The following is a 144,179-nucleotide window of genomic DNA, read 5'->3' as shown; positions in this document are numbered from 1 at the left end:
ACGACACCCTACTTGGGCGTCGAAACGTTAATAAAATCATTTTTTTTTGGTAAAACTGTGGCTTATTTTTCATTGAAAATAGTTGATTATAAAAATACCACAAGGAAATAGCTTCAGAACAACGCCTTTAGGCGTCTACAAACTCATAACATTTCAAGTTGAAGCGTGTTGCTGCTGCCGAAAAAACAAACAGTGAGCAAAAAAGTGTTAAAAGAGAACATTTATTTTGGGCATTTGTGTTCGAGAATTTAATCTGTAGACTATGTCTGCTTGAGTTTAATGATGAGGTGCATTCTTCCAAAAAATACGTAATATAAAATCAGAACAAGCAGCCCAAATTGGAGATGGAAGATTGTAGATATTGCTCATGTTATGGGAATCCATTAATCCAGGATTCCAAGAGCTTTAAATAGGTGTAGAGAAAGTGGAAAATACACAAGGAGACCAGTACCAAGACATCCCAGTTGCACGAACTCGGCAGATGAATGTTATTTACGTCTACAGACTTTGCGAACTTAGACAACTGCGAAATGATCTTTCCGCAGCCTGTAATTTTCGAATAAGTGCTAATTCGGCTAGAAACAGATTAAGGAAATTTGGAATCAGAGCCAGAATGCCTGCTACCGCTCCACTGTTAACGAGGGTACATCGTATGGCACGTTAAAGTTTTGCACCAGGATATGTCGATTGGGATATTAACGACTCGGCTAATATTATTTTAATAGTTATTTATGTATGAAAGGCGTAAAATAGGCGTTTATGGACTGCGACGTGTAAGTAAGAGCCCGAGCCGATAGGCGAGGGCTATTAACACGTAAGGTCCATAAACGCTGTTTACTCCCGAAATACATACAAATTTTTATGCACGACTGTTTTAATGATCATTTATTAATAAAGATACAAAATTCCTTGCACGATCGTCTTAAAAATTGTCAATGCTGATATGTCATCTACAAGTTGCTCAGATTGCAGTCCAAATTTATATGGTGATTCTTTTGGGATTGCACCTTCCACAAATCATACGGAGTTATTGGAAGTCCATAGCAACTTACAACAAAGCAAAGTAGCAAACCCTAATATTTCTATAAAGAATTGTTAAAATTGTGTTATAAATATAAAATTATAGATGTAGGAAACTTAGGTTTGATTGCTAAAGTTATAATTTCTTTATTAAAATAAAATACATACAATAAATGAAAACTTTGTGTTTCACTAACCACACCCGCCATCTAACATTACCGCCCGGCGGGCGATAAAGAAGCCCAAATGTATACATAATTATGGACTTTAAAAATTGTAGCCAACTTTGAACTTCATATTACAAAATACGTTAGAATGTGACAGGGTGTTCGATAACATAGTGACAGATCAAAGTTATGTTTTATTTTAAATGGAACACCCTGTATTTTATTTTATTTTCAAAATTTTCTTAACTCTCCATTACAAAGATATAAAGGTTTGGTATGTTATACAGGGTATTTACAAAGTTATAACTAATTAACTCCCTGTATAAATAAAAATAAGCACAACGGCAATGGTTTATTAATGCCATATTTTTTTGTTATTGTTAAAATTTTCATAAATAATCGATATTGCTAATTTTCTTTGTATTGAATACAGGGTGAGTCAAAAGGCAAGTACATTATTTTCTCAGTAATTTTAAAGGAAACACCCTGTATTTTTATCAGTGTCGAAAAGTACCATTACCGTAGTTTAATTTTTATATAACATTCCCTATGTCTAAATTTATTAGTTTTCGAGATATTTTCATTTTTCAGAGCAAATTATTAATTACGGGTCTAAATTTGTCCAAATTTTAGGCAAGCCATGACTGAATTGTCTAAAACTGACAATTTACGATTACTGATCATCAATCTGTAATCAAAGTTGGTTACAATTTTTGTTATTAACATTTACTGCTATCTACTACTGTAACGGATCTACGGAGCTTTACCCCACTAATCAATCACCCTAAATGGATAAATCGATCTTTCTTATTTCAAACTATTTTAAAAATTTGACTAATGCAATGATAGTACGTTGATAAATCGATATCTACAAATTGATAGTAGGTCAGTGGCATTAGACTGCAGATAGAGAGTTCCCCAGTTCGAACACAGCTGTTGCGTATCTTTTTTTTATTTTTTTTAATAAATAATGAAAAGTTGATATACTTAAAATTCATATTTTATAAGTTAATTATTATATATACCATTTTAAACGAACGTGGCATTATAAAATATACTTTTTTGTACTAGTGTAATTTTTGGAATTATAATTTTAACAGTTAATACACCTACTAAAAATTCACATTTTATTCTTTCGAAACATGTTGTGTCCTGTATACAGGGTGTCCAGAAACTCTAGCGACAAACGAAGACAGGAGATTCTTCAGATAATTTTAAGATAATTTAACTCAATTCACTTAGCCCGAAAATGCTTCCTAAGGGAGCTAGAGCTCTTTGAAGATGGCGTCTAATAGATCTACCCTATGGTTGGAATAGCTCCACCACCTATCAAGAGACAGGTCAGGTCAGAGAGGGAACGAAAGACCATTAGACGGATCGAAGACACTCCTTGTATGACCACCGGACTCAGGCAAGTAAACTAAGATCTCGGAAAAGCTTTCTGAAAATTAAGATCCACCCATGAAGCGCCAGAGATGCATCGAATACACCTATGGCAAGCGTCAGCTACTGCAACACCTTTTGCCCCTTAAACGGGGCAAGCCAATTGACAAAAATATACAATTAAGCAACATTTATAAACATAACAAAATAAAATACAATCATAAAATAAATATGCATATAGAATTACAATTAAATTTAAAGCTTCAGAGATTGTTTAAAAGCACTTAAGGACAAGTTAAAAAAATCTGTCTCATGAGGCAACCGATTAGCATGAACATGAACTCTGACCAGACCTATATTCACAGAATAATAATTAGTTCAACGAAAAGGAATATGAAATAGCGTATTCTCACGAAGGACACGGGAAGGAATGTGGAAACAAACCAATTGAAACAGTTCAGGTGAATGTATCATTCCGTTAACCAATTTAAAAATGAAGATGAGATCGAAATTAACTTGTGTAGTAGACAGAGAATCAAGTTCCAAGTATCTCATCATATCGGACTATGAATAAGGTCTGTGTAATTTAAAGGCACAGTGCACAAAGAACCGTCTTTGCACTCTCTCCAACTTTTGAACAGAGTATTGGATAAAGGGAGACCAGACTATAGTGTAATTTTCAAGATGAGATCGGAAGAGAAAACAGTATAAAATTCTCAGCAAAGAAATGTTATGAAAATTCCTTGTATGCCTCTTAATAAACCCTAGCTGCCTAAGAGCCTTATTACAAATAAAATCAATATGAAAATTAAAGATAAGTCTCTCTGAAAAATGACACCAAGATCCTTGACGCTAGTGACCCTCTCAATCAAAAAACCATCCAAATTGTAATCAAAATCTACCATTTCCACTGATCAATGAAACTGGATAACCTGACACTTGTCACGATTAATGACTAATCTGTTATTATCACACCAATTCGCAAATATGTCGAGAGATTTCTGTAGCATAGCACAATCAGAGTAATCCCGAACAGAAAAAAAAACAACTTTATATCATCGGCATATGCCAACAATTCGCAGTCAGTCAATGATTTAATAGTATCGTCAATAAAAACTGCAAAAAATAAAGGTCACACGTGGGACCCCTGAGGTACTCCTGAGAGTGGAAAATACTCATTAGAAGTGAAACCATTCAGTTTGATACATAAAGACCTGTCCCGCAAGTAAGTTTTCAACCAACAAAGAGGTTTACCACTCACACCAAAACATTCCAATTTATGCAATAAAACGCAATGATCTACCTTATCGAACGCTTTGTACAGATCAGTATAAATGGAATCCACCTGTAAACCGTCCACGAAGGCATTTACAATATTTCATTTACATACGGATCATTTAGAATATGATCCGTGTAAAGAAGAAGGTTGATTGAAATAGAACGGAAAGCAGAATACCATGTTGAGCAGTATGTAGTTGATTTTCAAATTATGCCTTCAGCAGATTGACAGTAGAGAACCGCACGCGTCCCAATACCTGTGCAACCCGATACCCCGGTAAGCAAGTAAGAAATAAAATTTTTGCTGTAAACGATCACACAATTATTCTAAACTACTATAAAATTCAAAAGTCTAACGCAATTTTTATTTTAAACGGTTATTATATTCAAAAGTTATATTGCAGGCACTTGAAACCTTTTGCTGGCGAATTATATTTGACGGAAGCGAAATTCGTCTAATATCAATAAAAAAGCATAATATTTTTATCCGAAATAGGCTATTTTGCTTTCGGTGGCGTATAACTACAAACCTTATTTCGGAAATACGGCCATATTGCAGCCCGCAGCAAGATATTATTAGTATAAAATATTCAATGGCTGCTTCGAAATTTGTTCTGAAAATTTAATTCCATCGTGAAATCGATGGAGAGATTGAATTTTTATTTGCGCTTGAGTCAGTAGGGTTCCGATTTCTTGCCGCCAACCACTCACAACCGTTTGTCTATAAACAAAGGCGTATCATTAATAATTTAAGAGAAGTATCATAGAGAAATACTATAAATAATAATTAAAGAAAAAAGCACTAAATATCTTCTAAAAAATAGAAGAAAATTGAAAGACAAATGCACAGATAATTTGGGCAGTTAAACAAAGATATCATAAATATAAATTAAATGAAAAAGATGTTAGAAATTATTAAACTGAACACATAGCTCAAGCCATTGATAAAAATAAAAGGTAAAAGTTTAAAGATTAAATGCTATCTACACTGGTTTACGAAGTTAAGGGATATACGTTAAAGACAAGAACCATGTCACATCTGGATTCTTTTGTGATATGGTGTACGGGGTCCGGACAAATAATTCCCTCACAAATAATCCCGGACAAAAAATCCCCACAAAAAATCCTTACAAATAGTCCCCACAAATAATCGCCGGACAAATAATCCACGGACTAAAATTCCCACAAAAAATCCCGGACAAAAAATCCCCACAATTTTTTTTGGACAAAATATCCCCACAAAAAATCCCGTACAAAGAATCCCTAAGAAATATTAGCTGCCGAATAGTTCTCTAAAAGTTTTCCAGTGAATGCAATCGACGCAAATGTTTTTCAGCCTCAGTGCATGAGAGTTATCGCACTCGCCATGAAACCAGTTTTCGGCACGAAAATAATGATTAACAATTAAGATTAAGCACGAATTGTGTAATTTTGATTACCTAATTTAGAATTCTAATTTTGTGAGTTTTTTCAAACATGGTGAAAGATGGGGAATACCTAAGCTAAGGCTGTGGGAATCATGTTGAAATTATTCGCTTAAATCTTTTGCTTACTTTGCTTTGATTTGAATAACTATGTCCAAAACATTGTCTATTCGTGATGATAACTGCTGGTCCTGAAAACTAGGGATGGCGGTTTTTGACAAAACACCGGTTTTCGGTTATACCGGTTTTTTGCTTACGGTTTAACCTAGCGGTTATAACCGGCCAAAAAAACTGGTTTTTGGAAAAACCGGTTTTCGGTTTTTTTAATCCAATAGGTTAGACAGTTACATTTACAATACACTTTAGTTTGCGATACTTCATTCGACTCGATATCAATATGATCAAATTTAGTACATACTATCGAAAGAACATGTACATATTACTTTTAACACGTTTGTATATTTGTAGAATAGGTACATTTTAACTCATTTAATACTTCCTGTATGAGTGTATCGTTTTGAAAACGTAGCTAAATTCTTGGAGATTCGTATTCGTAATCAGTAATTCGATTCATAGTCAGAGCATAACTTTTGGTAATCAGAAAAAGTCATTCACCCACTTTCAATGTCAAGAGTTAAGTGTGAAAAATAGATAATGTTTGCGTCTAATTCAACCAGATCACTTCTTATGTAAATATTATGATTACAAATACCTTTTCAAGGAAATATTATAATAAAACTTAATAATTGTTTCTGGCTGCTGATGTGACATTGCACTTTCAGTTTGCTTCTGTATTTTATAAAATAAAATAAAATTTGAATTATGGTTTTGTTTGGAATAATTACTTGAGAATAATAATTATGATGGGGATCCAAAATAATACCTAACCTAATCCTAATCACCGAAAAAACCCAATAACCGGTTTTTAGTTTAAAAAGAAAAACCGGTTATAACCGGGACAAAAAACAACCGGTAAAACCGGTTATTGCGAAGTAAAAAAACCGGTTTTAGGTTTAAACCGGTAGGTTTTTCGTATCCCTACTGAAAACCATAATCTCGATTGTAATGCAAAAAACCTTTCCACGCATAGCGAGGAAAGTTATACAAATCTTTTCGATTATTTTGACTTTCTTGGTGCTTTGGGGAACATTTTTATGGGCATTGCTATTCGACATCCGGTTTTAAAAAAAACGTAATTGAGGATCTGTGCGCATCCACAAAAAAAACTTTATCCATAAATCAAATCAGACATAGCTGCTCGGGGAGAGGCCAAATTGGAGAAGGTCTGTAGGACGGCCCAGAAAAAGGTAGAAAGATGCAGTCAGAAAATGGGAGTAACACAATGGAAAATAGTGGCACAGGATCGACAAACATAGAAGGCAATAGTAAACGCGGCGAAGACACTCGAAGAGCTATAACGACCTTGATGATAATGGTGATTAAATTTTTTTGACATTAAATTTACAAAAAAGAACAGGAATTTTTGCATGACAGATTATCATTTTCAGGTTTTTAAGTCCAGCAGTTATCATCACGAATAGACAATGTTTCGAACAGAGTTATTCAGAGCAAAAGATTTAAGCAAATAATTGCATGATTCCCACAGACTTAGCTCATACCCCTTATCTTCCACGATTTTTGAAAAAACTCACAATTGGAATTCGAAATTTGGTAATCAAAAATACAATTCATGTTTAATTTTAATTGCTAATCATTAATTATTTTCGTGCCGAAAACTGGTTTCATGGCGATTGGTATAACTCTCATGCACGGGAAAACTTTTAGAGAACTAATCGGCAGCAAATATTTCTTGGGGATTTTTTGTCCGGGAATTATTTGCCCGGGGATTATTTGTGGGGATTATTTGTGGGGACTTTTAGTGGGGATTTTTTGTCTGGGGACTTTTTTTCTAGCTTTTTGTTTTAGCAATATCTTAAAAAAGTACGTATAGTTTTATACGTTAGTCGTTGAAGGAAAGATCGAAGGAATGTAAGACATTGGACGAAAGAAATTCTCCTAGTTGCGATAATTACGTCAATGGCTCGACATCTTCTTCTTCTTCTTAAGGTGCCGAGACCGCTTGTTGATCGTTGGCTCTCATGTTGCTCAGCATATTAATAATCATTGTCTTATTTACAGTCGCACGAAATAGTTCAATGCTAGTTTTCTTAAACCATTGGCGTAGGTTTTTAAGCTAAGAAGTTGTACGGCACTCACACTTCTTTTTTCCATTATTTTATCTTGCATGGCAAGGTAAAGTATGTTATATTTTTCTGGTGACGCATTATATGACCAAAGTATTCCAATTTACGCTTTTTAGCTGTGTTCAGTACTTCACAACTTTTATTCAAACGTTACAAACCCCCGTAAAATAGTACTGTAATCGAACCAAAAGTTATGGATGATTGGATCGACATCAGACAACACAATTATATGATTATCACAAGATAGAGAACAATTACAGTTGCTAGTAGCAAACCTCCTTTAAGAAGAGAAAAGAAGAAGGAAAATAGTACCGTAACATTTTTTTGCTTCTTATGATTAAATTTTATATGCAGTCTTCATAAGTCTCTGTCTTAGATAGTACCAATTATTATAGTCTCGTCCTTCCTAATTACTTTCCAATGTCTTCTTTTTTGTCTTCCTCTCCTACCCATTCCAAGAACCCGTAGAATATGCAATCATTTATATTGTGTGATTAAGATAATCGACATTGAACATACCCAAACCACCTCAACGTATGACCCAGTCAGTATCAACCCTAGGCTTCCCCTAATATATTCATTTTTAATTTGTTTCACTATAGCTGGTTTTATGGCAGTTTTATAATTTTTTTTGGTTGATTAGAATTTTTGTATTACACAACACGCCACTCGCTTCCTTCCACTTCATCTATTCAACCTTATTTCTGGCGAGATGGCGAGAGTGACTTGCCCAATAGGGAAGACGATCAGCCATCTCGTTGGTGGCACGTTGAAAAGCGAAGTCATGTCTACAATAAAAGAAGAAGAACCAGAAGAACGATCTGTATCTCAGAGTAATGCAGAAGTTCATGGAGATGCATGCATTAGAATTAGGGGGAGATTTGGTCCCATGGGAGAATTTTTACAGAATAGATCGATTTGCTTGAAAATTTGAGAATAAGTAGTGAATAGTCCAGGGATAAAAATCTATATGATGCTGAAAGGCGTCTTTACCATGGGGGTGGTTGCCACCCCATCACGGGGGTGGAAACTTTTTATAATATTTTGACCGCAAAAGTTGATAAAAACGTTCACTCTAAGCAAAAAATGTTATATATATTTTTTTGCTAAAATTAATAATTTTTGATTTATTCGCTATCGAAAGTGTTAGTTTTATATCGAAAAAATCAATGTTTTTCGATATACTCATTAACGATCCACTCAATTTTTGCCGTAGAAAATTTTTTTTAAACCAAATTCTTGGGAATTAAATAACCTATAATATCATATTTAAATATTTTTTTGTATCTCTAATGCTAATCTTTCTATTCTGAAGAAAATGGCATTTTTTACCAAACTACAAAAATTCCTTATTCGCTTTTAACTTCAGTTTTTCTAAAACTAAAAATTATAAGCCAGTTAAACTTCCAGAATCTATTACTAATACATAAATAAAGAAGATGAATAAGGCCAATGACTAAAAACACCGCTAACTTACATTATTATGGTTCCAATTAGATTTCACCTTTTTTTTTAATATTTTAATTTTTTAACCGTAACTTTTTATTGTGTATCGTGATTTTAGTGTAATGGAATGGGACTACCGATAGGAGATGCGATATTCTATATGCTGCACTATGCAGATAACCAAATTGTAATTGCACAGGACAAGGAAGATCTTGAATATATGACAAGGAAACTAATAGAGGAATATAGAAAATGGGGCCTGAAGGTGAATACCAAAAAAATACAAAATTTATGCGTAGGACGGGAAGAAACGGAGAACCTGAACCTGGAACAGGAGACAATTACAAGCTGCAAAGCTGCAATGAATACATATATCTGGAAATAAAACTAACTAGTACAGGACGAAACGAAGAAAATATTAAGGAAAGGATAGTAAAGGGAAAACAGGTGATAGGAGCCCTGAATTCGGTATTGTGGCATAAAAAATATAAGAACAGAAAATAAAAAACGAATTTTCAACACAATATTAAAGCCAGTGTTAACCTATGGAGCTGAAGTCTGGCCACCACTGTGATGGATTTTTGGAGAAGGTCAGCAAGAAGATCTAGACTAGAACACATAAGAAACGACGACATTAGAAAACAAATGGAAATAGAAAGAACAATCATAGACGACATAGAAAGACAACAGCTAGTTTGTTACGGACACGTAAAACGAATGGACGAAAGGAGAATCCCCAAAAAAATGCTAGAATGGACCCCACAGAGAAACGAAAACGAGGAAGACCAGCAACTACATGGATAAAGGGCATCTCCAAGGCGATGTCTGAAAGAAATCTAAGAGAGGAAGACTGCCACAATAGAAAGGAGTGGCGATTAGGAACGGAAAGGCGTAGAACTCTATAAAACCGATATAATATATATAACTTTTTTATTTTTTATCTTAGAAAGTTTGGTAAAAAATAATTTCCTAGGTTTTTACAAGATCTATAAGCCTATTAATATTAAATCTTTTTAAAATCCTCAGTCGCAAAAAGAGGTGACTTTGAAAGGGTTGGCAAAGGTAGTTTTTGCATGTTATTACAAGTTTCAATTGTCAATAGCTCACTCAATTTTTGGCCTAGAAAAAATGTTAGCAAACCACGTTCTTGGAAATTAAATATGCTACAAACTCATATTTAAACATTTTTTCGTATCGCTGACGCTAATCTTTCTATTCTGAAGAAAAGTTCATTTTTCCAAACTACCAAAATTCGTTACTTGGTTTTAACTCCATTTTTTTTAAACTAATCACTCTAAACCGGTCAAACTTCTAGCAACTATTAATAATACATAAATAAAGAAGACAAAATAAGGCCAATTACTAATTTTAATTAGGATGGTGACAAGGGGGTTGCTTCCGATCACTTTTTCGCTGAAAAAAATAGGGACTGACATTCTTTTCATTATAAGTCACTTAATTTTTGAGGTAGATAGTTTTTTATTTCTGGAGGTAGATATTTTTAAATACTTTAAATTAGTTTCCACAAGTTATCCTCGAAAAATGCATAATTTTCCCGTCTTTTGCAAATCGATCCATTCTGTAAAAATTGCGAGGTTTTGTACTGTAAGCTTCATTACTTGGACTAATTGATGAAGTTGTAACAGACAGCTACCAATGAAAGTAAAGGAAAAAGTCACGAAAAGAGCATACTTTACTAAACTGAATATTGGGCTGTTAAAAAGGGGAATAACAAATAATGAATGTGGCGGAAATTAAAATGCTTAGATGGAATAGTGAAACGACAAAAAAGATACTTTTTATCATTATTTATTTTATTATTTATATAGTACTTCATCTCATCACTGTTTCTGTCTCGTCTATCACAATCTTGCATTATTAGTATTCAATGTAATTGTTGTGTTCCATTTTGTCCATTTTGTAGCACTGCAGAAAATACTTTACGGTACCCGTGACCGTTTTTCTCATTTTACTCCCACATTTTTTATTGTTAGAGGTATAATTACACAACATAGCTAACATGTAACTAACAATTCCTGTAATGATTATGAATATTATCAGAATTCTATTGAGCTTAGCATCAATGCGTATTAGGTATTGACTATTATAGCTGCAAAGGGTCCAAGTTCACGCCTGGTATTAATCCTTTGTGATCTTGCGTGAATAGCGGCTAAATTATTTAGTAGATCCACTAAGAGGGATTGGGCGAATTCAATTTGGTATAGATGATTGTCGCTAAGAAGTAAAGCCCTAAAAATTGTTACATTGATATACAACGTTAAATTATTTTGTAGGTAGACACAAATTTGATAAAAATTTATAGTCCAGAGAAACAAGGTTTTTGTCGGGACACTTGAGCAGCCAGGTTGCAAATGGATTTTTTGGGTACTATATACCTAATACATTATAAATACAAAAATGCCCGTCACAGTTCGGACGAGAAACTTAGTTATTAACAAATAAGAGTCAGAAATGGCACCATTAATTTTCGTTTAAATCGCTACAGGTAAAAAAAAGGGGAATTAAATATCTTATTTATAATATTCTTCTTATTGTAGATAAGCCTAGGTTTAAAATGATACTTTTTGAATTTTGGTCCGATCCTTTTTTGTTTAGGAAAGTGCAAAATAAAACTAAAATTTCAAAAATAAAAAATGTGCTACTACTTTTGCGAAAATGGTCTTAAGACTTTCATATTGCACGAAAAGTTGAGTCAAACATTCCGTATAATGCACTAAAAATTTTTAGGCGATTCGTCAATTACTTTAAATTTTATTCAATTTGTTTATCGCAAAGAGCTTGTTTTTTCGCAATGTTCAGAAAATAATAATGACATAGCCATTCTGTGGAAACCACATGCAAGAATAACAGTTATATTTTTAAAGTATTGGAGTAAAAAATAATTAAAAAGTCGTTTTAATCACTCCGAAAAAGTTTAGTAAAATAGAGTTATTTTTGGCTTCTAAACAATTTGAATAACTTTGTTATTATTGAATATAAAGTAAATCTACTTTAGGATTTCAAAAGCTGGTATTTTTATACGAATTTTCAGAAAAGAAACTTTTTGCCTAGGTTAATTAGGTTCAAAGTTAGCCACTTTTATTATTTAATTAGCAGTTATTTCTATATACATCAAATTCTCCTGTAACAGTGTTAGTTACCATACTACTCCGAAACGACTTGGCCGATTTTTATAAAATTTTACACGTTTATCCTGTAGGACGTTGAAGAGGTTTTAATTTATTTTTATACCCATAAGTTATAAGGGGGAGGGCCCCCCTGACATTTTTTTTTTATTTTTTTGGACAAAACTATCTACCTTAATATTATATGATGTAGATTAAAAAAATACATACAACCCTTAATTTTTACTCTTCTATCACCAACCTCTATTTGTTAATAGCCACCTATATATTTACATCTATAAAATTCTCCTGTCACAGTGTTAGTTTCCTTACTCCTCCGAGACCGCTTGACCGATTTGTATGAAATTATATATGTATATTCGTTAGGTTTTAGAATAGGTCGTAATCTATTTTTCCCCCTAACATTTTGTAATGTTAGGTGGGTTGTGTGTACATAACGTACTTTATAAGACTACGAGTACATACAAATTAAAAAAATTATGATCAAAATCCGTCAACAAGTTCCAGCGATATTATCGCAGCATATGTTTGCAGGATCAGTTTCATTTTTTGAGTGCACGTATTTTAGTAATTCCCCTCCACCGACCACGAATTAATTCCGTTCGGACGCCATTTTTAAAGTTTTATTAACCACTCTGTTGAGGTTCAAAGTTTACTCAAACTTTTACACATAACCTATATATCTTCAACTTCAAAATGCCTCTAGTTAGGTTGCTTAATTGGTATAAACAAAGTAGCCGTCAATTAAATAAAAAAGTGGCTAACTTTGACTGTAATTAACCTAGACGAAAAGTTTTTCTTTTAAAATTCGGATAAAAATACCAGTTTTTCAAATTCCATGATAGTTTTAGCCTACAGTCAATATTAACAATGTTATTCAAAATTGTTTATAAGCAAAAAATGACTATTATAGTAAAATGTTTTCTGAGTGACAGAAATGACTTTTTAATAATTTTTTTAAATGCGTTGAAAATATGACTATTCTTCTTTCATGTTGTTTTCACAGAATTGCTGTATCATTATTATTTTCTGAACAATAATATTGCGAATAAAAGCTCTTTGGGAAAACAAATTGAATAAAATTTAAACTAATTGACGCATCCTCTTAAAATTTTTTGTGCATTGTATGGACTGTTTAACTCAACTTTTTATGCAATATGAAAGTCCTAAATTCATTTTCGCAAAAGTTATAGCAAATTTTTTATTTTCGAAATTTTAGTTTTATTTTGCATATCCGAAGCAACAAATAATCTGACTAAAATTTAAAAAACGCTATTCTAAACATTGGCTCATCTACTAAAAGAAAAATTTTATAAATAAGACATTTAATTACCCTATTTTTACCTGTAGTGATTTAAACGAAAAAACTCTCATTTTTGACCCTTATTTTTTGTTAATAACTAAATTTCTCGTCCAAACTGTGACGGGCATTTTTGTATTTATAATGTATTAGGTATATAGTACTCAAAAACCCATTTGCAACCTGGCTGCTCAAGTGTCCCGAACATGGTATATTTTTGCCTTATTTCCCTGGTGTATTATGTACTAATGCTAATGCATCTTATATTAAAACCTTAAAAACGTATATGACACTTATTTTAGTTTATTTTTCACTTTGAATAATTTGCGATAAAATTGTGTTTCAGTCCATAATTTTTCTTTTTCCAATTTATTGTTCGTCTTTTTTCATCGCTAACATTGTACTTCTTCGTCTACTTCTTTTTCTGCAGTTTTTCCCTTTTCGCTGTTGCTTACTCTTCCTCGCCACTTATTATTGTTCATCGTATCTTCTTCCCCTAAAGACTCCCTTAAGTCCTCACACACATAGCCCTTCTCCCCGGTTTCTTCTACATCTTCTTTCCTCAACTTGTAACAGCTCTGTTCTTCTTCTCATGTGGATTTCTGACGTGACTAAACCATTGCTATCTTTCGACGGTTAAACTGCAAAACCTCGTAAGGCGATTTTTGGTCCACTATTACTTTTATACTTTTTTGGTTTATACCATTACATATCTTTTAAACTACGAAAGCTTGTAAGTCAATATTTAAATTTAATGTTACTAGAGACATCTACAAAAACCTCATCAGTAAGATTTTAAGTTACAAAACCTCGTAAGTTGCATTTTTGTGAGACAAAACCTCGTAAGTTTAATGATAGTTTAAGATCTTATGTAACAAAACCTCGTAAGTCGCTCTTTGACAAAAAACAATATTACTGAATTTTACTTAATGGTAATGGAACCGTTACCTAAAAAGAACCCTACATACACAAAATGAATAGATTGAATCTTACATAAAGAAGCCAAATGTTTTTTGTCTCTCCTCTAAAGTTACATAAAATTGACTTACGAGGTTTTGCAGTTTAACCGTCGCTTTGTTTTTGAGTCATTTGTGAGACTGTGGTCACCCTGTCTCTTCCTTTAATCAAGAGGTTAATAATCCTGTCCCGTTCAATTTTACCCAGCATCCGCAGAAAAATTTTCGTTTCAGCTACCTGAATTTTTTTCCTACAGGAATTCTTTATAGGTCACACGTCAGCATAATACACCAACACACGTCTCACTACATCCTTGTATAGCATTCCTTTCAATTCTTCCACGATTTTTGATCGCAGAATATCTCGCTCATTCGTTTCCAGTTAAACCAACCAATTTCTCCATCTATTATCCCATTTTTCGTTATGTAATAGTCAACGAATTTAAATTCTACTACTCATCTTAGTTCTTTTTTCAAGAAATTTAATGTCCCCAACTGTTTATGTTCCTCTAAACTGCATATTATTCGCTTTCAAACTGCTAACCTTAACTTCTACCTCTTCAATAACCATTTTCCAATATTCCAACTTCTCCTGCAACACTTCTTTGCTCTCAGCTAGTAACACGACCTCATCAACAAAGAGCATTCCCAATAAGGACCAATGAGCCCTCTCCCTTACCTTCTATGTCATTAAATCCATAGCAAGAACTCTTTCGGTCAATCCGACTCAATTCCTTACTTTGGTGTATGCTTCCTAATACATTTTCTTCACGAGCCTTACCTACTTCTGAGGAACCCATTTCTCTCTCATATATATGTAGCTCTTTCTCTCTCATATATATGTAGCTGTTGTCTAGAAATTCTGTCGCACGCCTTTTTAAGATAGATCTATAAATACCAAATGTTGATTCCTCTCTTCTCGCCGTATTTCTCTATCAATTGTTTTAAAACAAACAAGGCATCCGTTGTCGTCCTTCCTGGCATAATCCCAAACTGTTCTCACATCAATGTCTCTCTCCTTTAGCTTCACTTTTCAGTTCTCTCCCAAATTTTCATTATGGCACTCTTTCTCCATGCATCTTTCTTCCTCATATATTATGTTCTATTCATCCTTTGACACAATATATCAATTTGTTCCTCTCATAGAGGCTTTCAAACCTCCACAGGTATTCAATAAGGCCACACTGTCTTATCATTCTTCATCCTATTTAACGCCTCGACAATCTCATCTCTCGCTATCCTCAGTATTACATTCCCATTTGGGATCCCGCATTCTCTATCACTCCTCTTGTGGTTTTTTATTTAGTAACTTTCTAAATACTCATACCATCTTTGCTTTATTTCAGCATCGGTCCCTAACACTGTTTCATTCGTACTATTAATCTGCCGCACGTGAGTTAAGTTCTTTGTAGTGATGTTTATTATAGTTACTTTCGAGTATTCTTTACAAATCGTTACTTTTGTATAATATACTTTCATTACTATGACTACTTTTGTATTTGAGTACCGGTAATCATATCGAGAATCGTATTTTTCAGTAGGTAGGTATTTTGTCTAAATTAATCATTTACAGTATGCGTTACTTTGATTACTATTATTACTTTTGTTACTTTTGTATTTGAGTACCGGTAATCATATCAAGAATCGTATTTCTCAGTAGGTAGGTATTTTGTATAGGTATTCCTATATAATAACGACCCTCACCGATCTGTTTAAGGGATAAAAATGATTTGATTACCATGATTACTTTTGCTACTTTTGTATTTGAGTACCGGTAATCATATCGATAATCGTATTTCTCAGTAGATAGGTTTGTATAGGTATTCCGATATAACAACGACCTTCACCAATCTGTTTAAGGGATAAAAATGATTTGATTACTTTGGTTACTTTTGTTACTTTTGCATTTGAGTACCGGTAATCACATCGAGAATCGTATTTCTCAGTAGATAGGTTTGTATAGGTATTCCGATATAACAACGACCTTCACCAATCTGTTTAAGGGATAAAAATGATTTGATTACTATGGTTACTTTTGTTACTTTTGCATTTGAGTACCGGTAATCATATCGAGAATCGTATTTCTCAGTAGGTAGGCATTTTGTATTGGGACCGTTCAAGTTCGGAAAAGCGACACCTAGTTTCATAGCTCGGCAAAAATTTTCGCACTATTAATTATATTGGCCAATCATGTTGGTCCTGGTTACTGGACAATTGTCAAGGCCATAGTCCAAAAAAGTTATAAGAAGAAAAGTAATATTGAGGTTATGTTATTAAAAGGCAAACAATTGTATGTAGCAAATAAAATTAAATAATAAAATGCACTACTACAAGAAAAATAAAATTAATTCAATTTACTTTTATATAATAATTGCATATCATATCAATATTGTGGAGCAACATATAATTTTTCTTCTTCATTGACAGTAGATATGAAATATACGTCAATTTGACAATTTCAATTGACAATGAATTATTTAAGAAACTTGCAAGATTTCTCCGCTATTCGCGCACGATCGTTTCTTGTATCCCCTTCAAGTACTTGCACATGGCGAATAGGTATTCCGATATAATAGCGACCTTCACGAAGAATGAAGTAATCAGAGTAATCAAAGTAATAAAAGTAGATACAAGAGTCGTTACTCGCTCTGTTGATTGGTACGAAGTAATCAGAGAAATCAACGTAGATATAATAGTCGTTACTCGCTCTGATACGATTGGTACGAAGTAATCAGACAAATCAAAGTAATCAAAGTAGATACAATAGTCGTTACTAGCTCTGATAAGATTGGTACGAAATAACGAAGTAATCAGAGTAATCAAAGTAACGATTTGCCTCTCTGTATAGTAATCGTTACTTTCGGTATTCGTAAGTAACGAGTACTTTGTAATTTTCAGCATCACTAGTCCCTTGCTTTAGTATAACTTTTTTATCCCCTAGAGTGTTTCGAACTCTTCATATAGCTATGCAGACGATTTTTGTCGTTAACGTAACAAATTTATTTTCTTCAAGTTTACTACCTCAGTTGTGGGTGTCTCTGTCATCATCGTTTTCCTTAACTATGCGGGTCGGCTTCACTAATTACATTTTTCTATAAGCTTCTGTTTTGGGTTAAAAAAATAACAACCGCCTTTACGGACAGGTCCTGCCCAAGTGTCTCCTTACAGATTACCTTAATATTACAATCCAAAAAAATCTTTCCACGTTTTTAGAATCCTGTATATATCGGAGAATTTGTTTTCAAGCATATAATTGTGTTTGGAACAGTCTTTTGCAGGAAATAAGAAACATTGAACTTTAATGAACTAGAATTTAATCTGGGACCTCAGTGCTTTAGAAAATGCAGTATTTCTTCGATTTTAGATTAAAGTTTCATACTTTTTACCCGTCTTTTCAACTCCACCACTTTCACTCCTAAATGCAAATAGAAATTACTTCAAAGCATTTTAATCGCATTGAGTTTTAAGAAAGTTGTCATTCTAAAGTTCTTGTAAGTGCACTTTATACTTTTTAAGCGATTAAATTTTAGCTTTTTTTTAGGTTTACCCGCTGAGTTACTACGTAGTTGCTTCAATGTATAAATTTTTGACGCCGTGTAAGTTCGTAAAAACCTATACATTTTACATTTATCTTACAAAAAACATTTTATTATTTACGTTTGTTGTGTTAATTTGAGATTTCGGTAATTTAAGACAATTTACAAGCTGTGTCAAAGTCAAATTTTCTCCTACCAGCTGGGTTGATAGGTTCACACCTAAACAACTTACGTTTCGCCGATGATATAGTTATAGTAGCTGAGGATTTAGGTATGGCAAGAGAGATGGTACAGGAACTCGTTGTGGCTACAGAAAATGTAGGTTTAAATATAAACATCTCGAAAACAAAAATAATGACAAATTTGGTACCCAACCAGAACATCAGTATTGGTGGGAAATAAGTAGAACTCGTAGACAGATATAAATACCTGGGACATGAAATTGGCAGGGATAACCAGACTCATGATGTGAAAAGAAGAATTGGTCTTGGGTGGGCAGCAATTGGAAAACTGAGAGAAACTTTTAAAAGTGAGTTGCCTACACATGCCTACAGAGAAAGGTATATGATCACTGCGTCCTCCCAGTCATGACGTACGGATCAGAAACACTTACCTTAACTAAAGCCTCGGCTACCAAACTAAGAGTCACGCAGAGAAGAATGGAGCGGTCAATGTTAGGAATAACTCTGCGAGACAAAATCAAAAACGAAGAAATCAGGAGAAGAACAAGGGTGACTGACGTCATCGAAAGGATACCCAGGAAGAGATGGGCAGGACACATGGCTAGAATGACAGATGGGCGATGGACAAAGACATTATTAGAAAGGAGGCCAAGAGAAGACAAAAGAAGCGTCGGTCGACCACCCATAAGATATACTGACGACTTAAGAAAGCTAAATAAAAACTGGATGAGAGCGGCGCAGGATAGATGGGGTTGGAAACGAGGGGAGGAGGCCTATGTTCAGCAGTGGACTTTGGAGGCTGGATGATGATGAAGTTGGGTTCATAAATGCTGTTGGTACGAGAGAGGCTTTGCTCTTAATACCAGTCTTATTTCAGAGATACGGATACGTCAATTGAGACGTATATGTACGCATGTCTGGTTGATTACGAAAAAGCATTTAATTGACTACAGTGTGCCAAGATGATGCAAATACTAAAAGATGCAGAAATTTACAATTATGATCTGAAAATAATTAAAAACGTTTACTGGAATCAAATCGTAAATCTTAGAGTTGAAGATATAATAAGCATATAGAGAATGTGAAAATCATGCGTGGAATGAGGCAAGGTTATATTTGTTCCCTCTAATCTTCAGTTCTTTTTCCGGCAGAATAATATATTTAACCAAACTTTGCACGAAAGTGAAAAGAATACATATTCTACTAAACGGCTATCGGCTAAACAATATCAGATATGTAGATGATACCATAGCATTTGCGGAAAACCTAGAAGACCTACAAGTGCTTATGAATAAAAGCTAGATTCACCTTTAACTGAATGGGGGCCTTCCTCAAAAGCCAAAACCTCTCTCTTGGTATAATAGTAAGAATACTGCGATGCTACTTCTTCTTTGTCCATCCTGCAAGGAAAATATTTGGAAAGGAAGGCCCAGAAAAAAGAAGAACATAATATAATAGGTTGCTCAAGACACAGAAAAGTGGAGGCATGTTGTCAAGTTGGCTAAAACCCACGAGATGTGTAACGCCACGGAGTAAAGAGTATGTCCATCTTTTGCTTGTATTATTCTATGTGTATAATTCTGTTGGAGTATGTGATGAAATGTACTACGACTTAATCAATGTTTTTATGTAGTATTAACACCACACCATATCCGTGTAAAGCCTCTTGACTTCCTGAATAATATATTGTTTTACTGTTGAATCTTATCTTTCTTGACTCGGGCCATAAGACGTCATTAATTTCTAATATATCTATATTCAATCTTCTCATTTCTTTCACTGCATTATGTGCCTTTCGAGGTAAGGTAAAAGGTGGTACTTACTTTTCTCAAAGTTTTTAACTAATAATGTCTGAGTGTTCGATAAAAATCACAATTATGGTAGCAGTCCCAGTTTTTTCTTTTAAAATGGTGTCTTCTTTATCTTACCTTAATCCAAAATGACCACTTACTTTTTCATCATCTCGCAAAGTTTTTCGTTCATAAAAGTTGTTGTAAAACATTCAGTAATCCTTCGCAATATACCGAGAGAAAATTCTTTCAGTATTCTGTTGTCGAAACGATTTCGCTTTGAAAAAGCCCTTTGATGTAGGGAAAAGTACAGCTGTGCAACGTATAAGAATTCTCGTTCGACAAACCTGGTAGTTTTTTTCAATGACCCGTCCGCTCTTTTCAGACCAAAACAAAAGGTATCGTTCGTCGTCGGGCCTGAACTCTGATAACAATTTTCGATCGCCTTTCAGTTTATTTCGACTGGAAACATCGACGTTGCTGGGAATAAATTAACTTTTGTTTCCAGCGAAAAGTTTCCAGATAGAATAACAGACACTGAAGGGAGAATGTACTCTATTAAATTATTTTGTCGAGATTGATTTTCATTACCCAACTATTCCTCCTTTCGAAATATAACGACTTTTGTTTTATTACCAAAAATAAAAAAAAAAACTATAAAATATTTTATACATTGAGAGGATCTTATTAAAGTTTCTAAGGGTTTTTGTGTATTAACATTAACAGGAGAAATTACAGGAAAAGAAATAAAAAGTTAAAAAATAATAAATTACGTGGAGAAGATGAGACAGCCGTTGAGCAAATCATAGAAGGGAAAGCATTGATAAATATTTTGAAAATAAATGTTCACTGTTTGTTTGACAAGAGATGTAACCCACTCCCAAAGACATAATGCAATAAGAGAGAGAGAGAGAGAGAGAGAGAGAGAGAGAGAGAGAGAGAGAGAGAGAGAAAATATGGAAAATTTTACATATTTGAGAGTTGCATTAAACACTAATGAAACAGAGAAATCAGAAATTCAAAGGAAAATAGTAAAGGGCAATAAAAGTTTATTTTTCTTTCATCCATGTGTTATGTGACGGGGATGGTAGCTTACCTCACCTTTGCCAAATATACGCATATCGATCATGTTGAGTTCTGATGCGGTTAAGTCTGCACTAGGTCCTAGGTGGTATGGGCTACTGGGTAGTAATCTGGAAGTATGAGTACATCTTGGTCTTGGTTTACTTCCACTTCTTCCTTTACGTCGTGGTGTCCTTCGAGTGCCACCAGCATTCATATTATCGGTTTTGGTGTATTATTATTGGCTTTCCCTTCGAAATCTTGCTTATTCGGTAAATGGCAACATTAATCTTCTACATACTGAGGTTCGGACCTTACAAGAAATAATGCAACTTGAGAGAACAACCCAGTCGCTTCTTCTGAGTATAGAGCCATATTTTGCCATTTTTTCTAAAACAGCCCTTTTGGTCTTGGGTATCGTACCGTTGCTCAATTCGGTCGCTAGGGATAGGAATGGACCAACTCGTGTATATCGTCCATTCTTCTTCGTGATTCATTCACATAATATTGACCAGCTATAGACTCTACAGTTCGAAATCCAAACTCTAGGTCACAAAGTAGTCGCATCTCGCGTTCAAATAGGACTTTTGCTGGTGTTCAGCCCATTGATTCATTAATAGCGCATCTGTAGGCAATGACATATCTAAACTACGGGAATCATCCCTAGAGAAATGTTGACATCAGCATTTGTGTGTTTGTGAGAAAGTGAATGCAAAAGAATGCAGTGACTACAGAACCATAAGCTTAATGTCACATACCTTGAAAATTCTGCTGAAAATTTTCCACGCCAGAATACACTCTAAACTGGAGCTGGATATTATTCTTTTTGAAGTACCGTCTCCTATAGGTTGGCTACCATCACAGCAATCTTAACTTTGTTGGCTACAGCTCTGAACAACTGTATTGAACTGCACCCATACTATTCCCTTAAATTTCGCAACCAGGAAATCCTCCTACGTCCCACGTTTCTCTTTCCCGAGATTTTTCCTTGGATTATGAGTCTTAGCAGAGAGTACTTTTCTCCTCTCATTATGTGGCCTAGTGACACTCAATATGGTTTCCGCAATGATATGGGCACCAGAGAGGCATTATTCTCCTTCAACGTGCTGACACAGAGATGTTTAGATGTTAACCGTCCTCTTTACGTGTGTTTTATAGACAACAATAAAGCGTTTGTTAAAGTAAAACATGATCGACTCATGGAAATTCTGAAAATTAAAAACCTAGATGAAAGATATTTAAGACTAATAACACACCTCTATTACAATCAGCGAGCAATAGTAAGAATAAAAAAAAAACATCTGAAGAAATGAAAATAAAGAGAGGAGTCCGGCAAGGCTGCATACTATCACCTCTATTATTTAACGCTTAGTCTGAAGAGGTAATCTCTGGAAGATAAAACAGTCGGCGTAAGAGTAAATGGAGTCTTAGTTAACAACATCAGATATGCAGATGATAGAGTTATAATAGAAGATAGTTTACAAGACCTGCAAAGACTCATCAGTAAAATAGTAAGGTGTAGTAGGGAGTACGGATTCTCTCTCTCAATATAAAAAAGGCGAAGTTTATGAAAATTAGTAAAAACAACCATAATACTAACGAAATCTTGATAGTAGAGGGCCACCAGATCGAAAGAGTAAAAAAGTATACTTACCTAGGAACACTTATAACAGAAAATAATGACTGCACTGCAGAAATCACAGTCAGAATCGAAAAAGCACATTCTAATGTTATGAAAATAAAAAAGGTCCTATGTAGCAAAGATTTAACATTAGCTCTTAAAGTACGCCTAACAAAGTGTTACGTATACAGTGTACTATATTATGGAGTGGAATCATGGACGTTAAATGTACAGAAAATGAGACGACTTAACGCCTTTGAAATGTGGACCTCAAGAAGGATGATGAGGGTTTCCTGGGTAGATAGGGGTTACGAACAACAAAGTACTAAGAAGAATAGGTAAAGAGAAGGAAGTTGAACTTACAATTAAGGAAAAAAAACTACAGTATCTCGGACATGTGATGCGGGGCGAGAAGTATGGCATCCTGCGACTCATAATGCAAGGAAATATAGATGGCAAAAGAAGCATCGGAAGAAGGCGAATTTCATGGCTGAAGAAACTGCGAGAATGGTTTGGATGCAGCTCAAAACAACTATTTAGAGCTACTGCCTCAAAAATTAAAATAGCTATGAGGATTGCAGACCTCCGTAGCGGAGATGGCACCTGAAGAAGAAGAAGGCAATGACGAAAAACAGAAGGTACAATGGGTAGTTTCGCTGGTAATTGAACACCGTTTTTAAAAAATATTTGTCGAATGTCTTATTCGTTCGCTCTACTATTCCATCCGATTTCGGGTGAGAGATAAGCTATAGTTCTTGTTTTCTTCACGACAAGTTATTCGAAATCTTCTACTTCCTCTACAGCTATGACCTGAAAATCTGAAGAACATACAAGGCATCTTCTTGAAGAGCGATAGTCAGGTCTAGAGCCTTTTCTTTTTAAGAATCGCTCCAAGACATCATCTCATAAGTGACCTTAGCGATAGCCAAAGGTATGTTAGCAGAAACTTGCTTTCCAGAGATGCGACATCAGCAGAAACTTGGTTTTCAAACGATGTAGTCAAAAAAATTACAGCGGCGTACTTGTCCTACATAAATTTCTGAATTAAAACAATGTTTCTCGTCCACTTGTCGTTGTTTTGCCGTGCCACGTGTCCTACCCAGTTCCATTTCATTTGCGCAATTATTCCAATTACATCTTCCACCTTCGTCCTGCTTCGCACTTCCCCATTTCGTATAATAATATGTTCCTTCAGAGATACTCCTAACATAGCTCGTTCGATCTCCCTCTGTGTCGTTCTCAATCTGTTGGCTGATACCTCTGTAAGTGTCATGGTCTCCATTCCATAAGTCATAATTGGCATATTGACATCAATTGGTGCCATACCAACATATCTTCTTCTTTGCTGTTTTAGTTTTTATTAGAATTGTTTTGCCATAAAATACACCACTCGCCTCCTATTTCATCGATTTTACTCTAAATATTGTTATGCTCTGTATTTGCGACCGGCAAAAAATTTGTGCTCCGATTTATTATTTGTGCTCCGATTTTCAAGATTCTTGTACAAGTTTGTAGGTACCTACATATATTGACATTGTTTGGTATTATATACGGTAATAAAAAAATTTTGCTTAGATGGAATTATACGGGGGTGGATTAAAGCGTTGTATTTTGTCCCTATTTTAAAAAAATTCTGTGGAAAAATTGAATAAGTGATTTTGTTTTATATACAGTATGTCCCTGTAAGTTGTATCCATATGGAAAACTTTTTTATTATTAATTTTACGAAAAAAAGTTATTCTTTATAAAAAGCTCTGCATGGTCCAAAACCTAAGATTCAACCATCAGATGTCAAATTTTATGAGTATTATACGGGGTATGTCAAAAAGTTTGAATTTCACTCAAGAGTAAAGTAGCTTTATTTCTCACAATATTGAAAATTGCTATTATGAATAGTTGTTTGAAATTAAAAACTATATTCTAATATGCAATTACATCCTTCTAATTGAAAAAAAAATTTTTTTTGAAAAGTTATGGATAACTAACATTATTTTCAGTAATTTTGATTCTAATAACTCTTTTATTATTAATTTTACGAAAAAAGTGATTCGTAATAAAAAGTTCTGCATGGTCTAAAATACTCTAAAACCTAAAATACAACCATCTTATGTCAATTTTATACGAGGTGTGTCAAAAAAGATAAATTTAGATCAAAAGTAAAGTACCTTTATAGTTCAAAATATTTCAATAAGAAGGATGTAATTACATACTGAAACACGGTTTTAATTCTTAATAACTTTTCATAATAATTTTCAAATTCATATTTGACATACCTTGTATAAAATTGATAAAATTTGACATAAGATGGTTGTATTTTAGGTTTCAGACCATGCAGAACTTTTTATTAAGAATCACTTTTTTTCGTAAAATTAATAATAAAAGAGTTATCAGAATTGAAATAACTGAAAATAATGTTAGTTATCCATAATTTAAAAAAAAAACATTTTTCAATTAGAAGGATGTAATTGCATATTAGAATGTTGTTTTTAATTCCAAACAACTTTTCTTAATAGCAATTTTCAATATTGTGAAAAATAAAGCTACTTTACCCTTGAGTGAAATTCAAACTTTTTGACATACCTCGTATAATATTCATAAAATTTTATATCTGATGGTTGAATCTTAGGTTTTGGACCATGCAGAGCTTTTTATGAAGAATGACTTTTTTTCGTAAAATTAATAATAAAAAAGTTTTCCATATGGATACAACTTACAGGGACATACTGTATATATATAATATAGCTCAACAGGCCTTAAAGGCCCATGGCTTGGAATTTCTCCACGGTTTTTCTCCATTTTCTCCTGTCCATGGCCGCAGTTCTCCAATTTGATATCCCGATTGTTTGCAGGTCGTCCTTACATGCTTCTAGCCACTTTTTCCTGGGTCGTCCTCTTCCCCTCTTTCCTTCCCCTCTCATCAGCGAGTCCTTTGCCTACCTTCCGTCAGCCATTCTCGCAAGATGACCTAACCAACTTAGTCTCTTTGTTCTGACCATCTGGCTTATTTCTGGTTTCCGGTACAGCTCTCTGATCTCTGCATTTGTTCGTCTCCTCCAAATGTCTTCATCGTTTTTTACTCCCCCGAATATCTTCCTTAGGACACTCCGCTCCCAGATGTTCAGCATATTTTCTTGGTTTTTGTTAATGACCCATGTTTCGCTCCCGTAAAGAACTGTGGGCTGGATCACTGTTCGATAAAGTCTTAATTTTGCCTCTCTGGAGATGTTTTTGGCTCTTAGTAGTTTGTGTAGGGCTCCGACTGTCTTTCTTCCTCTCGAGATTCTTTTTTCGATTTCCTGGCTTTCTTCCCCTTTACCTGTTAGCGTTACTCCTAGATACTCAAACTCCGTCACCTTTTTGAAGCAATAATCTTTATTCTCATTGTTTGTGGTAGTTTTCAGTTGTGTGTCTTCATTTGAGGTCTGTCCCATTTCCATATACTTTGTTTTTTGCTTATTAATTCTCAGTCCATACTGCTTAGCCTTTACTTCAAAGAGTTTGAAAATCCTCAGCAGTTCCCTTTCCGTTCTTGCCATTAGCACTATATCGTCCGCAAAGGCCAGAACCTGGTTTCTGTTGTCAAAGGTCATACCTTTCGTTCGTATTCCACTCTCTCTCAATATTGCCTCCAACAAGAAATTGAAAAGTACTGTGGACAGCGGATCTCCCTGCTTTAATCCCCTTTTAACTTCAAATTTTCCTGATAGGCTTCCTTCTATCCTTACTCTGTTGTCGGTCTTCACTAAGGTCATTTTTACGAGTCTGATCATCTTTTCCGGAATTCCAAGTACTCTTAGGGATTTTGTTTTATAGTCGTGTCATATTATCCCGGAGGTATCAGTAATATTTTGTTTTTTGAATTATTCAAATAACTCTTTTCTTGTAAGAGCTGTACCATTTTGTGTAAATAAAAACACTGATTGACTCATAAAACAGAGGTTGGATTGATCAGATTAGAATGGCCCGCATGCAGCCCAGATCTCAATCCTGTTGAGCATTTATGGGATGAATTCAAAAAAGCTATTCGGCGTCATCCTACACCTCCAGAAAATTTGGTACAGTTATGACCATGGTAGAGGAATATCGTGCTATTCCCCAGGCAAGGATTACACATATTTTTTCGATGCCAAACAGATTGCGATCAGTCGCTGCTGCAAGACGTATACCTACCCGCTCTTGAATTTTTTGTTTTGTTGTTAATTTTGTTTTGTTTTGTTAATTATGGTGCGTTAGATACTTTTAATTAAAAAAAACTTTAAAACAGTGTTTTTAATCACAGCTCTTACAAAAAACGAGATATTCGGATAATGCAAAAACCAAAGCCTTAGTGATACCTCTAAGAAAATATAAAAACAGTATGAGACAAAATCAGCCCTCCAATTTTACCACAAAATTTTTTAAAGTTAGGAGAAAATACAACGCTTCCATTCAGTCCCGTATAATTCACCAACTAAGCAAAAATTTTTTGTTATCGGAATAATAACAAACGACATCAATACATGTACCTACAAACTGATGCAAGAATCTTGAAAATCGGAGTACAAGTAAGAAAGTTATAGACTGTCAACCTTAATCAAAAATTTTGGGTAGCAGAATTTTGTGCCGGTGAGTGTATTTAGTTTGGGGCTTCTAGTATTTCTCGTTTCTTACTTTATCCAGCACAAAACATGGAAAATAGATATACTCAAAATCATATAAATTGTATAGCTATTATCTATTTATATACTATACCATAAATATAAGATTGAAAAAAATGCTAAATTTTATTCTGTTGAAAAAAATTTCTTATCTAATAAAAAAAACTTTAATTCCACTATCTCCTTTTTTAAACCAAAATTCATTCAAATGACCCGGTAGATTGTTCTTATTATTATATAAAAAAAAAACAAAATTTAATTTTTACTTTTTAAATAGATTACTTATATCTTCTATGAATTTATGAATGAATAAATTATGCTGTAAAACGTTGCTGCAAGAAGTTATATTTTCATTTGAAACTGTTCGAAGAACTGGTGGAGAAGATAGTTTTGTAACATTCCAGTCTATTATTTCTTTGTAGTTCTGTGCTTAGAGATGAAATTTCCAATACTTTTGCCCTTGGCTTTAGTCTGTCCGGCTTTTAACACTCTCCTTGGCCCTAGCTCTTTAATGTGTTTCCTTTCTCCCTACTACTTGAAGTTTTGAAGCACAGGACTAAACTAAAATAATAGACTGGAATGTTGCAAAACTATCTTCTCCACCACTTCCTCGAAGATTTTCTAATGAAGATATAACTAATAATGAATGAAAAATAATGAATGGGTACTAACTCCTTGTACTACATCGGGCGACATATCAGACTGGAATGTACAAAACTATCCCTGCCACAAGCCAGCTGATGAGCGGTGTCTAAAGTTGGCCACGGAAGCATCGTCTAATGCTAATGTATGTGGGACTCAAACAAGAGATGGATGCATCAGGACAATACTTAAATCAAGGTCCATGCTGTCAGATTTTACCAAGAAATCACAATGAAAAGTTGGTGTTTGAGAGCTGGACACAAACAGATAAAAAAGAAATGCACATAATGTAAATAATGTAAAAAGCACACACTCATTGGTTGGTTGGAGAGAAGGGTGCGTGTGGATCTAAATGTGCAACCACCCCCTCGCACCCCCTCGTTTTGAGATCATGGTTGTTTAAATATTGTCATACAATATTTAAACAAGCGAAGAGCTTTACAATGTAATAAAAAAATCAGATAACTAAATGTTTTTAAATTTTTCAAAATCATCAAAACTTTCAAATTTTTATAGATTTTGATTGACCTTGCGGGATCGTAAATATCCGTTAAATGCGTAAAACAATTTTTTTAGTACTCAATCATGCAAAGTGTAAATAAGTCTTACTATAGCAATAAATAAAACGTACTCGGAGGATAAATAAAAAATTTTGAAAAAAAGGTAAAATTTTTTTTTTCATAATTTTTAGGTCCGTTGCGGGATCGGAAGATAAAGTCCGATTTGAATAATTATTTTTTTGTTTTTCTTGTAATTAACAATCGCAACTTTTCCGCACTATAGCGATACGGAATTATCAACTTGACTTTTTTCGCACCACCCTACTATACACATTACATCCCTACATTCCTTTGTTAAAAACAAATAGTGTTGTATACAAATTTTCCATCTTGTAAAATTCCAGGAGATACCAAAATTAATTTTTGTCTTACATGCTAGAAAAACCCTATTCTAAAACTAAACAATTTTGATTATTACCGTCTTTACTTTCTAAGAAGCATTTAGAAACACTCCATTGTCCACGTCAAACCGCAAATACATCTACTTTCTAAAACCGATCGTAATGTAGTTATATTGTTCTTGAATTGTTAAGTCCGTTCGTAGAATCCTAATCACTAATGTTTTTCACTTTCCACGAATCACTGCTTACGACTAAAAATATATTATTTACAAATTTTGGCCATATACAGGACGATAAAAATGTACGATCTCGTGGTCTTGGACATAAATTGAAATCTCTAAATTTTCCTCATAAAATTATATAACAATATATTGTATTCATCTTTATGACACGTATTCCAAACTCCAAAAGTAATTTATTAAAAACAGCAAATTCTTCTCATAAAAATGCAACTTCTTGTCAAACACTTAAAAAAGCAAAACAATAAAAATAACTTAAAACATAAAGCAATATAAGTAATTTTAATTTTGTAGCTGATTCTCTTTCTATTTGAATATGAAATCTCATTTCGTTTTAAAATGAAAGATAAAACTTAAATTGAATTTTGAAACGACGACGCTGAAATGATAATACAATAAAGCTAATTGCAGCGAAATCTCAAACATATCTGCAAAGAAACGACACCAGCTTTATTCTGCGTACGTTCTGAATTCCGTAAGGCATTTTCAGAGCTTTTATTCATAATTAAATTAGAGAAAAATATACCACATTTATGCCAAAAACATAATACAATGAATAAGCGGAAAATAATATAAAAGTGAGCTTTATTATATAAGGAATAATTGTTTAATTTAATTTAGTCAACATATTGTGTTCTACTTATCGTGAGATGAGAAAGAAGGATTAATCATCATCAGTGATGTTACAAATCTTTATGAGCCAAAGACTTCTTCAGAACAACCTCGATTCAGCCATGTCTTTGGTCGCCAACTCTTCTCCATGCTCTAGTTTCAATAGATTTTAAATCATTTTTCAAGTTTTCTTGGTACCTAAGTCTCGGCCTTCCACTTACCCATTGTCATATCGGCCCTCTTCGGTCAAAAACTTTCCTCCCTCTCGCCTGATTACATAACCAATCCATCTAAAGCGTGCTACCTTAACAGTCGGATGACCAAGAGGGTAAATTTGGACCACAATGCATGTTTTTATTTAATCAATTCAGAAATATCTTCAATTTTAAACTCATTATTTTTTTATTTGACTTTAATATCATTCTAGATACCCTCATATTTTGTTATAAAAAAAATTCCCTATATTTTACGAAATAAAAAAAAATTCTGAATTTGGGGTCAAAGACGAACTCCCTTGGCCTTCCATATTCAATTTTATATTAAGTAAATACCGTCTATTATGTGGAATTGTATGTAAGAAACATTTCAATATTGAACAAAAATTGTTTGCTAAACCTGTGGCGACGTAATTAGTGTATATTTGAAAATTTCTTTAGTTCTATGTTCAGAATGATGATTCCTGTTTTTGTTCAGTTGTAATTAAAAATATGTTGTACTAATGTTTACTTATAATTTATTGATACAATAGTAACATTACAATTACGAATATATTATTAGATTTCTTAAAACAACTATATTTTTTTGTCAATTTTCATTTTTGACTTGGGGTCATTTGTTACCCCCGTTGGTCATCCGTGTAACAAAAAAAGGTTGGTCTTCGGAAAGTTAATGAATTTTACAACGTCAGGGTTTCCAAAACTTCTATACCACTCAAAGTTGTAACGCCTGCGCCACAAACCTTTTTCTTTTATGCCTCCATATATTTTTCTTAGGATTTTTCGCTAAAAACGTTTGAGCAGTTCCTGGTAATTCTGTGTAAGTGACCAAGATTCTGAACCATATGTTATCACTGGCCTGATTAGTGTTTTGTAGACAGTCAATTTAATTTTTCTAGGTATTTTTGAGACCATCTGCCTTCTTAAGCCATAGCAACACTTATTGCCGAGCACTATTCTACTTTTAATTTCTTCACTGACATTGCTATCTTTAGTTAGCAGCGAGACTAAGTCTACGATGGTGTCGACAGCTTCCAGTTCTAGATCGTCAATTACACAGCCCAACAAAAAAAAAATTTTTTGTCTTGCTGCCGAAATAAAGTCAACTGATTTTAGTTAATTCATCTGTGCTGATTCCAAAAGTATAAACCTTTTCTTTGTATCAGCTCTAGTTTTCGAGATATAACATACTTATCAAATACTTAAATATTCTTACATTTTTGTATATTCCACCACTATAATTGCAATATGTTTATAAACAAACTTAACAAATTCTAAGACAAATGGGCAAATGAACAAAAGGGCCTATTTAGGCGTTCATTTAGGAGATCAAGATAAATCCTGAGCTCCAAATGTAGTTTGCAAAACTTGTATTGAAAACTTGCGACAGTGGACGAAAGGACAACGAAAATGTTTATATTTTGTTTTCTAATGGTATGGAGGGAACCAAAAAATCATTTTGACGGTTGCTATTTCTGTCTTGTGAGTATAAAGGGCATTAATCGTAACAATCGACATACGTGAACATATCCTAACCTGGATTCAGCAATAAGACCAATTCCACACCAGCTTGAGCAGGTACCCATTCCAATATTTAGCAGTCTATCTATGTTACCAGAGGATAATGCCGAAACGTTATTTGACGAACTGCAGACTAATAGATTTGAGGAAGACGACAGTGATTTTGATGGGGATTCAACACGTCCTCAGCGCTTTACTCAGGAAGAGCTAAGTGATCTTATAAGAAACTTGTAACTTTCCAAAGGATTCTTCCGAGTTGCTTACCTCCAGAATAAAAGAAAAGAATGTTCTTCACCCAGACACCAGAATTATATACTACCGTAATAGAGATAAAAGATCTTTTACCTTTTTTTCTCAGCAAGATGATATGGTTTTTTATAACAATATTAAAGGACTGTTAGAAAAGATGGGTGTCTGGATCACTGGCGTCTTTTTATCGACAATTCCAAACGAAGTTTAAAGTGTGTCCTTCTACATAATGACAACAAATATGGAAGTATGCCAATTGGGCATTAGAGTGGAATAAATGCTCAACAATTTTAAAAAACACGGTTGTCATATGAGTATTAAAATTCATTACCTCCACAGCCACTTAGACCGTTTCCCAGAAAATCGTCACCAAGATATCAAAACGATGGAAGAGGGGTATCAAGGAGATGGGGCTATCACATGATGGCGGATTATTGCTGGAGTCTTCAAAGGGACCGTCCTTTTAAAGCGTTTGCAAGAAAATCACATAAAAGGAAGTTTTTAGGTGATGCCGAATAACACATTTTTGTTGCGACGCTACCGGTTAGGTTAGATGAAAAGTTAAGTTTTTTTGACAGATATGTGTGATGATTTTTGTAAATTCATTATTGTACAATAAATATCTTACTTTTTATTCGTATTTGGTTTATTTCATGGGTAGCAGCACTACATATATGTAGGTAGTGCTGCGTTAAATTACCCTATATGTTAGAAATGTGATCTGTTGGCGTATTTTCTGAAAACGATCTGATGGAGCAAATCTGGTGGTATTTTTGGATTCAGCAGACCAAAATTACCTAGAAACAGTAAAAAAGTTTCCGGCAGCAAACTGTGTGTTTACCAGTGTTATTATTCTTGTAGGTATTGGGTTACTTGACCTAGTTTAAAACATACAGGGTGTTTCATTAATAATTGTCCATATAGCAGCTGGAGAAACCTTAGCACAAAATATGAAGATTTAACCTAAAACACTTAAATAAAATGTGGTCCCTTACTGAGTTACAGGGTGTTTTATCTAAAAATTTAAAAATTATTTTTGCTCAGTATTTTAAAACTATTCGACATATCCTTCTCATACCTAGTAGGATGTATAGGTACTGTAAAAACTACTAAATTTTGTTAATCAAACGTTTTTGGATATTACCAGAGGCGTACGACGGGGGAAAGTGAATGGTTGACCCTTTCCAACTTCTACACCACTGGCGGAATTGCTATTTTAGTTCAATTTTTGGATTTTCCAATATTTTCTATGAAAATAATATACTCTTCATTCGTAACGATAAAGTCATTAGTTTTCGAGATATTTGAAGTTAAAAATGAATCAATACGGTTATTTTGATTAATGTATTGTGTCGCTTCATTTTTAATTTCAAATATCTCGAAAAATAATCATTTTATCGTTACGAATGAAGAGAATATTATTTACATAAAAAGTATTGGAAAATCAAAAAATTACACTAAAATAGCAATTTCGTCAGTGGTATAGAATTTGGGAAGGGTCAACCAGTCACTATCCCCTGTCGTACGCCTCTGGTAGTAGCAAGAAACGTATATTTACCTTAATTTAGTAGGGTGTACAGTACCTACACTTTTTGCCAAGTATGGTCAGGATACGCCAAATAGTTTTAAAGTACTGGCTACAAATAATTTTTAAATTTTAATCATATAAATCATATCATAAATTAATCAAAATAACTGTGCCGTTTCTTATTTAACTTCATATATCTCGAAAAGTAATGACTTTATCGTTAACAATGAAGAGTATATTATTTACGTAGAAAGTATTGGAGAATATAAAAATGGCACTAAAATAGTAATTCCTCCAGTGGCGTAGAATTTGAGAAGGGTCAACCATTCACTATCCCCTGTCGTACGCCTCTGGTAGTAGATAGAAACTTTTGTTTATAATAATTTAGTAGGGTGTACAGTAGTCGCACTTTCTGTCAAGTATAAAAAGGATACGTCAAATAGTTTTAAAATGCTGAGCAAAAATATTTCTTAAATTTCTAGATAAAACACCCTGTAACTCAGTAAGGAACCACATTTAATTTAAGTGTTTTAGGTTAAATCTTCATATCTTGTGCTAAGCTTTCTCCAGTTACTATATGGACAATTATTAATGAAACACCCTGTATATTTGGTCTTTTGAACACTTATATTTAGTCCCATTCTCTGTGCATATGCTCTTAACAACCAAATGCTTCAGTCATAGATTCTGTGGACCTGCCTATGATGTCTGTGTCATCTGCGTATCCAACAATTTATACTGATTTGTTAAAGACAGTACCTACCAATCATAATAATCTGGGACTCTTGAATTAGAAGAGACACGATAGTCCATCACACCGTCTTAGTCCATTTTTGCAATGGAGGGGTCTTGAGAAATCGTTTTGGATTTTTACCATGCTCTCTGCTCCTGTTAGTGTAAGTTCAGTGAAATTCTACCACAGAAAGTGGAAGTTTACCTCTATTAACTGAGTCGTATGCGGCTTTGAAATCTACGAATATGTGCTGGGTGTCGACGCCGAACTCTAGGGTCTTTCTAGTGTTTTTTCAAGGATCTACCTGAATGAAAATATCCGGTCCGTTGTTGATTTATTAGGATGTAATCCGCACTGATATCCTCCCACTATACTAACCAGCGTAAATTTCAAAACAACGTCGCGATGTTTCATATTTAATTCATTTGTTTGACTACAACGAACTGAGATCTCTGATTTGCAGTTAACTAGTGAACATTTCAATAAAACATCGCGGGGTTTCAAAATTAATTAATTTGTTCGACTCTTATCCCTTTACCGCTGGCCATCTAGCCTTCGTGTGCTTCGTACGCAAACGATGCAATCTGACGGGGCACCTCAGTTCACTGCAGTTGAACAAATGGATTAGATATGAAACATCGCGAGGTTGCCTTGAAATTTACACTGGTTTATTGCAAATCAAGCATCTAACTTACTGCACTAAAAGTGCCTATGTTCCGAAAAAAGATTTCCAATATTGTATTATTGTGTTTCAATTTATCAATCAAAGATAGAATAAAAATTTTAATTTTTTTAATATAATGCGCGCACATAAATTTGATACACCCTGTATATTGATTTGTAAATATTTATTAGAAGTTAGCTTTCAACGCAAAGTGGTTTCTCCTTAATGAATCTTTCCATGAAGAATATTAAAAACATTTGTAAATAAAAGTGAAGTGAAAGTTATTTAGGATTATTATTTTAAACAGATTGTTTACGGGAAATGTAAAACCACAGGTAGATGTAATTATTAGTTCTTAGAAAATTAAGGTGAAGACAGTTTGGAATTTTAATCTCTTTTTGTTTAACCCCAAGTAAATTTTGTAGAATTTCTCAAAAATAATTATTATGATGGTAGGAATATTTTTGAAAATATGAGTGGGTGTTTCGAATGAAAAAAAGAATGGGGGAAGAAGAAATGTCTATGATTGGTTTAGCAATTTGGAATGGGAAGGAGAGAGAGTTGAATTTTCAGATAGTTTTGGAAAGAGGGATTATTGTGTTACCGGAAGCCGAGAGGAGCAATCAAAAGTTTTCGTGAATAGTTCAGAAGCAAGTACTAGTGGTTGTGTTTGATAAGTGAGAGTAGCTGAAAAGTGGAACGAGAGACAAATCAAATCGAGAAGAAATACCTCTTTGATTCTGTAAAGTCCAAGAGAGTAAGTTACAAGAATTATCGTTATTAAAATTATTTGTGACACCAAGTAAAAAAGATACTTGGGTCTCAGGAGATTATCGTTGAAAGAAAGAAGGAGAGAGATTTGGAGTTTATTGAACGAGTCCTGGTCAAAGGAAGCCTGGCTTGTGTTTTAGAGAAATAGTTGCTGGTATCCTGCTGGATTGTTTGCTGAGAACGGAGAGGGCTTTGATTGGTAGCCTAACATAATCAACAAGGAGGAGCTGTTTGGATCAAGAGGAGACATCATTGTGTGTGAATCAAAAAGGTCAGTCAATAACCTATGTGATAGATTTTTTTTATAATCAGAAGTTAATTTTTTTATGTAAAAGCATATGAATTTAAGATTCCAATATTCCAAAAATTTAATAGGAAGTATAAGTAATTTTGCGAATACCAAATTTGTTTGTTTAGCTGGGTTTATTAATGGTATCAAGAACAAAGCGATAAATATTTGTTTGAATTAAATTAATTTATATGGTAAAAGTTTCTTTTGGACAGTTATGCCCACAGAATTTAATTGATAAATTTACAGAACATTGGCGTTTTGATAATAAAGGTAATTGTATATTTTTATTTATGATTTTTCTATTTATTTCCTTTTCCTATTTTATCCCGATAAGGATCAACTAAGAGATACTGAAAACACGAGAGTAGAGAAGTATAACATAAGATAATTTAGACATTTTTTTATATTATAAAAAGGCACCCTGAGATTCTTTCTTAATTTTTATGTATGATTTGCGTTAATTAAATAATTGATCAAGTAAATAATAATTAATATAAAAGTAATAGAAAACAGATCATAACAGTATATTATTGAAACAATAAAATTATCTAACAATAAAAACACTGAAAACGTTTGTTTTCTATAATTCCACAAAATTTATTACAACTATGTGACTACAGCTGTTTCGGCAGAGTGCCTTTCTCAAGTGATTTAGATTACTATGGGTTTGCCTTTTTAAAGTTTTTAACTGAAGGGGTTGAGGAGTGGGGAGCTGTTTGTCTCGAGCTGGTCATTCAGAATTATATCTGTATTTTTCAATTTATTAATTTCCATAGATTCTAATACAGATAGCTTAAGGCCTTTATTTTGAATATGCAGAATTTGAAACTGTTCATTAAAAGAATGATTATGATCTAGAAGGTGAATTGCGTATGTAGAAGTGTCTGTTTTTCTATTGTTAAAAGCCCTTTTGTGTTCTGCTATCCGTTTGTCAAAGGTTCTGCCAGTTTGACCGATGTAAGTTTTCGGACAGTCACCACAAGTTAGTTAATTGTTTGTTCGTTATAGTTATTGTTTACTGCTATTAGTTTGTAAATAACTTCGAGATAGAACTGAACATCATCAAACAAATAGCAGTAAACAATGGCTATAACGAACAAACAATTAACAAAATTTTAAACCAAAAACTCCATAAGAAAACCCTGACATTAGTCTATCCACTACCACAAAAAGAACCCAGTACCTTCTGCTCTATCACATATACTGGCAAGATAACAACAAAAATAGCCAGATACATAAAAAAGAAAGGAATAACACCAGCTTTCAGAACTAACAACAACTTCAGCAAATAGATTCAGAACAATAAGAGCCGAAAGATAAAACAACTACAGAGTGGTTTTTACAAACTAACTTGTGGCGACTGTGCGAAAACTTACATCGGTCAAACTGGCAAAACCTTTGACAAACGGATAGCAGAACACAAAAGGGCTTTCAACAATAAAAAACAGACACTTCTATATACGCACTTCACCTTCTAGATCATAATAATTCTTTTAATGACAGTTTTAATTTCTGCATGTTCAAAATAAAGGCCTTAAGCTATCTTTATTAAAATCTATGGAAATTAATAAATTGCAAAATACAGATATAATTCTGAATGACCAACTTGGGACAAACAGCTTCCCACTCCTCAACCTCTTCAGTTAATGTCTTTCAAAAGGCAAACCCATAGTAATCTAAATCACTTGAGAAAGGCGCTCTGCCGAAACAGCTGTAGTCACATAGTTGTAATAAATTTTGTGGAAGTATAGCAAATAAACGTTTTCAGTGTTTTTATTGTTAGATAAAAAAAACTTCCATCAAGTAACGGTCGAATCCATCAATTATTAAAATTATCTTTTAATTGTTGATTATTAACAAACTTTGCAATAAGTGTTTAGAAGGGCACACATTTGCACTATTAGGTATATAGCCTAATATAATATTAAATATTTATCAGGTCGGCAAATCAACAAATTAAAATTATCATCATTTTGTGTTTATTGTATCACCCCAATTAAAAACATAATTTCGTTGTAGTCCCCTCACTTATAAATTGTAAATAGATAGAGGATATGAGATCCTGTACTAATATTAGAAAGCCAGTTTCCCAGAGTACACATACTGAAATTAGGGCTCCGTTATGATAATATTCGACCTTCTCATCAAAAGTTACCATTAGCACAACCTTTTCTCCATTTTCCTTACGGCCCATTTATTAAGCTTCACATGATGCGGTGTTAAAGATCTGGATTTTCATATAGTAGGTGAGTATGAGCAAAATACGCAGGCCTCAAAAGACACAACAAAAATCCATCCAAACTTTAGAAAATATCAAATAGCATTGGAGTGAAGTTTACATGCAGTAAAACATGGAATTTTTTATTAAAAATTCAAAACAACATTTATTTTGTTATTGACTCTAGTCTTAAGAGACGATCATATCACATTTAGTCCAAGTAATGAAGCTTAAAATAGGACAAAACCTCGCAATTTTTACAGAATGGTTTAATTTGCTTGAATATTTAAGAAGAAGTAGTGCATAGTCCAAGGATCAAAATCTATATCATGCCAAAAGGCGCTTTTACCATGGGGGTGGTTGCCACCCCATCTCGGAGGTGGCAATTTTTATTATATTTTGACCACAAGAGTTGGTAAAAACATTCATTATAAGTAGAAAACGTTCTATACATTTTTTTTATAAAATTAATAGTTTTCGATTTATTCGATAATGAAAGTGTTAGTTTTATATCGAAAAAATCAATGTTTTTAATCAGTTTTCTGCTAATAACTCAAAAAGTTTTCGTTTTATCAAAACAACTTTACCTTACAAACATGTACTTTTTGAAAAAATAAACAAAACCGTTTTTTTTTATTTTCTTGAAGACCAATAGTAATCGAGCTATACGTTACTATATGTTGGCTCTTCTTCGTCAAATGCTAAATATTGTAGTTTCAAAGTCAAAGGACGGGAAAACTCTGCATTTTTCGAGGATAACTTGTTGAAACTAATTTAAAGTATTTAAAAATATTTATCTCCAGAAAAAAAATCTCTAGCTAAAAAAATTAAGTGACTTATAATGAAAAGAATGTCGGTCGGTCCCTATTTTTTCAGCAAGAAATTGATCGTAAACAACCGCCTAATCACCACCCTAATTAAAATTTGTCATTGACCTGATTCGATTTTCTTGACTTATAGTCTGGGCTGATTATCGGAGAATAGGCCATTTTTGGGAAAAGTTATTTACCAGCAATTTTATTGCTGGAATCGAAGCTTATGATTATATATATTAATAATATAGGTATGCAAAGTCCGCAGATAATGTGCTCCTTTTTTTGGTAAACAAAATGGTCCGCCGATAATGTGCTACTTTTTTTGGTAAACAAAATGGCGCCCGAAAATCGTGTTTTTTTTCAATTATTGCTATATAACTCCGAAGATTTTAACTTTACAACAAAAATACTCAAATAAAAATTCACCGCAATTAAATTTTGCATAGAGATATGTTATTCTCGATCTGCTCGGACGAAAATTTTCCTTGGAAAATGCGGGTTTTCCCAACAAAATCTTTAATTTTCAAATAAAGTTTTAGATAAGTAATCATCTACCAATAATTAAATAATTTGGTGACTTAAAAGCCTTCTTGGTTTATATTATAGTTTCAGAAGCTAGTGAAAATTGAACAAATATTTTAGCAACAATTCAATTGTTAATTAATAATTTACGGTCGCAATAATAACCAAAATAATTATGATACAGTGATCAAAATTTGAAAACTTATAAAAATGAGATGCCTATTTAATATTTTGCTGACAAAATATAAATTTTTTATTTTTTTGCATAATCTTTAAATGTTTAAAAAAATAGTTATAAACAAATTAACGTTTCTCAGAAAGTTTTTATTATATTCTAATTTTAAAAAATAGTTAAAATGCGTATTTAAAATATCTTGAAAATTAATAGTTTAAAACTTTTTTGCAACCATTTGCAAAAAAGTTATGAAACAGTAAAATAAACATACGATTACTACGTTGTTTATAATTTTTTAAATTTTTTCAAAGCGTAAAAGTGAGTTTAAAGTACAAGATAATTATTTACAAAAAATATCGATTATTAGTTTAATGGTTATATTTTAATTAAAGATTATAATTATATTTATTTGTACTTTACACGCGCGAAAGCATACTCATACAGTACTGTAGCTAAAATTTTCACTCAACGAACACCGCGCGACGTACACTTAATAAATAAAATTATACTATTATGTATGCTGCGTGTCAGTCGCTTCGAGTGAACATTTTAGCTCCGGCTCTGTATCAAGCCTACTTTCGCGTTAAAAATTACAAAAAAAAGTATTTTTAATCTTTGATTAAAATATAACCATTGAACTAATATTTCATATCCTTTGTGAGTAATTAGATTGTACCAAAGACTCACTTTTAAGCTTTGAAACAATTAAAACAAATTATAAACAACGAAGCAATCGTATATTTACTTTGCTGTTTCATAACTTTTTTGCAAATGGTTAAATAATATTGTAAGTTGGCGGTGTTTTTAGTCATTGGCCTTATTTATTCTTTTTTATTTATGTATTTAATAGATACTAGATGTTTGAATGGCTTAGAATGAGATTTAGTTTTTAAAAACTCTAAAGTTTAAAGCGAATAACGAATGTTTGCAATTTGGTAAAAAATGCCATTTTCTTCAGAATAGAAAAATTAGCATCAGAGATACGAAAAAAGGTTTAAATATGAAATTGTACGTAATTTAATTCCCAAGAACTTGGTTTGATAAAATTTTTTCTACGGCAAAAATTGAGTGAATCGTAAATGAGTATACCATCGAAAAACATAAATTTTTTAGATATAAAACTAACATTCTCGATAGGGAATAAATCAAAAACGATTAATTTTATCAAAAAAATGTATAGAACATTTTTTGCTTAGAATGAATGTTTTTATTAACTTTTGCGGTCAAAATAAAATAAAAAATTTCCACCCTCGATATGGGATGGCAACCACCCCCATGGTAAAAGCGCCTGCCGGCATCATATAGATTTTGATCCATGGACTATCTACTACTTATTCTCAAATTTTCAAGCAAATTGATCCATTATGTAAAAATTGCGAGGTGAAAAGCTTTGGTTCCTGGACTATTTATTGTTTATTAGCACTTTCTATGTAGAATGAACCGTTCTCTTGGAAACGACGCTTGATTGACCGAATTCAAGCAAATTTGTATCAACTCGACGGTAAAGAGATTAGAGACTATCGACAAAATTCAAAATTTGTCTTTCGTCCGCAATGTTTTCCATTTTGCCGCAAGTCCGTTTCTATAAAGCTGTTAAATAAATAAACGATGAGTGATTCTTGCCATTTTTTACGATTCATATGAGATTAAATGGTAATCTCAATGTCATTGTTAATTTAGATCCTGAGTTACCTATTACCCTGAAGTATGTAACGATAGGGACCTCGCCTTGCGCCGCCAACATACCACCGCTCGGTACACAAGCAATCCCACCGTATTTTCCACTACCACCGCATCACGGACAACGACATAAGAGGAGCTTCGCCACAACCAACAAGAACAGTACCTACTACCAGAGAATGGATCTGCTAATAGCTCCATTGGCTAATGGCTATTGCCTCTGTTAAAGGCTCGATTTAGAATCCTCTTAAAATGTTGATTTAAGGCCAAACCGTCTTACTGCGGCGACAAAATATTGATTGATCGCCTTCCCTTTCCTTACCGAATCGGGTATTAATTGATCCGTCCCACCTCTAATTATATACAAGCACCGATTATTTCGCTTTCTTAATGTGATTAACGCATCGTATTGTCGCTTCAATTGACTGTATTTATTACTCACAGGTATCCAACCATAAATATAAATAATACGTAGATTCGTCAAGGTACGAAAAATAGCGTAACGCGGAGTAGTTTGGGTCGGTGGTTTATCTATCTTTCTCTACCGGCGCTTAGCTTTCTCTCTCTAATAACCAGACCGAGAGTACCAGATGTTAGAGTTCTGAGAAGTAGGACATCCGGTAGCGATCACTGTTTATTACGTTCCCGTAAAAACACACTTCCCAATCCGTAGACAGTCTCCATATTGTTCCACGCTGGGCGCCAAAAACTCCTTGAAATTTTTTGAAAATAACATAATTATTGTTAATAAATGCATATAAAAAACATAATTTTAATTAATAAAATTTTTTTTCCTCGCAGAGAAATAATCGCAAAATATACAAAAAGAAATCTATGTTTTGATAATGAAAATAATAAAAGGACAGTATATGTTTATAACATTTATAAAACCAGCGGAAATATAAATATATTAATTTATATAGTTTTTACAATCCCTTTCTAAGTAAATCCAAATATTTTTGTCAGTTCTTTATAGAAATTCAAGTCGAATAAAAATTTCTAACCAGCCCCTGAACTGTTTCACAATATTAAATACGCCGTTACATTCTAAGAAGAAATGCCTGTTTTGGAAATCGAGGTAATTTGCCATGCGTTCTTCTTGTAGCGAAAATTGCGTTTTTGTCATTTAGAATATTCTAGTGTGAGAGAATCAGAAAGCAGTCATTGGCCTGTTCAAATGTCGCGTAAAAATCGTTAGTCGTGATTGGCTACGACGTACGAAAATACGAAGTTGGTACGACATGGGTAGGAATATTTAGACAGAATCGCAAAGAACGGGAGTCTAAAAATAGTTTTTGACCGATAAACATGTCAAAAAGTTAGATTCTAACCGGCAATTTTTGTTCCACAAAAGAATTTCCAAGTTAAATTTGGGATCTATTAAAGTTCTTTTGTTGAAGATATTTAATGGTTTTATCATTTGATAGTGTAGCAGTTCTGTTGATTAGTGAATTATTGGATTATACGCTTTTGTAAACTTATGGTATGGCGTATCTAGTCCTTTGTGAAGCCGGTGAGCTGTTATGAAACCTTTATAGCTGGTTATAATAATATTGGTTATGGTTACATGGTAATGGATTAAACCTAAGTTTCCTGGATTAGAAAACTAGAGGTAAATTCGCATTTTCCTGTTTGTTATGGTATAATACCTTATATCCACCATAGCAGTGGAAATTTCCAATCATCCGTCGAGTGACGTATGGTGACGTATGAGTGATCTGTCAAAACTTTCCTATGGTGAAGTAATGTTGTGACAGATGAATATTTTCAAAGTTTAAGGTATAGTGACTATTTTAATTATAAAATTTGGATTCAAGGATTAAAGTAATTTTTTTGATGAATATAAATAATTTTTTTTAATTTAAAATATAAAAATATAACAAGTTAACTTTTGATTGGATCAGAAAGATATTTGCTTCCATCATTATAAAATTGATTGTTAAATCAAAATTGTGATTTAACCATATAAAAATTAATTGAGACATATAAATATTTTTGGAATGATATTTGACAAGTGACTTAACTGACAGTTGTTATTTTCAAGTTTCAGTAAAAATAAACATTTTTCCCATTTAATAATAATATAAATGTTATATTATGTCCTAAGTGTGTCAGATATAAAGTCAATAAAACAATAAATTTGCTTATTTTTTGGTGCACCATATCTATTTTTTAGAAAGTAGATATATTTTAGTCACATGTAATTAAATATCACCAATGTAACATATTTGAAAAGTTTTCAATAAATATGTAACTATATTTGTCCTGTTTATTTATAACTACCTATTGGCAAAATTTTAACCAAATATTTAAAAGTATTTTAGAGTATATTTATAAAAATATTGGATTATATAAAAGAAACTCCTGGTAAGGCGCCCTCAAACAAAATATATCCAGGATAATTTCTATGTAAACACCCTAGGATATCTGTGTAAGTACCCTTATTTAATTTGGTAATAGAAGTTGATACTCCCTAGTTCCTTAAACGAACCTATGACCCGCCACCGCACAACCATGAGCTGCCGTAGCAAGTAGCTTTTAGAAATATCCCCTAATTTGTCTTCAGACCCCTTTCTTTTAAAAAGTAGTATTCATCCTACTCGAACGCTTCTTCCACCCCATTTCTAATTGTTACATGTTTAATAATTACAAACCGTTAAAAACTGCTACGAATTTGAGAAATTAGCTTAACTATAAGATATTAACACAGACATGACAGCTGTACATTAATCCCAAACATATTGCGTTTAATTTAGAAAGTGTGTATACAATATGGACGATTAATTATCAGCTTCATTTCCAATAACTTTCCATATAACTCTAAAAACAAATGATGCCCTTTCCTAATGGAGATTTATACCGCACTCAGATATGAAGAGAAACATTTTACCGCTGAGCTGAGAATTTTTCTTGACAATCTGAAAATTTATTTCCTTTTTTATGGTTAGCGCTACCCGTCCAGGATTCCCGTTATATATTATTCAGAGATTCTTTCACATTCCGGTTAGCTGAACTTTTATTGAATAACAGCTTAAAGCATTGTGTGAAAAACGACGGTACGGATATGATTCGGACGTGTAAAACTTTTATATCTAACTAATTGCTATGCAAAACCACTACAAACGAAAAATTTAATTATGATGATAAATAAATGTTGTCATAACAGCAGATATAATTTAAATAGTAATTTTATTCACTTTAATCTTGTCTACTGCTATTTGTTTACTTGCTATTTTCAAAAAATGACAAGGAAGTTTTAATCTATTTTGATGTCTCTATAATAGAGTTTTTGGCGCCCAACATGGGGCAATATGAAGACTGTCTACGGATTGGGGAATGTATTTTTGAAAGTAGTAAGGAGTGATCGCTACCGGATGTAATACCTCTCGAAACTCTTATAGCGTGTATTCCCAGTCTGATTTTTTGATTTGTTACAGTATGATCGGTTATTGATTTTATGTTTCTTATTTCGTGAATCCACGTAGAGCAGTGTGTATCAATTTATTTGGGAGGCATCCTTTTAAGATTTTGGTTGCTTAAATCTATGAATCTTTAACCATTGTTGTTCGTCGAGTTTTCTCCTTATGTTTCTACTATCTCCTCGTAATCTTTCTTCCTACTCTATTGTTAATATCCCCCATTAAAATATTATTTTCGCGACTGATTGAGTTTTGATATTTTTGTCTGAAGCGGTTCAAGAAATGTATCTTGTAGGTTGGCTGAGAATTTTCCTTGGCAATCTGAAAATTTATTTCCTTTTTTATGGTTAGCGCTACCCGTCCAGGAGGGTGTTAGTAAATAAGTATGAAACATTTTAAGAGCTAATTCTACATGAATAAATATTGCTGGTTTGCTCTATAAACATATGTCCACAAATGCTTCTTTTCCGAGATAAGGAGTGTTGAAATTTTTATTTCAAACTGCCAATTTATTTATTGGTCTAAGACCAGTTGAGCTATGAAAATAAAATTTGGTGAGTTTTAGCAGGTAGTTATTGCGCATTTTTTGACATACAATTAAGAATTTTGTATTCATCATTAGCGCGCATACGGGTAATAGTCTGAATTTTTTTAAAGAAAAAATAGTACGCCACTGAGATATTTCAAAATAAAAATTATTTTTAAATTCCACCTTTAATATTTAATAAAAAACCTTTCTTGCCTTTTTTTCATATGGTTCACCGTCTTTATGCAGAAAAATAAAACATCTTCGCGCGTATTTTTCATTTCTTAATACGTTATCAAGAACTATCGAATATAATAATACTAAACTAGAACAATAACAAAAAATATTACTAATAAATTTATACTAGGTGCAAAGCTGCAAGAAATGTTTAAAATGATCTCCTTTACAGGTAACAGAAGAGTTTTATATTCATCATTGGCGCGCGTACGGGTAATGGTCTGAATTTTTTTAGGAAAAAATAGTACGCCACTGAGATATGTCAACTTAAAAATCATTTTTCTTGCCTTTTTTTTCATACAAGGCGCCGTTTTTATACAAAAAATAAAACATCTTAATGCTTACCAAGTATTTGAGGTAGTTTCCATATGCATAGAAAAAGTTTTGTCGTAAATTGAACGAGGAATTCAAAAATGATTTTTAGTTTGACATATCTCAGTGGCGTACTCTTTTTCTCTTAAAAAAATTCAGACCATTACCCGTACGCGCGCCAATGATGAATATAAAATTCTTCTGTAACCTCTGTAAAATTTGTTGTAGCTCTACACTTAGTTAAAATCTGATTAGTAATATTTTCTGTTATTGTTCCAGTATAGTATTATTATATTGGATATTTCTTGATAATGTATTAAAAAATGAAAAATACGCGTCAAGATGTTTTATTCTTCTGCATAAAAACGGTGCACCATATGAAAATAAGGCAAGAAAGTTTTTTTTATCACAAATTAGACGTGGAATTTAAAAATAAATTTTAATTCGGAATATCTCAGTGGCGTACTATTTTTTTCTTTAAAAAAATTCTGACGAATACCCGTAGGCGCGCCAATGATGAATACAAAATTCTTAATTGTATGTCAAAAAATGCGCAATAATTACCTTATAAAACTCACTAAATTTCATTTTCATAGCTCAACTGGTCTTAGAGCAATAAATAAATTGGTAGTTTGAAATAAAAATTTCAACACCCCGTATCTCGGAAATGAAGCATTTGCGGACATATGTTTATAGAGCAAACGGGCATTATTTTTTAATGTAGAATTAGCCCTTAAAATGTTTCATACTTATTTATTAACACCCCGTATATTTCAGAGATTCTTTTACATTCCGGTTAGCTGAACTTTTATTGAATAACAGCTTAAAGCATTGTGTGAAAAACGACGGTACGGATATGATTCGGACGTGTAAAACTTTTATATCTAACTAATTGCTACGCAAAACCACTACAAACGAAAAATTTAATTATGATGATAAATAAATGTTGTCATAACAGCAGATATAATTTTAATAGTAATTTTATTCACTTTAATCTTGTCCAGTGCTATTTGTTTACTTGCTATTTTCAACAAATGGCAAGGAAGTTTTGATCTATTTTTATGTCTCTATAATAGAGCTTTTTGGCGCCCAACGTGGGGGAATATGGAGATTGTCTACGGATTGGGAAATGTATTTTGGAAAGTAGTAAGGAGTGATCTACTTAAAAACAAGAGTATTTGACCAGTGCATACTCCCAATTCTCACATACGCATGCCAAACATGGACCTTGACCAAGGCAAACATGGATAAAATAATGAAGACACAAAGAGCCATGGAGAGAGCAATGTTAGGAGTAAAATTGACAGAAAAAAGCAAAATAACTGGGTCAGAAATAGAACAAAAGTTAAAGACGCAGGCCAACATATAGCCAGGCTAAAATAGAGCTTCGCAGGTCATAACGCTAGACAAACGGACAATAGGTGGAATAGCACGATACAACAATGGAGACCATGGACAGGAAAGAGAGCAAGAGGACGACCCCAGATGAGATGGGGAGACGACGTTAAAAAATTAGGAGGAACGCACTGGAAACAGAAAGCACTAGACAGAAGCGAATGGAGGAAACTGGGGGAAGCCTATGTTCAAAATTGGACGAATTAAAGGGCAAAAGAAGAAGAATAAGAAGGAGTGATCGCTACCGGATTTAATGCTTCTCGAAACTCTTATAGGGTGTACTCCCAGTCTGGTTTTTTGTGTTGTTACAATATAATCGGTTATTGATTTTATGTTTCTTATTTCGTGAATCCACGTAGAGCTATGTGTATCAATTTATTTGGGAGGTATCCTTTTAAGATTTTGGTTGCATAAATTTATGAATGTTTAACCATTGTTGTTCGTGGTGTTTTCTCCTTATGTTTCTACTATTTCGTCGTCATCTTTCTTCCTACTCTACTGTTAATATCCCCCATTAAAATATTATTTGTGCGACTGATTGAGTTTTGATACTTCTTCCTGTAGCTGTTCAAGAAATGTATCTTTTACGTTGGCTGAGAATTTTTCTTCAAAATCTGAAAATTTATTTCCTTTCTTATGGAGATTACTATACTATTCAAGATTACCTACCAGGATTCCTGTTATATTTTATTCAGATATCCTTTCACATTCCGGTTAGCTGAACTTTTATTGAATAACAGCTTAAAGCATTGTGTGAAAAACGACGGTACGGATATGGTATATATATCTAACTAATTGCTATGCAAAACCACTACAACTACAAATGAAAAATTTAATTATGCTGATAAATAAATGTTGTCATAACAGCATGGAAACTCAGAATTTAATGCTCAATTATTATAATCTCGTAACAAAACAATATTTAAAATATTGCGAATTCATGTGCCTAAATTACTTTTATATATTATAATTTAACTAATTTTAATAGTCATTTTATTCACTTGAACCTTGCCCATTTATTTTTGTTTAATTCTTATTTTCAAAGAATGGCAGGAAAATTTTAATATATTTTGATGTCTCTCTAATATAGAGTTTAGTGGGGCACCAACGTGGAGCAATGTGGAGACTGTCTACGGATTGGGAAGTGTAAATTTTTCAGTTTTAAAATTCAAGCACTATAATCTTCTTCCATTCAGTTTCCAAGGCCAGAATTGCTACCACTTTTTAAATTCTTTCTCACAAAATTACTGTTACGCCATTCAAAACTGCCGGTGCTAGTTCACTTGTCAGGATTGGATGTTCTTCTTACAAAGGTCAGCAACATAACCAAAAGTTTGTCTTCCAAGGCTACGACAAATCAAAAATATCCTTTCACCAGTCTTCCCCTAACAACACAAAACATTCCAGGAATGTACTACCAAAGTTCTATCAATATTTGAATGTCCTGGCCATTCAGGGAACATTCGGTGAACACTTGATTAAATTATTCCTGGAATGTTACCATAAGACATTCTGTGAACATACTACCAATGTTCCTATATTTTAAGCTGCCAAATAATAAATACTTGTAACACATATAACATTACTTATAACAGAAACTTGTGCAAAAACGAAGAGAGGCATTTATAATTATTGTTAATTGCGTTCATTTTCAAATTCGCCGCGCGTTTATTTGTCAGAATTTGTGAACGGCGCTTAGAGAGGGCATCACGTGACTAAAAACGACCAACGACCACAACGAACGACCTCACTTCGGCGCTTCGCGTGGCTTCGCTTCGGTCATCTTGCCGTTTTGGTAATGTTTGGTAAACGAAACATGTAACGTGTATGTTTTTGTTGTTTGTTTTGTTTTGTATTTGTGCTTGTATAGTGCATAAAAAATGGCGTCCTGTTGCTCAAACGAAAAACTCAACGAAGTTGCAGTAGTAGAAGCAATGTATTCTGCAGGAATAACGTTTCATACTAGGTTAGTATGCAAATATGTAAACAAAGGAATAACCCCTATTTCAGAAAATAAATTAATACTAATACCCTAATACTATTCATAAAATATCTTTTAAGTAACGTAGATATAACAAAGTGAATAAAATGCATAAATCAGAAGAATTATTATTTTGTAAGTTAATAATTGGTCATATCCATTTATTATTTTAATTGCGAGTAAGCCACAAACTTCGCTTATTATTAACTAAAACAGTAAATAGAGATAATATAATAAGAAAATAGTAAATAGAGATAAAAAGAAAAGGATTATTTGTAAAATTAAAATAATAATTCTTATTTTTGCGTTTTTCCTAATGGTAGGGGAGCCCAAGCGGGGATTTTTGCAGTTACTCGAGCGCGTCAGATTATCATATGGGGAGAAACCTGGTACCCTGCAGAAGTACGTCTACCATATATTGGCTCTTAACACAGGGGAGTTCGTTAAGGGGGGCCCGAAAAAAAATATATATCCTTAAGAAAACTCCAAATTGTCAGATTAAGATAAGGTAAGTTAAATACGTGCAAAAGAGTGTATATTTAAAAAATCTGACGATTTGAGCCGGGCGTAAGGAAATGGGTGAGTCCCAAAGTTTCACAAGAAAAAAGCGAATATTTCGCGAAATAAATGACAGATCGAAAAACTAAAAAAAATGTGCTCAATATTTTTTAAAAATATATCGAATGATACTATACACGACTTCACACGGAGAGGGGTGGGGGGTAAATTAAATATTTTAAATACGAATCCCGCGATATTTCGCGAAATGAACATCAGATCGAAAAACTGTAATATACACTTATTCAATATTTTTAAAAAATCTATAGAATGGCACCACACACGACCTCCCATGGAGGTGGGGTGGGGGGTTACTTTAAAATCCTAAATAGGAGCCCCCATTTTTTATTGCAGATTTCGATTTCTTACGCAAAAATAAGTAACTTTTATGCGAAACATTTTTTCGAGTTATGGATAGATGGCGTTATAATCGGAAAAAACGATTGTTGGAAATGGAAAATTAAATTAAAAAATGGCAAGCGCCCACTAAAATGGAAAACTTAACTTAACTTTTTTTGGTTTTGGGACCTACTCTTCACAACCCAATAGGTCCCCAAAGCGCTCGAGTGACTGCACATTTAGCATACTTTGCTCCCCTACCATAATGTATGCGTTTATAAACACGACGGTAAACCACACACTATAATACTACCAGCTGCATATAATGAATACACATAATATAAAGATATTGTCTGTCCGCTAAACTCAGAGTCCCAGTACCACCGAGTCTCAGACACAACTGGCTAGTAATTTTAATAAATAATTTTGCAAATTTTACCAAAAAAAATAATTACTAAAAGTTAGTAATAGGGCTTTTCATTCACAGTCATCTGTTTCGAGCATCTATCATATATATTTATGTTGTATAATCCATGTATATTAATATTATACACAGATTACACAACATATGACAGGAGCTGGAAACAAATAACAATGGATGAAAAGCCCTATTTTGCCAATTTTGGCAAAATTGCCCAAAACCAAAAAATTAACTACTAAAATCACTAGCTAGTTGTGTCTGAATTTAGCGAACCGACTATATTAATACAAAATTTCTAAGCTATTTTATAATATTTTTGAGTTCATTAATCATATTTTTATTTAAAACATAAATTCGTTAATAATGCTTAGTAATGCATATATTTGTATTTGTAGCTTTCCAGAAGATCCTGCGAAGAAGGCGTGAAGTATAGATATTTGTTAATAGAGCAGTATGTTCAAAACATTTTTTAGAAAAAGATATTGACAGAACTTTACTTTCATCTGTTCATTGAGATACTGTGCTGTTCCAATAGCTTATGTCACACAGGTAATATGCTTAACCTAATTAATAATACAGTCCGTATAATATAGATACCGTTGCACTTCATTATCTACATCAGAGATCTAAGTTGACATTGTTTAATTATTTGATTAATATTCAATGTAAATAAATAAAAACATCAGAAATAGAAAACAAGAATTAAGTTATAATCTTACGTTAAAGTAAATAATAAAAACAATAAATATAATAAAATAAATACTTATTTGTTTGTGAAAAAGCTATTTATTTTTGGCATTTTTGTAATCAACTATTCTAATTGGGAAATAAGCCACAATTTACTTGAAAAAATAATTTTATTAAGGTTTCTACTTTCACATCGGACGTCATTGTAAAAATACAAAATATTATTTATTATTTATTTAAATATTATTTAATATTTATTTTATTATTAAATTATTTTATTAATTATTATTATTTTATTATTTATTTTATTAATCTGTTTATTTAATATTTATCCATATTATTACCTGTAAATAATATTTCTTCTAATTGCTAATTGTAAAGGACAGAAAAATTACCATTTATTTTAATTTTTTTTAGAATCAGCTGAGAGAAGTGGTCTACAAAAAAACGAAACGGAATATGTGGCTACGAAAGGCAAAAGAAAGGATTACAAATACAATGTGACACATTATTTTATAGGAATATCAGTAAATTACATTAAAAAATGCATGAAAAGATTTTGTGCCATAAAAATGTTTATATTTATCAAGGATGTATTATTTGGTATGGCCACATATCGTCAGTGATGTGACAATACCTCCTATCTGTTTTTTATGAGATTTGTAAGAGAGACTAAACACTTGTTTGGGCCACCTCCTGTTTCATATATTTTTTGACTTGTTTTGTGTAAATTCGACTATCTATTTACTACAAAACAAGTTAAAACTTAGGTATGAAAACAGGAGGTGGCCTTAAAAAATGTTTTTGGTCTCCTGCAAAACTCATGAAAAAACATATAGGAGGTATTGTCACATCACTGACGATATATTTCAGAGAATGTCTAAAAAATATACTGTGAATGTCCTACGAACATTCGTGGACATTCATGGAATATTCAAACAAGACAATCAGTCTAAAAAATATACTGTGAATGTCCAAAGAACATTCGTAGACATTCATGGAATGTTCCAACAAGACATTCAAGAAATATTTAAAATGCTGACACAGCACTTTCGTGGGATTTTCCAGGGACATTTGGGTGCTTTTGGGGACATTCCAGGAATGTTTTCAATGTCCTATGTGTACCTTCTAGGAACATTTCTGGAATGTTTTGTGTTATTAGCGTCTTTCATAAGGATTAGAGGTAAAACTAATAATCTACGATACTAATACATTAATAATCTACAAACAATCTAAGAGAGTCATTAATATTTAGCTGAACAGGGTGCTATGGTCCGAGTTGTGAAATTTTATAAACAAGGGATCTACCTGTTTTATTCAATGATCACTTGTTTACTTAAGTACACATTTCCATCAATAGTACCCCACCGAGCTGAATATTAATGGTTCTCTTACGGTGCGTTCATACCGGAGATCATCTCATCGTATCCTAGCCTAGAGCAAAGTATCGTACTCTTCATTTTCGTGAACGCTCGCATTATTTAAAATAATGTATTTTATTTTACCTGGCGATCGATAATATGGGTACGAGCAGTACGCAGAATACTAGGGAGCAAGGATTGGCGCCTCGTAGTGAGCGCACACTTAGTTTGCTTGCGGAACTATACTAACCAAGCGGTAGAGAAATCATGTCCTTATAATCTTATGAGAATCATCAAGAGATAAAGGAAGATTGAAGAATGTGAAAGTGATACAAAAATAAATAGCTGATAAATTTTTCATTTGTTTATGGTTTCAGTTGTATGTGCTAGAGTTGCACAAGTTTGACTTGAATGTTTGAACTTGACTTGAGTTTGACTTAATGTCAAGTCAAACTCAAGTCAATCCTTCTGACAAATAATTCAAGTCAAGTCAAACTGGTCAGTCGTACAGGTTTGAAAATTCAAACTGTTTGTAAAACTAGTTTGAAAGAGTTTGAAAAATAATTTATTTAGTAGATATACTTTTTTGTCGAGATAGATATGTTAGTTACCAATTAAGATAAGAAAATTAATAATACAATGAGTGTCATATAAAAGTAACTTGATACAAGAAGCGATTATAGTTTATCGAATTATCTAAAACTAGTTCTGCAATGTAGCCCTTTTTAGGGATTTTAACAAATATACCTTTTATAAAGGATTTTAGTCGTTTTTTGTAATATATGGTATACAGACAACTAAAGGAAAACTTTTTCCTCGGGGATATGGTAAATACTCGACTTAAAAAGTTTATTTGAGCATTTATATAGTTATATAGTAGCATTATGGTTATGGTTAAAATGTCTGGTTACTCGTGTGTGTTTCGCGGATGTTCATTTGCGACAGGAAGAGGAATAAGCTTATTTAGATTTCCTAAGAATAATAACAGATAATTGTTATTGCTTTGTAATTGTTGCATATTAGCTATTAGGTATATAATAGTCTTAATTTGACTTAATTATTGACTTGATTAATAATATTGATAATAAATTATGACGAAAGTGATTTGTTTCCTGGTATTCATTACCCCTACATAATGCATAAAATATTAAACTTCGCTCTGCCAAGCAAGGGATATTTCAAAATAAAAATATTAAATTCGGTGTCAGTGAATATATTTCATTAGATTTCATTCTAACAGACGCAAGCCTCGGAAGGGCCAGACAGGTCAAAAAATCAACAGATGTTGTCCGGGTGTCATCGCACTCAAAGATATCCTATTTTTACGAAATAAAATATGTAGGTAAAGAGTTCTATACACGAGATTTACTGATTTAAACGATACAAATAAAATAATATTCAAACTAAAAATTGTTGAAAGTTACTAGATTAACAAAGAATTCGTCGTTTTAAAGAGTTGGTTCACATTAGTTCAAATAAATCAGTATATTTAAATTTCTTAATTAATTCTGCTTCGACTACAGATTTTTTTCTCTTACAGAGTACAGATTAGCAGAGTACAGATTCAGACCTATCCAAATAAGTCAAAACTAAAGTCGGTAATTGGAAATAAACAAGTTGCGCAATACGATATTTAAACTTCAAACTGTTTGAAGAAGTTTGATTTCAAGCCAAACCTAAAGATATCGAAATCAAGTTAAGTCAAGCTTTAAAAAAAAGTTTGGTTTTCAAGTCAAGTCAAGTGTGTTGAATAAAATCAAACTAGTTTGACTTGATGCATCTCTAGTATTTGCAAGAGTCTCTAAAATTTCAACTTTTTTATTTCGTAAATCATGACGACCTTCAAAATATACATAAAACATAAATAGCGAATACCAATATGTGCGAAGGAAAACAATATTCCTACTTATTAAATTTTCAGAGACTCATTATTAGAATGAAGAAAATAAACATTTGTACGGATTCCTATTTAGTCGCCTCCAAGAACAGACGTTTCCTTTTCCAGTTTCTGTTATTTTACTCTTACAATTCTGGCAAACAACGAAATCCTTCCGAAAACTCAAACAATAAAAATTGTCTGATTTTGCATAGTACGTCCCCTAAAGATTTGGTTGTTGACAAGACGTGATCGAAACCCGAATGGGGCCTTCACAAAGAAAATGTTTTCAACGATTTCTCGAGTAATGCTGAGTCCAGTTATTTGTTCTGGCTTTGCTTTAAAAGAGGAAGTGGTTTTGCGTTTTACGCTTTATTTTCACCCTTACGTGCTTTCCATAAATCCTTAATTCAGCAGAAATTCTAAGAGTCTATGTACTAGTTTAAGTTGGTTAATTGGAGCCGTTATGAAAAGAACAATATAGTAGATTCGTCGTATAGACCTGGATCCCGCGTACCAAAAAAAGTTGATTAATAGCAAGCTGAAAGTTTGTTAATAGCTTAATGGTGTCTAGTCGGACAAACTTTGATGTAGCGGAACACTGAAACAAAGTTTTAACTGTCGAACAGGTTAAAAATTTGGATCGTCAGAATACGAAAACGCTCCATGTATTTTCTCGGACAGAACTTCCAATTGATTTGTTACCATTTCCAGGGCCCCCGTAGGGGGTACTGGCGCCTGTGTGCAAAAAAGGATTTTGGCGCCCCTTAAGGCATTTTGGATCGTTTTTATTTATTTTTTGAAGGTAGGTAGGTGCTTGAAATAAACCAGAAAACTGAATTTTAGAATGTGAGTTTCACCTCTTCTCAGAGGTGAAAAAACATACGTTCAGAAAAGTCCGGAATTGGGTAAAATGACTAATTTTAAATAACTTCTCTTCTATAAAGATTTTTTTCTGTCAATCAATAGTTTTCAAGTTATTTGCGAGTAATTTATGTTCATTTTTCAACAAAAAACAACAAGGTTTTAGACGGATTTTCGCAAATAACTTAAAAAGTAAGTATTTTATAAAAAATATATAGCTTAAAAAAGTGAAAAAAATGGTGTAAGTACCTATATATTAAGTCTGCAGACCCAGTAGAAGCTGATGAAAAGGAGGTTCTTATTCATCAAATTACAAATAAAACATTTCAACGTAAAATAACCAAAAAATCAAGCACTTATCAGGGAAAACTCATTACAACCTTTTAAAGTGTTTAAAAGAAGCTATATTTTTTTAACATCAAAAGTAAGTAAGTTAGAAATAATGTTGGTCCCTTTTTTGGTAAAAATCATGAAAACTACCCCCTAATTAGCATCCCAAATAAAATGAATCGTTACCGCTTCACCACAAGCTACTTTACTTATGTATTGTTTATATGATCTTAAGTTTTATCGGTTCAATGTGCTTGTTTTTGAAAAGGCTGCAGTTGAAAGGGCGAAAGGGCTGAACGAGTCATTAAGCATGAGTATATGCAAAATTTGAATAGCCATATCTTCCAATTTTTGTCTTCCAGGAAAACAAAACCTCCAAAATATTCAGAAAAGCAAAATCTATATTTTTTTACTGCTTGAGATTTTTGGTATTACTAATTAATTTTAAAGTTATGTATTTTAAAACAGAATTTTTTTCAAGATTGAAAAAAATTGCTTTATTTTAAAAATGAGCACTTTAAACCGATGAAACATACAGATCATATAAATAAAGCTTTTCTTAAACATTTTAAAGAAGTTGTAATGAGTTTTCCCCGAAAAGTGCTTAATTTTTGGTTATTTCACGTTGAAATATTCGATATGGAATTTGAAGAATAAGAACCTACTTTTCATTAGCTATAACTCTGCTTTCTACTGGGTTTTGCAGACTTCATATATAAATTATTTTTTTCACTTTCTTGTAAGCTATATTTTTGCTAAGAGTATTTTTTAGATAAAATAATTCGTTTTTAATTGCGAAAAACCATCTAAAAACGGGTTTTTTGTTGAAAAATGAACATACTCAAATAACTGACATTGTCGCAAATGACTCGAAAGGAATTGACTTAGTAAAAAAACTCTATATAACAAAAGTTGCTTAGAATTATTCAGTTTACCCAATTCCGGACTTATTTTAAACGAATGTTTTCTCACCCCCGAGAATACCTCCAGGTATCTCGGGCGTATTCCCCTGAGATTACTCCTTTTACCCCCAGAGTAAAAGCACACATCGGCACAGTAGGTATCACTTCTTTTCTTGTTAGCTATGGGTATGACAGTATGACAAATTTTATCTCAACATAAGTGGTTCTTTAAAATGTACAACAAAAACCGTGAGTAAATGGTTATTATTAGTAGGCTAAAATATCAAAATGAAACAAACAGAATAAAAGCATAACAAAATAAATTAAAATGCCTGACTTCTGACATGTTCTCGCAAATGGGAATCGGCAGTAACTGGATGATATACTAATAAAATTTCGTGTGTGTTTAAACTGAATCCTATTTATTTTCTCAACTTTTATTTTAAAATTAATTTTTGTTTTTTGTTTCTTTACTTGCAATTTTTAACCCCGGGTTTTGGCGCCCCTAAAGGATAGTGCCCGTGTGCATTGCACACTTTGCACATACGGTAGCGGGGGCCCTGACCATTTGATTAAACTCTCATGCAAAAATCAGACTGGTGTTTATTACCAACGGGGCATTTTAATGAGTGGAACAGGAAGAATATGTCAAATGACAAGAATCATGTTGGTTAGTAATAGCAGTCTGATTTTTGCATGACAGTTTAATGAAAGGGTAACAAATCAATTGGATGTTCTGTCCGACAAAATACATGGGACGTTTTCGCAATCTGACGTTCCAAATTTTTAAACTTATCCACACCTAGTGTAAATTATTAGGGGTGCACAAATAATATATTATCATCATCATCATCATCATCATTTGGCTCTACAACTCTATGTGAGTCTTGGCCGCGTTTACTATTTCCCTCCATTGTTGTCAGTCCTGAGCAGCTATTTCCCATTGCTGTACTCCCATTTTGCGTAGATCACTGGCTACTGCGTCCTTACATCTCTTTCTTGGGCGACCAACTGACCTTTTTCCATCGGGCCTTTCCCAGAATGTGGCGTTTAGAAGTCTTTCGTCACTTGATCTTAGTACGTGACCCGCCCACCGTATTCTGTTTGATTTAATGTAGCGTACTATGTTTTCATCTCCGTATATTGTCTGGAGTTCATCATTGTGTCTTCTTCTCCATTCTCCTGTTGTCTCTCCTCTGCAGGGCCCATAGATAGTCCGCAGTATCTTTCTTTCAAGTACCAGTAATTTTGTTGTTTCCCGCTGATTCAGAGTCCATGTTTCGTTTCCGTACGTTATTGTGGGACGAATTATTGTCTTATATACTCTTATTTTTGCTGGTCTTGAGAGTATTTTTGATTTAAGTAGGGTCCTTAATGAGTAATATGCCCTGTTTCCTGCAATAATCCTGGCTGCCACGTCCTTTTCATAGTTATTTTCAGATGTTATGATCGCTCCCAGGTACTTAAATTCTTTGACGACTTCAAAATTGTATTCATTAATTGTTACGTTTTGTCTAACCCTTGGTCTTGGGTTCTTCGTAACCACCATATACTTGGTCTTGTCCTCGTTGACCTTAAGACCAACTTCCTTGGCTCCGTTCTCGAATAGGGTGAAAACTTCTTTTGCATCTCTGGTGGATTGTGCAATTGTGTCCACGTCATCCGCAAAGGCTAATAGTATTTTTGATCCTTGGGCGGCAAATCCGTTTGTCAGTTGTGGCTGAGCTTTCCTTACTGCATGTTCCAGTGCGAAGTTAAACAGCAGGGGGGCGAGAGGATCTCTTTGTCTAAGTCCGGTGTCAATGAGGAATTCCTCCGACGTGGTGCTGCCAATTCTGATTCGTGCGGAAGCGTTCTCCGTGCTTACCTTTGCTAATCGTACCAGTTTTCCAGGTACTCCCATTTCTACCATAGTCTCCCACAATGCTTCTCTGCTAGCAGAATCGTAAGCTTGTTTGAAGTCCACGAGGATTTGGTGTACATCGCGGTTGAATTCCCAGTTTCTTTCCAACACCTGGCGTAGGACGAAGATCTGGTCTATAGTCGACCTTCCCGGTCTGAATCCGCTTTGGTAGTCGCCTATTATTTCCTCTGCGTATCGTATGGAGTTAGTCTTCTAAACAGTATTATGGATATAATCTTGTATGTTGTATTAATTAACAATATTCCTCTATAGTTCCGACATATTTGTTTGTCTCCCTTCTTGTGAGTAGGTATTATATGGCTTTCATGCCAGTGTTTCGGTATTTCTTCTCTTTCCCAGACTTCTCTTATAAGATGATATATCTCAAGATGTAGTTTGTCTCCCCTTTTTTTAGTAGTTCCGCCTGTATGCCGTCTGGGCCTGGGGCTTTATGGTTTTTTAGGGACGAAATTGCGGACTTTACTTCAGCTAGTGTGGGCCCTGGTATTTCAGGTTCGGCTAACTGGTACTGTCTTTGTTGCCCTGTCGTTGTGGGGTTTTCTGTATTTAAGAGTTGCTCAAAATACTTTCTCCATTGGCGGCTTATCTCTTCGTCGTCTGTGAGCAATTGTCCTGCATCGCCTTTTATAAATCTTGGGCTGTTGATCGTGTTGCCCGTCATTGTTTTTATGTCCCTATAAAACTGTCTAGACTGACCGGTTCTATGTTCCTCCTCTAGTTGCTGTATTCGTGCTTCTAGGTACTCTTTCTTTTTTTGTCTCAAAAGTCTTCTCGTTTGAGTCCTTACTCTGTTGTAGTCTTCCCTGTTCTCTTCTGTAGGTCGCGTTAGTAACTTCAGCCTCTTGATTGCTTTCTGCTGTAAGCTTTGTTCGCACTCCTGGTCAAACCACTGGTTTTTCTTCCGGTTATTCTTTTGTTTCCCTATAGTTTCCGCTGCGGCGCTTTCTATGGCGTTTGTTATATTTTGCAATTTCTGGTCTATGGTCAATTCTGGTGTTGATGTTTCTTCTTCTTCCAGTGTCTGCAATTTATTTTGGATCAGTGACTGATATTGGCGTTCATTATCAGGTAGATCGAGCCTTGAAATGTTCCATCTGTTTCCTTGTTGGCGTTGCTTTGGATGTCTCGTGTTTAGCCTTGTTCTCATTTTTATTCTGACCAGGAAGTGGTCAGAGTCACTTTCTGCTCCCCTTAAACTGTGTGCGCCGATGATATTGCTAGAGTGTCTTCCGTCGATGAGCACGTGGTCTATCTGGTTTCGTGTGATTCCGTTATTTGACACCCAGGTTACTTTATGTATATTTTTCCTTTGGAACTGTGTAGTTTTCACTACCATATTGTTGGCTACAGCGAACTCTGCCAATATTGATCCGTTATCATTGGTGTTATCGTGTAAGCTATGTGTACCGATCACCGTTCTAAGATGTTCCTCTTCACATAGTTTGGCATTGAAGTCTCCCAGTATGATTTTGACGTCGTGTCTGGGTGCCATTCTGTACTGTTGTTCTAGAATTTCATAAAATTCCTCCTTGTCGTCTTCATTTGCTTCTTTAATTGGTGCGTGGGTTGAGAAGAGGGTTAGGTTAAACCATTTTCCTTTACGCCTTAGAGAACACATGCGCTTGTTGATTGGTTTGAAATCAATTATGGCAGACTTGAGTTTTCCGTTAACTACAAACCCACATCCAAATTCGTGCCTTTCCTCTTCTCCTGACCAGAAAACCAGGGAATTTTCCATTTCCAGGCTTCCCGATCCTGTCCATTTCATTTCCTGGATCGCTGTTACGTCAATCTTATATTTTTGAAGCTGTTTTAAAAGAATGTCTTTATTTCGTAGCTTGGGTCTAATCCGTGTTTCATGTCTATTCCGAGGCAATAGTATTCGATTTGTAGCGTCTTTCTTTTTCCTTGTATGGGTTGCTGGTCCATAGCAAAACCCCCTTTTCGGAGGACCATTTCTCCCTTCCTCGTCAGCCCTGACCCTGCCTTCCACTGGGGTTGGTTACCCAATCTCCAGCAGGGTTGCTCAGGTTCTCCGGGGTTCACCCGTGCAGCCTAAGCCGCACTTCGTGGAGGTGAGGATAGGAATTGAGTAGGAGAGGCTAGAGATGCTAACTGGAAACAGCATCATGTATTGCGCTTCACTACCCCATTTGAACCCCAAATTTGAATTATTTGAAATAATATATTATAAGGTATAAAAATAGAAAACACCGTAGGTCTACGGTTAAGCTCCATTTCCATTTCCAAATTATAAAAAGATACGGAACTTATTAAGAAATTACAACAAATAGTATTTTGTTAACTCATAGGCTATTGATTATGACTGTATTTTAGAAAGGAACTACAACGTTAACGCGGTTTTATTGTTTCATATAGTCAATGGACCTCTAAATATAAAAAACCGCTGAGTACTACCATTTAAAGGGGTGCGTTTTGTGAGAGGGGTGAATTAGTCCCTAGGCACAGAGAGAATTAGGGTGAGATCTTTGAATTTTTGGTACAAACATGTCTACAGAAAAATTGTTCCAGGTTAAATTTACTATCAAAATATTCCATCTGAAAGTCAAAAATATTTTTTTTACAAAAATATATTCAAAAGAAAAGCAAGAAAATAACACGAAAAGTAGCAATTTTGTTTTTTGCCCCAAAACTATTTTCCACGAAGATATAGGTATAGGCATTGCTTCACAGAACAAATACTTCCATCCTTCCTCTTTAAAATTACGTTTGGTAGAAATACCTAAGAATTACAGTTTCCAAAACATGATTTTTCAAATTTCACCACTCACAGCGATTTTGGCCCATTTTCCTTGTTACTTCGCAAACATTGTTCTGTAACTTTTTTCTACGTAGCTTTAGGTATATGGAATGTTACATTAAATAGAAAGGAACGTCAATTATCTTCAAATGGTCTGTTGTAGAAGACTGTAGAACTATTTTTTAGTAAAATATGGTTTTTAAAAATTTTATACTTTTAATGATTTTTGGTATATTTTACGATTATTTTTAAATTTTTCATTATAACTTTTTTTATCGTATATTTACATAGGTATATACATTGTAGAATAAAAAAGAAAGCTTATTTTCTTTGCTTTAAAATGGTGTATTACAAAAAACTTTAGGACAATTTTTAAACAAGATAAGCTTTTTCAAAGAGTCACATATACACATGCAGTAGGTCCCACTAAGTTGGAACCATATGGAAAACTTTTTTAAAATTAACTTTATGAAAAAAGGTATTGTTTATAAAATGCTCTGCATAGTCTAAAACCTAAGATGCAATCATCAGATATCAAATTTTATCAATGCTGTACGAGGTATGTTAAAAAATATGAATTTCGCTCAAGAGTAAAGTACTTTTATATTTCACAATATCGAAAAGTGTTATTAAGAAAAGTTATTTGGAATTAAAGATTATGTTACAATATGAGATTTATTACTATATTCTTCTAATTGAAAAAAGTAAAAAAAAGAATGTGTGTGTACTTTGTACGCACGTAAGAAGATATTCTTCTATTATATAATAGGTAATTTAAATGAAGTAAATATACTTAAAAGGTTATTTTTATTTTATTTAAAAATCAAACTAACTTTCTTTTCTACCACTTTCAAAAAATTTTTATTAAAACAACCAAAAATAAAAGAAAATATGAATCGCCCAGGAATTGAACCCGCAACCTTCCAATCTCAGTGCTAACGCATTGCCCACTACTCCAGCGAGGCCCTAGAAATTGACATGTAAGTTTCCGATATAATTACACAACACGGCGTCATATAGTGTAAAAATGTTATGCTTACATAATATTTTATTATTTTACTACAGGGAAACACAAATCCAAAACCACAAGAATTATAATTAATAATAAATTTCCTAAAACCACTAATATATTCTTTTAATGACTTATTTGCCTTGAAAGATTAGCAATGAACTACATACTGTCAGAACTATATACTGTCAGTGTGCGCAGGCGCGCGGATCATGTACAATTTTACCCTCAATCGATTCGCCGCTAAAGAAGAATATCTTTAAAAATTAAATTTTTCTCAAATTAGGATACCCTACCTCACTGGGTTAACATCTTGTTTACATTTATCGAAAGCTTTTTTAATCTATAAATGCGACGAAAAGTCTTTTGTGGGTATCCATGATCAATTTATTAAAAGTTGCAGTTTCTTGAATCATTATTTTTTGTACATTTTCTCTGTCTCTCTGTACTCTTTCTCTATTTTCTCTTGTCAAAGCATTCTCACATTCTTCATCGAACCAGTATTGCCGTTTTTATAGGCTCTCTTCCTATATACTCCTTCGATGTTCCGACATGACTGTCTAGTGCCTGTATGCTCTGTAATTTTTCTTCTATTTTTTGCATAACTGGATTCTCTAGTCTTTTATTTATTTCTTCCTCTAGTTTGTCTACTACCTCTTTCTAGTGAGGGCGCTTTATTTGGTAATGTAATCTGGTAACATTATAAACTTCACATATTAGTTATTTTCACGGTGGACACCCCGGTTGGGCGCCAGTGTGTAGGCAGTAGCAGTAAAGTAAACATCAAACACGGTGGGCGCCAATGTGTAACAATATAACTCCAACTAAAGTAGTCAGTTGATAGCCAATTGTTTCGGCTTCGAGTAACTCTGTCTCTTAGGTGTAGAAACGACATAATATGTATTATTATCTTAAATGCAAATCTAAAAAATTAATTTGGCAGAGACAAATGAGGCGCTCAGAGCAACAGTGGCCTAAACCCAAAAACGAAGTTTTGACATAAATGCGATATTTGCATTCGTATTTACATTATCCTTATGGGATGGCGCTACAAATTATGTAGCGCCATTTAGCCAAATATAGAGGTAGGTTGTGTAGACCCTTTTTAATCCGAAGATTTAATGTTGCTGCTTTTATTGATATATTAATCTAAAAATTCTCAATTTGTGGGTTAGGCCACTGTTGCTCTGAGCGCCTCAAATAAAAGGGGACATTATATTTAGTTACTTATTATACGTTAAAAATGAAATGAAATTTTAATATTAATATAGAATAACAAATCTTAGCAAAAGAAGTCATCACCATCATCATTATAATTATCATGTAACCTCTTCTGTCCACTGCTGGACATAGGTCTCTTCCATTTTTCGCCACTCCCAAGGTTCTGTGCGTCTTGTTGCCATTTATTGGATATTCGTTTAATGTCGTCCATCCAGCGTGTTGGTGGTCGTCCTCTGCTGCGTTTGTTTTTTAACTCTGCTGGCGCCCTGATTGGGCGCCCATCAATTCGTTTTCTGGTCCATCTTAAGTCTTTTAATCTCGCTATGTGACTTGCTCAATTCCATTTCAGCTTGGCTATACGTTGTACGACATTAGTGGTACCTGTTCTTTTCCTGAGATCTTGGTTCCTTATTTTGTCTTTTTTTGTCACGCCGAGAATCGATCTTTCCAAGCGCCTCTGTGTCACTCGCATTTTTAGTGCTGTTGCTTTTGTGAGCGTGAGAGTTTCTGCTCCGTATGTCATAATAGGAAGAACCCATTGGTCAAATGATATCTTCCGCTTCATAGCTACCGAAATATTGCCCTTAAAGGTGTCTCTTAGTGCCAGAGGATACAATCATCATCGTTGAAAGTGAGAAAAACCATATGTCGCCCAAGTAAGTGTTATTCGTCGTTGAAATTCACAGGTCTTATTATTCTTGCTTATTCTGATTTCACGACCGAAATATATGTTCTTTTCTGTCAATTCTACCACTTGATTTTGGATGGTTAGGTGTTCGTTGGGAACTAAATTTGTCATAAATTTGGTGTTACTGATGTTCATTTTAGACCTATTGTTGTAGATAGGTTTTATAATTCTTGTAACATTTGTTGTTCTTTACCCAGATCTTCGGTAATAAGTACTATATTGTCGGCAAAACTCAGATGATTGAGCATTTTTTCATCTACTTTTATTCCTCTTTTTTCCCACTTTAGCATTTTAAAGGCGTATTCGAGAACCGTTATAAATAATTTAGGCGAGAGAGTATCGCCCTGTCTCACACCTCGCTTGATACGAATTTCTCTGGTGGTATCATGTAGTTTTACATGATACCACCATGATCCCGTGCAAAAATAGTACAACATGTGAAAATGGCAAAATGTTTCCTTGCCTTCCTGTAGTTGAATTGTAAGATGTTAGATTGTAAGCTTCTTGTTGTTAAAAAAATAACTTTTTGTACTGTGGTTGTAACTTGTAAGATAATAAGTTGATGTATGTCAGCTGAAGTAGTTTCAGGTAGATGTATAATTCTCCATAATAGCGACCATGGTGTTATTGCAGTTTATTTCCTATGTGTTCTCTTTGTGGTGCACTACATGCTTCGAGGAACCCCACCCAAAAAGGGGAAAAAGAAAAATTTAGAAGAGCAAAAATATAAAAATAGAAAGGAGAAGTTATAAGAACTGGAATGAAAGTAGAACAAAAAGTAGTGTTCCGAATGGAAAAAATGATTTTTGATGTGGTTTAAACAGTATTATTAAAAGTAATGAGCAGAGTCAGGCAAATATTGGTATTGGTAAATTTTGCATATATTGGTATATTTAAAAATAAAGTGCTTATAATAGGTTTTCAAAGCGAATTTATTTGTTTATTCATGGTTCAAATACCTTCGTACCTGATATTTCTGTGTGGATCAAGGCATCCAGAATTGTTCATTGATATGGGAAAATTATTATGCTCAGCATGCAGTAAGTAAATACAAAGTAAACCTAAATATTTTAAATTGTATGAAAATAATAAGAAAACCAAAAAATATACATTTTTAATTTAAAATGCTTTAAATAACCCCCGATCTAGAGATTATTTAGTTTACTGTAGGATTTTTTTGCAGATTCCATGCAAAAAAAATTCCAAATAGTCCAGCATTGCAAAACTGCTTTACACACCGGTAAAAAAAAATAAAATAGAATCGGGAGAGAAAAAGCAAGATTCGATATCTAGGTGCTTAAAATCAACTAATCGGAAATCAAGTGAGCAAGAGACATTTAACCATGATTTGTTCGAAGCATTGTTAAGCTAAAATATATCTTTGTCCAAATTATCAAACGAAAATTTGCGAATATTTCTTGGAAAATACTGCAAATGGAATATTCCAAGTGAAAGAAGCTTAAGAAGAAACTAGGTCGATTCTGTGGGTATATTCTGCGGTACTTAGTAACATAAAATTAGAAAAAATAGGAGACAAAAATATTTTTATGTATGTGTGGATGAATCAATTGATTCTTCTGGGCGTTACATCACACATTTATTAATCGGATCTCTTAAAAGTAGGCAAGCTTGTAAATCGCATTTAATTGCTTCCAAGAAGTTGAATAAAACCAACGCACTAGGTAACAGTTTTAAGGTTTTGCAAGACAGTTTAGCAAATTTTTTTATTCCTTTAGCTGTTCCCGACGAAAAATTTATTTTTCTTTCAGATGCTGCACCTTACTTGGTTAAAGTAGGAAGCAATTTGAAATTTTTTTATCCTCGTTTAGTACATACAACTTGCCTAGCACATGGTTTAAATAGGGTCGCAGAAGAAATTAGAAATAAATTTCCTCTTGTTAATAATTTTATTTCAGATATGAACAAAACATTTCTTAAGGCACCTATAAGGTATCAGTTGTATAAAGAACATTTGCCGAATCTTCCTCTTCCACCAAAACCTATTGTTACTGGATGAGAGCTTGATTAGAGGGTGCAATGTTTTATTCAGGAATTTTTGCTGAATTGAAGCCAGTAGATTCTCCCGAACCACTTATACTTTTCAAAAAATTGGTGAAAAATATAATAGTACCACAGCAACTTTCATACTTAAAATATTATATATACATGCATATTTGACACAAAAATACATGCATGTATATGCATATTTGACATAAATTAATGCATATCATTGCATATTTGATACAAATAATTTGCATATATATGCGCATATATCTTCGTTTTCAGCCTGTATATTTGCCTGACTTTGGTGATGAGTGATCTTGCATTAAAAACTATCAAAAAATAGACAAAAGAATATAGAACGCAGATTTTGCTACATAAGAAGATCCCTTGAATAGAGTAGTTAGCGAATAATGAAGTGATTGTGACAAGATGCTGGAAATATTTAAATGTATTCTAATTTTATAATACCACTAAGTAGAGTCTTGTCTAAAACTTTTTATTTTTTTAGTATTCACTTTTAGTTTTGTTGGAACTGGAATCGCTACAACTAGGATGCAGACTCGGTCACAGCAGAAGCAGTATAGTGTGCTATGCGGATGATGCAGCCCTGATTGCAGAGGACGAGGATGACTTACAAAGACAACTTTATCGATTGTACCAAGCATGTTGATGATTGAACATAAATATATGCAATATGTATATGCAATATGCATATACAAATATACAAAATGCATTACCATTGCTTATTCTTCTTCTTCTTCTTTTTATATAGACATTACTCTGCCTGTTTTTCAATGTGCCTCCAGTAAGTTGTCATTCCACGTTTTCGTGGTCTTCCCACTGATCGTCTTCCTATTGGTAAACCGTCTCTCGCCGTCCTTACTACTCTATTTGTTGTCATTCGGCTCATGCGGTCGTTCCATTCTGCTTTTCACCCAGTTATTAATGTTGTCCACCTTGCATCTCCTGCGTATATCTGCACTTCTAGCTCTATCCCACAGCGTCTTACCATCGATTTTTCGAAATGTTTTCATCTCTGCTGTTTCTAGCATTCTTTTTGTCCTTTCTGTATCAGGTCGTGTTTCTGCCGCATATGTCATTATTGGTCTGATGACTGTTTTGTAAATTCTGCCTTTCACTTCTTTTCCGATGTTTTTATTTCTCCATATTGTTTCATTCAGGCAACCTGCGGCTCTGTTTGATTTATTCATCTGATCTTCCACTTCTGTTTCGAGCTTTCCGTAACTGCATAGTGTGATGCCTAGATATTTAATTTAATGCAAATTTTAACAAGAAGAAATACTTCTGTTGGAGTGAATGTAACGAGACGGATAAACTCCAACAGAAGTAGAATAAGAAAAAAACTTAATGCTATTCTAATGCTATTCGACCAAAAATGTAGAGAGAGTGAGGTGGCGTCTACGTTGAAGAAGCTGAAGTAGGAAAATACTTAGAAAAAGCTGAAGTACTTGTATGGGGGGATAATGATAATAAGATGAAGTTGATGGACTGATTATAGAAGTTGAGGAAAGGGTAATTATAATGGATAGAAGTAGAAGTATGAAAGACAAAGGCAAACTGAATGGAGTGGCTAGCAAGAGATTCAAGAGAACAACTTGACACTCAAGGATGGATATGGCTCGTTTGCATGCCTGTCGAAGAACAGTAGCTCAAAGTAGATGCTGATCACTTGGAAAGGTATATACTAAGATAAGAATAACGTACTTAAAATGTATAAAGATGAATAAGTGCTAAAGAAGAACCAATTAAATAAAACTAACAAATCATGGGCGCCAAGAAAATGATCTTCGATCACTCTCCCAGGTATCTTACACTGCTGTCAAATATTAAATATATTAAATCAGTAATAATGAAAATAAAGGAATAATAAAAATAAATGATATACAAAATAAGTAAATATTTATTAAAAATAACTATTAGATTTTTGACAATCTTTGAGTTACACAAAGTGCATATAATGTGACTCTAAAATGGCATAAGTTATACAAAAGTTATATTTGAGATAACTACAATAAGGTTACCTGTTACAAAATTACATACCTCTTACTTACATATAGGGTACAACTCACATGAGATTTCTACCAAATGTTTATAGTACGCTCGCTACGTACAACTAAATTAAAACCCGAAAAATATGACTAATATAAATAAATAGGCACAAGCCTGCCGAAGAGAAAACAAAATGATGAATTAAGCAAAATTAATGACTAAAAGTTATAGAAATGAATTAACATAAATACCGAAACGATGACCTAAATTCACCGAACAAATGGAATAAAGTGAATAACAATAAAATATTTTTGAAACAAGCCAGTAATATTACAAAATAAATATTAAACCAACAGTAAAGTATAAAACCCTAATTTTCTAGGCCTGATTACCTGGTGCACACAAGTAACTTACCATAGATACAATAGTTTGGGAACCAAATATTAATATACAAATATATCATATAAGAAAACAAAAGTAAACTAAATCTGAAAAAAAATTAATAACGTAGTGCATTAAACCAAATGTCTGAAATATAAAACAAATAGTTGTTCAAAGCACACTGATTGTTCCCAAACAAACCCGAACGACTCCTAAAAAGTTGCTGCTGCATCCTCGGAAATGAACACTAGGATGGTGCCAAATCATGCTTCCTGTAGGCCCAAGTGTCCAGATGAAAATGGATCTGGAACACTTCAAAAGCTTGTTCCCAATGACATGCTCCCAGTGACTTATTACCATTGCGAAAGATTCAATTAGATGCAAGCTCGTGGTAAAGGGTAACCTCATGGAACAGCTAAACCAGTTCAAATATATCTAGGTGTAGATTTATCAAGTTATCATAAGCCAGCCAGAGACCTGAGAGGGCAAATAAACAAGGCCGTAGTCATGTCTGGATGTTTTAGAGATGTGGGCTGGAATAATCCGTATATGAGAATGGATAGCAAAGTTAGAATTTATAAAACTTTTCAAGAGCAGACATCAAGAAAACCAAAAGTATGCTACGAACAGCCGAAATGAAGACACCAATAGCAATTACAAGGAAGACACGAAGGGATACAATACGAAAAACATCATCAGGGAACAATGTGGTGTGCAAGATATAGTAAGATGATGTAGTCAAAGACGAAGTGAATGGTTCAGTTATGTAAAAAGAATGGAGGAGCACAGACTACCAGGAATTGCGCTAGAAGGAAGACCAGCTGGCAAGCATCCACCGGGGAGATCACCAAAAAGATGGAGAGATAGCTGGCAGTCCACCTCTCAAGAAATACTTCCTCTAACAAGAGGAAGTTTTAGCTGAAATCTGACATAAAATGTTACCTGGTTTCTGTTACTGGTTATGCAATATACTCATATAGGTTTTAATCCAAGATATCTCGGCAGTTTCATTTGATTACAATCTCAATCGTTTATTTTAAATTACCCCCAACAAAACTTTTCTCGGTGTAACTGTTATCACTTAACATTTAATTAATTTTATTTTAGAAATGCTTGCTTCTTGTTTAATTTTATACTCCTACCGGTGGATAAATTCAAGCGGAAACACGTTCTAAGAGCTCGAAACGTATTTAAGAATTGTTTGTATTCCCAGGCCGTTCAACAACCAACATTTTCATTAGGGTCGGTCTTTGCAAGGGTATCAGGGTCAGAGCGGACCTATTTGTACAAGGACGCGGAAAGAATTCCTTACACCAGGGTTAAATCCTTTTTCTTTTACAAAATATACACATTAATATTCATTTTTAAATTACTAGGAATTTTGGAGAGAAACAAAAATTTCCTACGGCATGTTAACTTAAAAAGGGTGTATGCGTCAATATATAGGGAGTTGTATAATGAGTTGCATACCCATTAGGTCTATCGAACAGACGACGGAAACAGCAACTACATAAACACAGAACGAAGAGTGTGTCAAGGTTGCATTGTGTTCCGTGTATTATTTAATATAAATGCCGAACATACCATCAAAGCTTCTCTTGAAGATTGCCCTGAAGGTGCCAGACTCAATGGAATCATTATTAAAAATGTAAGATATGCCAATAACACCGTAGTATTAGCGGAAACAGAAGAAGAACTAATAAACATATTGATGAACATAATATTATCAGAAGAAAGTCACAAGCTGGAATTAGACATTAACTTTTCCAATATCAAAATCATGGTATTCCACAAAAGCTCCCATGAGCAAATTACACCCAACATACAAATAAATGGTATCACCCTTCAGAGTTCCCAAAGTTTCATATACCTGGGCAAAAAGCTAAATAGTCAGCTAGACCATTCAAGAGAAATTAGAAGACGCATTGAAATAATAGCAAGATATTCATGAACATGCGTAAAATACTCGGTAATTCCAAGCTATCAGTCACAATAAGATTGAGAACACTAAAGTGTCTCTATTACTACATGGAGAGACCTGGACATTAAAACAGTATGACGTCAACAAACTGAATTAACTCGAAATGTGGATGTTCCGCCGAATGCTAAGAATAAGCTGGACCAGCGGAACTACCAATGAAGAAATATTGTAAATAATGAACACACGTCCTCATCTGGTCAATATAATCAAAGTTAGAAAGACGTCATATCTAGGACACATAATGCGCCATAGGGAATTTGAGTAGTTCCAGGTAATATTAGAAGGCAAAATCGAAGGTAAAGGGGGTATAGGAAGAAAGAAAAAAATCCTGGCTCCGAAACATCAGATATTGGACCCACACAATACGGAACGACTTAATTCATCAAGCCCAGAACAGAGAGAAATTTGTCATATTTATAGCAAACATCAACAGAGAAGGCGAGAAGGGAGGGAGGTCTGTGTATACCTAATAAAGTACGTGCATTGGTGTTGTATTTTGTTGCGTTGTTGTTGTATCTATTTAGTTAAATTGTGCAGGATATGACGCTGATAGAATAAAGTCATTCGGGCATCAAATGTCCAAAACTCTTTTCAGACCATAATAATGAAAAATCTTCCCCAATGCAATAAAACTAATACTGAAATGATGGTATTTCCCGAGATAAAATATTTCGAAAGCAAAATGAGCCTCCGCTCGGATTTCTGGGTAAGGACTATTTGAGAGGGAACACCATTACAGATTAGGGATGTGGAATCTTGATAGTCTTACAGGTTAGAGTGTGTGAAGTTAATAGATGCGCTTAAACGAAGAAGAGTTTAAATTGCTAGCATTAAAGAAACTCGGTGGAAAGACAAAGGACGAAAGAACTAGATAAAAGATATAATATAGTATGTAGGGAAAAGTTATACTAGGAATTGAGTTGGTATAATTGCTGATAGTGAAATGAAAGATAGCATAATACAAGTTGTAAGAACGAGTGATAAAATAATGTTAGTGAAATTTGTAATTGATAAAGACGTACCTATTAAATGTTGTGTGTGTACGCTTCTCAATGAGGGTTAGGTGAGAATGAACGAAAAGTTTTCTATGATCCATTAGAGGACATACTGGATGATCTTTCAACAACGGAAAAAGCTATAATAGGAGGTAATTGTAATGCATGTGGGCCAATAAAGTACGTGCCTCCTAGTAGCGGGATACGGGCAAAAATACATTGTCTTACAATAGGGACCCTGCTCTAAACAGACAAATGCAAGCGAGTGTGGGGTAATAATGCAAGTTTGTTGCATTGGTGGTATATCTATTTAGCTAAATCGTGCAGGATATGACGCTGATAGAACAAAGTCATTCGGGCATCAAATATCCAAAAATCTTTTCGACCATAATAATGAAAAGATCTTCTGCAATGCAATAAAACTAATACTAAAGTGATGGCATTTCCCGAGGTAAAATATTTCGAAAGCAAAATGAGCCTCCGCTCGGATTTCTGGGTAAGGACTATTTGAGAGGGAACACCATTACAAATTAGGGATTTGGAATCTTGATAGTCTTACAGGTTAGAGTGTGTGAAGTTAATAGATGCCTTAAACGAAGGAGAGTTCAAATTGCTAGCATTAAAGAAACTAGGTGGAAAGACAAAGGGCGAAAGAACTAGATAAAAGATATAATATATTATGTAGGGAAAAGTAATACTAGGAATTGGTATAGTTGCTGATAGTAAAATGAAAGATAGCATAATACAAGTTGTAAGAACGAGTGATAGAATAATGTTAGTGAAATTTGTAATTGATAAAGACGTACCTATTAAAAGTTGTATGTGTACGCTTCTCAAAGAGGGTTAGGTAAAAATGAACGAATAGTATTATATGATCCATTAGAGGACATACTGGATGATCTTTTAACAACGGAAAAAGTTATAATAGGAGGTAATTGTAATGCATGTGGGCCAATAAAGTACGTACCTCCTAGTAGCGGGATACGGGCAAAAATACATTGGCTTACAATAGGGACCCTGCCCTAAACAGAAAAATGCAAGCGAGTGTGGGGTAATAATGTAAGTTTGTTGCATTGGTGGTCTATCTATTTAGCTAAATCGTGCAGGATATGACGCTGATAGAAAAGTTATTCGACCATCAAATGTCCAAAAATCTTTTCGACCATAATAATGAAAAGATCTTCTGCAATGCAATAAAACTAATACTAAAGTGATGGCATTTCCCGAGGTAAAATATTTCGAAAGCAAAATAAGCCTCCGTCCGGATTTCTGGGTAAGGACTATTTGAGAGAGAACACCATTACAGATTAGGGTTTTGGAATCTTGGTAGTCTTACAGGTTAGAGTGTGGAGTAAGTAGATGCGTTTAAACGAAGGAGAGTTCAAATTGCCAGCATTAAAAATCTAGGTGGAAAGACAAAGGGCGAAACAACTAGGTAATAGATATAAAATGTAGTATGTAGAGAAAAGTAATACTAGGAATGGAGTTGGTATAATTGCTGATAGTAAAATGAAATATACTATAGTACAAGTTGTAAGAACGAGTGATAGAATAATGTCAGTGAAATTTGTATTTGATAAAGAAGTACCTATTGAATGTTTTGTGTGTACGCTTCTCAAAGAGGGTTAGGCGAGAATGAACGAAAAGCTTTCTGTGATCCATTAGGGTACATACTGGATGGTATTTCATCAACGAAAAAGTTACAATAGGAGGTAATTGTAAAGCACATGTGGGCCAATCTAAGACAAAATCTGAAGCAATACATGTATGATTGAGCTTCGGAAATAAAAATGAAACTAGGAGTGTTTACAATTTTACAGTTGTCTTTGTAGACAGGTAAAGGTCACTGTTTCATTTCTCAAAGTGATCCATTTTTGGTTTTGTCTTTTGTCGTCGTCTGAAAATATCAGTTGGAAAATATTTTGGTCAATCAGCCAGATCTAGTTGAGAATTATGTTTTTAATTCTTTATTATCCAAATTCTATAAAAGTTCTGTTAAATTAATTAAAAAGAGAAATGGATCTAGAAGCAAAGAAGCTAAAGCCATAAGTTAAACATACACAGGACGGATAACAAAACACAGTCATTGTAAGGCCGTGGAAAATTTTGGTCTAAATATTGTCGAACAAGTACGTACTGTAACGGTTCACGTTACGAAATTAGCTCTTTAAATATTTTTATAATTATTTTCTCTTGATCTATTAATTAATTCCTCTAATTTTCGCGTAATTAACTATTTCTAATTAATATCTTTTTTAATATTTAAAATTCCTTGCAACGATGCCACACCTATTATGTTGCGGTATCACTGGTTGATTTGCTATATACGCCACCTAGCGAGAAATATTCTTTCTGTTCTGAAAATTTGACAAGACCGTCGTGCTTTACTTGGCTGTGACGTTTGCTGGAAGTAGGTCGACAAACTTTTGGTACCATAATGGCGGAAAATTTCATGTATTAAATCAGTTTATTTTTTAAAATAGTTTCACTGAAGTGAAAATGGTATCCCGTGGTTTTCCCAGAATCCATCCAGTGTTTCCAGAGGGACAACAGTAATAAAAACCTGAAAAATCCGGTAAATATTTTTTTGACATATAAATGTTAGGTTAGATCTTACATCATTTTTTTTATTATTTAAAATATTCTTTCCAGTTCCATTTTCCCAGCAAATTTGTTAATTATCGAATTAAATTTCTTAATCATTACACCGTGTTCAATATTTGTTCGAAGAAAGTTCTAATAGTCTTAATTTTTGGTTAATAAAATTTGAAGTCTGTCCACACCCAATATCTGATAAATTGTGAAAAAAATATCTTATGCTATGCTCATATCACATTGGCAATTTAATTATCCTATAATATTTTATTCTAAATATCATATTCTGTATCCAAATTCTGCCTCAAGGTCAAACTCATTCTTTCTTACATTTGATAAGTCTTGCTAATGGATGTTTTTTTCATTGCTGTTCATTATAAAAACCTTTTCCTCCATCCTCTTCTTCTTTTGTTTTTTTTCTCACACATGTTTGATTGGAAATTGAAACTATGACTGGGAAATATTTGTTTTTAGCCATTTGGAAAAAATATTAAACCCTACCATGTAGACCCTTCGACCACCTGGAAGGAGCCGATTCCAGCCACGGCCACAGCCAAGTCAATCTGGGAGTAAGTCATTTGGGAGCAAGCGTATGGGAGGTTCCAGCTCCTGATTTCGTGTACACCTGGACCTACAGGAGGTACAGTTTTGCATCACCATGGTGCTCATTTTCCGGTATGCGGCAGCAACCTTTTTAGAAGTCAGTTGGGTTTGTTTGGGAAGAATTAGTGTGATTTGAGTAACTCTTGTAATTTATATTGCAGATATTTGGTTGATGTATTATATTAATAATTTTTTTTCATATTTAGCTTGCATTTATTTGTTTTTTTTATACACATAAAAGTTAAGTATGTTTCTAAACTCTTGTATAAACCTGAGGTATCGTATGTTGAGCTCGGCATATTTGCCAAAAAGGTATATTAGGTTTTTATATTTTATTGGTAATTTTGTGGATTTCATGTCATTATGTAAATTTAGGTTGTATTATTTGCTTGTTTCCCAAGTATTTCGTCGTTACTTTATTGCATCGCATTTGCTCGGTTAATTTACGTCGTCGTATATTTATCTAACTTCATTTCTTTAGCATTCATTCATTAACTTTAATTAATTCATTATAGTATTTTCTCGTAGTCAGGCTTATGCCTATTTATTTATATTATTTTCATCTTTGTCGGTTTCAATTTAGTGGTACGTAGCAAGCGTACTATAACCATTTGGTAGAAGTCTCATGTGAGTTGTACCCTATATGTAAGTAAGAAGTACTTATACAATTTTGTAACCGGTAACATTATTGTTATTATCTTAGATATAACTTTTGTATAACTTTGTCATGTTAGAGTTACATTATATTCAATTTGGTTTAACTCAAAGATTGTGAAAAATATAGAGAGTTATTTTTAATAAATATTTACTTATTTTGTATATCATTTATTTTTATTATTCCTTTATGTTCATGTTTACTGATTTAGTATATTTAATATTTGACAGCAGTGTAAGATACTTGGGAAAGTGATCGAAGATCATTTCCTGGCGCCCATGATTTGTTAGTTTTATTTAATTGGTTCTTCTTTAGCACTTATTCGTATTTATACATTTTCAGTACGTTATTCTTATCTTAATATTTACCTTTTCTAGTTATCATTATCTACTTTGAGCTACTGTTCTTCGACAGGCATGCAAACGAGCCGTATCCATTCTTTAGTGTCAAGTTGTTCTCTTGTATCTCTTGCTAGCCAACTCTATTCAGTTTCCTCTGTCTCTTCATACTTCTACTTCTATCCCTTTTAATCCCCCTTTCTTCAACTACACTATCTTCTCATTATTGTTCCATTAGCTTACAGTTAGTTACTTTCTTTTTCCTTACTTCTGTTGGAGTTTATCGTCCACTTTACTCTCACTCCAACAGAAGTTCTTTTTTTGTTTCAGTACTACATAATAGGGAGTAGCACCATCCTGTGTAAAAGTCAAATTATATCAATCAATTTCAATAATAATCGAACAAGTATGTATTACATAATGTGGAGTAGCATCATCCTATTGAAAAATCAGATTATCTCAATCAAATTCAATAATAATCAGTTTCAATAATATCGGCCAAGGTAGGATTAATCAAGTTTTCCAGTAATTGTAAGTAATATAGGTAATTTTTAATTATGGTAATTACAAACATTATTGTAACAATTAAAAGTGGTCAATGATTTCAACCCAAAAATAGGGAAAAAAGAAGACAACCAAACGAAATTGGAGAAAGTAAACAGTTAGGTACATTATTTGAAAAATTTGGACAGATAAAAAAAAGCGTCAAAAGATAAATACTAATACTCCTAAATATTTATAATTGCTAATAGATCTAACAATATCTACATATTTAAAAAAAGAAGACATTCGAAGCATTTTTTAACTTCTCTACGTGTTGTAGAAAAATTACTTTGCACCTTTCTTCGATGAAAAGCTTTAATAATTAAAAATATTAATGGATATATTACATACATTTCATTTAGGTCATGGATATACTATATCCACATATAGTACTTATATCCATTTCATTTTGGTCATACATAGGTCATATTAGTTTTATCACTTTGGAAAAGAAATGTCTTCAGATTGAAATTCTACAGATACATAATTAAAATGAAATAAACACAGCCATATTTTTCTGCGAGTCTCTGTGTTCATATTTAAGTGACTTTATGTTATAAAAACAAGAATTTCAAAGCAGGACCGAAAATAAAATAAATTTTATAGGTCGTTAATGCAGGGGAAACCACTAAGGAATTTTTGAGTACGAAATTTATGGACTGTTTAAACACTAAGAAGGAATTCGTGGTTTGTTAAATATTTTACTACAAAGGATGAGCCCATATTTTTCTTAGAGTAGTTTGATAATTACTTAATGTAGATACATTCTTCTTCATTTTTAACCGGTGCGGTGTTGAGGAACACTGCGATTAAAAGTTTTTAAAATCCTTCTCTGCCAAATTTAAAAATAGCGAATTGACAAAGATTAAATGAGTAGAATTTTTGTTAAAAGAATTAGTTAAATTAACAAAATATTACAGTCCGTATAATATACTTACCGTTGCACGTCATTATCTTTGTCAGAGATCTAAGTTGACATAGTTGCCAATGTATAAAAAAATCCTGAATCCATTTTAATTCAAATAGATCACATAATTATTGCAAACGTGGATTATACAACAAAACAATATATTGAATGTAAATAAATAAAAACATTAGAAATAGACAACAAGAATTAAGTTATAAGTTATAATCTTACGTTAAAGTAAATAATAAAAACAATAAATATGATAAAACAAATACTTACAGTAAAGAATAAAAACAAATCTGAAGTGTCAATACCTACCACAACTGTCAAATAAATGTTACCAATTTATGCCAAAATGTCACCTTTGTTCGATTACAGTTAAAGTGTGTTCCGAACAAATGTGCTTCATAAAAACGCTTCATAATCCATTTATACAAATTAAACGAAACATATTATTGTGTATTTTTTTAAGGTAACATCAATAGAAATCTTCAAATATTATTTCTACGCGGATATAATAAAATATGTCTAGTGGCTGTAATTCCAGTCTACTCGGCAAAATGATTCTAAAAAAGAACACACCTACCGCCTAAATATTTCGTGTTGGTATCATCTGACGTCACGGGCTATGATGCGGATGACGTGCAACGGTAAGTATATTAAACGGAGTATATGTCAATCAAAATAGAAAATCATATAACAGCAGAAATGCTAATAAAAACAGGAGTTCGTTAAGGCTGTGTATTTTCGCCACTATTATTTAATATACATATTCCGAAAATATCTTTCAAAATGCCCTCGAAAATATTAAAGAAGGAATAAAAATCAACGGAAAACAGCTTAGATACGCAGACGACACCGTTATTCTTCAGGACAGTGCTGAGGGTTTGCAACGACGTTTGAGTGTCATAACCAGAGAGGGAGATAGCTTAGGGCTGAATATAAACACAAATAAAACAGAAGTAATGGCTGTTACACGTGCACCAATTTTTGATATTAATATTCGCATATATGGCAAACAGATAGAACCCGTACAAACATTGCAGTATCTTGGTTGCTCTTGACCACGAGGTCGAAATACATGATCATCTAGAGTATGCTCGGTCCACTTTTTAAAGAATGAAAAAAATCCTGATAAACTCTATCTTATCATTGCGTTGGATATCCGATACCAATTTTTAAAAACATTCATTTATTCCATATTGCTATACGGCGTGAAAACATGGACTCTTGGAATTACAAGTATAAGGCTTATAGAAACCTTTCAGATGTGAATTATTCGAAGGATGCTGAATAACTCTTGGACAGAGCACGTGACCAACAACGAGGTGCTGAAAAGAATGGGTACTGCTTGTAAATGTTGTAAAAAACAGAAAAACAAGTCATCTAGGACATATCTACCGAGGAAAAAAGATACAACTATTTATGACTCATAATGGAAGAGAAACTGGAAAGAAGGAGAGGTCCAAGAAGAAGAAAATGCTCCTGACTGAAGAACGCAAGACACTGGACAGGCATAGACACACATTCGATACTAAGGACAGCTTAAGATAGAGAGCAAGTTGCTGTAGTTATAGCCAACCTTCAGTAATAAACAAGAGGCACCTCAAGAAGAAGAACAAAAGATTCTACATACGATTAATTACATGCGATTACGATTAGTTAGATTAACAAAATCCAAAAACGTGGTTTTTGGAGAACTGACCCTAACAACACAAAACATTCCAGGAATGTACTATCAAAGTTCTATTAATGTTTGAATGTACTGGACATTCAAGGAACATTCGGTGAATATCTGATTAAGTTATTCGTGGAATGTTACCACAAGACATTCTATGAACATACTACCAATGTCCTATATTTTAAGAGAGGCCATTTACTATTCAATTTGCATTCATTTTCAAATTTGCTGCGCGTGTATATGTATTTAGGCAAGCCAAACCACGTGACTTCTGGTTCTGGTTGGCATTGCATACAGGTTACAGAGGTTATGTTTGTAATATCATTTAATTTCATCATTTCACTGTTTATCGTCATATTTTGGATTCATTTGGATTTCGTTTGCTGTATTTTGTGAACTTTATAAACTTTACCACACTGCAAAGTGATTATTTAAGGAAATTATTATTGGAGACACCAGATGTTTGGAGAAAGGTAGAACAAACAATTTTTATCAATGTTCATTTTTCTCTGATATTTATCAATATTGATGAATTTTGCAAGCAATAACATTATTTCTTTTATTGTTTTAGATATTTATTGAAGCTGAAAATAATTGGAGATTTAGATCCATATACAATTCAGTCAGAATTGGATTTTACCATAAAGTGCATTCCACCAAATTACTATTATAGATATTATAGATGAAAGCATACAAAAGCCTTCGTGGCACATAAATATTTTACAGCTGGATTTGTTTTTAAAGTTGGAGTAAAGTTGGAAGTCACAAGCAACAACTTCGTAAGTACCTACAAGAATATTGAGGAAATCCAGCTCCTTGATACTACTGGGCAAACTAGAAGATTGAAGAGGACAAAGCCTTTTGAACTAGTTTGAGTGACAGTGAAAAGCAGAGCATAATGCTTGTGTGCATGTGTATGTTAGAATAGTGCGGTTAGAAAAGCAGAGCATAGTGCTTGTGTGCCTGTTAGATTAGATAAGAGACGCTATGGGTAAGCTCTTCATTTTAAAGAACAGTAGTAATTTAGGTTAAATTAAAATTGCTCATTGGTCAGAGTTATGACCAGATTGTAATTCTAATGAACAATTCAATACAATGAATCGTCATCGTAGTGATGATTATGAAAAAAAATATATGATAAGATTTTGTGCAATAAAAATGTTTATATTTATCAAGGATATATTATTTGGTATGGCTACGTCTACAGTCGGAAAAATGAAAGAATACCCATGAATGAACATATAAAACACGCTGTATTTTGCTGTCACCGTGTCACAAAGAAAATTGTCCAGTGCAAGTAACAATAATTATTACATGTACTTGTGCTGACCAGTTTTTTGTGTGACACGGTGACAGGAAAATTCAGCGTGTTTTATATGTTCGTTCATGGGTATTCTTTTATTTTTCCTACTGTACTTCTGGTATATCGTCGGTGATGTGACAATACCTCCTATCTGCTTTTTCATGAGTTTTGTAGGAGATGAAAAACTTGTTTGGGTCACCTCGTGTTTTCATATATTTTTTGAATTGTTTTGTAGTAAATTCAACTATCTATTTACTACAAAACAAGTCAAAACTTACGTATGAAAACAGGAGGTGACAGTAAAAAATGTTTTTCGTCTCCTGCAAAACTCATGAAAAAAAATATAGGAGGTATTGTCACATCACTGACGATATATTTCAGAGAATGTCTAAAAAATATACTTTGAATGTCCTAAGAACATTCATGGAATGTTTTAACAAGACATTCAAGGAATGTTTAAAATGCTGACACAGCACTTTCCTGGGACTTTCCAGGGACGTTCGTGTGCTTTTGAGGACATTCCAGGAATGTTTTCAATGTCCTGTGTGTACCTTCTAGGAACATTCCTGGAATGTTTTGTGTTATTAGGGGAAGTTATGTATAAAAACAAATATAAAAAATTATTAAAAAACACTGGACATCGGTAAAATAATATTAGTTATGAAGAAATTATCAACTACAAGTAAAAAATAAGATACTACTCCACCCACGAAGTTTTACCGAAATAAAATAAATTTTGGACAGAAACATCAACTCGTCAACATCAAGTAGACATCCGACATTAAAAAACATTCAACATTCCTTTCCAATGAAGTTGAGACTGACATGACAAAATAGAGAGAACAGTCAAGAGTTGTCAACTACTGAGAAATATAATTTTTTATTATGATTGCGTTAGTTGTTGCATTTGAACACGGAAAAAAGGTAAAGATAGATAATAATTTAAAAATCTATCAGGTTATTTAGTTGATAAAAGAATTGAGCGCCAATTATTTTTAGAAGAAAAATAGTAATAGAAAACAGAAAACTAACAAACGAATAATATCAATGCAAGTTACAATAAAATAATTATTCAAATATAAATAACAAATACGTTTTTTGCAGTAACTCGAGCGCGTCAGATTATCATATGGGGAGAAACCTGGTACCCTGTAGATGTACCTCTACCATATATTGGCTCTAAACACAGGGGAGTTCGTTAAGGGGGGCCGAAAAAGGAAATGTATCCTTAGAAACGCTCGAAATCGTCAGATTAATATAAGGTAAGTTAAGTACATGGAGCCGAGATATTGATAATACCCGAGAAATATAAGAAAAAGGTCGAGGCCACGGAAATGGATGCCATCAGAAGATCGATGAGAATATCAAGAGCCGAAAGAATAAGGAATGAAGTAATAAAACAACAAATGGATGTAGAGGGCACTATAATTGAGGATATTAAAAGAAAACAGCTCATATGGTATGAGCATGTTAGCCGAATGGGGACGAAAGATTGCCTAAAAAAACTATGATGTGGCAACCCCCGGAGAAGAAAAAACGAGGAAGACGACCACAGGACTGGGAGACAAGACGAATCTGGGAGTTAGTAAAGGGATTAGCGCTCGAAATCTAAATGAAGATTTAACTCAGGACAGAATACAGTGGCGTTTGGGAGTCGGACAAAGTCGTAAGACGTTATGAAACCGAATGTATTGTTGTATAATTTTTTATGGGAAAAATTTAGAAAATTAATTTATATGACTACGAAATTATAGATTTTCATCGCCCTGTATATGACCAAAAATTGTAATGGGATAATTTAGTTGGTAATCAGTGCTTTCGCGCAAAAGTGAAATCGTAAAAAAGGTGGTTTTCTTAATGGGTTTTTGAACGGACTTAAACAATGGTGCGGGTAGATTAGACAATACGGTTTATTTCGCTTTGCAATGGATAATAAGACATTTTATAAAAAATTCGAAGAACGTGCAGTAAACAAATTCATTGAGTTTAGAATGTAAGGTTTTTTGTTTAGCAGTTTGAATCAACGAAAATAATTTGATGTCTCCGAGAATTTAACAAAATGGAAAGTTGTATACAAATTAAATTGGTCCTTGAGAAATGATAATATGGGTAGTGGGTAGAAAGGATGTTTTGTGATTGGTGGAAAATGATGAATGGAAGGGATGAGAGTGTTGAGTCTGATTTTGACGAGAGAAAAAATGGGCACTGTGTAATTAATATCGAGAGAGGACAGTCCAGTTTTTAAAAAGTGAGAAGTCAGTGTAAAGTGGTGAAGTTGGCCTTTGCGAGCAGAATCAAGTTGAAATGAAATCGTTGACCGAGTTGAGAAGTGAATTTTCCTGGGTCCGAGGAAGATTCCTGTTTCTGTCTAGAACAAGTAGCCGATTGGTATATATTTGCACAAGATATCGAACAGAGAGAAAACTGAGTCGAGAATTCGAGCGAGTTCTGTTTGTTTGTTTGTGAAGCAGTTTGGACGAGAGGGACCTTTCGCAACATCCTAAGAGTCCGTGTGGGAGAATCGAGGAAGACGCAATCCGGGAAAAGAAGTAGAGAAGAAACAAAAAGGTTAGTCAAATCGTTTGTGAAACGGAGAGAGTTTGTTTATATCCACACCATATTTGCTTATTTTTTTGTATTGAACAGTTCTATAACATAATTAGTCATTCCAAATTTTAAAGAAGAAATAAGTAATCAATTGAAAAAGAGAAAAGTAAATTTTATTAGATTGTGTAAGTATCAATAACGAATTATTTAAATATTTTTTTTAAATGAATAACCATTTTCTCGTTGGAATTTTACCGCGCTGAGCAGATGTGACGTGAATTGTAAATTGTAGAATTCCCTCATCTTCCTTAGTCTCAGCATCCGTATGGCTTGCAAATTGTAGAAGCCTCGGAGGTGTAACCAGAGAAGGTTCCCATTGTTTTCATTCTGGTGGGATATATTATGTGCCATTAGAATGAAAACTTAGTCATTTGCTAGCAGTTGCCGCTAGGGCATCTATGCCATTTCGTTCGTTGCAATTCGGGACTGCACGCTGGGGTTTGTTTTGGTTGGATCAGGGAGAGCAGCATATGTGCCTCCTGATGAGAGACTAATAAGTTTCGAAACCGGTAGAGGTGCTTGCAGCACTCTCTGATTGGACTGGAATATGGTTCGGCTGTATTTTCGTTTTGCAACGAAATTGAAAATGGTTATTCATTTTTGATTTACATTTACTCTGTGTGGAGTATGAAGGGAACCAGTCTCGTTGGAATTTTACCGCGCTGAGCAGATGTGACGTGAATTGTAAATTGTAGAATTCCCTCATCTTCCTTAGTCTCAGCATCCGTATGGCTTGCAAATTGTAGAAGCCTCGGAGGTGTAACCAGAGAAGGTTCCCATTGTTTTCATTCTGGTGGGATATGTTATGTGCCATTAGAATGAAAACTTAGTCTATTTTTTTTTTTGTTAAAACAGAGGAGATATTAGAATTAAAGCTTAATTTAGTAGATGAGAAATAGTTGCAACAAATTTAGATTTTAGCATATTTTTTAAATCCTATATTTATGGTATATTGGCAGTGGCGAAGCGTCCATGTAACCACTGTTACCATTGGTAACAGTTACAAATCTTACAAATAAATATTTTATGACTATGTACTACGAAATAATTCCATTTATAGTTTTTACCAACAGAAATACTTGTTAATAGTACCTAATTCAGTAAATAGCCAACTAGACGCACGAAAATATTGGCGAGATATGTGAATCCATGGCACGTTATCATATATTATTATGCTGTTACCAATACTGGCACTGGTAAACGGTACGCAGGAGAAACCTCGCTATCGGTCGGGACTAGCTCTGAAAATTTTGAAGGACCGACGGGTCTAGAGACGACGCGCGGGCACGCGGTGCATATCGTATTGTTACCATTTTGAAGAATGGTAAAACGTTGGTTTAGTATGTTTAGTACCTATTACAGATTACAGTGTGCGTGCATTCAAACATGGAAGAGTGTTGCTACGTATTTCGTAATTGATCAACTACTTGAAAAGTCATTCTACTTGTATATTTTTTATATATATTATTTTAAAGACAAAAATGATATTATTGAAAATGGAAGAATTAAAATATAAACAATAGTTTTAAAAATCTGTTCTTTTTCCTACTTGTTCATTTTTTTATGTTAATTTTATGGTAGAATAATATGTCTGTTTAGTTTGTTTATTATTTATTGTTATACCTGTTACATATACATAATTACATACATATAATTTGGGAATAGTGATTTGTTTAATTTTATCCCACAGGATTGAAAACAAAAACTTATATTTGGGCGGTTCAAAATATATTTTTAAATAAGATTTTTTTACATCTGGTTTTGGTAACACTTTAGAAAAACTCACGCGTCGCCACTGTATATTGGACAAATAAATAATATTTTTTAACATCTATATGGCATCGAGTGTGTATAATTTCCCTGTGTTGTCCTGGATGGAGTAAGCAACTAGAGATACCAGAAGCCTCAAACCAAAGGTGAAGCATCAAAAATAAAGTAGCCATGAGAATAAAATTTATTAAAAAATTTAATTTAAATTTGGTCCTGTTTTACATAAGCAGTAATTAAAATAATTTAGTAATTAATTAAATTAAGAATTTGCTCATTAATCTCATAAAAGAGAGAAACACAGAGCATAGCAATATATTGATGTGATCTTGATTATTGATATGAGATAATATTCTTATATGTTACTTAATTTAATCAATGTATTAATACTAATCCAATTAATTAACCAGATCACATATCAATATGTTTTCAATCTCAGGGCGAATTATAAATTAATTACTTACTTCCGTGGCTTCTAAATATTTCTTAATGGTTCCTAATCGGGATAGAAAAGAAAAGAGTAAAAAAAATACACATATGGGTTACAATTATAATCAAAATATTTTTTATTTTATTTAAAAGGCAACCAATGCTTAATATTTGCTATTTCTTATTATTCTTAAACATAACATTTACAAATGGGAATCTTATTTCCTTTTGGTTTTCAATTGAAAGTTTTTATTAACATTTAACTATTAGGAGTTATTAGGAACAACTCTATTTAAGTTTGATGAAGCTTTTCTGATATTATTGATTATGTTATTCAATTTTTTATGTGGAATTTAATACGAAAAACCCATACATTCATGTCCAAACAAATGAGACTGACCTTTTCCTGGTGAACTGAAAATGTCCTCACACAAAACCCTTTCCTGCTATCCTTGGCTGCGATCAAACCTCGTCCTGGCTTCCAGTGATGTTCTCCTTTGAAAAACTAGCTCGAATAGCTCTCGTTCCTGCTTTTGTCGTGATGCTATGTTCTACCTTTTTCGAAACTGCTATCAGCTACCGGGACACTCTGGGCTCAAGGAGGTTCTTTTACTCTCGACCTGGCCTACTTCTCGTTCCACGATAGATACTCCACACTCACGGAACTACACCGGCTTTCTCACTCCTCGAACACTACCGTCTACTACTCGACTTCACTTCTCGACAGCTCAAAACATTCTGATCTCACTTTCTCATCCATTCCCCTACTTTCTAAATATCCCTTCCAGATTCACAAATCAATCTTCCACCACCAACTCTCATTCGTAATATTCCTCAAAACCAATTTTTAATCTTTCTAAATATGCTTAATGGATTTCAAAAGAAAATATTTAATTCCCATTCTAAAATACTTTCTAACTATTTACAAATTTTAATGACCTATTCTCTCTTTCAAATGAGTCTTATTTAGCATAGGCTAATGATCGAAACCTTCCGCGAAAAACGATAATGAACTATCATCTATTTCACTGAGTTTTATTTAGCATAGGCTAATGATCGACCTTCCGAGAAGAACGATAATGGTACGCGTCATTCACTTTGTTTATCTAAGCACATTGTTCCGAGTTTCGTACGCTTATTCTAATCACTTCTTAAAATTAAATATAACAATTTGTTGTATACAGGTTGTTCTAAATTTATATGCCCGAGGTTGAGAAAATTAAAAATATTTTATATTAAAGTGAATTTTGTTTATAATTATCAAATTTTAATTTTTATATCAAATAGAAATATAACAAATCCCCGCCTTGTATTCGATAAAATTTATCTGCATTTTTAAATAAATTTTCTCGAGGCAAAACCAACTCCCTGTATATTTCCTTACTTTAATCTACGTCTTATACCCCTTCTTCTTGTATTACTCTAATTAGTCCCACCTGTAGAGTAATTGTTTCCTTATTTTCAGTGTCCTCATCCTGTGTTAGAGTGTCGGCTATTATGTTGTCTTTCCCTTTTTCCCATATTAATCTTCTGTCTTTTTCCTCAGATTTTTCACATACTTTTATCGTGTATTCTGCATCCTCGTTTTCATATGCCTCCTCTTCAAATGCCACTGTTTCGATCATATCTATTTCGCTTTCATTTTTTTGCTTTATTTCTTCTTCTCCTGAGCTCGTCTCTTCTTTTGAGGAATCCCAGGTTTCCTTTGTTTCTGATACTCTCAAATTTTCTTCTTCTGGGCTCAACTCTTCTTTTGAGGAGCCACAGGTTTCATTTTCTTTTGTCTTTTTCTGACTTTTTCTCCCTTTTCTTCTTTGTCCTTGCTTCGTTGCCAAATTCATTTCCACTGTTTGTTCTTTACCTGATTCGTCCGTATTTTGTTTCTCCTGTTCCTTGTCCTGTTCTTCTTCTTTTTCTTCTGTTAGATTCATCGTATTATTTTTAAAATCTATCACTACATGTTTTTCTGCCAATTCGTCAACTCCTACTATCATGTCATGTGACATGTTTGGCATTATTACACATTGTAGTGCATACATCTTCTTACCCAGTCGTACCATTACTCGTATGCCTTCATTTATAGTTACCAATGTCCGTTTGTTTGCGCCCACTAAATTTACCCTAGGTATTTTGTAAATTAAATTTGTTAAGTTAACTTCTTCTATTAGTTTTCTGTTGACCAATGTTATTTCAGATCCAGTGTCTATCATAATTTTAATTGGTTTCTCGTTGATAAATCCATCCACAAATTTTAAATTAACTCCATTTTTCTTTTCGTTGTTTCTTGCCAATTTAATAAACTCCTTGGGGTTACAAAAGATTCCTGTTTGATTTTTGGTTTTTAGTGAGCGCCGTCGTGAAAAAACGCCGGTTGCTCATCGTTGTTTATATTTTCGTCATAATGTCTCTCTCCGTCATATCCATCTGTCTGGGTATTATTTACTTCTCTTCTATTTTCTCTTGGTCTGTCGGATCTGTTTCGGTTTTCTTGATATCCCTGTTCATTTTGTCTACCATTATTTCTGTTTTCTTGATTTGAGCGTGTGGTGTTTCTATTCTGGTATTCTCGATTTCTGTCCTCATTCCATTGCCTATTTCTTTGTTCATAATTTCCTCTTCCGTTGTCTCTATTTTCGTTTTCCCTTCTGGGATTAAAATCTCGTCTTGTATAGTCCCTCCTATTTTGATTTCTATCTCTGTAATCCTGTGTTTCTCGGGGCCTGTAATCTTCTCGCGACCTTCTTGATTTTGTTTCTCTTACACGTAATTCTCTTATCTGTAGGAATTGGCATAAACTATCTATGTCTTTGTAGTTTTGCAATGTGATATGGTCTTCCAGCGTTTCTTCGAAATGTCTTGCAATCAGTTCGACTAATTGTTCCGATGAGTAATTATATTGTAAATGTTTTGCGTTATAGTAAATTTGTAATGCATATGTCCTTTCTGATATACCCATCCTATCATTGTATTTCCCATTTTGCAATTCCTTGTTAATTTCCAATTGTTGGACTTTTCCCCAGAAATAATTCAAAAATTTTTGTTCAAATTGTTGCCAACTGTCAAATTCTTCTTCTTTGCAATCGAACCATAGGCTTGCTTCATTTTTGAGATGGTTTCTGATAGTTTCTTTTGCTCTTTCGAAATTTCCGATGTGCTGTATTTTCTTTTTCAGGCTATTTATGAACGGCACTGGGTGTAATCTTCTTACATCCCCGCCAAACCTTATCTTCACGTCATCTGTGCTATGTATAACCATTTCTCTTCTTTCTCCGACATTTTGTTGCGTCCGGTTTTCGGTGACTTGTTTTTCTATTTCTGTGATTCTTTTTTCCACTTCTTCTCTGTCTACTTGAATAGCATTTTCCAACTTATTTTCCAAATTTTCTAGTTCCTTTTTCTGGCCATTCGTTAACTCCTTTATTTTATCTTGAATTTTCATTTCATACTTTTCTATGCGTTCCTCCATTTTCTTGTTGTTCTCTTCTATGGCTTGTTTTGTTTCCTTCTGATTTTCTTGCATTATTCTTTTTGTTTCATCCATTTTTTGATCCAATTTTTGTTGTGTTTCATCCATTTTTCGTTGTGTTTCCTCCATTTTTTGATCCACTTTATCCATTTTCTTTGATGTTTCTTCCTGATTTTTCTCCATTGTTTGTTTTGTTTCTCTTTGATTGTCATCCAGTTTTTGTTGTGTTTCATCCATTTTCTGTTCCATTCTTTGTGACTGGAGTTGCATCATTTGTAATAATTTATCTATTCCTGATAATTCTTGCTGTTCTGATGCCATGATTGTCTTGTCTAAAATATCTTCTTGGTCTGAATTATTCTCTTGATTTGAATGTTCTTTTTGTTTTTTGTTGTCTTTGCTTTGGCTTCTTGTCACAGACATTTGTTTTCAAGAAGTACTGTCCCCGCCAAATATGAAATTTTACTAGTATGTTACCAAGACGACTTTTTCTCACCCAAATATTATAAATTGTCAATAAATATATCAAATGTAAATATCGTAAAATAAAATATTAAATCAGTTATGTAAAATTTGTACCTAAAGAGATCTAAAATTTTATGTTATCAAATGTAAGTATCTCACTTTTTACCACAGGCATATAAATTTTCAAATACCGGCTTTACTCTTTCTATCCTTCAAATTTGCCACTAGAAATACTTTACAATGCTTTCCACGTTGGACGACAGTTGATGTGATCTTGATTATTGATATGAGATAATATTCTTATATGTTACTTAATTTAATCAATGTATTAATACTAATCCAATTAATTAACCAGATCACATATCAATATGTTTTCAATCTCAGGGCGAATTATAAATTAATTACTTACTTCCGTGGCTTCTAAATATTTCTTAATGGTTCCTAATCGGGATAGAAAAGAAAAGAGTAAAAAAAATACACATATGGGTTACAATTATAATCAAAATATTTTTTATTTTATTTAAAAGGCAACCAATGCTTAATATTTGCTATTTCTTATTATTCTTAAACATAACATTTACAAATGGGAATCTTATTTCCTTTTGGTTTTCAATTGAAAGTTTTTATTAACATTTAACTATTAGGAGTTATTAGGAACAACTCTATTTAAGTTTGATGAAGCTTTTCTGATATTATTGATTATGTTATTCAATTTTTTATGTGGAATTTAATACGAAAAACCCATACATTCATGTCCAAACAAATGAGACTGACCTTTTCCTGGTGAACTGAAAATGTCCTCACACAAAACCCTTTCCTGCTATCCTTGGCTGCGATCAAACCTCGTCCTGGCTTCCAGTGATGTTCTCCTTTGAAAAACTAGCTCGAATAGCTCTCGTTCCTGCTTTTGTCGTGATGCTGTGTTCTACCTTTTTCGAAACTGCTATCAGCTACCGGGACACTCTGGGCTCAAGGAGGTTCTTTTACTCTCGACCTGGCCTACTTCTCGTTCCACGATAGATACTCCACACTCACGGAACTACACCGGCTTTCTCACTCCTCGAACACTACCGTCTACTACTCGACTTCACTTCTCGACAGCTCAAAACATTCTGATCTCACTTTCTCATCCATTCCCCTACTTTCTAAATATCCCTTCCAGATTCACAAATCAATCTTCCACCACCAACTCTCATTCGTAATATTCCTCAAAACCAATTTTTAATCTTTCTAAATATGCTTAATGGATTTCAAAAGAAAATATTTAATTCCCATTCTAAAATACTTTCTAACTATTTACAAATTTTAATGACCTATTCTCTCTTTCAAATGAGTCTTATTTAGCATAGGCTAATGATCGAAATCTTCCGCGAAAAACGATAATGAACTATCATCTATTTCACTGAGTTTTATTTAGCATAGGCTAATGATCGACCTTCCGAGAAGAACGATAATGGTACGCGTCATTCACTTTGTTTATCTAAGCACATTGTTCCGAGTTTCGTACGCTTATTCTAATCACTTCTTAAAATTAAATATAACAATTTGTTGTATACAGGTTGTTCTAAATTTATATGCCCGAGGTTGAGAAAATTAAAAATATTTTATATTAAAGTGAATTTTGTTTATAATTATCAAATTTTAATTTTTATATCAAATAGAAATATAACAATATATAAGTTAAGTACATATATGCAAAACAGTGTACATTTCAAAAATCTGACGATTTGGGCGGGGCGTAAGGAAACGGGTGAGTCACAAAGTTTCACAAGAAAAAAGCGAATATTTCTCGAAATGAACGATAGATCTAAAAACTAAAAGTTACCTGCTCAATATTTGTCAAAAATCTATATCAAATGATACCAAACACGACTCTACACGGAGAGGGGTGGGGGTAAATTTTAAATTTTAAATACGAATCCAGCGATATTCCGCGAAATGAACATCAGATCTAAAAACTGAAAAATACACTTATTCAATATGTTTGAAAAATCTATCGAATGGCACCAAACACGACCCACAACGGAGGTGGAGTGGGGGGTTACTTTTAAATTTTAAATAGGAGCCCAGGTTTTTAATCGCAGATTCGGATTCCTTACGTAAAAATAAGTCACTTTTATTTGAAATTTTTTTTGAAATATGCATAAATGGCGCTATAATCGGAAAAACGATTGTTGGAAATGGAAAATTAAATTAAAAATGGAAAGTGCACACTAAAATGGAAAACTTTACTTAACTTTTTTTGGTTTTACAACCTACTCTTCACTACCCAATAGGTCTCCAAATCGCTCGAGTGACTGCACATTTAGCATATTTCCTCCTCTACTATATCAATAATTATACAAATTATGCTACGGTATTCTCAAATTCTACAATATTTTGGTTTATTTTGTTTATTTCGTAGCTTATATATTTTAGAGATTGTACTTAAAACAAAGGGAGCTGAAGCCAAGCTCGTAATAACCGGCAAAATCTTCATTGTACGCTTTATATCTTTACCTACTTAAGATTCGCATTTAATACGGAACAAGGTAGTTTGTGGTCTAAGCATACATCCTCAGTAGGATTAGGTTTGATTGATTTATTGCCGTTAGTTAAGCGACTATTAATGATGGCTTTTGCAAAGGATTAGGACTAGTACTTTATGCATACAGTTTCAACATACGGGGTGAATTCACTGGATAACAGTATAACGTTCTAACGTTACCTAGATTTTAATTATTTTTTTAAATAATTGTTTTATTCCATTTTCCAGTCCATTTCCATTCCATGATTTTATTCATTTCTTAACTTTCTGTTTTGTTCTACTATTTTTCTTCTAAAAATAGTTGGCGCTCAGTTCTTTTATCAATTAAATATGCTGCTTGATTTTTCACTGGATAGCTAAATATTCTGTCCTTATCTTTTCCTCGCATCCAAAAGCAATAGCTAACTTAATCCCAGGCATTTAGATTTCTACGGTTTCATCCCACACCCCTTGCAATTTGTCAACTCTTGTTTCACTGCAAAATTCGTTTTATTTCGTCAATAATTCTTGGGATGAGTTGAATACTTTATATTTAATATATTATAACCAATATACAGTGTCTTTTTGATAATTTATTATACCTATTCGTTTTTATACATAACCCTAGTTCTGCAATAACCACGTTTTCTTTAATCCTATTAATAGGGCAGTCAATGAGGTTATTTGGCTCCGAATTCCATTCTACTAGATCGATTTACTTGATATTTTCACAATAAGTAGAGAATAGCTCAAGAAATAAAGTCTACCCTATGTCGATGTGCGCTTTTATCTTAGGGGTGGTTCCCACCCCTTCTCGAGAGTGTAAAATTTTTTTGGTTAAAATAGCCACGGAAGTGGCTAGAGAACCTAATTCTAAGCAAAAACTGTTCAATAATTTTTTTTTGAAAACTCAATAATTTTTGAGTTATTCGTGGTTGAAAATTGGCCGTTTTCATTAAAAAATGACACCTTTTCGGGCGGTTTTTTTGAGAATACCTTAAAATCTATGCATCTAACGAAAAAAACTATATACAATATTTTTGTAGCTTATAAAAGAACAAAGAGATTCGTTCTTTCAAATATCTTCTAGTTTTATTACAAAAAGAGATAATGGTAAGTGAGAAGAGTTTGTTTTTTTGGTGCATGTTGAAATCACTGTATTCAACTTGAAATAAAAGAGAAACGGTCGATTTTAGTTGTATAATGCTACCAATACCTGTTTGATTGAAAGGACCTTTAGAATGAGCCACATTAAATGTCGATTACATTCAAAGTAAGCGAGATATGCTGCAAAAAAATGATGACTAATGGAATTTAAAAAAAAATGTGAAGTACATTTAACCCCTCATCCATCAGAATTTATATGCATCGTTTTTCTTCTATAGTAGGTACTTTTTATTATAGTGTTATTTCTATGCTCAAAAAGTTGGACGAGCTTAAAATTGATAATTTTTGAAAAAAATAAGATCAACTTATAAAGCACATTCTAGCACTCCCTGAACTCATGGACACAGTGGAAAATTATAAGCTTATCACCAAACGAACTGCTTCTGAAATAATAATTTTTTCTTCTTCTGATTTGATGAGAACGAAAGCAACCAACACCATATCCGGAACGAGAATCTTGCTGAAAGACTTCTACATAAGCGTTATATTATTAGAGGAGTGTGCTGGGGCGTTTCTTCGACAACACAGATTTCTGGACGACGCGGATGATGCTTATCCTGGTCATCATTGTGCAAGTGCAACAAAAGACACCATGAGATCGAGGTGAAGAACCGGGGCCAGGTCTGCGTTCTCCTCGCATGTGCTGCTAAGTAGCACAGGTTCGTCTGGGTAATGAATTCTTACTTGTAAAACATGTACCGAGAAGTTTCTACAGCCATCATAATATCTAGAGGAGGCTCGATGAAAGGAAAAAGGAGATTCAAATTGATGAGATGAGATTGAATGGTCGCTGAAAATACAACCGATGCCGTAGGTTGGAAGAAGATGGTCCTGCGGAATCAGACGAGAGCGCGAAGCTTAAGTGGAAAACCAACGGATACTCGGAGCGCGGATTGACAGCCCTTAAAAAATGACCAGATTGCAGCTACTCTTTTATCAAGCGGGTAGACAACGCAACTTTAGGCCCTATTATCCAAAGGAAAATTGAAGCAATAGACGGTGAACCACCAAAGGAACTCTGCATCAGGAGAACACACATAGATAATCGAGCGGTTGTAGTTAGGTATATGCAAAGATACGAATTATGAAGAAAATGCATCTAAAACCACGTCAACATTTTCAGTTTCAGTTGGACGACTACTCTGCTATAATAGTATTCTGCGAAGGGATAAAGGGGACCTGTCTCTCGTGTTTTTAAGGAACGTCAAACATGTATATCGATGTTTTTAATCTTGGTTCGGGTGCCTGCACGGATTTTTTTAAGCTAGAATCATTAACTGCATTTCTTTCTTAAATTAAGATGCATGAAGTTTTTCTTGCATGAACAATGAAGCATGAACAACAATTGAGCTGTATTGTTTTGTACATAATTTTATTTTGTAAATAAGTTGATGTGCATTTCTTTGTAACTTATCTTAGTTCCTTTTCATTTTACATTTATTTTCCTCCAAATCTTTATTACTTGGGGATTATATCCATTTTTTATGTCTCTTAAAAATAATTTTATACGTCCAGCATATATATCTAAATATTGATGGGCTATATTCATGCTTCTATCGCTTTCTCATTTATAAAGAATATTTATTTTACGATTGGTATGTTAAAAAAGAGCTAATGTCATTTTCAAGCGATATCAGACCAATTCGCCAGTATCTATTGAAGCATAACTTAAATTCGATGCAGCACAACGGTCGTTTAGTCTGCTAAAACAACGTTTATGCAGAATACATTAACGTATATTGTCATGTGCAAACCATTATGATAAAACGATCTAAAGATACATCGGATGTATATAAATTGATACTCATGTAACGTACATCGGTGGTTTATTTCGTAATGGAAAACTTAGTTTCCAAATTGGGTTTACAATGTATCACGAAAAGTGTTGGAAATAATAATGTTCTTGTTAATTATTATGTTTATATGGATTAAACCACAATTGATTGTAACGAGATTTACGTTTTAAAATATATTTTGACGTTACGACTTCTAGTCCGCAATTTTTTTTTATTTGTTTTTAAATACAATCTGTTACATCACAAAAAAAATGTAACACTAAGCATTTTTGTTGAACGAACAAATGTGAGAGGAGTTTTAGTCCAATGACTATCAACTCCTAGTAGGTTTGTTACTAATAACTACACTAAATCACTTACTTTCACTTAAAACCTTAAAACACATGTTCTAAATGGCAAGTCAAAATGAGTTCTAATTTTCAGTATATTTAGTTGTGTAGAGTTGTCCAATAAATTCACTGCTAATTCGTTGGGGTGCTTTTCCACTCGTTTGAAATATTTATTACTGCATTTGATGATCATCTGCTTCACTGTCTCGATCTTCAAGTCCCTGTAAATGTCTGCATTTGGAATGAACCACGGTGCATTTGTGATAGCACGAAGAACCTTGGATTGAAACCGCTCCAGTATTGCTGGGTTGCTGTCTGCTGCAGTTCCTCACAGTTCAATCCCGTATGTCCAGATGGGCCGGATGATTGCTTTATACACTAATATTTTGTTAGATAGAGATAAGGTGGATTTTCGGCCGAGTAACCAGTAGTGTTTTTTGTATTTTATTCCTAATTGCTTCCTCTTCGTCCAGATGTGTGTTCTCCATGTTAGCCCCTTGTCAAGGTGTAATCCTAGATATTTTACAGTATCATTTTTAGGAATATTCTTGTTATGCACTAGGATATTCGGTGTTTCTTTTTGACATTTAGTGAATACTACGTTAACTGATTTTGCTTCGTTGATCTTTATTTTCCATCTCTTAGCCCATATTTCAACTAGATGTATGTTTTGTTGCAATATTTCAGCTGCCTGTATGGGATCTGGGTTTTTTACCAGAATTGCAGTGTCATCTGCGAATGTTGCGATTGTAGATTCTTCTCCAGTTGGGAAATCAGCTGTAAAGATTGTGTAGAGAATTGGCCCCAAGACACTGCCTTGCGGGACCCCAGCATTTATGTTGTGAATTTCAGACACACTTTCTTCGTATCTTGTGTAAAATAGCCTTTCTTCGAGATATGATTTTAGTATTGTATATAGCGGCTGAGAGATTTCTTTCTTCAGTTTGAATAACAATCTTAGATGCCAGACCTTGTCAAATGCTTGACTTACATCCAGGAAAATGGCATTGCAATAGCTCTTTTCCTGGAAGGCTGTTTGTATCTTTTCTACTACCCTATGCACTTGTTCAGTTGTGCCGTGGTTTTGGCGAAAACCGAACTGATGATTTGGTATAATATTGTTTGTCTGCATATCAATAAATAGTCTACTTGCAATGATTTTCTCTGCAACTTTGGACATAACTGGTAATAGGCTCATGGGTCGGTAGGATGTAATCTCATGTGGAGGTTTGCCTGGTTTTGGAATCGTTATGATTTCTGCTAACTTCCATCGTGCAGGAAAGTAGCCTGTTCTTAGTATCGAATTAATGATATGTGTTAGACTTACTCTTCCTTTTGTAGGTAGGTTATTTAATATATTGGCCGTTATCAGATCATGTCCAGGCGACTTCTTTTTATTGAGGTTTTTTATTAGACCTTTTACTTCATTAGGAGTTGCCCATTTGGGTGGTAGATTCATTTGATTAGGACTATCTAAATATTCATAGATGTCGTTATCTTCATTGGCTCTGTTTGTTAGTGGCTGAAATACCTTTTCTAGATGTTTTGCGAAAACGTCTGCTTTTTCCTAATCTGTTTTTAACCATTTTAAATCTTCTGTTCTGATAGGTGGAATTTGGTTTTGTGGCCGCTTTAGCTTATTTGTGGCCTTCCATAATGAGTAATCGCTGTCTGAATTAGGTGTCAGATTTTCTAGGTAATATTGGAAATTGGCGTTACTATGTTGTTTTAGTAGTTCTTTTATTTCCCTACACATTCTGTTTAATTCTGTATAGTTAATTCTGTTAAGTCCGCAAATGGCTTCCAAAAAAATTGAAAAATTATTAATAACCTTATGCTTATACAGAGCGAGTTTTAAGTATGGAACGCATCAATTATCTCGGAAACGGCTTGCAAGTTTTTATAGATTTTGGTGTTATAGGATTAACATTGTTATCAGATCTTCCGTTTTTATGGAAATGTAATGATCTTGCTTATTTCAAATGGAACATCCTGTATATTTTTTGCCTTTTGACGCCTTAAAGAAATACTGATTATTTTTCAAATAATGTTCCATATCGTCGGTGATGTGACAATACCTCCTATCTGCTTTTTCATGAATTTTGTAACAGAAACTTTCTTTAGGGTCACTTCTTGTTTTCATTTGTACGTTTTGACTTACGGGACCAAGTTCTGGTAAACAACCCGAATTCGTGCTTTCTAAACTTGCAAAGCAAACGAACGATGAATTAGAAGAAGACGAGGGGGAATCTTAGATTGCATTCTGCTACCTGTCTTTTTATCTAGGTAAAAATATCAACGAATCTTGGTTTCCTTTCCACAGATATGAGTAAAAAGAATAGAAAATTAAAATGAAAGACAGCTTAGATTTCAATTCGTTTCAGAAGTGACCAACATCCTCTTATGTACGTTTCACCTTTTTAGGGATCATCGGAGAGGCTCCATGGTCTACTCTAAACTGAAAACAATAGGCTGTCTAGATTTTTTTTCTGAAAAATGGCTTTGGCAGAGCCAATTAGCCAGACTTTTTTGTGATTGATTGCAGATTCATAGTCATAAAGTTCTTATTTCTTAACATAAGTACTGTTATATAATTTTTATGGGAAAAATTTAGAAAATTAATTTATGTCAAAGATCACGAGATCATAGATTTTCATCGCTCTGTATATGGCCAAAAATTGTAAATAGTATTAATTAGCCATAAGCAGTGTTTCGTGGAAAGTGAAAATCGTTGAGTATTAATAATTCTATGACCGGACTTAAACAATTAATACGGTCGGATTAGAAAGTACATGCATTCGCTTTAAAGTGAACAATAGGACGTTTATAAATGCTTCTTAGTAGGGATGGCGGTTGTTGACAAAATACCGGTTTTCGGTTATACCGGTTTTTACCTACGGTTTAACCTGCCGGTTATAACCGGTCAAAAAGAACCGGCTATTCAAAAAACCGGTGTTCGGATTTTTTAGTCATGGCCAATACCCAATAGGTTACATTTAGATTGCGCTTTAGTTTGCGATACTCTATTCGAATGGATATCAGTCCATATCAGTATTGCAATCAGTCATCAGTGTTGTTAACTCGGTTTCAGTCAGCTTAAAATTTCTCATTTACGAGGACGAAAAATTTTCCCATTTTTTCTCTGAATTCAGTATTTTTTCCACTTATCCGGTTTTCACCAGTTATTACTTTAAGAAGAAAAAACCAGTTTATAACCGGGACAAAAAACAAACGGAAAAACCGATTGTTGCTGAGGAAAAAAACCGGTTTTAGGTTATAACCGGTAGGTTTTTCCCATCCCTACTTCTTAGAAGGAAAGGCGATAAATACAATTGTTAAGTTTTAAAATAGTTGAGTTTTTTTATAGCATGTAAAAACACAAAAGTAATTTTGGTATCTCCTGGAATTTGACAAAATGAAAAAGTTGTATACAAAATTAATTTGTTTTTAAGAAATGGAAGTACGGATGTAATGTGTAGAGAGGATGTTTTGTGATTGGCGAGAGAGACGGTTGGAGGGAGAATAGAGTGTTTGAGTCTGGTTTTGAGGAAAAAAAATGTCACTGTGTAATGAAGATCTGAGGAGAGAAGTCCAGTTTTTGAAAAGTAAGAGGTCTGTGTAAAGTGGTGAAGTGTAAGCAGAATCGTGTTGAAATGAAATCTTTGACGAAATCGAGTTAAATCTCCTTGTGTCCGAAGAGATTCCTGTTTCTGTCTGGAACGAGTAGCCGGTTGGTATTAATTTGCAAAAGATTTCGAGCAGAAAGAAAACTGAGGGGATTTCGAGCGAGTGCTGGTGTTTGTTTGTGAAGCAGTTTGGACGAGAAGGATCGTTCGCAGCATCCAAGGAGCACGTGTGGGAGAATCGAGGACTACACAATCCATGAGCAGAAGTAAAGAAGAGAAGAAAAGTTTCGTCAGATTATTTGTGAAACGAAGAATTGTTTTATATCACATACCATATTTGTTTGTTTTTTATTGAACAGTTGTACATCATAATTTTGTCATTCATAAATTCACAGAAGAAATAAGTAATCTATTCAAAACGTGAAAAGTCAATTTGTTTTTTTTTTATATAATAGTAAGAACAGTCTAACGAATTATTAAAATGAATATTTTGTTAAAAAAGGAGATAGCAGAATTAAAGATTAATTTATTAAATAAGAAATAGTTGCAACAAAATTGAGTTTTAGCATACATTTAAATCTTATATTTATGGTATACTGGATAAATAAATAATATTTATATAATTTATATGACAAGTATATTTATTTTTCCTGCTTTGTCCTGGATGAAGTAAGCAACTAGAGATACTAGAAGCCACAAACCAAAGGTAACACATTAAAATAAATTAGTCCTGAGAATAAATTTTATTGGAAAGTTTTATTTAATTTTGGTTTTGTTTTCCATAAGTAGTAATTAAAATAATTAATTAATTAATCAAAATAAGAATATGCTGATCAATCTCAGAACAGAGAGAAAATACAGAGCATAACAGTACATACTACAATATTATTTTTATAAATACATAGCTACATTGTGCTGCTTTTTTTATTTTTTTTTTAATTATTTTCCTGTGTTTTTTTATTATATAGTTTAATTTGTGGTAAACACTTTTTTACTTCTTTTTATTTGTTATTTTTCTTTTCTTTTTTTTGCTTCTATTTTTTATTTATTTTTTTTTGGTTATTATTATTTTATTACGTGTTCTTTTTTATGTACCTATCATTTTTTTCTTTTAAATTTTTTCAAACCACATTAACAAATTATACCTAGTTAATACAATATTACGTTTACAACTTGTATTTACATAATTTAACATTTTTATAAATATGATGAAGAATTTGCATATCATATGTATTAAGGTTTATTGGAACACAACATTTTAAATTTTTAATTCCTTATAAAGGTCGTTTATGTTATTTATGTGTAAATGACATTATAATATGACATGCGTTATAAATAAAGCTGTCTAGATGAAAAAGCTGAAAAATATACAAATACAAGCAATCTATTGAAAAAATATAATATGACACTGCACACATCTTATGGAAAATATATAATGTCACTCAAATTCAATAAAATTTACATGCATAGATCGGTCTCTAAATTTTAATCATTTTATACCCTTGTGCCTACTCTGAATTTTGCTTAATTTGGGAGTTAATTGTAATTAAAGTTTATCTAAATTACAATTTTAACTATTTATAATGGGAAATAAGCCACAATATTATTAAAAAATGATTTTTATTAACGTTTCGACGCCCAAATCGGGTGCCGTTGTCAAAATACAAAATACTACTAACATAAACCAAAATGTTGTTGCTTAGTAAAAAAATTCTTCTAATAATTTATTTAATTTTACTCATTTATATCGGCAATTCAGATACATATGATACATTTTAAAGTAGAAGACTTTAAAATGATATTGCTAATATTTATGAGTTGCGTTCCTGGGACGACTTTACTGAAAGATAGTTCATTCGATTACATGAAATCAACCCCAACTCAAGAATATCCGTCACAAAAAAAAATCATAGCATGTGATCTGTCTTTATAAAGACAACCACATGCAACGGTGACATTAAAATTCTCGCGTTAGAGATCTCATAGTAAATCACGAGGGAAAACCAGGAAAAACCTCGTGATACTATCCCGACATCGTAAGTATTTGGAAATTTTGTTTAAATTATAAATAATATCAATAATGCATGGATATATAAGTAATACTAAAATATAAAATATTTACTAACTCGACTATTGACTTACTAATTGTGGTATTTTCTTTCTATTGACTTCCTCTTTCAGTATGGGTATCCACATCCTACTGCATTCCACCGAGGAATTTGCGACACAATTGGTTTCGTTTAGCATAATTAGAGCCGCTTCTTTGATTTTTCTCTTTTTACTATCTGTTTCTTTCAGGACTATACTTGAATCTCTCCACTGAACTCTATGTCCATTATCCCATGCGTGTTGACATATTTGAGTTCTATCAAATTCTCTATTTTTAATATTAGATTGATGTTCATTTATTCTAAGGTTTAATGGTCTTGATGTTTCACCTATATAAAACTGTTCGCATTCACAAGGTATTTTATAAATACAATTCTTTGTCCTTTCTTGTTCATTGTTAGGTTTAGTTTTAGATAGAATAGATCTCAATGTGTTGGTTGTTTTGAATGTTGTTGAAATGTTGAATTTATTTCCTATGGTTTTAAGTTTCTCGGATAGATATTTTATGTATGGTATTGATATTTTCCTCGTATTATTTCTTGTGAATGTTGTAGGATCCCGTTATATGTTGTTCTGTTCCATTCGATCCAATCTTGACAATTCCTTATTTATAAACAATAAAGGATAATCATTTTTTAATAAAACAGATGTTAAGAATTGTTTTTCTTCTAAAAATGAATTTTCGTTAGAACAAGTAATTTTGGCTCTATCATATAAGGATTTTATGATTCCCTTTTTAACGTTGATGTTGTGATTTGATTTGTAATTGAGATATCTGTTGGTATGTGTTGGTTTTCTATACACTTGAGTCTCATATCCAGTATCCTTCTTTGAGACTAAAACATCGAGGAAAGGCAGGGTGTTAATATATTCCTTTTCCATTGTAAATTTTATTGTCTCTTCTTGATCGTTTATAATATTCAGGAATGTATCCAACAATTCTGATCTATGAGGCCATATTGAAAACACATCATCTACATATCTCCACCATACAGTGGGTTTTAAATTTTGTTTAGAAATGATATTAGTTTCGAAATCCTCCATAAATATATTAGCCAAACATGGAGATAAAGAGGAGCCCATTGCTAGACCAAAATTTTGTTTATAAAATTCATTATTTAGTTGAAAATAGGTATTATTAGTACATAATGTCAATAACTCCATTATAGCTGATACATTTAGTTTTGTCCTAGTTGTCAATGTATCATCATTCTCTAATTTCGTTTTGATTATGTTTAAAGTTTTTTTTTGTATTTTGACAACGGCACCCGATTTGGGCAACGTTATTAAAAATCATTTTTTAATAATATTGCGGCTTATTTTCCATTATAAATAGTTAAAATTGTAAAAATGCCACAAGAAAATAGCTTCAGAACAACATATCTAAATTACATTTTTAAAGTACATGAAACAGTCATTCATAAATAGTATTAGTCTAGCGGCTATTGAAAACAGCCTACCCACTATTAGATCAAGCCGCTCAGTACAACTGACCAAATTATACCTACTTTATTATCAATAATAATAGGATAAGATCAGAATAAGCCTCTGCCTTAATCCCTAAGAAAGATTTATGGAGTAAGTGAATTACAAAATCTTTTTTCTCTGTTTGACACACTTACATTCCCATGTGATTTTAGATTTATTTTTATCAATTTAAGCTCTTATTACTTAAAATACAGAGTTGGCGCAATGGTGTGAAATGAGTGTAATTTCAAGACCAATATATTCATGTAAATTGTATTTTATTTGAGTGACATTATATTTTACATAAGATGTGTGCAGTGTTCTTTATGAAAATTATGCCAGATATGCTAGAATGCATTTTGCGTGGTCTCTAATTATGAGTAGGTACAATTCAAAATTAACGTTTTTTTACCCAATACGGAAAAGAAAAAGTAGAATTCGAATGATACTCAAATTAAACTGTTTCATTGGCATAAACTTTGTCTTAAACACTGCGAAAGAGACAGAAACGATTATAGCATTAATCTGATTACCTACCTTAATAGTAGACAGGTACTTAATTGTGTAAATTAGTATTAGAGGGGCTTTGTAATTTTGTTGCATTGTTGAAGTTTTGTTAATTTGTTGGGACTCTTTATTGTCTCATTTTAGTGTTTGATCTTTTCAGGAAATTGAAAATTTTAAAATATATAAATTGCTTATACTCTCAGAATAAGGATTCCTTGAAACAATTTTCTTGTGAGTCATTTTTCTTGTCGACTCTATTCAATGAAAATTAATAAAACAAATATTGAAATACGTTTATATTTCGACTTCGGGGATCATTCTCAAAATACAAAGTTTTTTTTTTGTTACTGGTTCAACTATAATTCATTTGATTATATTAAGTTAACTTTGACACACTATCGTTACCGTAAAAGTCTGTCTTTGGTATTTTTATTGTCAATCACGAGGATACAGTTACAGTTACAGAATTAACCAAAAATCTTAAATAATATCTGACCGGGTCGAAATTTCTTTTTAATTTATAAAAAAAGTAATTTTTTAATTATTAATTAATTATAGTTAGAACAACATTAGAACCCTTGTTTTTTGTAATTATTAACATGCTAAATTACATATCCAATAATTTTTATCCATTAAACAAATAGGTGAAGGTCGACCTTATATCGTATCCTCTACTTCAACATGTGATGGGATCCAAATACCTCCTTATGACGATTTTGTATCTAGATCAGATTTTGTTTTATTTTTCTCAGGATATGATTCTCTGGGTATATTTTTCCTATGGATTGTAGTGAGCTTAGTGAATGAGTCAAAATGATGGTCTTCTGATTTTGTGAGGATATAATATATGTCAGTGCCCCGTATACAGCATATAATTCTGCATGAAAAGTATTGTGGTGTATTGGCAACTTATATTTTTGGCACATTTTAGAGGATATAACTGCTGCTCCCACTTCTTCTTCTTCTTTAAGTACCGTGCCCAAATTTTAGGCGTGAGTATAGCCCAGTAAATGAACGGGAAATTCGGCGATACCGTGTAATTTTCAGGGGCAACTCCGAATTGCATGAAAATTTTAATTTAGGTTCTACTGACCTTCCCCTTCAAAGTTGAAATTGTGCCGTTGGTTGCTTTTAGTTGGGGGGTGACAGTCACCCCTTCTCGGGGGTGAAAAAACATACGTTCAAGATAAGACCTGAAATGGATAAATTTACTGATTTTAAGCAACTTTTGTTCTACAGAGTTTTTTACTAAGTCAATACTTTTCGAGTTATTTGCCATTGAAAATGTTGATTTTTCGACAAAAAAAACTACGTTTTCAAACGGTTTTTCGCAAATAACTCAAAAAGTAAATGTTTTATCGAAAAAAATATCCTTAGCAAAAGTTTAGCTTATAAAAAACCCAAAAAAATGGTGTATCAGTTAACTCTATCAATCAAATAAAAACAAAGTTGTAGCTCATGAAAAATACGTTCCTATTCGTCTAATTCCAAATCGAATATTTCAAGGTGAAATCACCGAAAAATTAAGCACTTTTCGGGAAAAACCCATTTAAACTTTCTTAAAGTGTTTATAAAAAGCTTTGTTTTAATTGTTAATAAAAGTTTTAGCATTAAAAATAAGCGAGTTACGCTCAAAATAAAGTTGGGCCCCTTTTTTTTTGTAAAAAATCATGAAAATCTCGCCGTGTTTAGCTCCCCAAATGAAATTAATCGCTACCGCTTTACAAACAATTTACTTACCTATCTATTTTTTATATGATCTGTCAGTCTCACCGGTTTAAAGTGTTTATTTTTGAAAGGGTTATAATTGAGAAAACTTGAATGGGTCACTAATCACGAGTGTATGCAAATTTTGAACAGCCATATCTTAACCAATTTTTGTTTTGTGGAGAAACAAAATAAACTAGCATATTTTTAATAGCAAAACCTACATTTTTTTACTCCTTAAGATTTTTCTTATCACCAATACTTTTTAAGTTATTTTGAAAAAATTAAATTATTCAAAAATTTTAAGAATTTTTTTTTTATTTAAAACCAAATGTTTTCAAAAATAAGCACTTCAAGCCAATCAAACTTACAGATCATATAAACAATACACATACAGTTAAAACAGATGGTAAAGCCAAACGATTAATTTCATTTAGGGTGCTAAATAGAGGGAGGTGTTCACGATTTTTTTTACCAAAAAAAAAGGGGCCAACTTTTTTTTCAGTGTAACTCGTTTATTTTTGATGCTGTAAACTTTTGTACCCATAAATTCCATAATAATACCATTCGATACCCATAAAAGTCAGATTACTACGATGTTATATATTTCCTATACTGTTGTACGGAGTTGAGTCGTGGACTCTCACAGACGCCACCTGCAAGAAAATTGAGGCTTTTGAGATGTGGCTTTATCGTCGAATCCTGAAGATATCTTATACCGACCACATTACTAATGAGGCTGTTTTGCTGAGAATGAAAAAAGAAAAAGAGCTGGTAATCAAAATAAAAACAGCCAAAATCGAATACCTCGGTCACATCATGAGGAACAGTGAGAGATATGGACTGCTGCAACTGGTCTTGCAGGGAAAACTAGAGGGAAAGCGAGGACCAGGAAGGCGAAGGATTTCCTGGCTAAAATCTACGAACGTGGTTCAACACAACCACTACAAATCTTTTCAGAGCAGCATTGTGCTAAGTGCAGATTGCCATGATGGTCGCCAACATCCGAAACGGATAGGCACTACAAGAAGAAGAAACTTTTGGAAAAAACAAATAATAAGCTTTTTTTCGATGCTTTAAAAATGTTAATAAGGTTTTCCCGAAAAACGATTCTTTCTTCGGTGATTTCGGTTCGATTTGGAATTAGACGAATAAGAACGTATTTTTCATGAGCTACAACTTTGCTTCTACTCAATTTGTAGACTTTACTGGTACACCATTTTGTTCGTTTTTTTATATGCTACACTTTTGCCAAAAATATTTTTTTCGATAAAATATTTACTTTTTGAGTTATTTAAGAAAAACTGTCTGATAACGTAGTTTTTTTGTCGAAAAATCAACATTTTAAATCGCGAATAACTCGAAAAGTATTGACTTACGTAAAAAACTTTATAGAACAAAAAGTGCTTAAAATAAGTCAATTTATCCATTTCCGACCTTATTTTAAACACGTGTTTTTCACCCCCCGAGAAGGGGTAAATGTCTCCCCTTAAGTAAAAACAACCAACGGCACAAATTCAACTTTGAAGTGGAGGGTAAGTAGAACCTAAATCAAAATTTTCATGCAATTCGGAGTTGCCCCTGGAAATTACAATCCAAAACGGTCATTTATTGGGCTAGTAGCTTCCATTACAATTGGCCGATATCGTTCTAGATCTTGCGCGGCATGTAATATAGTTGATCTGCTGATAATCCAGTCTATTGACGAAAGTTTCGGAGCCATGAATATTTCTTCCGACCAATTCCTCTTTTTCCGTCGATCTTCCCATTGAGTATTAACTGCAGCATCCTGTATCTACTACCTCTCATTATGCGCCCCAGATATTCAAGTTTTCTCTTTTTTATCATCTTGATTAAGTTACCTTCGCCTTGATCTACTCTGTTTAAGACTTCTCTGTTTAAAATTCGTTGAACCCAAGATATTCTGAGCATTCTACGGTATGACCACATCTCGAAGGCTTCTAATTTGTTCATCATGTTAACCTTCGTGATCCAGGTTTCACATCCATATAGTAATACAGGATACACATAACATTTTAGGAACTTGATTCTTAGTTGTAAGTTCAGCTGAGAGTTGCTCAGAATAGATCTAAGTTTCATAAATGCTCCTCTTGCAATTTCTATACGAGTTTTAATCATCTGTATTTAGTGTCTCGTTTATTCAACATCCTAGGTATTTAAAATTGTTAACTTTCGTTATTGGTTCATTACTGATAATTAGTTGAACAGGTATACGCACCTACTATAGGCCATTCAGACGAAGAAGTCCAAATATTCTACGACCAAATATCCTGTGGAATCAAGGAAAATCCTGGCCACTTCTTAATAATAGGCGGTGATTTCAACGCCAAAACAGGTACCAAGGAAGACCCCTCTGAAATAATATTGGGAAATTTTGGAAGCGAAGGCAGAAATGATAGAGGCAAACAACTATTAACTTTTCTTTTGGAAAACAATCTCTATCAAATGAACAGCTTCTTTAAAAAGAAAAAACACAGAAGATGGACCTGGGAAAGTCCCGATGGAAAAACAAAGAACGGAATCGACTATTTCTTAACAAACAAAAAAGAATTATTTAAAGACGTAAATGTGTTAAACCAGTTCAGTACAAGCAGTGATCACAGGTTAGTAAGAGCTAAAATAACGTTATCGATAGAAAAGGAAAGACTCAAAATGATAAATATGAAACACCCAAAGAAATGGGCAAAACCAACTAATATTCAGGAGTTCGAAAAATATATTAATGATACATTGAAAGATACAACAACAACAGACATTAATATATTGAATAAACAAATAATCACCACAATACAACAGGCTTAAACTAAATATTGTCCAACAACCCAAAAAGATGAAAAACTAAGTCAACCTACTAAAACCCTTATAGAAAGACGACAGATGAAAGGAGATACCAGTTCCAGCAAAGAAGCGCTAAATCAAATAAATAAGACGATCACAAAGGCAATAAGAAAAGACATAAAAAACTACAATGTAGAAAAAACAAAACAAGCAATAGAGCAAAATAAGAACATGAAAGTTTTGAAGAAAACCGTACAAAAAGAAAAAATAGAAATCAACAAACTAACAAACAGAACTGAAAAAGAAACTACAAACATAGATGAAATATTAACAATAGTCGAAGAGTTCTACACAGAGTTATACAAATCAAGAAAAAAAGATTACGCACAACACAAAGACTACTGGAAACGGCAGAGATGAGAGTACTGAGAAGAATTACAGGAAATACACTGAGAGATCGAAAGAGGAACGAAGATATTAGAAGACAATGTAACGTACAGTGTATAAACGAATGGACACTAAATAGAGAAAAAGAATGGAACAACCATATAACCAGAATGGGGGAGACACGTGTGGTCAAAATAGCACGAGATAAATCACCAATCGGCAGAAGAAGTATCGGCCGACCGCGCAAAAGTTGGAGCGACAACCTTCCATAGAGGTATCAATCCGCCAACGAACAAGCAGAATTGCTTATAAAGAGGAAGAAGAAGAAGAAGAAGAAGAAAAGATGACAATACGCAACCTCCAATTACAGTAAAAACTGGGGTATTAAATCAACGATCAGACTTAATGCCCGATATAACAAAATCAGAAATCAAATAGTCTCTGAAAAAAATGAAAAATAATCGAACCCCAGGAGAAGATGGAATAGTATCAGAAGCACTAAAAATTGGAGGAAATATACTACTTGAAAAAATTAAGCTACTTTTCAATACCTGCCTTCACAACGCCAATATTCCAACAGACTGGAACAACGCTATTATGATTATATTACACAAAGCAGGAGACAAAGCCAATTTAGAGAATTACAGACCGATTAGCCTCCTCAGTCATTTATATAAGTTATTTACGTGAATAATAGTTAAGAGAATGGAAAGAAAGTTAGAGACTTATCAACCAAGAGAAGAGGCAGGAATATACAAAATATACTTACAGGCAACAACCACTGTCAAATTACATACTAACAGTAATTGCATAAAAATAGAACAGGGGGTTAGACAAGGAGACCCAATGTCACCTAAACTTTTTAATAAGGTCTTAGAACATGCTTTTAAGAGTTTGGATTATATGGCAAGGGAATAAAAATAGATGGAGAATACCTAAACGACTTACGCTTCGCCGATGATATAGTCATAGTAGCTGAGGATCTAGGTATGGCAAGAGAGATGGTACAAGAACTCGTTGTGGCTACATAAAATGTAGGTTTAAATATAAACATCTCGAAAACAAAAATAATGACAAATTTGGTACCCAACCAGAACATCAGTATTGTTGGGAAGGAAATAGAACTCGTAGGTAGATATAAATACCTGGGACATGAAATTACGATTGGCAGGGATTAGCAGACGCATGAACTAAAGAGAAGAATAGGTCTTGGGTGGGCAGCATTTGGAAATCTGAGAGATACTTTTAAAAGTGAGTTGCCCACATGCCTAAAGAGGTGTATTTGATCAGTAGAATATTTGATCAGTGCGTCCTCCCAGTCTTGATGTACGGATCAGGAACACTCACCTTAACAAAAGCCTCGGCTACCAAACTAAGGGTCACGCAGAGAAGAATGGAGCGGTCAATGTTAGGAATAACTCTGCGAGACAAAATCAGAAACGAAGAAATCAGGAGAAGAACAAAGGTGACTGACGTCATCGAGAGGATAGCCAGGTTGAAGTGGAGATGGGCAGGACACATAGCCAGAATGACAGATGGGCGATGGACAAAGAGGTTATTGGAATGGAGGCCAAGAGAAGACAAGAGAAGCGTCGGTCGACCGCCTACAAGATGGACTGACGACTTAAGAAAGGTAAATAAAAACTGGATGAGAGCGGCGCACGATAGATGGGGTTGGAAACGAGGGGAGGAGGCCTATGTTTAGCAGTGGACTTTTGAGGCTGGATAATGAAGTTGAACAGGGCCAATGCGACGTCTTGTTTACTAACCACAAGTAACTTTGTCTTTAAGCTGCTCCCACAAGAATGTTTAAATACATTAACTGTTTGCGTTTTTACTTACCAACAAAACGAAAATTATTTGGAAACCCATTTGTCTCCAAATTTACATTTGAATATTCGCTAAAAAGATGGCTCACTTGCTTGGAAAAAGAAAACAATTCCAATAAAAAGCTCTTCACGCACAACGACGTGATCAACGAAACGTGACGCTAAAGGTACGGGCACAAAGAGACAATAACAATGAGCTGCACTTGAGACTTGGATCGAAAAACAACAATAACAAAAGTTAACAAATCGAAGTTTTACAAAAGAACTGGGTCAGCTATTATGTTTAACATATATGAGTATAAACAAGCAGCAGTCTGCTGTTTTTTAACTAGTAAGTTATTACGCTCTTGTAGCAACTTTAAAATTTAAGTATTATGTTTATATGAGATTAAGCCACAATTATTATTGGTATAATGAAAAATACATTTTTAGATAACTAATATTAATTTGACGTATCGATTTTAACACTGGAAATCGTTCTCAAAAAAGATTATACTAAAACTTGTAGGAAGATTGCATAACTCAATTTAATTAGTTTATATAAGTCTTTTAACTAATTTTTAACTGTACAGATAACCTTTTTGTTTTGCTTTAACAACTAGCAAAAAAGTTTGTATCCGTAGGAAAAGAATTGGACTTAGCTTTTGTTGACTTAGAAAAGGCATATGATACGGTTCCTAGAACAAAGCTGTGGGAAGCCTTGAAAGACGTAAATATTGACAACCACCTTCTGCATATTATCACAAGAATAATAGTACAAGTTAGAAAGGGAGAGATATTTTCGCACTCAATTAATGTCAAAAAAGGCCTTAGACAGGGTTGTCGTAGGTATGTCGCATCTTTTGTTTAATTTGTATGATAAGGCAGTCCTTGGAAGTTGGAAGAAGAGATGTGGCGAAACGGGTATTCCAGTTAATGACACCCTTTTCTCTCTTAGTTTTGCAGATGATCAGGTCGTGATAGCTCAGGATGCTTCCGATCTAGAATTTATAATGAAAACGTTGTATCATGAGTATTAAAAGTAGGGACTGCAAGTACGTCTAACAAAAACAAAGAATTGTTTGACAAGACCGGATTATGAAGAGCAGAGATAAAGCAGAGAATCCGGAAAGGTAGGCAAATTGTGGAAAGCTTGAATTCAGTTTGGTGAAATAAGAATATTTCTAATAAAAACAAGAAAAGGGTGGGCAGAGCAATAATAGTGGAGTCGGTACCTATTGCGTTACCCCTAGGACGTATGGACTCTCAACGCAGATCTGAAAAGAAGGCTACTAGCTGTAGAAATGGACTATTATATAAGAAGACGTGCAAGAGTTTCAAGGTGCGGAACGAAAACTAACGAAGGAGTAAGAACAAGAATGAACGTTGAGGAAACGGTAGTAAACAGAATAGAAAGAAAATCATTGAAATGGTTTGGACACCTATTAAGAATGTCTAAAGAACGTTGGCCTAAACAAATATTTTAGTGGAGACCACCAGAAAGAAGAAAGCGGGATAGACCGCGAAGGTCGTGGAATGAGAGCGTCAGGAGGTCGATGTATGACCGCAGTTTATAAGAAGACGATGCCATTGGACAAAAAAGGTTGGCAAATAATGACGGGAATTCGACAAGATGCTTGTTGCTGCTGTTAAAAATGATAGCTACATTATCTGCATATGCAAATTACTATTTGAACTGTTTTTAGACCAGTAAATGAACGGGAAATCCGGAGATACCGTGTCATTTTCAGGGGCAACTCCGAATTGCATGAAAATTTGGATTAAGGTACTACTTACCCTCCACTTCAAAGATGAAATTGTGCCGTTGGTTGCTTTTACTTGGGGGGTGACAGTCACCCCTTCTCGGGGGTGAAAAAACATACGTTCAAGATAAGACCGAAAATGGATAAATTGACTGATTTTAAGCAACTTTTGTTCTATAGAATTTTTTATGTAAGTCAATACTTTTCGAGTTATTTGCCATTGAAAATGTTGATTTTTCGACAAAAAAACTACGTTCTCTGACGGTTTTTCGCAAATAACTCAAAAAGTAAATATTTTATCGAAAAAAATATTCTTAGCAAAAGTGTAGCTTATAAATAACCCAAAAAATGGTGTATCAGTAAAATCTATCAATCAAATAAAAACAAAGTTGTAGCTCACGAAAAATACGTTCTTATTCGTCCAATTCCAAATCGAATATTTCAAGGTGAAATCACCAAAAAATTAAGCACTTTTCGGGAAAAACCCATTTAACTTTTTTAAAGAGTTTATAAAAAGCTTTGTTTTAATTGATAACAAAAGTTTTAGCATTAAAAATAAGCGAGTTACGCTCAAAATAAAGTTGGCCCTCTTTTTTTTTGTAAAAAATCATGAAAATCTCGCCGTGTTTAGCTCCCCAAATGAAATTAATCGCTACCGCTCTACAAACAATTTACTTACCTATCTATTTTTTATATGATCTGTCAGTCTCACCGGTTTAAAATGTTTATTTTTGAAAGGGTTATAATTGAGAAAGCTTGAATGGGTCACTAATCACGAGTGTATGCAAATTTTGAACAGCCATATCCTAACCAATTTTTGTCGTACGGAGAAACAAAATGAAACTAGCATATTTATAATAGCAAAACCTACATTTTTTTACTCTTTAAGATTTTTCTTATCACTAATACTTTTTAAGTTATTTTGAAAAAATGAAATTCTTCAAAAATTTTTAGAAATTTTTTTGTACTACAAACCAAATGATTTCAAAAATAAGCACTTCAAACCAATCAAACTTACAGATCATATAAACAATACACATATAGTTAAAATAGATGGTAAAGCCAAACGATTAATTTCATTTAGGGTGCTAAATAGAGGGAGGTTTTCACGATTTTTTTTACCAAAAAAAAGGGCCCACATTTTTTTCACTGTAACTCGTTTATTTTTGATGCTGTAAACTTTTGTAAAAAACAAATAATAAGCTTTTTTTCGATACTTTCAAAATGTTAATAAGGTTTTTCCCAAAAAACGCTTCTTTCTTCGGTGATCTCGAGTTGAGTTATTCGATTTGGAATTAGACGAATAAGAACGTATTTTTCATGAGCTACAACTTTGCTTCTACTCAATTTGTAGACTTTACTGGTACACCATTTTTTTCGTTTTTTATTGGCTACATTTTTGCTAAAATATTTTTTTTTTATAAAATATTTACTTGTTGAGTTATTTGGGAAAAACTGTCTGAAATCATAGTTTTTTTTGTCGAAAAATCAACATTTTAAATCGCGAATAACTCGAAAAGTATTGACTTACGTAAAAACCTTTATAGAACAAAAGGCGCTTAAAATAAGTCAATTTATCCATTTCCGGCCTTATTTTAAACACGCGTTTTTCACCCCCCGAGAAGGGGTAAATGTCACCCCCAAGTAAAAGCAACCAACGGCACAAATTCAACTTTGAAGTGGAGGGTAAGTATAACCTAAATCCAAATTTTCATGCAATTCGGAGTTGCCCTTGGAAATTACACTCCAAAACGGTCATTTATTGGGCTATTTCGTTTTGGTATTGAGATGGCCGGTTACATTAGTTTTCCTAATTATTGCCTTAATAACTAGGTGGAATAACATGGTTGATATAAGTTTCCCTGTCTCACTCTCAAATTGATATCAAATAGGGGATGTCAAACAGTTCTTCATTTACTCTAAGCTCAGAATCAGACCAACCACTCTGCAGCGCTACTCTGTGGATCAACAAAGTGGCTTAAACAGGCGATTTTGTGTCGCTGGCAACTATCGCCGATCCTTGCCAGTCTGGTGACGATTACAAAAACCTTGGCGCTACAAAATCGCCTATTTAAGACACTTTGTGGGTCCACAGAGTAGCGCTGCAGAGTGGCTCGTCTGTTTCGGTTCTAACTGTGGCTTTTGAAGCGTGTAATGTCATTTTTTAAAGGCTGATTTATTTGTTAGGTATACCTAAATTACGAATGTCTTCCAGGATTTTGTGTCTTGTCACACTAACAAAAGCTCGTTTAAAGCTTAGACCATAAAAACTGATAGACACGCCTTGTACCGAACCGTTGAAGCAAAGATCTTCCGAGAAAGTGACGTCACAATACGGCAAGAACTCGTTTGGATCCTTAGCAAAGCACTAATAAAATTACCCTATTTTAGATTAATTTTAGTATGACTTCAATATTTTGTAAAAATATGGAAGAAAAATCATTTAGCAAATTAATTATTAAATATTTTTGACTTTAAGTAATTTTGTAAAAATAAATATTTTATTTGAAAGTATATCGTTGGTATATCTCTTCTTGTTTGGTAATAAAAAATAAATTTAAAGAAGAGTAATTTTCTTTTGGGTGTAAGTTTCACGTTAGGTGAAAAAATATGTAGGAAATCTATTAATTAATAACCACAAAACAAAATAGCTTTTGTTAACTTACTTCTAACTCTTATTACATTATTTAGTTTTCACCTTCGTGGTACAATCTGATATAGCAATAATGCAAACAAATTACATTTATTCGATTAAACAAATGATTTGTTTCAAAATCATGATCAAACATATATGTTCTTTGTTTTCGTTAAACACAGAGCCATGCACGTTTAAGATCAATTTTGTCATTAATTTAGAATTGTTCAATTTTTTTGAATTGTACTTACATAATTCTAATTTCGCTTTTAAGCAATTTTGCAAATATGAATGACGTCTTTAGAAGGTTGAATTCAAAACATTTTTGATATGCTATCATTTTTGTGTCTTATGAATGGACATTGTAAATTATCACATTCAATTGCACACAAACATATGTCACAATCTAATGCTTTCTTAACTTTCTTAACTACAAACCCAGCGATATAGTCAACAACATCACAAACATAAGATGACTGTTTTTGAAAAACTTAAATTATTTACAGTATAATCATGGTTACTAGTTATTATTTCCTTATTATTTTCATCAGTTATAAAGTTGCCAATGAGTTGATGATCAACAGTTTTCATTTTCACAGTATTTGTTGTGCTCATTGCTAAAATTCTGGAAGGTGCCTGTTCTCTACAATTAGCCTGGGTAGATCTTGTAAAACTTGTGTGCACTAAGAGCCTTTTATATGCATCTTTAAATTGTTTTGCCGTTGGGTTGTTGTTGTAACCTCTATGACTCCTGTAATAGAACTAAAGAAAACTTCTAAGTGATCCTGAGAAAATTTATAGGCCGAAAGATACTTCAGACCTCCATCCATATTATCCTTCACGTAATTTTTCCAAATTCGCATTAGTGACTTTGAATTAATGATCATACCAATAAAACCCGTTTTTATTTGGCTTAGATGCAGTGGTTTACCATTGTTGGAATATTTGAGTGAATTAAGGTACTTTATAAATCCTTCAATTTTTTGAAAAATCGCTTGTTTATTATGCTGCTCTAAACTGAATTTTAGGTGTTTTCCCCATTTTTTTGTCGCTGCGTACAATTAAATGCTTTGCAAAATAACACCATAATTAAAAAAATTAGTGTATTGGAAAATTTTTAAATTGGAACAATTTAAAAAGTTTACAACGCCTATAAACACTTCTAATCTCTAACGTTTTCTGCCGTAAACTGACGTCACGCACAGCTGTGTGAATCGTTTTATGTTGGCTTCACTCTTCGAGACGAGAGAATAGAATTACGGCGTGTCTATCAGTTTTTATGGTCTAAGGTTTAAAGTCTATGTATATACTGTAACATTACAAACGACACATCTTTAATTTTATTCTATTTTCTTTAATATTTCATTACTAATTATCGTCTGTATTCGTTTTAACTTGTTTTCCCGTTAAAAACCTCTTTGGCGACCGTTCTATATTCAACTTTTTTTTCATCTAACATCTAAATCATCATGCTGAAACTACTTTATATATTTTTACTCTCTAGATATCTGTCTTTTAATAAGGAACATGGTTTTCCATCTCCTCATTCTTTGCGCCGTCATGTCAATGAGAGTGGCAATTAGTAATGGAGGGGAAAAATTTATTTATTTAAAGATATTAAATTTAAATATAAGCCTCATTTGATTTCAAACAGACTATCTCTTGGGGTAAGAAAATTAATTTTTTTTTCTTGTAATCACAGTTCAACATATAACAGTTTTTCTAGTATTTTTTATACCAAACCTCCCATCTTCTAAAAACATGTGTTCGAATATTTCATTTCATCTATATCGAATATTTCTATTTATCTATTGATATGCTTTTAGTAATCAGATAATTTAACTAGTATCATCTTGTAGTAGTTTTTGAATACTATTTGGCAAAGGTGCATTTTGGTTATTAACTTCTTGATTGTCACTTATACGCATTAAATCTAGTTTTTAGGATAAAGATCACCTTCCTCCCTCCGGCAGCTTCAAGAATTCTCAATCGCCGGCGATACAACAACTAGGACAAAATCATCCAGACTGCAATGAATTTTATCTAGACTACAACTAACCAACACCTGGAGGCCTGGTAGCCCAGAAAATCCACGTCGCCAGAGCCAGTTGCAGAACCAACAGCAGTACCATTGGACATCAAGAAGTTACCATCGAACCAACACCACAAGCCATGCATAAGTATAATCCAAAAATTGTTAGTTTTTGGCAAGAATTTGAATATATTTGTTAATGCATTTAATAAGTCACATTTTTATTATTTCTTTATTGAACAATAAACATGATTAGTTAAATTATTGATTTTTTTACTTCCATTCTAAATTTTCATAGTTCATATTTAAGATTAGGACAAGGCGGAGACACACCTTGAGAGACTGAGCTAGGCTAGGGTGAACGATAGCTATCTTGGTTGGTTGAAATATTATTTTCAAATGGTATTTCAATTATCTGGGGTAGTCCATCGCGTTATTCGTTTCAACACATATTATGTTAAGTATATAGTTATATGTCGTATTCATAAGCTTTTTTTTAATAGTTCTTAGTATGAGTAATACAGTGTCTGTAGTGCCTCTATTTGATCTGAATACATTTTGATAATCACCAATTATATTCTCAGAGTATTATAATTATAACTAATCTATTAAAGATAATAGAAAGAATTGTGTATATTTAGCAAAGTAATTGGCCTATAATTCTGGCTTTCCCTTCTATTTTCTTTTTTTATATATTGACTGTAATTTTTATCTATATTACTGCCTATTTACATACTTAATAAGATGTTTTTAAAATACTTCCTTCGTAAAAGTTAAAATAACTAAAATATTAAAAGTACTTACATTTTACTCAGATTTAAAAAGTTTCATGCATTTTATTATAAAGTAAATTAAAGTACTCTTTACTTATTACTTTTAGTCAGACAATAATAGGATTACATTACTTGATGCAAGAAAACTTTCTTTTCACTTTACATTTGTTCACGAATACTTCCACGCTTTTTCAGAAATTATGTGTACGACTAAAGCAAAACCAGATATCTGCATACTCTTTGACTAAGAGAGAAAAAGAAGGTTCGTAAAATGGAAGAACTCGCAATATTCATATCTGATTACGGGTCTTCGAGGAAAAATGTAATATTGTTAGGATAAGTTCCTTGTTCGCTTGCAGTGTCGTCTCATCGTTAAGGGCATTATTCAAAATCTGATAACGACAGGAAGTGAACGAGGAGAGAGAACGGATATTTATGGAAACTAGCTAAGCACACTGTCAAACACATATGTAGGTACATAGAATATACATGGATGCATACATACTATTGTGTTTCAATTTATCAATCAAAGATAGAATAAAAATTTTAATTTTTTTAATATAACGCGGGCACATAAATTTGATACACCCTGTATATTGATTTGTAAATATTTATTAGAAGTTAGCTTTCAACGCAAAGTGGTTTCTCCTTAATGAATTTTTCCATGAAGAATATTAAAAACATTTTTGTAAATAAAAGTGAAGTGAAAGTTATTTAGGATTAGTATTTTAAACCGATTTTTTATTACGGGAAAGATAGAAGCCATAGGTAATTAGTTCTTAGAAAATTAAGGTAAAAAAAGTTTGAAATTTTAATCTTTTTGTTTAACCCCGAGTAAATTCTGTAGAATTTCCCGAAAGTAATTAGTATGATGGTAGGAATAATTTTGAAAGTGAGAGTGGGTTTTCGAATGAAAAAAAGAATGGAGAGGGAGAAATGTTTCTGATTGGCTTGGAAATTTGGAATGGGGAAAGTTTTGTTTGAATGTTGAGACAGTTTGGAAAAGAAAAGATCATTGTGTTACCGGCATCCGAAAGGAGCAGTAAAAAGTTTTCTTGAGTAGTTCAGAAGCAAGTACTAGTGATTGTGTTGATAGGGAGTGTAGTTGAAAGGTGGAACGAGTGACAAATCAAATCGAGAAGAAATACCTCTTTGATTTTGTAAAGTCCAAGAGAGTAAGTTACAAGAATTATCGTTATTAAAATTATTTGTGACACCAAGTAAAAAAGATACTTGGGTCTCAGGAGATTATTGTTGAGAGAAAGAGAGGAGAGAGTTTTGGAGTTTATTGAACGAGTACTGGCAAAAAGAGGCCTGGCTTGTGTTTTGGAGAAATAGTTGCTGGTATCTTACTGGATTGTTTGCTGAGAACGGAGAGGGCTTTGATTGGTAGCCTAACATAATCAACAAGGAGGAGCTGTTTGGGTCAAGAGAAGACATCATTTTGTGTGAATCAAAAAGGTCAGTCAATAACCTATGTGATAGATTTTCTTTATAATCAGAAGTTAAATTTTTTACGTAAAAGTATATGCATTTAAGATTCCAACATTTCAAAAATTTAATATGAAGTATAATTAATTTGCTAATACCAAATTTGTTTGTTTAGCTTGTTTTTATTAAGGGTATCAAGAACAAAGCGATAAATATTTGTTTGAATTAGATTAATTTATATGGTAAAAGTTTCTTTTGGACAGTTATGCCCACAGGATTTAATTGATAAATTTATAGAGCATTGCTTTTGATAATAAAGGTACTTGTATGGGTTTATTTATGATTTTTCTATTTATCCCCTTTTCCTATTTTATCCCGATAAGGATCAACTAAGAGATACTGAAACCACGAGAGAAGATAAGTATAACATAAGATAATTTAGACATTTATTTATATTATAAAAAGGCACCCTGAGATTTTTTATTAATTTTTATGTGTGATTTGCGACAACTAAATAATTAATCAAATAAATAATAATTAATATCAAAGTAACAGAAAGCAGATCATAACAATATAGTTATGTATGTGTATCAAAGATCAAAGTCAAAGGACTACATACGGAATCCACGGAATACTTATACAGGAAAAGAATATCAGAGAAGATTGATGAGAATGGAATATTAGAAAACGATAACATCGATGAAAGCTGGCAAAAACTCAAAGATAACGTAATCGACGCTGCAGCAGAATCACTTGGAGAGATAAAAGTAACGAATACTCATATATTAAAGAAGAAAACCCCGTGGTTCAGAGAGAAAGTTAAGATAAAATGCAAAGAAAAGAATAAAGCCTTTTTACAATACAGAACAAAACAAACACAACAGGCATACAACCACTACAAACAAATCAGAAACGAAACGAATACTTTAGTGAGGCAAAGAAGAAGGGAGCACTGGCAGAGTTTCTCAAAACAGATGGAACACGACTTCTACGGAACACAAAAGGAGTATGGAGTATGATCAGAAGGCAAAGAAAGGAAATGAACGAATTAATAAAAGCGAAACAAATTCAGAACTAAACATGGGCAGACTACTTCCGATCTCTATTTGCTGAAGGCGACGATAGTGAACCACCAATACCTGAAGTTACGACAAACAAAGAAATAAACATCGAGGAGGACGAGGTAAAGGAAGCATTAAGAAAATTAAAAAATAGAAAATCTCCAGGAGAGTACAGAATATCGAACAAACTCCTAAAGTACGGAGGGCAAGATCTAACTAAACAACTATTAAAACTAATACAAAAAATAATAGAACTAAACAGAATACCACAAGAATGGAGATCAAGCATCCTAATACCTCTTTTCAAAAAAGGAGACAAATCAGACCCGGAGAATTACAAAGGGATTAACTTATTAAACACAACATTAAAATTAGCAGCAAAAGTGATAACAAACAAATTGAATGAAATTATAACATTAGCTGAAGAACAGCAAGGTTTTAGGTCGGGAAGGTCATGCACTGTTGCTATATTTATAATGAGGCAAGTTAAAAAAAATCGTTGCAATACAACAAACCGGCATATTTATGTTTCGTGGACCTTAAGAAAGCATTTGACAGGGTCACATTAAAGGACGTTATCCACTTGTTACACAATAAAAGTAAAAGTGGAAGATGAACTAACTGACCCAATTGAAGCCGGCAATGGGATAAGACAGGGGGATTCCTTGAGTCCTTTATTGTTCAACCTGATCATGGACGAAATAATAAAAAAAGTAAGAACTAAAAAAGGATACCAAATGGGAGAAAAATAACTTAAAATAATCTGCTATGCGGACGATGCAATACTAATCTCTTAAAGTGAAGATGATTTACAACGTATGCTGCACCAATTCAACATAATCGCCAGAGAATTTAACATGTTAATTTCCTCAAAAAAGACAAAATCCGTGGTTATAAAAGTAGATCTAATAATATGTAAATTGGAGTTGGAAGGTCAGATAATAGAACAAGTGATGGAGTTTAAATACCTAGGCATCACACTATCTAGCTACAGAAGACTCGAAACAGAAGTGGAAGATCAAGTGAACAGAGCAAACAGAGGCGCAGGTTACATGAATCACGCAATATGGAGAAATAAAAATATCGGAAAAGAAATGAAAGGCACAATTTACAAAACAGTCATCAGACCAATAATGGAATACGCGGCAGAAACACGACCCGACACAGAGAGGGCAAAAATATTGCTCGAAACAGCGGAGATGAAAACCCTTGAAATAATCGATGGTAAGACTTTATGGGACAGAGCTAGAAGTACAGATATACGACGGAGATGTAAGGTAGATAGCATTAATAACTGGGTAAGAAACAGAAGAATAGAATGGATTGATCACATAAGCCGAATGACAACAAATAGGGTAGTCAGGACAGCGAGAGACGATTCCCCAATAGGAAGACGATCAGTGGGAAGACCACGAATGGAAAACGATGGAACGACAGCTTACTAGAGGCACATTGAAAAAACAGAGAGAGTCATGTCTATACAAAAAGAAGAAGAAGAAGAAGATGTATGTGTGTTTTTTTATAGAGCTTGGAAATACGTGCGCTTGATATGTCGGACTCGAATGTTACATTACCTACCAAACCTGTCCACTGTCTTCTATCTCTGTTTCCCCTGCGGAACTGAAATGTGAGGCATTAAGTAAGATCCTGTATCGCAAATGTGCTTATTACATCCCAAGCTACCCCCGATGAGATCCTCTTAGTAAGGTCTCTTGCACGAAGAACACATACTCCGAGTATTCACTTACCCCGAGTCAGGACAGCCACTCTGAAGAAACCGCATGTGTGAAGCGATAAAGGTATGCTTGAAAGTAGCTATTTCTTGAGATCGTCTGCGTCAGATGATAGTAGTTGACCTCGCCATATTTGGGGTTCAGCTAAACATCCACCTGTAATTTCCGTCCACTTACCCGTTATTGCGGAGTACCAGTAATTGTCATCGACGGATGCTCTGTACCAATCCCTCTTTCTAGGTTCGTCAATAAGTAATGTAGTTGTAGTTGACTACACTGATAAAGGATTTTTGTCATTCAGCTAGCGATCCAATAGATAGCATTCCGACTATGACGTATATTGCGTGCTCAGATACTCAGATGCAGATCTAGAGACGGTTTACTGATGTGACTGGCTCTGTGATTCCTGGGTTCCGAGAGTGTCAGACCAAATGGATATTCTGTATGTTAATACTAACGTTACAACTGATGACAGTAACATCCTCCTGCGTTGTTTTGGACCACGTACATACGGCATTAGCCGCGATTAAGCTGCCCTTACTATTGACTCTTTAGCAGTGACATAATCAATCTGCTGCTTCAAACTGAGGCTGGAAATCATCACTACCAAGTATATAGGGAATGGTTGTGAAGTGATTTTATGTTTTCCAGGTTTCAGCGTTGCTGTTTCCACATGATTCCTATTAGTAATAAGCGCTGTCTCAATCTTATGCCTATCTATTTTTCATACATGAGCAGATTCTCTTGAAGATGATGTCAAACGTGAGATTTATTTTCTCAAGGTGCTGTGCAACGACCATTTTGATGTCCACTGTGGCCAACAGACAGTAAGTACTTCTTCGTACGCTTGCCCCATCTTATCCCTAAGATCGCGTCTTTGGTTTTGTTAATGACAAGATTTATAGCATCTGAGTGTTGAGTGTCCTTTTTGAAAACTATGCTGATTGCTGGGAAAGAACGGTTTAAATTCTGCTTGTTTTTTTTTTATTAAAGGACCAATGCTTATATGAATTGACAATATTTTATATTTGACCTATTCTGCTACTTTACTGTCCTAGGTATTTCAAATAGTTTAACATTAGAATTATCTTACACCTAATGATTACTGTTGCACACTTACATTTGCATTAACACATTTACCAAAATCCCATAAGCTCGAAATATGAGATGTGTTAGAGCCTGCAGACTGGTTAATTATCTGGCGGTTCTAACGCTTTCCTGTTTGTATGATTGTGGAGTCCACGGTGAATCTTTGCATCATAATTCGAGCTGGTGTAACGATGGTGTAACACTCCCACCACTCCCACCACTCCCAACACTCCCACCAAAAACCTACCACTCCATCGATGCTGCTGGAAATGGAACACCGGCAACGGTATAAAATGCCATAGGTATCTAAAACCAAGGGCGCACATTCTCGTCCCGGACGTCGAAGAGTAAGGTCACTGCTAGCACACCCCACTCTTACCGACGAACAGCGAGAAGCCTGAGAGCACCAAGTGCTGAAGAAGCGGCGCACGGTTAGCCCTAAGCTATTAGTTTGGAACCAGAGTGAAAAACCAACGACGCTTGGCCGTGTAAACCAAAAAGGTAGACGGATTACTGGGTTTCAGAGGAATACTCTGGCCCTGGGCTCGAGCGAGTTCGCTCGCCCCGAACTCTACCTAGTGTTCACACACGGTTACAAGAACAAGTGCGAGTAAGGGGGCCAAACTAACTGCGAAAAAGGCTTTCAACGAGGGACCCACCAGCAGCAGGGTAAACTGCACCCATCAGGTAATTATAGTCACTGTCTTACGCCGGAAAAGCACGGAGGGGTGGACAAGCCAACTTTATCCCTGGGGTTTACCCCCCAGAACACCTTGAGGCTGAGGTGCCCTCCGATCGCTAGACTTGCATCCTCACCCATTTGAAATGCCTTCTTCTGTAAGGTCAGTCAGCTCCACCCGGTCGCTTCGTCCTCGGACGACGACCGCGACAAGCGTTGCCACCACCACCACCACCACTACAGCCAACCAGTTCTCTTCCTTGCATCAGGAAGGCACTGTGCCCCCATCCAGAGGTTACAACCGGCTCACGGCGGAGCTAGACCTCGAGACGCTTAGCGCGGAGATGGAAATCGTCCGCAACAAGTATCGCGAGGCCTACCTTCGCATCGAGCAGGACGACGCCTCAAACCCCCTTCTGCAGCGATATGCTAACGATTTTCCGCCTCTAAGAACACCAGCACAGGCTGGTCCTCAGCGTCAGAGCGCTCGGAATATTCACGGTGCCATACCAAAAGTCCCAACTCAACCGTCAAAACAAGCACCCAAACAATCGAAACAACAATCATCTCAACAGCAACCCTCTTCTCAACAACAAGCAACCATCAGCACTGCAAACAATCCTGAACCCAACGATTTCGTCTTCCAAAGAAGACAAATAAGACAAATGTCTTACGCCAATGCCGCAGCCAATCCACGCCCCAAAACCCAAGCCAGAAATCAAAACGTCATCAACGCCATAAACGATCCCACACTGTCCGAGTATCTCATCAAAGATCTCCCAAAAGATCTTTGTAACAAACGTACCTTCTTTCGGCAAATAAATGCCACCACTCTTTTGTCCAACAAAATTCATTCTTGCAAAGTTCTCTCACATGGAATCGCACATCTTCGACTTTTTAATCCTATAAATGCAGGGGATATCGAGAAAGCTATCCACACAGCAACTGGCCAAACCATGGTTACGGTCCATAGCCGTAGCAGAAATGCAAACACTTCCGCTAAAGAGCCCACCTACCTCCTCTGCATTACTGGAATCGACGTAGATTACTCCGAGCAGGAGGTCACCGACTTGCTCACAGAACAGCAATTCCCAGTCGAAAGGCTGTGGAGAGTCAAAGCTTATAAAACAGGCAAGGACTCCAAAGTGATCAAGGTGGTGACCAAATCCTTGGAGAAATTCACGTCAGCACTGAGCCGAGGCATAACTCTAGATGGTGAAATCTATAATGCCGAACTTCCTCATGGCTCCGACCCTACAATCCCCACTCCAAAATATTGCAGCAAATGCTGCATCAACGGACATTCCATCGACGAATGCCCACAAAAAGCATTCGTCTGCCCCCACTGCGGCGGCAACCACAAATCCAGCGCCTGCACCAAACAGCAGGAAACTAAATGCCCGAATTGCGGTGGTGACCACCCCGCATATTCCAACAAGTGTCCACAAAGACACACCATCCCCTCCGCCCAACACGAAATTCAGCCACTTACGATCGAAAGATCATTCCCCCCTTTCGAACTCCCTACAGAAACAAAAAACATCTTGTCTATTCAGACTGCTCTGTTGCTAAACTTGTTGCCTGAACTTCGTGAACATATCGCTGCAATCACGGCTAATCTGATTAGCCAAGTCTACGACCACTCGACAGTGGTCCACGGGTACGGGAGCAATGTCACGGTGACATTCCGCTCCAACCACTAAACACCCTCCCTTTATGGATTTCACCCTAGGCACAGTCAACTGTCAGGGTCTCTCCAAAAAGAGACCCCTCATCAAGAATATCCTGTCGAAGCATAACATCCAGATCCTCGCACTCACAGATACTCTGTCGAAAAACGATCCACACTTCGCAGGATATTCGATCATCCATCGAAGCCGCTGTCAGGTTTCACGTGGGAATGGTATTCTCGTGAAACACGGAATACCGCACAACATACACACATTCCCACAAAATTTTCGTCCACCTGATGTGGACTTCCTGGCAATTGACGTGCACATCCCCAACAACGAAACCCTCACGATAGTCTCTTACTACAAACACCCGGATCAACCACTCAACAGGCATTTGCTAGAGTACTTTTCGAGGCTCGGCAAGGCTGTGTTGATGGGCGATCTAAATTGTAGACACACACAGTTTGGTGATCATCGTCAAAACCCAGAAGGCATCCGCCTCACGGATTATCTACTAGACCTTCCTATTTCAAGAATCACCAACACTGAATTCACGTTTTTGAACGCCAATGGGGCTTCTATTGTCGACCACATCCTAGTTACTAGTAACATTCTGGATCGGTTCGGGGATAGATGTCACATAGGCGATTCGATAACGTCAGACCACTTACCTCTTCTTGTCGACACCGACATACTCATTCCAAAACAACCAAACCCTCCAAGATCTATAAGAGACTATCGTCACGCTAACTGGACTGAATTCCAAAACTTCATCACACAAAATCTCCCAATGTTAGGCGAACTCGATACTAACGATAGTATCGACACAAGTGCAACCGATATCGAGAACCTCATCACTGAGGCGATCACGCACGCAATTCCACTCAAACAAATAACTTATACATCACCGGCACTTCCACAATACATCATTGCCAAAATTCAACAAAAACGACGTCTTCTACGTCAATACAAGGCCAACAGAAACCCACTAATCAAAACAGAGTGCAACCGGATCTGTGCCAGGATAAAGAGGGAGATATCTGTCCTAACGGCTCGCCGATGGGAAGATGCTACCTCAAAACTGGACTACAGAGACGGAGGTAAATTCTGGCAAAAATTCAAAGTCCTAACAAAACAAAAATTATCTCAACCATCTCATCTGTTGGTCAACAATCACATAGTCAATTCCCCAGAAGGGAAAGCCGAAGCATTCAGAAATTCGCTTCAAAACAATTTTCAAACGCCAGATAACCCGAACTTTGATCGCATATTTAAATTCAACACAGGATACATAGTAAATGTTACTCTCAACCACTACATTCCAGTCTATGATCCTATCATGGACCCCCTCACCGACAGGGAAACGGAGAGCTTTTGCCAAATCGGCAAAAACAGCGCTCCCGGACCTGATGGCATCAACCGAAGGTGCCTCAAAAAACTTCCAGAGAGTATCATTCCTCTTCTAACTAAAATATTCAATGCATGTCTCAAAAACAGCCACTTTCCTACTCCTTGGAAAGTGGCCAACACCATCATGCTTTTGAAAAAAGGCAAACCCCCAACCGACGTGGAATCCTATAGACCAATCTCACTAATCAATACTCTGGGTAAAGTCCTTGAGCTAATCCTAAAAGAGAGGCTCAATGACTTTCTCGAAAATCACAATATCATTCCAAAATTCCAATATGGATTCCAGTCAGGTAAATCTACAAAACATGCATTAATAGATTTCACTACCAAAGTTACTCAAACCATCAACGATGGTTCATTCGCCATAGCCACATTTCTGGATGTGCAGAAGGCTTTCGACCAGGTCTGGCACGACGGGCTTGTTCGGAAACTTCTGGACATCGGGCTACCATTGCAATTTACCAAAATTGTACACTCCTACCTCCATAACCGTACTGTCAGAGTTAAAATAGGCGATCAAAAGTCCACCCCCTTCACTCCACAAGCTGGAGTTCCCCAGGGTTGAGTCCTAGCGCCGCTGTTGTACATCATCTACAACAGCGACATCACTAACCAAAATATCCCAGGTACTCGGCTGTTTCTCTATGCAGACGACACGACTCTGCTCTCAACTACCTCTCGATACAACCCAAGACTCCTCTTCAGAAGAGCCCAGGCTCTGTTGGACGGCGTCGGCGAATGGTGTTGTAAGTGGAGAGTCACGCTCAACGCGAACAAAACAACAACAATTGTGTTTCGCGCCCCTTCTGTGTCAAATAGAATCATTCGCAATGAAGACGACCAATATCCTCTGAGTCTGTTGGGAGAAAGGCTTGTTGTTAGCCCGACTGTGAACTACTTGGGAGTACTGTTTACCAGGACTCTCAACTGGGACGCAGATCTAAAGGCAACTTTAGATAGGGTAAGGAACAGGGCCAGACTTCTCAACGCTCTCTCGGGAAAAATTGGCAAGACACACAAGAAGACTCTCATTCACACTTACAAGACCTTTATTCGACCCGTCATGGAGTACAAATCATGTATCTACTCTCTTTGCTCAAGACAAAAACAAGAGAGGTTGTTGAGGACAGAGCGGAGAGTCTTGCGTAGATGTAACTATGAGCACTGGCGATATCCCTCAAACGAAATCCATAACATCTCGAACATCCCCAAAATCACCGAGAGAATAAACTCTCTGAACAGGAACTTCACAATCAAAGTAATCAACGGCCCCCCTTCCGACACACAAGAATCTCTCAAATGTTCCTGTTCATCTTCCGGCCACGTACTCTACCGAAAGCCCAAACGCAAAAAGATTCACGTACCGTCCGCTCTAATGCAAACATGCATTGACGAACTCCCGGTAGAGTACGAAAACATCCTTGAGGCTACCCCGTTAGCCTACCGTACCCACCTCTAACATTTCCTCTTCCCTACCCCGAACAGGGAGAAGTTGGTTTTTTGCGGTTTCCCAACTTCATTGCACAATTATACCTGTTCGCCCCAAGAAAATAGCCGCAACTATTTTCTCCACTCGAACGCTCACTGTCCACGCTGCGCTCAAAGCCACCTCCTGACCGCCGACGAGGGACGCAGGTTCGCCTGTCGTTGTACAATGGTTTCTAGGGAGACTGGTCGAGAGCAAAGCACGGACAGTACACGTAAATGTCTATGGAACCAACAACAATCCATCAAACTTTCTTCTCTGTTGACTTCTTAGCCTTCTGGACACCACCGTCCGGCATAACCAAGGATCCAAAACACCAGGACACGGCGCTTGCCCCAGTGTGTTTTTCGGACTGTTTGCTTTTGCTGCCAACTCTAAACATTCACCACAAACCCTGAAGAGGACAAAATCCTAAACGGGGAAGCACATTGTACGCATTTCTTCTTAACATTATCAAGACAAGCAAATCAAACAATGTAGTAGTAGTAGTAAAACCAAGGGAGTTTGATCCGAAGTATTAATCTGAAAATAATTCCTACTCCGCCTACTTGAGTATCGAATAGCTCTGATAAGTCGTCCCTAGGTTTTTGGCTATTGACCGAAGACTTTCTTTTCTCTCACATATCTGAGTGTCGCTAATATTAATTTTTCGGGTATGGGTATCAACGTCGGTTCCCAGTTCCGTCCATTTTATTTATGCCTAAGGAATCGTCTTTTTTACTGTATCACCTACATATTATACATAAGTTAATTATATTTTGTTATTTATTTGAATATATTTTTATTTAGATTACACTTGCTTTTTGATGAGTCTTGTGTCTGGTATTGCTGCCGTCTGCCGTCACTCTTGTTAAGAAGCAAAGCTCCTTCCAGTTAATATTTTTCAATTACACTATTTGTCATAAACACGAAAAAGTATATTAAGTTAAGCAAATTCAATACTGTGTTTAATAGTTGACTGATATTGAATTTAGATTAAGATGATATTATTAAATGATTAATGCCTGGTTGCACCAACAGATCTTAAGCTCCAGTTTAGCTAAGCTCTACTTATATATAGGGCCTCCTTGAGTATCACTTACGTTGCATCATAATTTTAGATTCTTACCTCATTATTAATTATACCTATTATTATATTATGGTATTCTTATTGTAATATATTATAATTATATTAAATTAATTCTTATGATATTCTCGACTTAAGCTTAAGATCTGTTGGTACAACCGGGCATAAATACACTACAGGAAATGAATCAATCCTCAGATAAAGGAACAAAAACCTCGAAATTTTTATCCATTTTCCAATTTGCTTTCTTTTAAATATTTTGAGTTCATTGGCACGGAACATGGCAGTTGACGTTGTCCGACGAGATGACCTAATAAAAAACGAACGGTTATATCAATAGAACTACGGTCCACCACTCTATGTGGAGACTTTTGTCAAGCAGAGATCGATACTTTCCATTCCACTATAAATTTTCATCCGCTAAAGCAGAACGTCTGGCTGCACGCCTCTCTGTGGCAGCTACCACCAAGAACTTCTTATACTACAAAGACACTATCTCTGAAGAATAATTTGCAGGCAAATATTTAATTACATCTTACTGTTTCATTTACTGAATACTATTATAAAACAAAACTACTGCCAAAGATACATTTTATTTCCAAAGATAAAGATGTTTTCAAACACTCAAGCTCGCTTATATCGGCTAAAAAGTCGGTATGGCTTGTCTCCTTCAATTCAGATGGACTTACCCAAGTTTTTTTATGTGTTTTGACCCGTAGAACACGAATTTTTTGGGTAACAGTCGATCCGGATATCGATAAGATTGTTATAAACAAAGAACTTGAGGAATAACATGGGGGTAAAACGGCCTCCTTAGCTCAGATGGACTTACCCAAGTTTTTTTATGTATTTTGACCCGTAGAACACGAATTTTTTGGGTAACAGTCGATCCGGATATCGATAAGATTGTTATAAACAAAGAACTTGAGGAATAGTTATCGACATAAACGCGGTTGAACTTTCAAAAAATCGAAAAATTGCAATTTTTGAACCCAAATAACTTTTGATTGAAAAATAAAATAGCAATTCTGCTTACCGCATTTGAAAGTTCAAGTCAAATTCTATCGGTTCTGATTACTTTCATTGATAAAAATTAATTTTTTTTATTATTAAACAAAGCTATAAACACATAGTGATTGAATGGTATTTTCAATGCATTTCTCATTTGAAATCCAACGAGTAGGCGCGGATACAGACAATTTCTACGTAGATTACGTACATTAAGACGCATGCATTGGACACGGGAAAAACTATGTGTTTATGGCTTGGTTTTACAAATAAAAACTTAATTTTTAGCAATGCAAATAATCAACACCGATAGAATTTGACTTGAGCTTTCAAATGCAGTAAGAAGAATTGCTACTTTACTTTTTAATCAAAAGTTATTCGGGCTCAAAAATTGCGCTTTTTCGATTTTTTGGAAGTTCAACCGCGTTTATCTCGAAAAATATGCATCCTACGAAAAAACTTGTAAGACCATTTTTTGCTGAAAATCACCCAAAAAATACAAAAAAATGTTTTGTTTTGCGAAAAATCGCTGTTATGTAATTCCTCAAGTTCTTTGTTTATAACAAACTTAACGATATCCGGATCAACTGTTACCCAAAAAAATCGTGTTTTGCTGGTCAAAATACATAAAAAAAACTTGGATAAGTCCATCTGAACCATCAAATAAAAAAATCCGTTGTTCTTACGCTAATCATTTGATTGTAATCAATAATGTTAATTATCATTATGATAATTAACATAATTTATTGATTTATTAATTATTAATTATTAATTAACATAAAAATTATTAACATAATTGATTAATCAATTAATCTCATAATTGTAATCAATTATGTTTTCAGTAACCCAATCAAAGTTGACATTGACAGTAATTAAATATTTGATAATGATCAATTGATTCCATTTTTGATTAGCGTTCGAACAACCGGCCTTTAGCGAGAGTTTTCAATGCAAACAAACGCAAAAATGCGAAAAATCGACACTTTTAAGTTAAAAAAACAACTATACTAAAAAAATCACAATAAAGATTCACTGGAAATAAACAAACCAAGACACGTTAGGTGTTACTAGGAGCACTCCGAATCATGATTTACAATGTATAAACTTTGTAAATTATGATTTGGGATTTACAATGTATTATTGTAAATCATGATTTGGGAGTGCTCCTTGTAACATTTGACGTGTCTTCGTTTGTTTACTTCTAGTGCATCTTTATTGTAATTTTAGTATAGGTATATTAGTTTTTATGAACAAACAACTGAATGTTTATTCGAATCCAAGAGAACTAGTAAAGTGTGTTTCGGAAATTTTTTAAACGAAAATTCTAACCTTATACTGGGTCGCATAAAAGTAACTGCTTTCTGAATTATATTGAATTTAATTATCGCTTAATTAATTTTAAATTGATCGTTTCGTTATCTTTCAATTAATTATTAATTAAAAGTTTTTTGAGTCGTTAAAAAGCATGGCTCCTTACAGCCAATATTTTTCAAAACCTTCAGTGGGTGTACTAAACTGCCTTTTATTTAGGGCCGGTATTTCAATAGCTACTTAAGCTTTTGCTTAGCTAAGCCTGTGTCAAAAGTTAAGGAGAAGCTTAAGCTGGGTGCCGTATTTCCATCATTTCCTTAACTAAACTGATGCTCAACTGTAAAGTTAATTGGTTTGGTACCTCTGAATATGTCAAAATGCCAGAACTAACTGTTCTGAGGTAAAAACCACTACTGCTGACATTTAATTTTATCTTGTCATCTGTATAAATGTCATTACTTCACTTAATTTTGTGTGCATGATACATGCGTTGTTAGTTTATTGTCTATATTTTCTCTGGTTATATTTTTATTATTATTTTGCATAAGCAATAGATCCGTCTTTGTAATTTTGTTTATTGCATATATTCCTAAATGTCAAATTGGAATGTAACTTTATTTTTGTAAAATAAATATACCTACCAAGCATTGTAGAAATAAATAATTTTCATGTGCCTACACCTTCCAAAAGTAGTAAGAATTCTATTAATCGTTATTACGATTAATAAATTAATAGATTATTATTTAATAATCTAATAATAACGTTATTACTCAAAAGTTGGTTTTCAAAATATCTCTAAATTGATAATCTATAGAAATAACCTCAAAAAACAGAAAACAAATTTTAAGCAAAGGCTTAAACCAACTCCCGCGCGAGCTTAAAATTATTTGGTTTAAGCCTAGGCTTAAGCCTCAAATTGAAGTGGAAATACAGGCATATAAGCTTAAGCAAAGGCTTAAAGTAAGCTTTGGCTTAAGTGAGGTTGGAAATACCGGCCCAGTCTGGTTTCAAGTAGAGCTACCGGCCACACAGGATAAAAGCACGGATTCGTCCAGTAAATAATTTTCAATTACACTATTTGTCATTAAAAACGAAAATAGTTATTTTCTACGAGCGTGCAAAAATGTCTACTTTCGCGCACGCATTTTAGTTTAGAAAGTTTCACTTTTCCGCACGCGTGTTACTTTTCCGCACGCGTGTTACTTTCCGCAGGCGGTTTTTACTTTCCGCACGCGTGTTAATTTAGATATGTTAATATGGCCTTAAAATGATTATAATATATGCAATAAACTAATATTTAGATATTATTTACTAATTTATTTCAAATATATCTTATTGTGTTCCTGCTTTAATGAAATTAACGCGACAATTCGATGAAATAAAATTATTTTGACATAATATTCGAAAGTCAAATCGGTAGACAATAACAGTCGTTTTGAATCATCGTCATGGAAACCAAGATCGTCGTCATGCTAACTAATTATATTGAAAGTTTGGTTTTGATAACCTTGTCAAAGAATTAATTTGTGTATGTACTTTCATATTAATTAAATTAATTGATTAAGATTTGGTAATTTTTTAAAGACTCTTAGAACAAATAGTGTTCCTAACTCTTGACTATTTTCCCAACCAGTGCCGAAAGTCATACTTTTCCGCACGCGACTGCAGTTTGCTGAACGACGCGAAGCGGGAGTTCGGCAAGCAGTCGAGTGCGGAAAAGGGACTTTCTGCAAGCGTTAGGAACAATATTTTTTATACGAGTCTTTAAAAAATGACCAAATCTTAATCAATTAATTTAATTAATATAAAAATACATACACAAATTAATTCTTTGACAAGGTTGTCAAAATCAAAGTTTCAGCATAATTGGTTAGCATGACAACGATCTTGGTTTCCATGACGACGATTCAAAACCACTGTTATTGTCTACTGATTTGACTTTCGAATATTATGTCAAAATTATTTTATTTCATCGAATTGTCGCGTTAATTTCATTAAAACAGGAACACAATAAGATATATTTGAAATAAATTTGTAAATAATATCTAAATATTAGTTTATTGCATGTATTATAATTACTATAAGGCCATATTAACATATCTAAATTAACACACGTGTGGAAAAGTAAAACTTTCTATACTAAAATGCGTGCGCGAAAGTAGACATTTTTTAGACATTTTGACATTTTTAAGTAGACATATTGAATTTAAAATTAAAAGATAATGTTACTAAAGCTTAAAAACCCTAATCGAAAAATGAAAAAGCCTGAAAATTTTTATCCATTTTCCAATTGGCTTTCTTTTAAATATTTTGAGTTCATTGGCATGGAACATGGCAGTTGACGTTGTGCGACGAGAGGACTTAATAAAAACGAACGGTTATATCAATAGACCTACGGTCCACCACTCTATGTGGAGACTTTTGACAAGCAGAGATAGATACTTTCCATTCCACTATAAATTTTCATCCGCTAAAGCAAAACGTCTGTCTGCACGCCTCTCTGTGGCAGCTACCACCAAGAACTTTTTATACTAGAAAGACACTATCTCTGAAGAATAATTTGCAGGCATATATATAATTACATCTTACTGTTTCATTGACTGAATACTATTATAAAACAAAACTACTGCCAAAGATACACTTTATTTTCAAAGATAAAGATGTTTTCAAACACTCAAGCTCGCTTATATCGGCTAAAAAGCCGGTATGGCTTGTCCCCTTCAATTCGACTGCCCCTTAATAGATCTATTTCGGGAATGAAATTAAAAAAAAAATGTTTCTGTGAACTTATTCACACAACCTTGGTTCTCAGACCACACTTCGTTCTTATAATTCTTACCTATCCAGCGATTGGTGGAAATTATAAGAATCTGCCAAATCTTTACAAGGTTTTAATCCTCTAAGGGCCGGTTGTTCGAAAACTAATCAAGAAATTGATTATAATTAATAGTCCTGTTGCCAGTGGGGGTACAACGGCCTCCTTAACTCAGATGGACTTACCCAAGTTCTTTTTATGTATTTTGACCCGTAGAACACGAATTTTTTGGGTAACAGTCGATCCGGATATCGATAAGATTGTTATAAACAAAGAACTTGAGGAATCACATAAACGCGATTTTTCGCAAAACAAAACATTTTTTTGTATGTTTTATGTCATTCGAAGCAAAAAATGTTTTTACAAGTTTTTTCGTAGGATGCATAGTTCTCGACATAAACGCGGTTGAACTTTAAAAAATCGAAAAATTACAATTTTTGAACCCGAATAACTTTTGATTGAAAAATAAAATAGCAATTCTGCTTAACGTATTTAAAAGTTCAAGTCAATTTCTATCGGTTCTGATAACTTCCATTGCTAAAAATTAATTTTTTTTATTGTTAAACAAAGCTATAAACACATAGTGATTGAATGATATTTTCAATGCATTTCTCATTTGAAATCCAACGAGTAGGCGCGGATACAGACAATTTCTACGTAGATTACGTACATTAAGACGCATGCATTGGACACGGGAAACACTATGTGTTTATGGCTTGGTTTTACAAATAAAACTTAATTTCTTGCAATTCAAATAATTAAAACCGATAAAATTTGATTTGAGCTTTTAAATGCAGTAAGAAGAATTGCTATTTTACTTTTTAATCAAAAGTTATTCGGGCTCAAAAATTGCGCTTTTTCGATTTTTTGAAAGTTCAACCGCGTTTATCTCGAAAACTATGCATCCTACGAAAAAACTTGTAAGACCATTTTTTGCTGAAAATCAAGCAGAAAATACAAAAAAATGTTTTGTTTTGCGAAAAATCGCTCTTATGTAATTCCTCAAGTTCTTTGTTTATAACAATCTTATCGATATCCGGATCAACTGTTACCCAAAAAATTTGTGTTTTGCTGGTCAAAATACATAAAAAAAACTTGGGTAAGTCCATCTGAATTAAGGAGGCCGTTGTACCCCCCTGGCGACAGGACTACCCTAACTACCCTAACAACCATCAAATAAAAAAATCCGTTGTTCTTACGTCAATCATTTGATTGTAATAAATTATGTTAATTATCATTATGATAATTAACATAATTGATTGATTAATTAATTACTAATTATTAATTCACATAACAATTATTAACATAATTGATTAATTAATCAATTAATCTCATAATTGTAATCAATTATGTTTTCAGTAACCCAATCAAAGTTGACATTGACAGTAATTAAATATTTGATAATGATCAGTTGATTCCATTTTTGATTAGAGTTCGAACAACCGGCCTTTAGCGAGAGTTTTCAATGCAAACAAACGCAAAAATGCAAAAAATCGACACTTTTAAGGGAAAGTTAAAAAAACAACTACACTAAAAAAATCACAATAAAAATTCACTGGAAATAAACAAACCAAGACACGTTAGATGTTACGAGGAGCACTCCGAATCATGATTTACAATGTATAAACTTTGTAAATTATGATTTGGGATTTACAATGTATTATTGTAAATCATGATTTGGGAGTGCTCCTTGTAACATTTGACGTGTCTTCGTTTGTTTACTTCTAGTGCATCTTGATTGTAATTTTAGTATAGGTATATTAGTTTTTATGAACAAACAACTGAATGTTTTTTCGAATCCAACAGAACTAGTAAAGTGTGTTTTCGGAAATTTTTTAAACGAAAATTCTAACGTTATACTGGGTCGCATAAAAGTTACTGCTTTCTGAATTAAATCGAATTTAATTATCGTTTAATTAATCTTAAATTGATCGTTTCATTATCTTTCAATTAATTATTAATTAAAAGTTTTTTGAGTCAATTTTGAGTCTCCTTACAGCCAATATTTTTCAAAACCTTCAGTGAGTGTACTAAACTGCCTTTTATTTAGTCTGGTTTCAAGTAGAGCTACCGGCCACACAGGATAAAAGCACGGATTCTTCCAGTCAATATTTTTGAATTACACAATTTGTTATTAAAAACGAAAAACTATATTGTTGTATAATTTTTTTCTGGGAAAAATTTAGTAAATAAATTTATATCAAAGACCACGAAATTATAGATTTTCATCGCCCTGTATGTGACCAAAAATTGCAATAGGATAATTTAGTTGGTAATTAGTGTTTTCGCGGAAAAGTGAAATCGTTAAGAAGGTGGTTTTTCTTAATGGGTTTTTGAACGGACTTAAACAATTGTGCGGTCAAGATTAGACAATACCGTTTATTTCGCTTTGCAATGGACAATAAGAAATTTGATAAAAAAAATTCGAAGAAGGTTAAGCGGTAAACAAATGTATTTAGTTTAGAATGTAAAGCTTTTTGTTTAGCAATGAAAGTAATTTGATGTCTCCCAGAATTTAACAAATTGGAAAGTTGAATACAAATTAAATCGATTCTTAAGAAATGATAATATGGGTGTATTGGGTAGAAAGGATGTTTTGTGATTGGTGGAAAATGATGGATGGAAGGGATGAGAGTGTTGAGTCTGATTTTGACGAGAGAAAAAATAGGCACTGTGAAATTAATATCTGAAGACAGCAGTCCAGTTTTAGAAAAGTGAAAAGTCAGTGTAAAGTGGTGAAGTTGGCCTTTGCGAGCAGAATCAAGTTGAAACGAAATCGTTGACCGAGTTGAGAAGTTAATTTTCCTGGGACCGAGGAAGATTCCTGTTTCTGTCTAGAAGGAGTAGCCGATCGGTATCTATTTGCACAAGATATCGAGCGAAAGGAAACTGAGTCGAGAATTCGAGCGAGTCCTTTTTGTTTGTTTATGAAGCAGTTTGAACGAGAGGGACTTTTCGCAACATCCTAAAAGTACGTGTGTGAGAATCGAGGACGACGCAATTAGCGAAAAGAAGTAGAGAAGAAACAAAAAGGTTAGTCAAATCATTTGTGAAACGGAGAGAGTTTGTTTATATCCACACCATATTTGCTTAATTTTTGTATTGAACAGAATTTTAAAGAAGAAATAAGTAATCAATTCAAAAGGAGAAAAGTAAAATTTCTTAAATTTTGTAAGAATTATTTAAATAATTTATTTGTTAAAACCGAGGAGATGTCAGAATTAAAGCTTAATTTATTAGATGAGAAATAGTTGCAACAAATATAAATTTTTAGCATATTTTAAAATCTTATGTTTATGGTATATTGGATAAATAAATAGTATTTTTTAACATTTATATGACATTGAGTGTGTTTAATTTCCTTGCTTTTCCTGGATGAAGTAAGCAACTAGAGGTACCAGAAGCCACAAACCAAAGGTAAAGCATCAAAAATAAAATAGCCCTGAGAATAAAGTTCATTAGAAAAGTTAATTTAAATTTAGTTTTGTTTTACATAAGCAGTAATTAAAATAATTGAGTAATTAATTAAATTTAGAATTTGCTCATCAATCTCATTAAAAAGAGAAATACAGATTATAACAATATTTAACAAAGATAATGTATCTAATAACCGAATGATATTGAATTTAAAATTAAAAGATAATATTACTAAAGCTTAAAAACACTAATCGACAAATGAAAAGAGCCTGAAAATTTTTATCCATTTTCCAATTGGCTTTCTTTTAAATATTTTGAGTTCATTGGCACGTAACATGTCAGTTGACGTTGTCCGAGGAGATGACTTAATAAAAAACGAACAGTTATATCAATCGACCCCACGGTCCACCACTCTATGTGGAGACTTTTGACAAGCAGAGATCGATACTTTCCATTCCACTATAAATTTTCATCCGCTAAAGCAGAACGTCTGTCTGCCGCAGCTGCCAGTGGAATTTCTCTCTAATTATTTTTGCCTGGTGCGTGTTAGGAAGTTGCTTTTACCTCTGTCAGAATTTTAAACACACAAATTGCCAATTTATCCATGTCGCTCTCGAGGATTTATACCAAACTTTATACTTTATACGAAACTGATACATTCGATTCGAGAAAGACCAAACTAGCCGCGTCGTCCAACGCAAATATACACAGTGGTACATCTTAAACTGTTTTCTCCTTGCACGCCTAAAGTAAAGATTATATTAATTTATGTGGGATTAAGCAACAATTGATTGTAATGGAACTTACATTTTATAATTTAAATATTGTGTTTATACAGGGTGGGTCATTAGTGTGACCAAGTCCAATTACTCGTTTGTTGTAAGAGATACGAAAAAAGTTATTCAGGTAGAAGTTGGGGTACAGATAGGACCCTATATATAGGAATGCTATGTAGCAAAAGGTTATTAGAATTAGACGTTTTATTCCAAATTTATTTTGAACATATATTTTTTCATCCTTTATAGGGGGTGAAACTCTTCCCCCGGGACAAAAGCACACAGAGGCCAAATAACATTTTTAATCTTTGACATGTTATCTATGTGTTTGCCAAATTTCATGTCAATCCAAGCGATGCTTTAATATTTAAAGCAAAAACCGTGATTCAATGTACTATAAGTTGTTAAACGTTGCTAAAATAATTTTTATTTTAAGACAATATAAATATTATGTCTTTCTTTAGTCAATGGCTGTGAAATAATTCCTTAATTGTTATAAATAAAGTCACTACGATTTAAGAAAACAAAAAAAAATTATCTAGAATCTAGGCTTTAGTTGGTCGCAGAAAATTTTAGAAACTCATAGGATGTATAGTTTATATAGCTCTAAATGTTTATAACGAAATTTGCCTCCTTATTTTCAAACCCGAAATAAGAAGTTGAAAAAGGTCATGCCGTTTATGTCGTAGGTTTATTTCGTATGTCTTTTCACTTTCTTATTTGCAATCTCTAGGGAGTGACTGATCCAATCTGCTCTTATACCAATATTGTTTGCTTTATTTTTAAAAGCTATTAATATTGTAGTGTGGTATATCTATATCGACATTTCTTGGGTCTCCATTTTGTGCCTCATGTTGTTGATGATTTCTAAATTCAGATATGTATATTACTCGGTGATGATGGTTGCCACGTTCGGCTCCTGTTTATATTTTTATGCCATTCACTTTGAACTGTGTTTATTGTTTAATGTTCATAAATATAGTCAATTATTGATCTAAGGTTTCTGGTGTGTTGTGTCCATGTATAGGTGTTAATAATTTTATGTTTGTAGTAGGTATCGGTTAGTGATTCTGAGTGAACTTCATTCATTGTTATACTTCGATCAATCTGTTACCATTATCGTTTAACACATCTTCAGCGAAATGTGCTATTACTTTCTTGTTTTATTTGCTACTCGTTCTGGCGTTATGGTCTCCCAAAATCACAATTTTTCGAGTGATACCTATTTGTGATATTGTTTCTTCTAAAGACTCATAGTACTTATATTTCTCCTCTAATCTAGTGTAGGGTCCATACATGCCAATAACGAGTCTCAAATGGTCTCCTCGGTGAACAGATTTGTCCTCCTGGATTTTTTTGTGGAAATACCTAACAAGTCAAATTTGTAGAACACCACCCGTATCTTGAGAAAATTTACGTTAACCTTCGGATGACCAAGCGGGGGAAATTGTGACCCCAGCTTATGTTTTTCTTTAATAAATTCAAAAGTATTTTCAATTTTTAACTCATTATTTTTTTTTGACTTTAATATCATTCTAGATATCCTCATATTTTGAAATAAAAGAAATTCCCTATATTTTACGAATAAAAAATATATTCTGAATCTGATGTTTAGTAAAATACCGTCTATTATGTGCAATTCCAAGTAGTTTTACGCTAATGACGTCGACTTTGCAAAGTAACAAGACACTTACTCAACATACACACTACACATGATACTAATAATCATGTTGTGACTGGCTGAATGACATAAAGTCCATGCCATAAAAAAAACTTCATTTTTTTGTTAATTTTCATTTCTGACCTGGGGTCATTTCCCCCCCTTGGTCATCCGTGTAACAAAAAATGGTTGGTCATCGGAAGGTTAATGAATTGTCAACGAATGCCTACTAAATACTTCACAAATGATTTTGAAGAACACCTCGAACGAATGTGAAAGAACATTGCGAATAGTCCTTTATATCCTAATAAATCAACAAGTACTGGACGAAAATGTATACGTAATTTCAAGAGCTAAAACGATAAATTCATTTGACCTCATTGCCATTAAAATCATATTGGGTTATTCTTACCCTGGCTGAGAGGTGTAATTAAATAATCGAAAATACCGAAAAAATGTGTTCCCCTTTGTTGCTCATAGTTCCTGATAATGCTTCGGTTTCGTTTTAATTCGGCCACCGTGTACATTTGTATATGCGGATTTCTTTTATATACAGAGTGAGTCTATTAAATTTGAAATAAATTCAATAGTTCAAATACTTTTTTTTGAAAAATGCTCAGACCGCTCAATTAGAATTTCAAATCTAAATTTTTTACAATAATAATGTATACAGGCTGTCCCAATTTAGAGATATGACGTCATCGATAATTTTCTTAAACGGCAACACTGTTATTTTGATAGCTATTTAGATAGGACGTGTAAAGTTATACATAACTGCAAAATATCAAATTTTTATTTCCTACCATTTACAAGATAATAAAAAATAAAATTATATCTATAATTTGGAATAAACTTAATAGTTTAAATACTAATTGTTTTTTTTTGAAAAATGCTCAGACCTCTCGATTAGTATTTCAAATGGAAGTTTTTTACATGGAATAGTAATGTATACAGGGTGTCCCAATTTAGAGATTTAATGCTATTTTTTATTATCTTATAAATGGTATGGAATAAAAATTTGATATTTTTCAGTTATGTATAACTTTAAACACTCTATCAAAATAACTATGAAAATGACAGTGCTGCCATTTAAGAAAATCAACAATGACGTCATATTTATCTCTAAATTATATGTAAATAATAATGTATACATTATTATTATACACTGAGGACGTTTGAGTTGGAATAAATTCAATATCTCGAGAGTGGACGAATTTGGAGAAAAATCCTGAGACAGGTCGATTTTTATTTTTAAATTATGACTTTTTGGCATATATATATATTTCTTCTTTACTTTCTTGTATATAACGAAATATATACTATATATATATATATATATATATATATATATATATATATATATATATATTGTTAAGATATGTAAAATTTGAATTAATATGGTTTCGATCTTAATATTTTAGAAAAGTTAAAACATATAATAAAAATATACCAAAATTCATTTCGAAGAAATGAAAGTCAATTATCTTTGGATGGCCGTAGGTAAACAAAATTTAAATAGGGATTAAGTATTTTCTTTGTACAGTTAGTATGATAAGAAAGTGGTTATGTGTTTGGACAATGAGACCGGGTTTCCCAAATGGACTTTTGCGGCGAGGGAATAATTGTATTTAGAAATTTAAATGAATGTAATCTTTGTTTAGATATTAAGAAAGGAAAAAAAAACCGATTGGCATGTAATTAGTTTTAGGAAATTTCTAATGGTAGGGAAAATTGGTGTTTGTTATCTGAAAGGTAGATGGGGATAAAATTGAGGAACTCGGATTGGTGAAGAAGGAAAAAGGAGGGGCTAGGTATGAAGAATGGGAGTTTAGCGAAATGTTAGAGGGTGGAAGAAGAGTCAGTTGTTAAATGATCGTTAAGTCGACTAGTGGTGATCTCTAAGAGTCTCCTGAAGTAGTAAGGCAGATAAGTGAATAGTTGTGAGTTTTTTGAAATAAGTGTCCTGACGGAAGCTCATCACGTAAAGCATTGTAAGTTATATTGTTCTACTTATATTCCAAGAGTCACCGTTGCATGCCGGAACGAGAAATAGATTCAGTTTATCGAGAGGAGAAAAGGCTAGCATTGTTTTTTGAAAGATACGTGCATCTGTAGGGGGTCATTAATGACAATAGGCTTGCAATAATTTGTTGCGAGATTGCTGACTACATAGGGGGCTGCTAAGAGTAAATTGTAGGCGACCAGAGACAAGAATTTGGACAACTCATCATCCGAGAGACAGTTTTATTTTTTTTGTAGAATTATTCATAACGCAAATTTCAATAAGTACTTTAGATAGTGGTAGGGTTATTTCAATAATCAGAATAGGAGATATTATTTTTAGAGGATATTTTGAGGGTGAATTTATTTCAATAGATGCTTTTGTACCATATATGTGTTTTATTCCGTTAATCTTTGACCTTATTTATCATATGTAAAGCAAAGGAGATATTGAAGCACGAGAATATAAAACCCTGAGATTAGAGCATTAAATAGTGTGATTAAATCATAAGTGCATCATTAAAATTAAATTTAATTAATTAGTTAATTATCTAATCAAGTGTTTTGAGCACACCGATCTTTGAATATCACATTAACTGGAGCCCAGAACGTGGTGGCTTAAAAATATCGCAGCTTTGCATTTGATGGTAGGGAAAGAGATAAGGAATAACTACAGGTGATCCAGAGATAATTTGACAATTTTTCCAGGTGTAAAAATAATTTTGATTTATGGATTGATCGTAGGTATTGGATATTTACTGCCATTGAATTATTTGATTTTTTTTTACCAATCGTACATTTGATATTTATTTTGAAATTTACTGATTGCATATTTGATATTTGTGGCGAAAATTTATTAAATTTGGGGAGAAATATTTGTCGTGTTCTGCAACTTATAGAGTGTTGTAAAATTTCACATTTGGCGGGGACAAAGAAAACAGTAACGAAAAGAAACAACATGTCGACCACAAGGAGGCAAAGCAAAATGCAAGAAAACAGAGAAGAGGAAAAAATTGTTGAAGAAGGATTGGATAATGAAGGAGATACAACGATTATGGAGAGAAAAGAACAGGAATTAACAGGAATAGAGAAACTATTGCAACTGATGCAACTCCAGTCACAACAAATGGATAGAAATCAACAGGAAACAAAAAGGACAATGCAAGAAAATCAACAGGAATCAAAACGAGCCATGGAAGAAACACAAAGAGAAATATCACAGAGAATAGAACAGAAATTGGAAGAGAATGATGGCAAATTGAAAAAGCGTTTGGAAAAATATGAAAATGAAATGAAAGCCTGTTTAGAAAAAGTTAGAGAAGAAACAGAAAGGAAACTGGAGATGCAACGAGAAGAAATAGAAACTAAAATGAAGGATATTAAGAATGTGCAGAAGATGGAATTAGAACAGTTAGAAAGCAAATTTGAAAATGCAATACAAGAAGACAGGCGAGAAATAGAAGAAAAATTTAAGCAAAACGAAAAACAAATTGCGGAACTCAAGAATCAACAGAATTGTGGAGAAAGAAGGGAAATGATTATCCATGGTACAAGCGACGCGAAAATACAATTTGGCGGGGATATTAGAAAAACACACCCAGTACCATTTGTTAAAAATTTGAGAACCAAATTGCAACATATTAGATATTTTGACGACTGCAAAGAAACAATTAGAAACCATCTGAAAGAAGGAGCAGCGTTATGGTATGAAAGTAAAGAAGATGAGTTTGAAAATTGGACAGATTTCGAAAATAAATTTCTCAACTATTTCTGGGGGAAAGTTAAACAGAGGGAAATCAACCAAGAGCTACAGAATGGAAGATATCACGAGAAAATGGGAATATCGGAGGAAAGATATGCTTTGCAGATATATAACAATTCCAAATATCTAGACTACAAATACTCTACCGAACAACTGGTAGAAATGATAAGCAGACATTTCGAAGAAACGCTGGAGGACCACGTGATTTTGAGAAACTATCAAGATATTGATAGTTTGTGCCAATTCCTTCAAGTAAGGGAAGCAAAACGAAGAGAAATGCGAAACAGAAGACAACATGAACAATATAATGGACCGGCAAGAAGGTATCAATCAAATTATGACCAGAGAAACCGACATGCCCAATCAACAAACGAAAATAGGCTGGTAAATAATAGAATTCATAGGGGCATTCTTTTACTTCAAGAGTATGATTTTGAATTTAAATATATCAAAGGAACTGACAATATCTTGGCTGATGCGTTGACGAGAGATGAACAATTCCGCAAAGAGGACCACAAAACTCTCCACGTTGGCATGAACATAATGAGAGAAGAAGCAGGCTTATTTTCTTTGGCTCAGATCAGGGAAAATCAGGAACAACTGGATGAAAGATAAAAGCAAAGGGCCGAACAAGAAGATAACTTATATTTTAAGAGGGTCGATGGTAAAGAACTATATGTAATCACGGAACAGATGGCAAAAGAAGTTTTAGCAAAATTACACTGTGACAACGGACACATTGGAAGCAGGAAGGTGTGGCTTATGTTCAGGGAGAACTACATTTGTCGACAGGACTATACAATAGCCAAAGAGATGACTCGAAATTGCGAGACATGCCAAAAGTGTAAAAGTAAGAATTTCAAAAACGAAAACATCACAAAAAACGTCATAGCTCGGAAGAAACTGGATATTGTCGCCATTGATATGTTAAGCGATTTAATAACAACAACACAGAGGAATAAACACATATTAGTTATGGTGGATGTTTTCTCAAAGTATTTAAAACTGTACCCATGTAGAACCACGAAAGGAGCTGAAATACTTCGGAAGATAGACGATTTTATCGAAACAGTGGGAAGACCAGACAATATTTTGTTGGACAATGCGACATACTTTAGGAATGACCGTTTTAAAGGGGAATTAAGAGAGAGAGGCATAAATACAAAATTTGTAAGCATCCGACATCCACAGAGCAACCCATCAGAGCGTTTTATACAAGAAGTCACAAAATTTCTAAGAATTGCTGCGGAAGAACATCATCGACATTGGGACAGAAAAGTGTTTGAAATAGAAACGTATTTGAACTGTGCACCAAATACGGTTACCAAGGAGACGCCTTTATATGTAATGAAAGGAACAATGCCTACGAGGCCGTGGGAAGACACCGCCCCCAGACAATACGAAGAAGTGATCGAGGTGGTTCAACGAAGATTGAGACGAAGTGGAGAGAAATATCTCCAAAGGCAAGAGAGGACCCGAAGAAGAAGGCCGGTTACATTCCAGAAAGGGGATAAAGTTTTAGTGAGGGCACTGAGGGTGTCCAATTTACAAAATGGTATTTGTGCTAAATTGATGCCGGTATTTGAAGGTCCATATAGGGTCAATACGGAAAATGGGGTAAATAGTTATGAATTAGCGCATATAGAGACAGGCAAGATACGGGGTATTTTTAACATTCACGACATTTATAAGTATCATGAGTAGAGTTTGGTAACATAATGGAATAATTTGATCCTAAAAAAAAACTTGTGTCATTTAAATAAATAACAGAATTTTTTCGGCAAATCAAATGGCGGGGAGTTGTTAAGATATGTAAAATTTGAATTAATATGGTTTCGATCTTAATATTTTAGAAAAGTTAAAACATATAATAAAAATATACCAAAATTCATTTCGAAGAAATGAAAGTCAATTATCTTT

This window comes from Diabrotica virgifera, chromosome 1 (assembly GCF_917563875.1).
Source record: "Diabrotica virgifera virgifera chromosome 1, PGI_DIABVI_V3a".
Taxonomy (NCBI): domain Eukaryota; kingdom Metazoa; phylum Arthropoda; class Insecta; order Coleoptera; family Chrysomelidae; genus Diabrotica; species Diabrotica virgifera.
This window is presented reverse-complemented; position numbering follows the sequence as displayed.